The 144,179-nt window shown below is 36.6% G+C and overlaps 3 protein-coding genes across 16 annotated transcripts; all 3 read right to left on the bottom strand.

Annotated features, from left to right (window-relative positions):
* Positions 1-30,883: 30,883 nt before the first annotated feature.
* LOC109048356 (eukaryotic translation initiation factor 2 subunit 1) lies at positions 30,884-34,158 on the bottom strand. 2 transcript variants are annotated; one of them, XM_019066045.2, is made up of 7 exons: positions 33,991-34,158; positions 33,450-33,736; positions 33,279-33,358; positions 32,668-32,819; positions 32,377-32,581; positions 31,490-31,633; positions 30,884-31,386 (listed from the first exon to the last, which is right to left on the bottom strand). In XM_019066045.2, exons 2-7 carry the CDS (start codon positions 33,688-33,690, stop codon positions 31,261-31,263), a joined length of 948 nt encoding a protein of 315 aa, XP_018921590.2. In that variant the 5' UTR covers positions 33,691-33,736; positions 33,991-34,158; the 3' UTR covers positions 30,884-31,260. The 2 variants fall into 2 exon arrangements, with proteins under 2 accessions (XP_018921590.2, XP_042598545.1); XM_042742611.1 differs by having other exon boundaries at positions 33,450-33,697; positions 33,991-34,157.
* Positions 34,159-34,628: 470 nt separating this feature from the next.
* Positions 34,629-59,059, bottom strand: LOC109048023 (protein PALS1-like). The gene is given in 16 exon segments (XM_042742610.1): positions 34,629-36,853; positions 36,855-36,925; positions 37,992-38,102; positions 38,353-38,555; positions 38,634-38,801; positions 39,465-39,536; positions 39,622-39,693; positions 39,799-39,982; positions 40,083-40,160; positions 40,277-40,438; positions 40,536-40,685; positions 40,903-40,980; positions 44,529-44,737; positions 46,582-47,107; positions 50,120-50,209; positions 58,892-59,059. Coding segments are annotated over 14 exon segments (2,121 nt in total). The 5' UTR covers positions 47,042-47,107; positions 50,120-50,209; positions 58,892-59,059; the 3' UTR covers positions 34,629-36,750.
* Positions 59,060-59,779: 720 nt separating this feature from the next.
* Positions 59,780-139,059, bottom strand: LOC109048357 (gephyrin). Of its 13 annotated transcripts, XM_042742595.1 has the most exons (28): positions 138,902-139,059; positions 112,474-112,552; positions 106,038-106,095; positions 105,292-105,384; positions 102,814-102,908; positions 102,616-102,682; positions 96,718-96,990; positions 96,364-96,480; positions 93,594-93,725; positions 84,203-84,244; positions 82,907-82,981; positions 79,692-79,754; positions 77,236-77,278; positions 77,017-77,154; positions 75,333-75,488; positions 71,060-71,152; positions 70,222-70,277; positions 69,603-69,722; positions 69,043-69,101; positions 68,327-68,480; positions 68,112-68,233; positions 66,840-66,927; positions 66,314-66,387; positions 64,859-64,923; positions 64,300-64,401; positions 62,519-62,622; positions 61,297-61,393; positions 59,780-61,160 (listed from the first exon to the last, which is right to left on the bottom strand). In XM_042742595.1, the coding sequence occupies exons 1-28, from the start codon at positions 138,963-138,965 to the stop codon at positions 61,027-61,029; spliced, it is 2,763 nt and encodes a 920-aa protein (XP_042598529.1). In that variant the 5' UTR covers positions 138,966-139,059; the 3' UTR covers positions 59,780-61,026. The 13 variants fall into 13 exon arrangements, with proteins under 13 accessions (XP_042598529.1, XP_042598530.1, XP_042598535.1 ...); XM_042742596.1 differs by lacking the exon at positions 84,203-84,244; XM_042742601.1 differs by lacking the exon at positions 96,364-96,480.
* Between the last annotated feature and the right edge of the window lie 5,120 nt (positions 139,060-144,179).

Raw genomic sequence — 144,179 nt, 5'->3', positions numbered from 1 at the left:
AGAGCTTTTTTGTATGTCAAAGTGGAGAGAGAAAGAGACAAAACATGCAGTGCAGTGAGCAATAAAAAAACTACTGTTGAAAAACTATTTCCACGTGTAACATTATTTCATAATTAACGTCTAAAACATTTGCTTACGAGAAAAAATTGGAAATGTGACTTTTCTCTTTTTGTTGGAGTGGCTTTTTAGATGTTGCCAGCACTTAGGAGAAATTCACAGCAGCATCAACAGCGGCCGTCTCCCCATTCAAAAGCATTAACTCTGTGCCATGTGTCTAACAAACAGAGGCCATTCTACAGCCCTTAATGACAAGGCAGCCACTCCTCTTGCCTCCCTCTCCGTTGTTCTAATTGCTCTCCAAATGAAGTACAGCTGTGCCGACCAGGTGCTGCCATCCCTTTCAGAGAACAGGAAATTATCAAATCCCCAAATTCCTCAAACACAGCAAATGCCGGCTGCCTCTTCGTGTCTGTGGGCTCTTATTTGCGGCGGGTAGTGCGCCTCGTGTTGCCATGTGTTCACTATGCATAGATTACTGCAGATTTTGTTGTGAGTGCTTTTGGTTAAGATTAGGACATCTTGCCTTGGAAACCATAAAGCAACTTTTTTTGATATGCCATTGATTCATTTTTCTTGTTCATTGATCTTGGTAATTGATATTTAGTTCAGTATTTGCACTTGCTATTTTTATGGCTTGTGGTGGTAACTGTGAGTGTTTCTTTTGTATTTAGTTCAGTATTTGCACTTGCTATTTTTATGGCTTGCATATTATGGCTTGTGGTGGTAACTGTCAGTGTTTCTTGACTGAAAGTTGAATATCTAACACTGCTGGTAGCATCTTCTCACTTATACAAATGATTATTTTGAGAGCACAAAGCGGTTCTCGTATAGCTCATAACTATATAAAACTACTGTACATAACTATATAATACCTGCATCACTAAGGAAAAATTAATATATCTACTGTAGTATAAAACTTTGACTTTTAGTGCTTATGTGCCAAAAATGACCTTAAGATTGTGACCTCTTCCTTTGAGCAGAGGTTTAAAAATTAGGGTAGAGGAGCAACAGAGGGCCACAAGAGGGTGCTAGGAAGTTCACTTTTATTTATAAATTATTTTTAAAGTTGCCATGTTCACTTAAAATTATTAGTGAACCATGTTTTATTAAATTTGATTATGAACTAATTTGAAAATATTTCGTTCTGCTTTCTAAAGTCTGGTCAAAAAGCATGACATTACTTGAGACCAAAACAAATTATTTTTTCTTTCTTGTGTGTGTGTGTGTGTGTGTGTGTGTGTGTGTGTGTGTGTGTGTGTGTCTGAAAAATTCTATATATTTTTTTTTTCCTAAGTTTTACTCTCAGATATGCTTTCAAAGGTATTTTCTACATAATAGTTTAATTTGCTTTAGTACACTGACAATATCATTATTTAATTTTGGAAACATTTGTTTATTTATTTATTTTATTTAATTCAATTCAATTCAAGTTTATTTGTATAGCGCATTTCACGATGCAAATCGTTGCAGAGTAGCTTTACAGAAAATTAAAGTTTCAATGTTATATTTAGTAATAGCTTATCAGTGGTGACTATCTAAAGATGATGTCCATATGGCAGAAATGTACAGTAAAAATCAAGCAGTCAGTTAATGTTATGTAATGCAAAATGTGGTAGTTTTGTATGTTGTCTGAGGGTTGGCATCATCTGAGGTCCTCTGGGGTGTTGGCATCATCTCTTCTCTGGTGTTCGGTCATCTCGGGTCTTTGTAAGGGCTGGATCCAGACTGAAGCTTGTGTAAATCCTAGTCACTGTGGCAGAAACAGAGAAGGTAATAGAGAAAAATTAGCGTAGCTGCTGTTCCAACTAAGCGAAAAAAATGATGTGTTTAACCCAAGAAAAAAAATGAAAATGTGCATTTGATCAGATGTAACTGAAGTACAAGGTTATGAGATACATTATGTGAATACTTGGCTAAAGAGATGTGTCTTTAATCTAGATTTAAACAGAGAGAGTGTGTCTGAACCCCGAATGTTATCAGGAAGGCTATTCCAGAGTTTGGGAGCCAAATGTGTAAAAGCTCTACCTCATTTAGTGGACTTTGCTATCCTTGTGACTTTAGGAAGCAGGATGGATTGTAGCGGGATAGAAGACTAGTTAGGAATGCATTTAGGGCCTTAAAAGTAAGTAGCAATATTTTGCAACTGATACGGAACTTAATAGGTAGCCAGTGTAGAGAATGTACAATCTGAGTAATATGATCATATTTTCTTGACTTGGTAAGGACTCTAGCAGCTGGATTTTGGACTACCTGTAGCTTGTTTATTGAAGATGCAGGGCAACCACCTAGCAGTGCATTACAACAGTCCAGTCTAGAGGTCATGAATGCATGAACTAGCTTTTCTGCATCAGAAACAGGTAGCATGTTCCGTAACTTGGCAATGTTTCTAAGATGGAAGAATGCTGGTTTTGTAACATGGAAAATATGCTTCTGTTGCTGTCTAATATAACACCCAAATTTTTGACTGTAGAGGAAGTAATCTACGAGATTCTGTGTACTGTTTTTTGGTCCAATAAGTAATATCTCTGTCTTATCTGAATTTAATAGGAGAAAATTATTGGTCATCCAGTCTGTAAACATTTTTAACACACTCTGTTAGAAATATTTAGTTGAGTATCATCAGCATAACAATGGAAACTAATCTTGAATTTTCTAATAATATTACCAAGGGGCAACATGTACAGTATATTTAAAATAGCAGAGGGCCTAGGAAAGATCCTTGTGGCACTCCATACTTTACTGGATTTAATTGAGATGATTCCCTGTTTAAATAGACAAAGTGATAGCAATTGAAAAGGTAGGATCAAAACCATTTTAAAGCCTGCCCTTGAATACCTGTATAGATTTGTAATTGATCTATGAGTGTGTCATGATCTATAGCAGGGGTGGCGAACGTCGGTCCGGGAGAGCTGCAGCCCTGCAGAGTTTTGTTTCAACCCTAATCAAACACACACCTGAACAAGCTAATCAAGGTCTGAAGGATTACTAGAAAGCTACAGGCAGGTGAGTTTTAATTAGGTTAGAGCTGAACTCTGCTGGGCTGTGGCTCTCCAGGACCGGAGTTCGCCACCCCTGATCTATAGTGTTGAATGCAGGACTAAGGTCAAGTAAAACTAGCAATGATATGCAGCCTTGGTTTGACGCAAGAAGCAAGGCATTTGTAATTTTAACAAGTGCAGTTTCTGTGCTATGGTGGGATCTGAAACCCGACTGAAATTCTTCATAGATATCTTTTTTTTTTTTTTTTTGCAGGAAGGAGCACAATTGAGCAGACACAACTTTTTCTAAAATTATAGACATAAATTGAAGATTTTAAATCGGTCTGTAATTTGCCAGTTCACTACTATCTAGTTGTGGTTTCTTAATAAGAGGCTTAATTACTTCCAGCTTGAATGGTTTTGGGATGTAAACTAGAGATAACGACAAGTTAATAATATTTCGTAATATTTATTTAATAATATTTTATGATTAAAACAATGAGTGGGTCTGGTTATGTTTTGCTTGACTCCAAAAGAGTTCATTAAGTCTGTAAACGCAAGTCCTAACGCATCATTTATACAGTATTATCAACATGAATGTTAAAGTCTTCAAAATTAGCACTTTATCAACAATATGTCTTAGAGGAAATCTGCAAATTCTTTTAGGAAATCTTTATATGGCCCTGACAGTCTATACACAGTAGCCAGAGCAAGAGAAATAGGAGAGATTTCTTTTGCATATCTGACAGTGTAACATTAAGCAGAAGTATTTCGAATGAATTAAACCTGTATCCTGTTTTCTGAATAACATCACTATATATTGATGCAACACAGCCCCCCACAGCAGTCTGACGGAGCTCATAAGAGTTGCTTAGTATTTACTTATTCATATTTATTATATTACATTGAATATTTTTTTCACATAGTATAAATGGGTTTCCTTGAAAATATATAACTTCCTCACATACGTTATCTTCATTCAAGGGTCCTTGGCTTTAAAACATTTGAAAATCCCCATTCTAGAACAAAGTGTGCCAGATTGTACATTGATTGAATATGAAAAGAAGGAAAAAAAAAACATACTTCAACTGTCAAATCTACACAATAGACAATGTGGCATTGAGAAGTTTTATACACCCTACAATAGACTATCTATTATAAAGTGTATTATGATTACTTCTCTCAAAAACACACCTGCATATGGTACATGTTTTTTATCTCATTATCTTATGCTTTACCAGCAGGACCAGCTTTTTCAAGGGTGCTCTGCACTTTTCACTACAGACAGCAACATAGTGTTGGCCCAGATCTGGTCCACATCTGGCCCGCGTGAAATCCATGCAGGCCAGATGTGGGCCGGATCTGGGCCGACACTGCTTACGGTCTGGGTACACTTGTGCTTGAAATACTGAGAGCAAACATCACTTCTCCCTTTTCATCCATCTGAAGTGTATGCTCAGCTGTTCCAAAGGTAGAAACGTGCATGGCCTTGTGTGCAGGAGAAGTACAGCTGTCGGTGTATCCATTAAAGTCCTTATTCATAATACACAAAGCATTTCCACAGCCCGGCTTCATATGTGCACCCCCACCTGGTCTCCCACCCCAGGCAAATCCCATTCAGGCATTGCTCCAGCCAGATGTGCACTGCACACCATGGCCTCTAGGTCAACACATGTTAAAGGTATACAGAGAGACCATCGTATGCAATAGAAAGATGAAAATTATCCATAACAATAAGGCTACTGGAGAAGAGAGTCAAGTGCAGGAATCTGTGCAGAAATATTTAAGAAGCTGCACTGTGTAAAACAGTCAATGACATGATGATGTTTTGTCAGACTTTATTATTATTATAATTTATTAAAAAATATCTGTGTATAGTTTATGCAGTTCTTTGTAGAAATAATTATGAAAAAATTATTATGATGATTTTTTTTTTTTTTTAATTACAAATGTCAAGGTGACAACTGTTCTGATATCACAGTGAAATAATAATAATAATACAATGGTATTATTTATTTGGAAATATATATTTTAATAAATTATATTATAATTTTAATACTGATTAATAAATAAATTAAATGTCTGGCAAGTCATGTGGTGAAACCACACTGAAAAAAAAAAAGATTTATTGAATTTACAAAACTTTTTAAGGTAAGTGGTTGTAATTAATTTTTTTTTAGCTACATTTAAATTAGTTGTCTATTTAAATGTATAAATAGTAAATAGAAATTTAGTTGACTAATTTTCAACTTATTTGTATTTATTTATTTGTTTATTTATATTTATTAAATGTAGCTAAAATAAATTGTTTGCAACCACTTACCTTAAAAAGTTTTGTAAATTCAATTAATCTTTTTTTTTCAGTGTGGTTGCACCACCTGACTTTTCATACATTTCTTTTTTAATATTAACATGCGGTGATAAAATTATTAAATGTAATTTTATAAATGTATAATACATTTTTTTTTCAGTGCAGTATGGTGAAACAAGCATATAAATAAATAAACAAACAAACAAACAAATAAATAATTTTAACCTTTTTATGACATGTCAGGGATGCAAAAAACAAATAAATAAATACTTATTACTTTAGAAAATAATTTTCAAATGTTTAATGCTTTTAATAATTAATATGCATACATTTAAATATAACTATACAGGTTATTCAAAACAATATGAAACCACCAAGTCTAGAGTACATTTCTTAGAGGTTATTTTTAAAATTTTTAATGCTTTAAGTCATATATTATATGATATATATAACCACCAAGTCTAGAGTACATTTCTACATGTGTTTTAGTTCTTTTTTTTTATATATTAGTTGTTTTTGGATTTGACAGTTCTTGTGTTTGTGCACATGTTTTCTTCTTTGGCATTTATATGCCTCTCTGGCACTCGTGCCAGGGTCAGGCAGTCCAGGTGGATGCCCGATTGATCAAGCCTTTTAACAGCCAGGCTTACTGGGATCACAAGATGCGCCCATGCTGGCTTTTATGTCCCCTTGTGCAGTTGAGGACGACCTGAATTGGAGATGAGCAAGCCCCTGCTGAAACCAGATAACCTCAGATGGGCAGTCTCATTCGAAGACTTGGCCTGCGCACTGCCTCTGAAAAAGATGGCGAACTCTTTGAAATGCAGAGCTCCATAAAGAATTGAGAAGTAGGAGAAGAATCAAAGGATTGCGATTGGAAAGCAGAGAGCGAAAGTGATTCCTGAATTAAAGATGAGGAGGAAATGTGTCAGGTTCTAAATGCCAGATGAGAAAGAGGAAATCAATATGTTTTCACACAAACAGAGACCGTAAATTCTCTGGACGTAATATTAGATTTATGAGCAACAGTGTATGATGCACGTAGAATCTGATATGGAGAATCTCACATTCAAATGTGTTCGGCTATTACACAAGTAATCAAACTTTCAGAAACGCGTCTTGCTTATCGGAAGTCTGTCTCTCTTCTCTTTCATCCCAGCCAGAAGAGAACAGACAATGGCAGCAGTCCTTGTGAGATAAATAAAGGGGGGAGATATTGTAATGCGGTGCCGACAAAGCGTTCTGGTGATGGTGGCAGCTGATGGCTATTATGTCCAGGTGGCCAGGGTTGCGCCAGGGCTCACAGAAAGCCTCCCAGCTGCTGGGATTCTTCGCATGTCAATTAGGGAAAAAGGGAATGTGTGTTTGCAGGTTTCACAAGGACACACGGCACTCCATGTGTCACATTTGGCAAAAATGCACAGAATCACCATTGTGATCCTCTAACTATGGAAGTAACATAGGTAATATGATTTTTTTTAATTTTTTTTATGAAATGGCACTCAGAAAGTATCACTATTTTCTGATGGATCGCTGAATTTGTAAATTAGCTGGCTGCAAAGGGATACAAAAAAAAACTTAATTCAGTTGCCAGATCTGGTGGAAGTCACAGAATAGTTAACGTCACTACAATACTTTTAAGTTCATTGCATGTCATAGCAAAATACTTGATACTTTACATTGAGTTGGACAATTCAGTCTCAATTGACCTTTCACAAAGAACCGTCCAGCTTCATTACTGTTGCTATATCCAACAATCCTTACCCTTCTCACACCACACATCATATTCTCACGCAGTGAAACATACATTGTGGACTAAGGAGAACAAGCCTCAGTTCAAGCGGCATGTGAACCGATCATCCTTTCATATTTACTTAAAGCACGAAATAAACATGAATGAACATCAGAACATATTTCATTTCAACCACAGAAAGATGGCAATACACGATTGTTCAAGTTCAAGTCCACCGAAGTTAATCTATACTCTCCTGTCTGATTTGTTTGTCAGTCAGATTGCCTGTTAATCAAGCTCTTTGCGAAGAGTCAATTGGCCCTTCACTAAGCTCTGCACTCCTTAGTTACTGTTGCTGACATTTACAGGATATCCTATGGAAATAAATTTTTATGAATAGCGTTGTAAAAAATGGGAGAGTATTCTTATTGGGGCTTAAATTATTTGTGACACTGCAAATTTTATTTTTATCCACTGCTACAACATCTGTTCTACAACATCTACATAAATTAAACATTTTTGCATAATTTCTATAAAATTAAGCTTAAAAATACAAATCCTCCACAGAATTACATTAGAAAAGAGCAAAAAAGTATTGAGATCAGAAAATGGTGAAATGGCAACAGTTGATAAAGTAGGATTAGTCTTGACTGTTTAAGGCTGGGCTTAGCGAAGGTTCAGTTAGGTTACTGTTTTCATGATGATCAAACTTATATTTGATGATAAAGAAAAGAGGTTAATCTTGTCTTAAAATTCCAAAAGGAGATATAAAGTTGTGGTTATGAGAAAACAAAGACTAAATTGTGAGATACGAAGTCACAATTATGAGAAACAATCAAACAGCCAATCAAATAACTGTGCTGAGAAGCCTTTCTGCTATCTGCCATTTTTTCAGTCAAGCTTTAAAGCTTATTGAACATTTGGGCACATAGAAACCTTTCGTTTGACAATTTCCTTTAACTATGCTCAAAAAGAGTTTGGCACATTGTAATTCAGATACTAGGCATCCAGAGTGGACTAATGGAGTTCTGTTTGCTTCATCCAAAAATCAAACAGCAATTTTGAAAAATGCAGGCTTTGGATCAGACTTGTTTTTCTTTATGACACTGACCTTCATTTATTTTAAACTTCCATGATATTTTCTTTATGAAATAAAAAGAATACATTTTCCCACATATAGACGCTAACAGACCTGGCTGTACAAACTTAGGGAAACCAAGACATGAAATCAGTTTAATGCAGAAAGAATGTGAGTGTTTGTGAACCAAACTACACTGGACACACTGCATTTGTATTGCATTTTGCATACCGTATGTGGATAAAATTAAATTTCTTTCTTCATTTCACTTTAGAGTCACGCACAGGAAATGGTGGGAAAATTGCACTGAATCCTAGTTACAATCTTACGGCATTAAACTCATTTTAGTGGCTACGTTTCCCAAAGACCATACAAGCCAAGTTCCTATTCACCCTTGGATAAAGGTCGAAGTGTGCATGGATGTTAGCCGTTACCCTGCTACGCCTGCCATTTTAATAGCATGCGCTGGGGTCAGAGGGCAGCGAGCGGGATTCAGTTTTTGTATCGCACAGCCGGGTCTGTCCGTGTCTGTACGCGAGCTGCTCTTCGCATTCAGCCATGACAGGCCTGGTGTAATTGGCTCAGGGAGGTGAATCCATAATCGTGTGAGTGGCACGTTCCTCGCTACATTTTGACATCAAAGGTGAGGAAGAGGGTGTGTGTCACAAGTTGCCATAAGGAGTAACCTTGTTAGAGGCCACAGCCACACTGGCGATGTGTTTCTATTTTTGCCTTCGAATTGCGTAGCACTATAAAACAAGAATATTTTGAAGACTTAAATTTCTGGCTGCATCTGTTAAATTTGTTGTATGAAAACACAAGCCGTTGACATAGGCATAGTTTCGCATATAGAAAAGCCCACACAGAGAGCGTATAGTTCCATATGGCAAAGCTGGACTTGTCTTTCTCCTGGCCGAGACATTTGAAAAGAAACACGTCATTCCTCGGAAATTCAGTCTCGACTGCAGCACACAGATGGTTATTATGGAGCTCCACATAAATTGATTATGTTGGAAATTAACTGTTGCTGTCAAAGGCAGCCGCCAAACCTGTCCCAGTGTGTCCCTCTGCCCGCTGATGCATAGGATCCAGCTGATGAACCAGATGTTGCAACGAGCTCTTCATTTTAAGGTCAACGCAGACGTGCTATGGCGGTCCTTACTCCTCATCTTGCTTTGTTTGGTAGGCTTGTTAGCCTCGTGTATTTGTCAGAGATGGGTAACGTTTCAATCCAAAAGAGTCAAGATTGAAGAGCCATCTGATGTCTATTCTAGCAGATGTGAAACTATAGTGCATATTAGAGTATGCAAACACATCATCCCATCACTGTCTGTCATTAATTGCTCTTGTTCATAGAAGCAGTTGTCATCCCTACACATCTGAAATGCATTTATACCATATGCAAACCTGAACTATTAGTCAGAAGCCTTTTTTTAAAGGGGTCAAGAAATGCATTTTAAAAATGATTTTAGAATTGTATAATCTTGGTATGGTGTTGTCATCAAAAACAGTCATAATTAAGACAGAAATGGTCATTTTCTACTCTGAATTTAGTCCTCTGATTTGAATGACAGACTGTCATGATGGCTGTCATCTTTGAATATGAAATAAGCAAAACATGTTGAATTTTCTAGAAAAATTTTACTGTATTTTTACTATAACAGCCGCCAAGATTAACTAATTGTTTTGTTGATTATAGCATTATATTTAGAACTACTCCATTGCATCAAAGGTTTCAGCGCTACACTGCAGCCAAACACAGTCATGTGTACTAAGCATACGATGTAACACAATTTCTGTAATCTCACAAATACTTTTTTATCATAACTAATTGTAAGTTCACGATTCTCCCGATTTCAAATCCAGGTGTTTTAGACAGGTAGAAAAAGAATAATTCATATTTTAAACTGGGGAGTTAGTTTTGAGTTTTGAAACTTAAAGTTGGCCTATGCGTTTATTGTAGAGTACCCTCAAGAACATTTTGATTCTTCATTACATGAACTTTTTTAGGTTAATTAACTTATTAATTAAATTTATTTCTTAGTTTAATGGACAAGAAATGGAGAGGAAATGAAGAAGAGGAAACAGGTCACCCATGTGAGTACAAAGTTATAGCATGTGTGCTAACTGTTTTGACTACAGATATTTTTGCAATAAGCAATAACCAATGTTGACAGAGTCACAGTGTTAAACTTATCAATGGTTTTCTTACATTAAATCCCATAATATTATTTGCCATCCGCATACTGTCCATTTGACGTAATATTCATTATTAGGAGTGTCTGTGGACAGAATGAGTCCATTATGTGGTACTGCATATGTGTCAAACTCGTCCATTCGCTCTCATCTACAGTTGTGTATACATTAAAGGTGTGTGCAGACATGACTGTGTGCGAGAGAGCAGAACTACCTTTCTGGGCATTGAAACAGGTAGTTCCATTGCTGTCTATGCAGGGTCAGAAAGCTCTCAGATTTCATCAAAGATATCTTAATTTGTGTTACGAAGGTGAACGAAGGTCCTGGTGTTTTCGGGTTTGGTACGACATGAGGGTGAGTCATTAATGACATAATTTTTGTTTTTGGTTTAACTTTAAGTTTAAGTTGGAGAAGTAGTTATAATATCGAAAACATTGTACACAGCAGATTTATAATGCAAGATCTTTACAGCTCACCCATCTATTCATAACTAAGTGGAGGAAAATACCTTTAAAACACTGATTCTGTCATGAAAAGAAAACATTTCTTGTCAGTGTTTCTCCTCCTCACACCTAAAATATCACAGCAAAACAGCCATCTGCAGAACACATTCCAGCCTTTTAGCGAGCATGCTTTTATCTCTGATTGGGGAGTGCAGGCTACACTCACCAACGTCTGGCAAAAGATGGAGTCCGGGTGCATGAATATGGATGCTGTCAGGTGTAAAAGAGTGGGGCTCTGTGATGCAGTGCTGTCTGTGACACATCCTCTGCTCAGCTCCCTGCTCCAATCACACCCCAGATGTACCAGGACTGCTGCTGCTGTCACTCAATCTGCGGCCCATGGTGTCTGCCAGCAGCAGGAACCTTGTCCATACCGCCCAGCTCTGACAGAAAAAGGCTCAAAAGAGCCGTCCTCAGTTTGGGTTTCCAAGAGCTACAGGGGTCCCCTTTTAAACAAATTAGTGGGGGATGTTGATAAAATTAAGCTTCAATAATTATGAAAAAAGCATTCAGTGTTTGTGGATACAATATAAGTAATATGGAAGATCTTGTAGTTTGTGGATAGGAAATAAATTATCCAATTGTTAGCTTCATATGTATGAATAATGTACAAATGAATAGAGTGTAGAAGTATAGAAGCTTGTTTATGTCTCAAAGTAAAGAAAATGATAAGGTTGAAAATAATAGAAACTTTATTTCTCATAATTGCAACTTTACAACTACTAATTATGACCTTATATCTTGCAATGTGACTTTCTATCTCACATTATAATTACAGTATATTCCATAATTGCGACTTTATTTAATCCCATTTCCAATTTTACAAGAACTTTGCTTCCTTGTAACCTGTGATTTTTTTTTCTCATAATTGTGTGTTTGTTTTATTTAATTTTATTTTTTTTATATTTGAGACATTGCTTTTTTATAATTACGATTATATATCTCAAAATTGTGACTTTTCTCACAATTGCAATTTTATGTTTTGCAAGGCGACTTTATATCTCACATTATTACATTATATCTCATATTTATGACTAACAATGTTATTGCAATTACAGTTTTTTTTCAACTGCTTACATTTTCAAAACTTCCTCTTTTTTTAAAAACTTTACAAACTAATCCAAGAATTGCACACACAAAATGCAAAATGCCTCATATCTCTAGAAAAATTAAGCACTGCATTCAAAATATCACAAACACACCTCAAAAGCAAACATTTGCAAACACCATATTAATTCCTATTAGATTTTTGTTACATAGAGAATTGTGTGTTGTGTTTTGCAAAAACTGTTTTCTGAAATTAAAAACTGAGTCAAAGGCAGTGAATTAGCGTATAGTTTTGAAAATTTGGTGCGTGGTTCTGGTATTTGAGTGTCAGGTTTAAGAAATTGTGTGACAAGTAAAGATTTTGAGTTAAATAAACAGCTCATTTACAGCTGAAAAAAACAAAACAAAGAAAAACAGTCGCAAATCTGAGATATTAAAGTTTATTTGCATGCCGCTTTTCACAATACAAATCGTTGCAAAGCAGCTTTACAGAAAATTTCTATTTTAAAGTTTCTACATTTTATATTGTAGTAGCTTATCAGTGGTGACTATGTCAAGGTAATGTCTATATGGCAGAAATGTACAGTAAAATTCATGCAGTTAGTTGATGATGTAATCAAACAGACAGTGAACACTATTAACTGCAATGATTATATGTCAGAAATGTACAGTAAAATTCATTTGGTTAGTTGATGATTGTGACAAAGTTCTCAGAAATTTGTAGAAAAACAATTGCAATTTTATTTCGCATTTATAAAATTGTTTCTCATAAATGTGACTCTTCCAGTGTGACTTTATTTCTCAATTTAAATTTTATTTCACTATAAATCAATTTATTTTTAATCTGAGGTGGATATGGGCTTCGATACCAACAGTCACTAAGCCATATATTAAATGAACACTTTTATTAAACCATTAACATCTAAACGACTCTGCTGTGACTCTTGCAACAAAAACTATTCATGAACTTTTTGAGTTTTTTTCACTTTTGAGTGCAGGGATCTCAAAAGATGCCCTTCTGCTTTGTGCACAAGTAATAACATTTTCACTCTACATGTGCGAAAGTCCCCTTATCGTGACCTTCATTATTTAATCTTCAGTGTTTGTCTACCTAACATACTTGAAAAATGTAACTATTTGATATTTTAAACTTCATTTTATAATGTTTACTCTGAGGTGGAAATGGGCTTCGATACCAACAGCCACCAAGAAACATGGTCTATCAAATGTACACTTTTATTTTACAGCTAACCTATTAACATTTAAACACCTCTGCTGTGACTCTTTTCATCAAATCCAATTTATGAACTCAAGTTCATAGAGCGATCTCAAAAACACCTTTCTTTTTGTGTGCAAGTAATAATAGTTTGACTCCACAGACACCTTATCGTGACCTTGATTATTTGTAGTCTTATGAAAGCAGCTCTGCTTGAAAACATTTTTTCCCCCTCTGAACATCCTTCACAACAATTCTGGAATAAGTAAAGTGTCTAATTTATGTCTCTCTCGAAAGTTCGAAAAGCCATTTTAACACAGTTTACAGAAGTTGATCTCACCCATAATCCCTTTGGGTTTTTTTTTCTACATTGCTTTGTGAATCACCACCGAGGATACGGACGTCTATTTATTGTGTGTATAAAAAGATTAGAAAAAGGAGCTTTCTTTTCTTTTTTTATGCAATGTTAATGGGATGCGACACAAAATATGAAACATAAGTAGATGATGCTCTGCAAACCCAGATGGGGCCATTTAGCCTCTTTAAAATATATGAGAAATTAAACATGCTTGTAGGGGAAAGAAATGTGCTTATCTCATTTTACAAAGCACTCCCGTAGAATATCTCCTAGTATCCAGACGAATGAAAACAGAAGTGAAACAATGTCGAGATTTTGGAGCAATGTGCACTCATTGTTGCCCGAGTTAGATTAAAAATGAGAGGGGGATGAGAACCGACGGGAGGGGAGGGGTGTGCATATTTTTCTGTGATTCATACCCCGCTGTAAAAGGCAAAACTCTCAATTCCAGTATATCAGAACCAAACACCTTGGCTGATAGACGCTGTGAGGTGGAAAATAGCGAAATGAAATTTTCTGTGCTTAAACGGCGAGAAAGGAGGAAAAAATAGAAGAGGGGATATTCTCCAATCGCTGCGCCGCCATCCCTCTTTGTCCTGAGAGGCCTGTTTGCCATTCTGCACGATTAACAATATTATCTGTACCTGCCCGTGTCTGCCGGCAGGCTGCATGCCATTGTGTTCTCGTCAGGGGTGAGCGCTTCGGGTCTGGCGTGACACTGACGCTGGCCCATCAGGTGCTGCAGGGTTGGCATCTCCCAGGTGGGACCGCGCTGGCATTTTGACCGGCTCCTGGCGGGGAGGGGGTGTAGAGACCCCCGGCAAGAGAGAGTACACGGGCAGCAACTCCTCCATCACCTGCCCAAAAAAGGTGTATGTGTATGTTTTTGGGCAGTAGTCCCAAAGGGTGTAGCATTTGTACAGTGTGTACAGAGCTCCATCTGGCTCTTCTGTCTGGAACAGAAAAGTGTGCAATGAGCCACTCTGGGTTTAATAAGCATCCAGATTACGTTTATAGGTATTTCTGTTTTACAGAAATCTCAGCTTTGGACACCTGGCATCCTTTCACTGACGGTCAGGTGCATATCACACACAAACAATCCGGTGTTTGCTGGCTGCTATGTGTTTTCTGGCTGTTAGGTAGGTTTATACGCCAGAAAAAATGCTGAGCTGATGTATTGGTGCTTTCGAAACACTGCTTTGTGATGCTTTGAAACCTTTTCGAATCATTTGTTTTGAACCATGATTCAGAACACGTATCAAACTAAAGTCACATGATTTCTTGATAAATAGGTTCCTTCTGTTTAATCTATACAACCATTGAAATGTTTACTTTATTAATTCACCTTCATTATGATATTATTAATTTCAGATTTAATGGTGCATTAAAAAAATGAAGAACTTCGTTTTAGTTGTAGCTGTTTGTTTTATATGTTAGTCAAGATGGTCTCTTCTTGCCTAAGTATGCAGTTCTTAGGTGTTTAGTGGACTAGACCAGACTTTATGCCAATGTTTAACTTTCCAACCCTCCATGTAATCTAAATCTGGCTCATATCCTCCCTACGAATGCAGGGATTCCTTTACAAGCCATGCTGCTGCTACTGTCATGTCAGATACAACGGATGCAGTTTTACTGCTTTCTTTTGGGTTCATTTTTACTTACTGAAGCTCCAATACAACACTGCAAGATAAAATATGTCATTAAAACAAATCTCAAGCTCTCTCTTTCAAAACCTGTGCTACAAGGATACCTCTAAAAGTACTTTGATCAATTCAGAAACAATACTCATTCTCTATTTATACCTTTCTTCTCTCTTTCTTTGCCCACTCTTCTGTTCACATAGAATAATTGACTCAGCTGCAGTCTTTGTGATATAATAACCAGTTCACCTCACTGAATAACATTTCAGAAGCTCAGTCCCAGAATAAAGCTAATTGTTCTTGAAAGAGAAAGCCGTAATATACAGTATTTTTGTTTTTGTGTGTTGTGTGTGTGTTTTTTTTTTGTGTTTTGTGTGTAGAGCAGTGATAAGAGTAGACGCGACACACTCTCACTGCAGGCCTGTGTGTGTGCTGAAAATGACATTTATCTTCACAGTGAGGCCTGGCCCTCCCTGTATGCCCGTATAAAGGGAACCGGCTCTGAGCCACACTGTATTTTTTTTTTCTTTTTATTATTACTTTTCAATAACTACAAGGTTTCTTTTTCGCTCCCCGCAGGCCCAGTCTGGGATCCTGCTGAGCTCAGATAGGCAGTGCAATATTCACAGAACTTCCATTTTCTTTCTTTCCCGTGAGCTCTAGTGTTATTTCACCAGACATCTTTTTATTGTCTTTCTGAACTATATTTTGTTTTTTCAAAGCACTTTTGATGGATATAAAATTAAAGGCCTCGCTAGAACCTGAATGTTGTGGCTACACACCCTTCTTAAAAGTTTATGTAATCTGATTTATAACATGTTTGCAATCACCATATTATATTATATTATATTATATTATATTATATTATATTATATTATATTATATTATATTATATTATATTATATTATATTATATTATATTTTTCCGTCAGAAATTTTTTTTTTCCCCTTTTTCTCAATTACTGACACAGACGGGAAGGTTTTTTGTGTGCTTTTTGACACTAATAAAGCTAAATAAATATACATTTAATCTGTAACTAACGCTATTTACTAAATTCTGGTTTTCTATGTTTTTGAACATTAGAGATCCTCTTTTGCAATTATTAATTTAAAAAATACTGCCAAAATTTTTGTAATAATATAAATGTTCTCCCTGTTTTCTGTTTTTGATCAATTTAGGGTATTCTTGTTGAATAAAAGTATTTAAAAAATTTAAGAAAATAAAATCTTACCAACAACAAACTTTTGAACCGTAGTGTAGGTATTTTTGACTGACTTCCATTCTCAGACAGTGATGGGAAATATGGTTTTGGCGCACAAACCTGTAGCCTCGTAAATCTGCTAAATGAGAAGAATTTTATGGCAAGTTTAATAGCTTTTCTTCATTAACAGTACTCAAAAATGTGTACAGACTAAACTGTATAGTTAACTTTCACAATTAAAACTTAATTATGGTCCATGCCAATTGGCTTCTGAAATGATTTTTTTAATTGGCATCCCCCCAACTCAAAGAAAATCTATAATTTGATAATTACGACATTTTGATGGCGTTCATGTTTGCTCATCTCCTAAATAGATCCTTCCATCATTACTGTGTCACAAGTTACATGAGTCTTTTAATGGGAATACATCCAAAAAAAATAAAATAAATAAATAAGGTGCTTAAGAATATTGAATAATATGTAGACTTCAATCATTTTGAGTGAATCTTTTTTTTTTTTTTTATCCGACAAATAGGAAGGTCATTCTGTTTTATCTTCTCTTTCACTTTTCTTTTCCCAATGTAATACCATCCACATGGGCATTCAAGTGTATAGAACAAATGGGTACTGTTGCAGTTTATTAATGTTGCCTGAATTAAAGTATTTGTTTGTGCATATTTTATGATACTACAGTTGGCTCATCCAGGTCTTCTTTTATGTTAATGGGAAATATCCCTGGACCGCTTTGTCTCAGATATTGGAAGCTTTGTTCAAGCCTACAGGGATTTGGGAAGATGTCCCTGGAGATGTCATGCTTCTGTTGATTTCCTGATTTTCTTTAATTTTCTCCTTTTATTGCTTGTCTACTCTATCACACAACAAAACATGTCCAGTTGGAAGGGGCCATAAGTGTTTTTTTAAATTCGCCAGTAGGTCTCTTTTGGCTCAATGATATGCACTTCTTACTGTTCTTAGTTATTTGAGACAGATTATTCGCTCCATTTCTTTTGCCCTCTTGTCAAAGTCAGTCTCTGTATCTCAGATCCGTTTCAGTCTATGGATCTGACCTTGTGGGATGTTCCCAGTTTCAGAACGGATGAAGACAATTCCCTTTGGGAAAGAGTTTTTAATTCCTATCCCACAGTCTCAAGTTTTAGATTTTATAGTTAGCTGTAAAGTAGGTCCTCGTCGCCTGAAGGAAGATCTGATCTTGGAAGAGGAATGGTTTGTTCTTCATCATCCATTCTGTCATTTACACAATGAAATCTGTAGGGGGTGCTATTTAAGGTCTCAAATCTAAAAGATCAGCAAACACATCATTTTGTATGATAAATATTACTATTATTATTGTTAAGAGACACTAATTGTGTACATTTAATTAAGCAAATCAATTGGGTTGAGGAATATTGTTTGGAATAAACAAATATATATTAGAACGTTATCTTAATGTATTCAACGTGATACAAGACAATAAATAATATGGACATGGAACAAAATAAACTGCTTGATTTGAATAATGGACCAAGGGAAGATGAAATTTCGGGAATTAGACTAATATCAAATGCTTAGATTGAGGGGTATAATTTAATTTAGTCTAATATAGGTGCAAAACTACTTTCTTTATATGTGATTGAAATAGGATTTGAGGTTTTTAACCATGATTGTTATCATCAAATGTGAATTAATATTTCTAACATATTTGAATCTGAATAGGCTGAATATTGTGGTGTAAAATAATTAAAGAAACGCAATGGAATCAATGAAACACTTTCTGCCTATTATAATAATTTACAAAATATAGAATGATGATAAATAAATACTTTTTGCATTTATTTGCCTATGCATTTAGTGGATGCTTTTATCCAAGTGACATTTACTGTATAAATTTAAGAATGTTTACTATTACTACATTTTTTGTTTACTGTATAAATCAATTTTAGTCAGTGTATTGATTTACTGTATGATATAGCAATAAATGAATTGTTGAAGAATATGACATGTAGTAACCCCAAACAAAATAGTGTAGGCCTAATATAAACTCTATGAATCCAAACATGCAATCATGATTACATTAAAGGAAAAAGTCCACAATTTTTATTTTTTTCTTTAGGTCATAATAATGCAGCCTAGTCAGTAGGCCTGGTTTCTGGTTAGCATATACCGTAAGTAATCAATCTGTTTTAAATACAGATACACCTCATGATTTTAACACATTTGCTATATTCTAGAATATTACCCCTATTATCTGCCTTACATAGCTTCTTCACACATACATCTACATGAAAATATAATGTATTCACCTTGCAGTCTGTTGTGTTAATATTGGTTTGATGAGTTTGCAGGTTTGTAGGTTTTTGTATGTTATCAGTCTCTGTCTGTCATTGAATATTTGAGGTGAGTTGAGCACCTGTGTGTGCGTGTGTGTTCAGACAGCTGTGAGTGGGGGGAGGGGGTGCTGACACTCCTGAGCTCGCTCACAGAAGAGTGGGAGGTGTGAACAGGAAGTACCGCCCAACCTGCTCTCCGCCCAGAAGTCCCACCCCCTCACATCCCAAACTGGATACCATTGGGGAGAGACAGTTTCATCGGCAAGGTACCAGTTTTGTCTAAACTTCAGGTTCAAGTGAGGACTGCTTTTAGGAGAAGCTTCAAAGATAACATATTTTATTGCTGAGATCAAAAACGCTGGCGAAACCTCCCTTTCTGACATTTTTATTATCATTGGCAGAGATGCCGTTTTTTAGTCTTGATATCTCATCACTATGATTTTATTTTAAGTATTTGTGACTTTATATTTAACAATTAAGACTTTATTGCTCACAATGTGACTAAAAATTATGAATGTATTTCTCATAATAGTGACTCTATATCTCACAATTTCTCTGAACTTTATGTCACAAATGCAATAATTGTGACTATTTCACACAGTTGTTACTTTGTACCTTACAATTATAGCTTTACATCTCACAATGTGACTTTATATTTATTAACTGTAAATATTTCTTACAATTGCAACTTTTTCTTGGAATTAAACTGGTTCACAAATGTGGGTTTATATCTCATAATTGCGACTATATCTCACAATTATTACTTAATTTCTTACAATTATGACTTTACTATGATTATGACTTTCGCTATATAATTTCTTGTAACTACTGCAACATAAAATTGCATTTTTAACTTTGTGCCTAACAATTATGACTTTACATCTTGCAATTATGACAATGTGACTATATTTAATAACTGCAAACTTTTTGCATAACTGCAACTTTATATCTCACAATTATGACTATTTCTCAGAAGTTTGTTACAAATGGCAGTTTATAAATCATAACTGCAACTATATTTTCAATATGACACAGCAGTGCTTATGAACAAAATTACTTGGCATAACTGTTTATTTTGATTATCGTTTTTAGTAAACTAGTAACTATTTGTTGAAGTTTGGTATTTAATTATTTTGCCCTTGCAGATTTAAAAATATATGTGTTTCTCCAGCTAAAGCCATTTCATGTCATGCTGAAAAACACCAAGTGGTGAAATTACTTTCATTATCATTTTATTTTATTTATTTTTTCTTGTCAGATGGGCCTAGTATGATTGTGATGTGTAAAATATCTTCACAGGTTTTACATAGCATTGTATTATCTAACTTTCACAAGCTGCTTTATGTGGTTCTTGTCCTTTACCAACGTGGCAGGTCTGGTGACGGTTCAGAGCAGCGATCTTCCCCTCCGTTTCCCTCTCTTCTTTCTCCTTATCTTTCCACACGCCAGATCTTTCAGGGTCTGCAGGAGTCTGCACGGCAGATGGGTGCCTTGCTTTTACATCTCACTTGAGGGATGGAAAAAACAGCACAATCTGCGACCCACAATGCAGCATCAGTGGAGCCGTGCAAACGAAACAGGGAATCGATGCAAGGGCACAGCCCAGATTCTTAACAATCCCTTTGAATCTCCACTTTCCCCTGCCTGGCCCTTCAAAGTGTGCCCAATGTTTTATTTATCCGACGAAGGAAGGAAATAAAGAGCCCGGCACAACAGAGTACCCCTTCTGTTTGCTGAAAAAGTCGGCCGTTATCGAGAACGAGGGGAGGGACGGTGGGGATTCGCACACGTCTTTGAGAAAGAACTACAAATCCCAACAGGCTCGGTGGTGGAAACGGACCAGCTGTCCATGGTTTTGCAGATCAGATCCCGTTGTCTTGATTATGAAATCACAAAATAATGAGGAGTAAAGTGCAGGCATGAGTGTTTTCTCCTTTGTTCTTGCTTTTGACAGAAGTTATTTTTCTCCCGTTGCCTCCAAGCTGTGGTCTGCGGTTGCCAATGTTTGGTGCAGGACTGCATTTGTTCCCACAGACAGAAGAGAAGACTCATGGCCTTGCCCTGTTTAAAGCTGTCATCCAACTCCCGCCTTGTGTTTTATTCAATTTTGACTGCGGCCCATACGCCTCCCATACCAACTGTCATCATCAAAATTGCAAAAGTCCAAAGCAATTAGACTTTTTGGAGACTCTCGGTTAACTTCTGTTGTGTTCTCGCATTATATTAGATAGAGAGATGCACTACTTTATGAAAAAAATAAAAAACTGAATCTTCTTGCAAAGGCAGTTTTTGAGTATTGTTCTTGCAAAGTTTCATGGATGACACAATTGCAATCTGTCTTGTCTGGATCTGGGCTGCATTTGCCAAAAGCATTGTACGCCTAAGTAGATGGTAGAACCATTGGCACTGATGGTCTCTACGAACAATTTAGGTTTATGATGCTTCTGGGAAATGCAGCCGGAACTGGTACGATTTCATTTGGACTAAAGTAAAATGAGGTAAAATAATTGCTTCAGTCTGACTGAAGTCGAACTTTTAGAGTCAATTCAAATGCACTTACCGATGCACTCATCTATGGTTGAGCACAAGCACCAACTACGACTTCCTAAAAGCTTTCAGAGTTGACTTCCATAATGACTGGCTAATTTTCTAGTTTCTAGACAAATATGAACTTTTTACGACACAGCAAATGAGCAAATCACAGCAGGCACTGAAAGCAGGCAGCATTGTCAAAAAAGATTTAGATATGAACCAAAAAAGCTGACAGTGTTAATATGGAACCAAAAAGAGGAGCGCAACCTGGCATTCACTCAAATTTTGCACCTGCACCTTAACAAATGGAGCTCTCCTGTGTGCCTCTCTGGCTTTCTCTGACTCCATCTCTCATTTCTATTCAGCAAAAACTCTCGTTCTGTCCTACACCCAGGCTCTGGGCGTCATTTTTGGGGAGTTTCTTCTGCTCAGTGTACTGTGCGTGCATTAATTTGGGCCCGTCCCTGAGGAAGCGCAACAATGAAGTGGACCTGTTTGGGAATGCAGTGCCAAGATTGGGGGATGACACAGCGAGACACCTGGTCCGCCTGAAGGGCAAGCGGAAAACTTCTTCCCCCTTTCCCTCGCTCTGAGAAAACAGCTGCTGACCAGCATCTCGCAGCCATCTTACCATACTGGCTCAACCCAGGCCATCAATCAGCCAACACCTCCTGGGTGAGAGAGAGAGAGAGAGAGAGAGAGAAAGAGAGAGCAATGAGCAATACCTCATTTGTTTTGGCATAGGTGCTCGGTATACTTTCACATGAGTCTCACGACAGTTTTGGCTGGTTTCAGATTATGACTGATACTGAAGACACCTTGAAATCATTTGATGTACAGTTTTCCCGTGTTGACGTGTTTTGCAGGACCAGGCCAAAAATAATAATAATAAAAAAATATACATTAGTGCTGACAATCGCGATTAATCGTATCCAAAATAAAAGTTTTTGTGTACATAATATATGTGTGTGTAATGTGTATATTTATGATGTATATAAAAAAACACAGACATACAGTATATATTTTGAAAATATTAGCATGTATTTACATGTATATATTTATATTCATATAATTTATATTATGTAATATAAACATAACTTATTTTGTTTAAATATGTACATGTATGTGTGTGTATTTATATATACATAATAAATATACACAGTACACACACATATATTATATAAACAAAAACTTTTATTTTGGATGCGATTAATAGTTTGACAGCACTATAATTTATATATATTATTTATTTATATATACAACTTTACATCTCACAATGTGACTGTTTAATTATTGTGACTATTTCTCACAATGGCGACTTTTTCTTAGAGTTGAACTGTCTCACAGTTATGGCTATATATTCTCATAAATGCAACTTTATATTTCACAATTATGATTTTATGACTTACAATTATGACTATATCTCACTGTCACAATCTTATTTTTTTTTATAACTGCAACTTTATAATTCAAGGAACTGCAACTTTGTACCTCATAAAATGTGCGCACACACACACACACACACACACACACACACACACACGGAATTACCATTTATTTTTATATTTTCAGTTTTATTTTTTTATTTTTTATTTTATTTTTATTTTTTGTAATGTTGTTTTACTTTTATAATTTTTATTTGTATATAAATATTTAGGTTTAACTAATTGTCTTATTTAGTTTTAGTTTTTATTTATTAAGTCTTAAGAAATTTTAGTGCTTCAACTTAAACTTCTTTCAGTTAGTTGCCAAGGCAAAATTTCTATTTTTAGTTTGAATTTATTTTTGTAATATTTATAATTTATTTTATTCCAGATTTTTCTCTTTCAATTAACAGTTTTAGTTTCACTTTAGTTTTAGTTTAATAACTGGAAAACCGGCAATTGTTAATTATACTACTTTTTTATTTTTAAATCAATACTTTATCAAAAGGTCTCAGGATGGTGTTATATTTCTAATTTTAAAATTAGTGGACTAGCTTCATGCTAAATAGGCTGATATGGCCCACAACCCCAAACACAAAGTCAAGAATTCAGCATGCTAAGACTTACATGTAAATACAAATAGTATGTCAAAAAAAAAGGTTTATACTTTGTTAATTTGTAGTCTAGGTATGTGAATTGGGATGCAGTCAGTCACCAACTCCTAGTCATGTTGTGCCTTTCAGGCTTCTTTCCACCTGCGTGTGCTTTAGAACTTTGCTGCTAAAAGAGGGAACCCTCTAAACGTCTGTCTATCTTTCCTCTCCTCTGACGTGTTGAATAATGGAAAGTTGCAGGAGGAGCGCTCGTAGGCAGAGCCGGTGACATACGGACCCAGACACGTACTCCGGCACACAACTTGGTCAGCACAGATGAGTTGTGGGAAAACAAGCAGCTGCGGGAGGAAGAATGGACCATAAGGCTCGACTGCTTGCCAAATTTCATCATCTATTATGGATTGCCTGAGAAGCGTACTCCACTGCGACCGGGGGCATGTCTGAATCACATGCAATCGCAAATCTGCACCGAGTGCACAGATATTGGAGATGTGCTATGAGCCTGCATGGCTTTATGGAATTTAACATGTTACTACAGAATTAAAGGATTTAGATGGTTGAAATGTCTTGTATTGAAATACCCCTGCAATTTTAAATCAGATATAACACGGATTTACTGACTTACTGAGAGATTTATTGCCTGTTTGCTCAGAATGATAAGTAGAGGATAAATCTGATCAATTTATTAAACTATAAAGTATAATAAAAAGCATCAGAGCAAATCCAAATTGACAACAAGCCACACATTTGTGCTCTGAGCCCTTTGAAAAGATACAAAGCAGAATTTATATGATACACAATGTAGGTTTTTTTTTTTTTTAATATATAATCCTGAAAGAAATACGCCTGTCCTTTGCACCCTTACAAAAAGTACTGGTAATGTCAGAAGGTAATGAGTCAAGGTACTTTTATATATACGTGACGGATATATGATCAATGATAAATATGAGAAAAGAAAAGAAAAAGTTTAATAACATTTTCCTTACACCTTGAACACACATTATTTTTATGTAATTAGGCTTTAAGCTGTAGTATGATATTTTTACTCCTCAAAGAAATTAAAAACATGCTCATTATGGAAGAGGTATTCAAGTCAATGTATGAATTTACAATATAACATGGTGCTAAATGAATACACATTTATTATTTACCATATGTGGACCCCCAAGATACTTCAAAAAAGAAAAAAAAAATTCAGTGCAACTAGCAGAATCAGTTCAACTTAAACCAAGAATATTGCATCATTACATGAAAAGTCTATATCTCTAAAGTAAGGCAGATATATCCCTCTCCATCAAGGCAGATATATCCCTACAGTTCATTATCTACGCCGCTCAAGCTTTCTCATAAGAAGCAGAACTGAAGCAGTGTTGAGAGTTTCTATATCTTTTCTGAGGGACCACTTTGGCAGGCACCATCTCCACACAGCAGTCGATTGCCTTGTAAATTACAGGGCCGGGGTAATAAAAACTGATTTGTATATCACCAGGAGTGGAGAGTGTGTCTGTCTTGTAAATTTAATTAAACAGCAGGTGCAAAATCAGGTCATATGGCTTTGATGTGCCCCATGTGAGAATGACAACCAGACAAAGATTCTAATATGGGCAGCATTTACATATTTTTGCATGGGCGCTTGTACATTGGAACAGCCATCACCTTGTAATGCATCGAATCCCCCCACCCCAAAAATCAAACAGGATTCAAATGAACCGTCACCTCTAATTTTAATAGATCTGCACCAAAATAAACGTTTAAGCTCTTCACAACAGCTTTAATGTTGCATAAATGCTCCTATTATGGTTGGCTTACCCAGCTCATCGAATACATAAAACTAGAGAAAAAACTTGGTATCGAATGCCGTTTCCTCTCAAGCATGCAAAGCAGTGAAGCTAGAAATCATCCTCTTATTGGACGTTGTGACCTGTGACATCAGTCCCGCCTCTGTCCCCACAGGACCCTGTTGATTTGATTTGACTTGCAAGAGGTGTCAGAGTCTGACCTGATGGCAACACCCATCTTGTGTTTTTACTTTCTACTTTCTTGCCTTTTTTCTAGAGGAGGTGCTGGATAATTACCACCTAGGATGTTGCCATCTGTGCCGCCTTTTCACGGTCTGTTAACTTGCCTCTCAAAAACTTTTCTTGTGGCAGGGGCCACACATGTAAGAGAGTGCACATTCAAGCATCATTAAATCCTATGCTAAAGAGGACAGACTCTACTTATGGCTCAGAGCAGTATGTCACGCCGCCCCAAAATAGGCCGTTAGAAAACTGAAAGTCCCAAAAACGTTATAAATTCTATAAATGTTTTTGAACATCGAGGTCATGTAAGAGCAATCCGGTCCAGATCATGCTGGCACGTGCTGTCTTTCCAAAGTCAGTCTGACCTTATCCACCTTATGTCCAGTTAGGCACAAATGTGCGGAATAAATGTTGATTTCCAAGTGCCGTGACTTTATTGCTCTGTCTCTTAGATCGAGTCTGACCCGAGCGCCGACAATAGCGGCGTATTGTTGTGGTGGAAATCTGTTATTAACAAGCTGTCAGGTGTTTGTACTGACAGATTCTTTGTGAAAGCCTCACTTAGGAAACCACGGTGTTAAGCTGAGCAAGTTTTTAATGAGAAATGCCAAGCAAAAAAACAGCACGCTGCTGTAGGAGCGAGGAGGGGTACAGGTGCATGGCTGGAAGCGGTGGATGGCTCAATAGCCAAGAGAGAACATATCTGTGTTCAGGATCTCCTCTGATTATTGCCACACATCATCAGAGAAATGAAGCAACATCAACACAGGTGCGCGGCTGAGGGTTATGGGAGCCCGTTTGACACGTTTCGCGAAAGCTCTCGCTGTTTTATTGCTCGGGATGCTTGCTGTGCCACGCAAAAATCCAGCAGCGGTACATTATTTGATATGAAGCAGTTCATCAAAACTATGATACAAAAAAGGAAATATTACACCAGAGAAATGCTGATTGCTTTAAAGACAAACAGCCTTTCTGCTTTGAAGAAGCCATTTAGATGAAGTGTCGCTTTTAGCTGATGTAGTTGATAAAGCCAAACAGTGACAGTTAACCCTTTGCTAAGCTCTGCCGCCTCTGGTTACTGTTGTTAATGCAGACTAGCTTTACAGAACATCCCATAGGAAGGTGAAGTGGAGGTTTTCATTAACAGCCATCATAAAACATACTTATAAAGTGATTAAAATGAACTGAATATTATTCTTACATGGGCTGGAGTCAGGGTTGCCAGGTCTACAAAACAAAACCAGCTCAACTCAAAACTAGCCCAATGTTTTTTCCTCTGTCGCGGGTCCCCAACAAAATTGTGTTCCGGGGAGATGGTATTAACCAGCAGACTAAAAACAACCTGCGGTAACATTGTAAAAGAAGCCCAATTCCGTGGTAAAACTGAGTGATTTATGGTTTTGCAAAGCATTTTTATCCGCTGCTTTTCTTTGAAGAAATTGTTGAAGTTGCAATAAAATGGAAGTATCGACAGATGTTATTTTCTGTGTTGTGAATGATGTACATTCATGTGCAACGGATTTCAAAAAAAAAAAAAAAAGTAGGACTATGGTACTGCAAACACTTTAGTTACTATCCCACTACGATAACCTGAATCGTAATATAGAATTAAATAAGTAATATCAATTGACTTTGGAGCAAATGTATGAGATAATGTTCTACTTGTTCATTTAGTAATGAAAGGCAATCATGAACTTCTCAAGACTTGTTTAAAGAGCAAAGGAAGGCGGGGCTTAGCAGTGGCTCAGTTCACAAGTGTGAAGGCTCAAAGATAAAGATGAGCTCACACTGATTATTTTTCTTCTTAGAAAAGATCCAGCACTATAGCATGTGCAATAAATTCCTCACCTATGCTGTAGTTTCGGGGTGTGTCTATTGATTTATATGGATAGTCCAATAGAAATGTCATGAGCGCAGCTGAGAAAGCTCATAAACTCAGGTGAAACACTCCAGGCATCAGCAGTGCATGAGTGCCGGGGTCCTGGAAGCGGACCTTTACTATTGACGGACGTGACAGTTCCTCTTCATAATGAATATAATCTAGCTGCAGCTGTTGTAGATAACATACAAGAGGGCTTGATGTGTTGGCAGCTTTGTACAAACAAGAGAGTGAAAGCTACATTTGGAACGCTCGACTATTAGCAGCATGAGCACAACGACTCAAACCTGGATTGTGGTTTAGTGCCGCTGAATCGGGCCAACAGCATTAACACGGGCAGCACGTTTGCTTGTGTAAGCTGAAGGCTGACGGGGCAAGTCAGGGGAATGTGTTGTGTCATCTGTAGGCCTGAATGCATAGACCTCAATCCATCATCATTCTCATCATCTTCTCCTAATTAACCTTACTCCCCTGTGGAGACAACCCAGCTGCAACATGCCCTCATCCAATCAATCCAATCATAGACAAACCCACAGCGATCTATGCTTCACACAGGCATGAATGAAGGTGTCAAAGAGACTGTTGAGGCCTTGCTGGACATATTGGTCATGTTCAATGCATTTATAAAAGTGGTTCTGTGAAGCAACCAAAGGTTATGTTAGCACTACGGGGGAACGTGAATCTACAAAGGTTCTTGTTACCCACTTTTTGATAATTTAGCAATTTGGTTTTTTAGAATTTATTTATTTTTTCAATTCACCGGAACAGTATGAAACGTGGTAAAGGTTTTGGCACTTGCTATGTGAACACACACACACACACACAACAACACGCACACACACACACACACACACACACACACGCACACACACACACACACACACACACACACACACACACACACACACACACACACAGAGACACTGAATAAATAAAAAGGTTAAACAGTCCTGAAAAACATGTTTTCGAAAATATATTTAAAGTAAAATTTGAAAATAGTATTTTTGTGATTGTTTCATAATAATTCACTTAAAATTCTATTACCGTTTTTTTGAAAAATACAAATAAATTTCACTTCAGAAATATTCTGCCCATTCGTCTTTAAAAAGAGACTTTTTCATTCCTTCACCCCTATTTTACTAAAAAGAGAGAATGATTTATTTTTTTTTTTTTTCACAACAAAGAGCAACTGCAGAAATTAATAAAATCTACCAAATACTGTGTTTTTCAGTATTAACTTAAAGTAAAGTTCTTCTTGGGACTATAGTCTTATACATAGTCATGCATATTGGATGATTTTACAAAATTAAACATTAGATTGAAGACAATATTAGACAATATTATACAGTAGATTAAATAGATTAGGCTCTTGTGACAAACTTGACAAATTTTCAACACAGACATCATGGTAAATATAAAGCAAACAAGTGGAAATTAACTGTTTGCTCTGGCAACATGGCAGAAATGCAATGGTAATATTTATTATGTCTTAAAATGTAATTTGGTTTTTTATCTACAATGTCAAATATTAAGATCTAAAGTATAAAATTATTACTATAAAATATTAATTTAAATAAAGAACTGAAATATAACAAGATGTAGCCATTTTCTTAAAAATCATCTAACAGGGAAGAACAAAAACTTTCTTTTTTTTTCACACATTTTATGATAGTCAAACACACGGATGGCAACCTTGTTTCATATCAAGAGCTTATTTTGTAGCCAAAACCCTTCTGAAACTGCTTGAGGCTTGTCAAGAACATCTATTTTCTCAGCAAGTGTATTCATTTGTGCAGTGAAAGTTAGGCTCCAACGGTATAAATATACTAAGGAAATATTATGGTTACTGATACTTTGGTTCCCTCACTTGGTAGACTTGTGAAATGCAAACATCCCATGAACAGGAAACATTACTTTGTGTCATATTTATGTTTTATGTTTTCCAAAGCCATCTCAAAAGAAGATAATTCCTTAAAAAAAAAATAGTCAAATTAATAAGAACCCTGTAACATAGCAACAAGAGGCAGAATCCACATAAAAATACGAGATTACCCAAAACAATGTTTTATCATTGGAAGTGCGTAATCTTATAAAATGGAGGAAAACTGATGGTTAATTAATATTAAAGGTGATAATGAAGGGATTATTTTTTCCAAGACGATAAGCAAATGGCTCTTAATTACAGGTGCTCTCTCTCCCTCACTTTACGCAGCCTTTGACGCAGCAGTGACAGAAATAACCCCTCATTAGCAGTTAATCATGTTAACCTGACTGAGTGTGCAGTGATGGGGAGCTAACTCGATTTTATAACAAGAGATTGATTTCTTACAATTAAATGAACAGGTGCGACGCATGTAGAGTTTCAGAATTAGGAGTTCGGAACAATCTCTCAAGTTTATTTCAAACAGACTTCACTAAATAGCCACGTTTTCATTCTTTTCACATTTTCTAAAAATGAAAATGTGACCAAATTGGATGTGAGTGTAAAGTTTCACTTTAAGGTTTTATCAGAGCTTAGCACAAAGCAGATGCAAAAATATAAGATAATTAAATGTAATAGGTTCTCATAAAACTCATAATTTTTAAATGTTATTACAATTTAAAGGAAATATTTGATATTTTGAATATATCTTAGGATGCAATTAATTTTTGTGACGAAAAGCTAAATATGAGCATCATCACTCCAGTTTTCAGTGTCACGTGATCCTTTAGAAATCATTCATTAACATTTCATATTATTATCAACATTGAAAACAGTTGTGCTGCTTAATGTTTTTGTGGAAACCAGGATACTTTTTTCGTGATTCTTTAATTAACAGAAAAAGCTTTTATTTAAAATGGAAATCTTTTGTAACTTTATAAATGCCACTTTTGATTAACGGTGTAGTTAATATAATGATGATGTTACTTATAATAACTTTTAAGTCAAAGTTCTTTCAAAGACTTCAACCACATAACATAATACCACTTCAGGGATAATAGAAATGCAGATGTGAGAGTTCTACAATGGCATAGTAAATTTAGTCATGAGGCCAGACGAAAATATGAGATAATATGAGAGAACTCGCACCTAAAACCATCTTATTAATTAGATGTCCTGTTAATTTCTATCAACTTAAGTTTCCCAATGTATTATCCTAAAAAAAGTCTGATGAAAATATACAGTATCAATCAGTGTAGACACATTGGACTGAATTCATATTTTTCATTATCTTAAAACCTTTAGATCCCCTTATACTTATACAAACAAAATACAATACAAAAGTGAGTGACTGGTTGTGCAGGTTCCAGGATTCTCACACAACACAAAACAGGCTGCTCTCGGGGTCCAGTGTCTCATTTAGCCAGAAAAACCTGTGCACACTTGCACTAATACAATGTACATGTGGACATTATTGCAAATGCATTAAACCAGCTGCATGTATCCGTGAACATAATGCCCTACAAATGCTCATCAAAAATAACTCAAACATTCAGACTGACCTGAGTTTATCAAATACATGTGGAATCTCCCACACACTGGAACACTGTCTGACAACATCCTCACAAAACACGAGCAAAACGCTTGTTTAATAATGCTGAAGACCTTAATAAAACAGTGTTTGACTTTACAAATGAGCGTTTCATTAGTTTGAGCCTACAGACCAAACTGTGATACAACAGTGCCATCTTCGTATGGGAGATTGAATTACACATTGAGTCTAGAACAGCAAAAATGAATAAACTATAATAATAATAATAATAATAATAAATACATGACAAATGCTTTGGGGAAAAAAATGCTTGTTTTTATTAGTTATGCATCTACAGAAGACCTAGTAGATAAAGAGAAGTAAACTCTGATAAAGAAAAGTCTTTTCACCAAAAACTGAGACAGAAGGTCACTTAAAACAACCACACTGTTGAAATGGTATCTGTATTATTAATACTCCTCAAGCCAAACTCTAGTGTTCATGGAAGGCATTTCTCCCACGACTCCACGAATGTACGTTCCACTTTCACTGCCTGCCACAATTCACCCAGAATTTGTTTGGTAGTATGGAAGCAGTGCTTTTCAGTCTGTGTGGTATGATAAACAATTGACTATAACTCTCAAGTCTCCTGAAGGATTATGGCAGTGCTGGTTTATTGTGTTTCTTTAAGCTAGTCATCAGTCTTGGCCTCCATCTCCTCTGCATCATCGTCTCCATCCACCTCAGCATTCTCTCTCTCCAGCCGCTCTAACTGCCGAGCCAGTTCGGTCTCATCTGTGTCCGTTACCACTTTTGGCTGCAGGGATATCGAAACAAGATTTATAGCAGCATACTGAATTAAAATTTCAGTTAGCAATGTCTCCATGCCAGAAAAATGGGAAATCGTGATCATTTCTCACCTCCATCTGAATGTTGAAGACGCCTCTCTTCTCTTCGATCTTCTCTTTAATGACAGCCATGGCCTGATTGAGCACAGAGAGGCCCTCTGTGCGCTCTAGCGTGGTTGTGGTCATAACATAGCGCGGAGGGGCAATCAAGTTGATCTGCAACAAAAGCAAGCAAATAGTGAGCAAATCTGGATGTTTCATCTGTTTTAAGAAAAAGTTTTCGGGAACCATTTTCACAGAACAGTGAACAGTTTATCTTGAAGAATTCTAAACATGTTGTGTGGTGTAACAAGTAAAAGGTACATTCTTCCTTAAATCTTAAAGACATGCAAGCATACACATCTTAATGTTTTTATTTTAAATGTTTTTAAATATACTTTTAAGGTTCAGTTCTTAATCTTAAACGGTTCATTTTCTTTGTAAGAATATATATTGTAAAATCAGAATAAAACATATTCCCTAATATTTTATATAGTATGAATAGAAATGAATTATTTTAAAAGTTTAATTACATTTTAATTTATATTGTACAATTCATTTATAAATATATCATTACATTTTTGGGGAGTTGAACAACATGACATTTTACAACTTGAACTAACCTTGCATTTCAAAAGTTTTTTGAAGTCTTTTTAACCTTGACCACATGACTGACAAACATTTTCAATTACTAACAATATATATATATATATTTTTTTTAAATGCCTAATTTTTTATAAATTTTATGCCACTTATGGTTTTCTTTTCAAGAATTTGATTCTTTTAATGAGGCTTTTTAATTCAGAAAAAAAACACCACATTTCTAATAAACAAAGTGTATTCAAGTTACTGTATGAATTGCATTTTTAATGCATTTTGATTAAATTTATATAACCAGAGCAAAAAAATTGGGTTCTTACCTTGATTGGCATACACTCTGTTGAACACTTCAGTCCAGCCCTCAAAGCATCTTTCACTGCATCGATGCCCTCATAGCCATAGCAGGCCACCTCAATGTCGGCTCTTATTTTTACAGCCTGTGGAGTGAGTCGTCTGTTGATGTTATCAATCAGAACGGTCCTTTCCTCCTCCGTCAAATCCAGATCATCTAAAATGGACGGGTCTCTGTCCAGAACGCAATTTACGCAATTGTGATATAAAAATCACAAGTCATTTCATAGTCAATACTTAACTGATGAATGCATACTTACGATACAACCTGCTTAAAGATATCATAAGCACCATATCCAGGCCGTTTGTACTTCTCATCGAACACCCAGGCAGTTCGCTGGTACAGACTCTCTAGCTGCTCATCTTTGGTGTACTCTAGGACTTCAGCTACATGCCTCAAAATGCTGTAAACCTATAAAAATATACATAAACACACACAGGTTTTAGAAATAGAGATGCTGAACTCTGCTTGCTAAGTGTGATTGACTGAAGGGCAAAGATAGGATAGCAATGGCTTTAAAACAATGGCTTTTATTCATCTCTGTCAGTGAAAAAAGGCAAAGGTCCCATTACTTTACATTAGTTAAGAAAAAAATACAACTGTTTATTGTTACTTTATATTAGCTCAGATCAAAGTTCATTCAATTCATTCACAATATGCACACATTCATTCTTAAACTTAAGCCTAATATGCTGAAAATGGCATTACCGTCCGTCGTTTAACATTTCTGTCATAACACAGCTGTCAAATATTAAAAGTTTAGCTACTTACACTTACATAATCATTTTTGACAACTGAAGTCAGGCTAAAATGTATGGATTTTGAGATGTGATCAGCTGGTCAAAGTGTAAACAGACAAGTCATACTCACCGTTTTAGATTTTGTGAACTTGTCTTCGCATTTAACGGCCTCTTCGGGTGATACTCTTCTTTTGGATAAATCGATGTAGCCTGTGGAAATATGCATATCACAGCTTAAAAGGGCGAATCGAAAGAGAGAGAGAAGCAGCAGCAAGAAAAGAAGTTTCAAACACAGCCCTGCCTTTCTCTTTATCCACACGGATGACCACCACACATTCGTTGCGGCCGATCCGGATGAGTTTGTTGATGGATCGGATTCGTCGTCTGGAGAGCTCGCTCAGCAGGATCATCCCCTCGATGTTGTTGTACTCCAGCAGACTCACATAGGCGCCCATCTCTGCTATCGATCTGACATTGACCATCACCACATCTTCCACTTCTGGAAACTTGTGCTGGTAGAATCTACAGCCGAGTGCTGGCATCTTGATCCTGGCAGAGGGAGACAGTCTACTGTGAGCCCAATACTGTCTGTGTAAGATCACGAGGTTTTGAGACCGCCAAAGAAAGTATGTACAATGAGAAATGATTGTCAGGTAACGTTAAACGGTTATTTTTATAGAAAACTTCGGCAAAGTGTTAAGAATGGAGACAGAAAAGCTGTCCATCAAACATACAGTAAACTATCAACTATAATCGATAAACAAATAGAGTAACGTTATAGGGTAATAGAGTACACCACCACTTTCTGCCATTACAGCTAAACTGTGTTTGACTTAACTTACCGATATATAACGTTAGAAGAAATGTGTACTGGAGTTTACTTAATGTCCTTTAGATCTGATGATGAGAATCCAAGTGCACTGATACAAAATAAGAAGTATGAAAAACTGAACAGCGTTTTCTCTTCTATTTTATCTGTTGAAAATCAGGCGGAAGAGGAAGTCATTCTTTTGTTCGTGGCGTGTTAAGATGTTCTGTACCGCCATCTAGTGATTCGGGGGCGCACTTGCGAATGAAAGCAACATGCCAAGGAGTCATGAAAAAAAAAAAGGAAATACAATTTTCTATTTTAATATTTAATTTATTTATAATGGCAAAGCTGAATTTTCTTCAGCATCAACTTATCCTTCAGAAATAATTTTAATATGCTGATTTGGTGCTAAATAAATATTTCTTATCATCATACATATTGAAAACGGTTGTGCTGCTTAATTGTTTTGCTGAATAAAGTTCACAAGAACCGCATTTCTATTACATTAATTTGACAGTTAAAGTTTTGGGCGTTTTTTTTGTTTGTTGGTTTTTTGTGAGCTTTTGGGCTGGAAATCTTCCATTCAATCTGGCAACACTGCTTGTGCACAGCTATGGCATATGACACATCATAAAATTACCATCTCATCTATAAAGAAAAAAAGACAAACACTATTAATCTGGGCTTTAATTCACTTGTATAATTCATACAAAAACAGTTGAGAAGGAAAGGTGATTCTTCTTTTACATTCATTAATTCTACTTCAGTTGACTGGCATGTAACTAGATCAACATGAGACCGAGGTGTTGCACAGCCACACTCACAACACAAACCAAAGTGTAGTGCACAAGCGTAAAACCTCAACGGTGTGTTTGCTAGAGGCTGAGCTATTCTGTACATTAACAAAAAAAAAAAAAAAAACATCTTTAGGTTGCATTCTAAATATACATTGATCATCTTAAAGAAGAAAAAAAGGAAAAAAGAGAAGAAAAAAAAAAACAGTTCTGCTGAACAAATCTCCATAAAGCTGTTTCTAGTGTGTGCTTGAATCAGCTATGGAGATAATACTTGTCTGCAAAAACTGAAAGTCCTTCTTTTAAAAGAGTTGTTACCAATCATGTGCACACACACACATTCTCTCTCTCTCTCTCACACACACACACACACACACACACACACACAGTTTTTCTGTCCATCAAGATCAAGTGTTTCTCACTTCCAGCATTTGCATTCATGGGCTAAACATTCCCCAAAAAATCATGCGTTCATAAGCATACGCTCAGCACACACATCTCACCTCAACATGGAGCTGATGTTCTAAACCAATGGGAAAATCTCATGAAACATGTCCAGGTAACATTACAGCCCAAAACCAAACAGAAAAACATATACATCTTGCACAAAGAAAATGAAGCTTGTGTTTGGACCACGTTTTTTTCATCAAAATCAAGCATTTTTTATCTTTTATATTGTACTTTTGTTTTTATTCTCAAAAGTGATTCAGATTAGATTCTAATGTTTAAACAGCATTTTGACTTTATTATAATAATAAAACCTATCCATTATATGATTTTATAAGTGCAAATTAAGGTCAAATATTGTATGATGCTCATTTTTTTTTTCATATCGCATACTGTAATTTTAAGAACACACACAAAACGGATTATTTTCTTTCTGATTTAGGGCGAAATAAGACCAGGACATGTTCTTGGCAGGTTTCATGAGATCCTAATAATGTAGAACATTACCACAAGTTAAAACACAACCCTTTGCTCATGTTGAAATGGGTAAAAACAACACAGAACCTTCAAATCCAATCAAAAACAAATCACAAACTAAACATTTTAAATTGTGCAGAAGCTTTGACTAAGACTAGGCCGTGCTGACGCTCAGATGGTGAACCTCTGACTGTATTGCTGTCAAATACTGTTTACACTTCTGAGTGCTGGAAGTGCATGTGAATACTGAGACAGAGAGCATAGACTTACATTTAGCCACTTTCATCTTGCAGCTGTGTTCAGATGTGGCCTTGCAATCTCTCAAAAAACCTGAAGTGTACTATTAACCTCTGTCATAATCACAGTGTTGCTTGCCACAGGAACACTGAGGCAGCGCCACAGCAGGGATAGAAGGCATCAGTCGCTTTGACATTTATCCCTTTTAGTGTCTTGTAAGCTTGAAAGAGTTGTTCAGATGGGCAGTGACCTCACTGCTTAATGTTCATGTAACATTGTACATCAGAGTTTCAGGGTGAAAGAAGAGAGAACAGAGTGAACCAATGTCTTTGTCCACTAATAATGTCAGGGAACCCAAACTATTCTGAAGTCTGAATATCTCATTGGACTTTTAAAACAGTGACTTTTAGTACAGTTGCTTTCCCACACAATAAACCCTCCACATTTGTCCAAAAACGTCTTTAAAATTACATATAGAATATTTACAATCATAAATAGTTTTCAAAAGCAGTATAGAAGCCCTAATTCTACTGCTGCACCAAGTGCTGGTAACTCTCACTGGAATGTGGGTAACCACCCGGACTCAAAAACACACCATGATCAAACGAATTCTGACATAAAAACTCTCATTCCCTCAGCCTGCTGACAGCGCAGTGCAGACAGACACTTCTGGCGAGGTCTGAGGGGGCGTAGTGTCCTTATCTAGTCTTGAATCCTGTAGTGTAAAAACAGCGGCTTTCAGTCAACTCTGTGGATCCCGAGAGTGTGTGATTCACAAACAGCCTGGTCTTCATTTACACCTGTCTGTGGAGGGGTCGCTGTGAGTGGGCTTCATCTCAGCGCAGCCAGGACGAGGGGACCCACTGAGGTTCAGTGTCTAGTTTATTGATGAGACGCAGCAGCTCCTGGTAGGCCTTGTCCAGGTCGGTGTTCACGATGGCGGTCAAACAAGTGGCCGTAGTTCTGCTCCATCTCACGGGCCTTCTCGATGATGTCTCTCAGCTCCTCGGGCTGAAAAAAAAAAAAAAAAAAAAAAAAAAAAAAAAAAAAAAAAAAAAAAAAGGGCGTGAAACCATGAGAATGGGAGTAGTAGTCCAAAGGGCCGGTTCACACAAAGATAGAAGGAAGGGGAATGAAAAAAATAAAAAATAAATGCAAGGGCTCGAGATGTTGTGTCCTGGTCATTTTGACCCAGAAATGATTTTCTTTTGCCTAAAATGCTAGTTAAATCTTATTGCAGTGGACTAAAATGTACTGATTATTTGTAGGACTTATTAATATGAGCATATGCATCTCAGTTTTTGAGTGAACATTGCCGCAAATAATGCTTTTTTAACTAAAAAACTGAGGTGCATAAGCTCAGAACAATAAGGCCTTGGACCACAACAGAAAGAAAACAAGTTTAAAAACAGATTGAATCTAAAATTTTATAAAGGCAGGCATTTTTGGACCTGAAACAACAAATTAATTAATGGATTTTCAGCACAACACAAGTGTTAAAAGTTTGAGTGCCATTTCATGCACACGCTTAAGACGTCTGTCTAGTCTTGTGCCTGTTTACTAGGGCTGGGGAAATAAATCAATGCATTGTGAATCAAGAAATGATTCAGCATTGTATGAGATTTTTCCGAATGCATCGCAATTCTTTCTCGAGTCAATTCTGAGCTTAGTTTTGAACAGCAGATGGCACTGCATGCTTTAAACAGCCGTACTCTGCTCGTTTTCAAATCCTTACACACATTTGAACCTAAAATAATTATTCATTAAATTTGAAATTACAAGTGTTCACAATGGGCTGTGTTTACTTTAATCTCACATAATAAAAGCATTCTGAGCTGAGGTCTCAGGACACAGCCGTAAGCATAGGCACTCTTCTTCAAGAGCATTTGAGTGTGCAGATAAAAACTAGCTCAGAATCGCAATGCATTTGGAAGATCTCCACTAATCGATTCTGCATCGATTTATCATCACAGCCCTTATGTTTACATAGAAAAACAATGGAAATCAGCATAGTGGAATGCGAAAACATTCTTTGTGAATGGCTCCTGAGAGCTGATCTTTCAGGGCTGATGTTTACCTTTGGGTTTTTGTTGTCTTTAGCTAAGAGGGCTCTCAATCGCTCCTGGGATGGAGGAGCAATGAAGATAATGTAGGGCTTGAGGTCTGAGCTGCGCAATACCTTCAAAGACTAAAAAAGTAGAACAAATAGTGAATAATAGCAATCCAACAAGCATGTGGTACTTAATTTTCAAAATTTGCAACTAAAATACTAAGGCAGAGATGACCAATTCTACTCCTAGAGGGCCACCTTCCAGCAGAGTTTAGCTCCGATCCTAATTAAACACACCTGAACCAGATAATCAAGGTCTTAAAGATCACTAGAAGCTTCCAGGCAGGTGTGTTGAAGCTAAACTCTGCAGTAAAGTGGTCAATCTTACCTGAGTGTGTACACAGAGGAGGCAGATTTTGCCCGTGTTGATGACTTGTCGGACTGAGTCTGTGCTGGTGCCGTAGAGGTTCTTTTCAAACTCTCCAGATTCTATGAACTTCCCTGCCGCAGAGTCCATCTCAAAGGCCTGACGGGACACGAAGTGATAATCGCGGCCATTCACCTCAATATCACGACGGCTTCGTGTGGTGTCTGTGGCAAAGAGAGTTTGTTGCTTAGGACATTACTGTATAACACAGGCTGATAAACAGTATGTTTTCTGATACTTACGAGGAACAGCACCAGCAAACCTGTCCGGCTCACTGGAAAGAAGTCTTTGCCGGAGCTCATTTTGACCACAGTTCGGTGGGCCGATGAGAGCAATGGGCCGCTTGCGATTGGCTGGCTGGTGATATAGAGCCATTTCTTCATATGTGAGAACCTCCTCGTTATCAAAGTCTGCAGAGCAAGAGGAAACACTTTAAGCCCAAAGAATACTTTGGCTTTTATGCCTATACTAAGGTATGCGGTCAAGTCTAAGTGATGTAAAATACACGTGTGTATTGTTTACACATAGCCTGATTTTTCTAACCGTGCATACTCTCTATACTCTGTACTTTCAGCTCGCACATGCCTTGAAATTTTTTGGAGTAACTGCACATTTTTCAACACGGGCCACTGTTTCAAAGTCGAAAAAGAAACAAGATGAAATGGAACAAATACTGTAGACCGCAACAACAACAGATGCCCATGCTGACAAGTGCTCATATGGTGGAAAGAGACACACAAAGTTTTAGTTCAAGTACACGGACATTTTTATCTGTCATAACTTCTGGAGAGAAACCACGCAGATAGTGAACGAGGATGAAACATTCCAGGGCACATATATCAAGCGCCTGTGTTCACACTATCAAATAGCACATCATTTGAAAGGCTATATGCTATACTGTTCATCAAAACTGAATACTTTAGAATTTAGGATCTGCTGTCAAACATATTGCTGTTACTCTTAAATTCTGTACATGAAGCACATGTTAAAAAGTTTAATCAGAGTCCTCACAGGTGTGTACAGACCCCTCAACATGTACATTTTCATTCCAGTGTTTGTCTGAAGAGACTCACCATCATTTTTATTAGCATTGTATTGCATCTTCTTTCGCTTCTTCTTGTTCTTTTTAGCACACCAAAGTTTTCCTATCAAAATAAGATGAGTGTTAATGAGATCTAAGAACTGCGCATGTACGCACTTAAGAGTGTGCACGAGTTCTCCGACCCTAACCTGATTTCTCAGGCTCTTTATCCTCCTCTATGGTTTGCTTCATTGCCTCTCTCTGCTGCTGGAAACTTTTGCCTGGACAATCAGTGAGAAAAAGACATAAGTCAATAAGTCAAAAAACTAGGCAGAAATATTTAAACAAAAATCTGGATCCAGAGAATAGCACGTGAGATACAGTACCAGGAACCAGGCCAGCAAGTGGCTGGTTGTCTTCATCCCCATCTCTGTAGGCCTGCCACCAGTTAGGGTCATCTTGACTGATTATGTGGAGGATATCTCCCTTCTGAAAGCACAGGCCGAGCTCTCGACACGGAACGTAGGGGTCATCTGAGGGGTCGTAGTCAAAATGTGCTTTCACATGCATCTGGGTGAATAAAAGGATATTGGTTTAATCATTGATTACTTTTATTTATGCATTTTTTTATTCAAGCAGCAATTAATTTAGTTCTGACTGAAGGCCTCACCACAGTCTCTTTAATAGGTGGTGGTTTGATCTGCGCACTGGGAATGAGAACAAAAGTCAGTACGCCATGCATGTCCGCCTGTGAACATGAAAAAAACAACAACATTCAGTGTTCAGTGGCCTAAGAATGTTTTTGGATTTAAAATCAGAAACCTAACAGACTTCTTCCTCTCATCTTTCTTTAAAATAAATTACCAGGATGTCGAAGACCTCATTGACATCTCTGCCACGGATTTCCACACCGTTGATCTCCAGGATCTCATCTCCTTCATGCAGAAGGCCACTGTGTTCTGCCGCTCCTCCTTTCACGATGCGGCTGATGACCACGCTATCCATATCGTTTCTAACAGTCGCTCCCTGCATATATACACATGTGCACATTAAGTTAAAGTACAGGTCAAATGTCAAGAAGTGCATAATATTCTGGGGAAAAGCAATGAAAGAATGTCCTCACCAATGGAATGTCCTTTGCTTTCTCAAGCCGCACGATTTTGACAGTCTCCCCGCCCCACTGGGTGAGAGTCTCACTTTGATTGACAGAAGGAACTAGAGGCTCCAGCTGCATCTCCTGTTCAGCCACACTGTCATGGGCCATCATAAGCGCCTGGAGGATATAGAGCCAAAGATGATGGGTTACATTCAGGATGAAAGCTACTGAGTTCTACAGTGTATACGGAGTGTGACCTCAACATCATGTTATAGAGTTAAAAAGAGCTCAGGCTCTGAGACAGGGATTATGACCACAGCTGTGGGCATCGGCACAGCAACATAGAGGAGACATGGAGGATTGGGGGATGTGTGTGCATGTGATGTTAACAGACCTGCATGTGAGGAGTTTTGAGCAGGGTGCTTAGCTCAAGTCCTTCCTTCTGTGAGCTGTTGTGCATCATGACCTCCACCTGTGATGACAGATTCAACAACATCAGGTCATTATAGCACTACAACACTACTACATTTATCATTCCTTAAAGTATAGTAGTAGAAAGTGCTAGATTTGACTTGAACACCTTTGACAAAATGCATTTCAATTTTATGATATATACTACTAATCAAATGTTTAGGACTAGGAAGTTTTTTCAGGTTTTTGAAACATGTCTTGATCATCAATTATAAACATTATTACAAAAATAAATATTATATATTAACGTAATTTTTTTAAAATTAACATTTAAAAAAAAAATGTAAGTTTATCATATGACGGCAAAGTTGAATTTCTTGCAGTGTCACATGATCCTGATATGCTGACTTTGGTGCACAAGAAACATTATCTTATTATTATTATTATTATGTTTGATTTATTGCAGTTTTGATTTTTAATGTTTTGGTGAATTCTGTGATTCATATTTTTCAGGATTTTTTTTAGATGAATAGAAAGTTCAAATGAACAGCATTTATTTGAAATTGTAAACATTACACATTTTTACTGACACTTCTGATGAATGTAATTTATCCATTCTGACTAAGTATTCATTTCTTAAAAAAAAAAAAAAAATTGCTGACCCCAAACTTTGAATGGTAGTTCATGTTTATGATTTCACAGATATATTAGGAAAATAAAACTGTTGGTGTTCACTTTTTAAATAAATGTCCCTGGTCTTATTATGCATGAATCATCAGGGCATAGTCTAAAGAAAAAAAATTAAAGATTTCATGGTGTCATCAAAACGTAACAACTTCCTCTACCTCTGAAATGCCTTTTTTCTGCTGACAAATGTGGAAAAATATTAACCAAAAATATCACACCCTACTTGTAAGATCTAAAGAAATCCTCATGGATGAAATCAAGTCCAGTTTTACATTATTTCCATATAAATATTCAGTATTACTTAGAAAGGTCTCGTTATGGAAATTAAACTGTGCTAACCATGCACCCAATCTCGGATGATAACAGTCATACAAAGTCACATTGTGGCAAAGGAATGAGAAATGATTTGGAGGATCTGGTATTTGGGATTTGGAGAGGTTTTGGAAATGATCCTACAGTTACAAGTCGTTGGATTCCACCATGTTCAAATCAGTTACAGATGGCTAACATGCAGCATAAAGGGACATTTTTGGAGAACTTTGAGAAATACAGCATTTATGAGAAAATAAGGGGATAATATACAAGAGTTCTGGATGGGATGTGCCCACATTTGAAAAGACAGTCTACACTGGCTCTGGTAACCTGTCCCATGAGAGAGTGTATTACTGTGAGAGCACAGCACAGGTCAGTGGATCGGTGTCTTAATGAATGCGGAGGACAGAGCAACTCTCTGTCTTGTATTGTCCTGCACCGAGTGAGAGAACCAAAAACAACAACCATGAGTTTATCAGGCTTTCATTAGCACTTCACACAACACTGATTCCAACTAAAGAGCCTTTTCAACAAATATCAGCTTCATTTGTGCACATACTCATTCAGCCAATCATTTGGACCGCTATAAAATGTCAGATCTTCTGAACTTCCTTTACTCAAGATTATAAATGTGTGGTGCCATCAGCCAACCAGCAAAGTCAAGATGTAATTTTCCTGTGATTGGTCAAATGGCATTGCCACAACTTGATTATATCTTAACAAACAGACTAAAACAAAAGTTGTCAATGCCCCTGTTCTTATTTTTTGTATTCTGACAATAGGTATGTTGGTTAGTTATGGAAATTATTTCATATCAGAATTTTTTTTCTTCAGAAAAAAAGAGCTGGGTGGGGTGTGTTAACTATAATTAATTACTTCAGCAATGTCAACTCTACCAACCATTTGTTGATTCAGACAACAGACAAGCACCTACATGCAGAAATGAACTGACAGCTTGTGAATGTCAAATGGTTTAATGACTATAGTCTATAATATCGAACTGAATTTGACTGTGTTCTTGACAGAATTATTTAAAAGAAAATGAAGTATTATTCCTATGCAAACACTCTCTTCCAGTTTCAACAATCCAATGCTATTAGTGCCATTAATAGCACAAACACAGATGCTCCCCTATTAGCCAGTCTGCTAATTGTACTTTTGTCGTTGTCAACCACTGAATACTCTGAATCCTCTTGTCCTGAATTGTTCTTTGATGCTGCTGATTTCCAGGCTATATGTTACCTGGGTTCACATTCGAACAATGCAATAACTGTATCAACAAATAAATAGTCAATAAGACACAGATGGCAAAGTGTCACTTCACCTAACAGTGCTTCTAAAAAGAGTAACAAAGAGCAAGCGACAAACATCAAATCAGGTCCGAGGTTGTTGTGCTTCACCGTTAGAGAGTTCCTGTCTCACAGTTCTTCAGGTGTCCTTGAGACTGGGTTAAAATGATCCATTTTAATTTTCATGTTGCATATAGAATACACTTTGGTTCAAAAGTTTGGAGTTTCTAAATTATATATATATATATATATATATATATATATATATATATATATATATATATATATATATATATATATATATATATATAATATATATATATATATATATATATATATATATATATATATATATATATATATATATATATATATATATATATATATATATATATATATATATATAATTTTTTTTATTTAATTTCTCAGGTTTACCAAGACTCCAATTTGGTCAAAACTACAGAATAAAAACAGTAATATTTTAAAATATCATTGCATTAAAATAATATTATATTTTATGGCGTAATTTATTCCTGTGATGGCAAAGCTGAATTTATAAGCAGCCATACCCGTGTTCAAAGTCACATGATCACTGGTGCTCCAGAATCATTTCTTATTATTATCAATGTTGAAAGCATTTGTACTGCTTGTGAAAACCACAATAATTTTCAAGTTCAAAAGAACATAATTTATTTAAATAAAAATCTTTTGTAACATGCTAAATGTATTGATCATGTGTATTTAATTTAATGCATCCTTTCTGAATAAAATTATTCTTTTTTTAAAAAAAAAATCTTGCTGAACGACAGTGTACCTCTTCATCTATCCGGTTCATCTCAGTCAACACATAAGACCTTCATTAAACATGGATTCATAGTTAAAATGAAAGCAAAAGCATTAAGAAGATGTCTCCAGATGACAGATAAAGTGTAGACAAATTAAAATGGTTTTGTGATGATGAATCAATTAATCCACAAACACACTTTTTCAAAAGCTCCTTCACCAGGTGGAGAGTGCACAGTCATGTGACTCTTTGCACATATGCTGACATTATGCTTGCAGACTGCTTAATTCAACCAAGAGTAGTTTGACGAAGCAGATACAAGCCTTTTCTTTTTCCCAAGTCTTTTGTGTATTTTTTTTTTCAAGCACCTATCCCTCTTGGCCTTCAGAGGGGAAAAACCCTCCACTTTTCTATGTCTGATTGCTTTTTACAATCGATAGGCCTATTTTGATAACATATGTGTCAGATCATTTCTTATATATCCCTATTTCCCATGCATCATTTACTCAATCCAAATATGTAACAAGTGCCGCTCACCTCTTGTGCGAGGCTCTGTGCGTGGTCCGTCAGGGGGTAGGGAGGGCTGGGCCGGTTCATATAGTGGGCCACGGCGTTGTGAATGTTGAAGGCTTTCTGGAAGTCAGACTTCTGGACCAGCTGTAGAACCAGCTCCATGTCCTCTTGACTCTGAGAGTCATTCAAACTATGCTGCACCTGCTTGAGGGACATCAACAGGTCCTCCAGCTCTGAAAGCACAAGCACAAACCATAAGTATGCTCGCAGATCACTCGTATATCTCAAAACACCCTGCCTGTAAAAACAGAAGAAACAGTAACTTCACAGAGGAACAGCAGTACATACCTCTGAATCATTCACCCGGAAAACTGATGACATGGCCTCTCACAAAGACTCCCCCACTGAGCATTTTTATTGTTCGTTATCCACATCGCACAATGTTTGCATAAATCACAGATGTAACTCAGCTATTCTAGCGCTGTCCTTGACTAACTAAGTTTCAGCTATGTTGTAATTCTCCTTTATAGTGTCTAACTACTCTATGAGAGAATGGCGAGACACATTAGGAGTTAGACATGTGGGTGTGTTTTCCTTGTGTGGTGCGTAATGTCTAAGTGGGTGGCTAATAGAGGTATTAGTGGGCAAATCAAATATCTTAAGTGTTGCTTTTGCTTTGTTTTTGACGGGATATATTTTACGTACACTTTAGTGCTACAAAGAGTTTTAGACTGTCAAAAAACATCATAGGGAGAGTGTGAAAAACAAAGCAGAGAGATGAACTGGAACACAAACAAAGAAGGAAAACCGAGGAAAACAGTACAGCAAGAGTGGTCTGGGTCAGAATGTTTCATAAAAGGCTTTTTAATTAACCTCCCCCTCAGAGGGTCCTCCTCTCCCTCCCTGAGGAATTCCACTCACACATATCCCTCGGCCATGACTTTCAGCAGCAGCTCCAAGTGCCCCTCTCATTTGCACACTAACTCAGTTTGTTCATCCTTGCCATGCATTCTGGATTTCCCCTTAATGGAGATCTATTCAAAACCAAGAATTCACTGGAAGAGCTGAGCATGTGTGTGTCTGTCCAATCTAATGGATTAAACTCTAGTGAAAGGCTTCCTGTTGAGAGTAACTAAAGAGAAAGAGGTTGTGGTGTGAGGAAAGCGAAGAAAGGTGAAAAACAGATTTTAAAAAATCAGCTAAAAAATATAAAAATAATGGGGCATATAAATGGACTTTTGTCCTCATTTAGTGTCAAGTCCAGTGGCTCTTTGGCTCTTGAACACTCTTAGTCATCAGTAACACGGCTCTTTGCCTCCTCTAAGAATGACTTCACTCATGCATGCTGATTTTAGCAGTCAAGTTCCCTTCAGTTCCTCTGAATCAGTGTCAACCTCACATTTCCATAACTATTTGTGCCATTTTGTCATTTTTTTTTTTTTTTGTCATACAATTGTGGAAAGTAATGATTAATTGTTATGTTTTTTGGACACTATCTGGTCACTTTGTAAGTCTGAATGTCATTGCATCATGCACTGTTATTTTAGCATTATTTATATTAAATGATAGACTACAGATTTTTTAAATGAGCTTTTATTTTTATATTTTTTAATGCAAGTTTAAGTATTTTTTTTCTCATTTTTATTAGTTTTTAATGTTTCTACCTTTAATTCGGTTTTATTTTAATTCTACTTTTAGTACTTCAACTTAACTAAACTAATTGTTTCCAATTTTCATGTTATTTTTAAGATTTTTGTCAAACATATTTTATTTAAATGATTGTTAATAGTTTTAGTTAACAACAACACTGATTGTATCTGATCTATCAGTCTACCACTATTGGATTGAGGACAGAAACAATGTGGAGAAGAAAGTGGGAATGAAAACAGAATATGTTGCAAGCCAGATTCAAACTCATACATGCCCTATGAGGACTATGACTCAATATGTAGGCTTAACACACCAAACACCACGGCACTGGCACCCACAATACTGCTGCTTGCTCTGCACATGTCAGGGGCGGGTTTATAGCAGCACTCTTCAGAAACAATGCCCGTTAGCAGTTTATGACACCCACCTAGTAGATTTGGTGGTGCAGTGAGAATTTGCAGACCACCTATGGAGCCTCCCGGACCCTCCATTTGCTCAAAGGTGGGGTTATCAATGCCCACTTTGGGATTCTGTGAGAGTTTCTTGAGGCGCATGGACGAGCTGAGGTCGAGTTCCTGTCGGCTGCGTCCTTCTTCCTCCCGTCTTCTGCGGTCCTCCTGCTGCTGACGGATCCTTTCCAGCTGAGCGCTGCGTCTGACGGGCAGGGTGCGGGCACCCAGTTCACTGGGGCAGTCCACCGCCATCTCCCTGTGCCTCTGCACCACCTCTTCCAGAAAGTCAGTGCCTCCGACGCTCCCTCCCCCACCGTCCGTCTCGGTCACATATCCATTCATGTGGGAGGTGGTCATCATGGCTGTGCGTGTGTGTGGTGATGTGTGGTGTGAGTGTGTGTGAGGTATGAGGGTTAGGAGGGGTGCTTTCTGCATGGTGTGAGGGCTGAGGCCATGACAGCTGGACTGAGGTCAGTAGCAGCTCCAGACAGAGAGCCACACCTGGAAAAGAGAGAGCAGAGATTTCCAGGAAAGTTTAGATGTGTTTTAAAAAATACTTTCATTCATTTGAAATTTAAAATCTCACCCATATAACACATATTTATTCACAGACTTGATCTTACGATCCAACCCTAACCTTAAGTATTAAAATTCATTCATGATTTTTTCAGCACTGTTTGTGCTACAGACACAAATAGCACCTCAAATCATGTGGCTTAAGGAGTTAGAGTTTATTACTAAGAAACCAGATTTATGATTTTCTTTTGGCATACATTGAAATAGGCAAAAATACTACACCCTTTAAGGAGACCAGACAGAAAGAGCTAAATGGTTAATTAAAATAAAAATGAAATTTGTCTTAATGTGAGATTTTCAGTGTCTCATGAGCGGTTCACAGTTAATGCTGCTTTACACAAACTCTATCTCTGCATCTGCTCTGGGTTTGGGTTGCTCATACGTGCATTTGGGAATGGAACATGCACAGCCCATTTAATCAGATTTGTAATGAGAAGTGTTTATAAACCCAGTCAACAAAATAAAACCTTATCAAAAAAATCTGAAAAAAAAAAAAAAAAAAAAAAAAAACTTTTACCAATTTTTCTGAAAAATCTGAAACCTTTCCCCCAACCATGCAAACCTAGTTACACTCTTTAGACTTGGGCCAGTAACCATCAAAAATGTACTAAAAAAACTCATAGCATCATGCTATAAAGCACTTAGAACACCTTAGAAACCACATAAGAATGCCCTGCTTATTACCCACAACACATTTGCATCATGGCAACAGGTTTTTCTTAGGTAAGCACCATTCATTTCTGTCAGAACATGTAAAAATACAGTTTTTTTGCTTTTGTCGTAATATATTTTGCAGTCTATTTAATTGGCGAAGCTGTCTATCTAGGCTATGTATCCATCCATCACATTTCCAGCTGTTTTGACAAAGTTTATTTATCTTTCTTATCCACCTTTTTCTTCAACGCGGACGTAAGCCTATGGGTGAGACCTCCGGTTCATTAGCCGCTAAAGGTGAATAATGAGGAGAATAACAATGTGCAGTAAACGGTAAAACTGTTTGCACTACAAACCAGTGTGTTCATAATTTAGATAGTTTTGTACAGCTAAAAATAGCTGGACGCAGATGAGACCGAAAGCCACACCCATAGAATTTACAAATGGCCGCACCCATTTTTACGAGAAGAAAAAGGTGGATAGGACAGTGCAGATTTGACCATAGAGGGAAAGAGTGGGAGAGAGTGGAGGAATGAGTTTGAGACAAGATCCAAGTCCCAGGAGTAAAACAGCTGTCGTTGTCATGATGATCGGAATACCTGACATCATCCATTAAAACACAATGTATATGCAAAACACAAACACCTCTATACGGTCACAACAGGAGGTTGTCTTGTTTTACCACTTTACCCTCAGGCCGCACTGCTGATTAATTACAGTGCTATTTATGGCATTCATTCCTGTATGAGTGTACAGTTACTTAAAGAGCCGTGTCAAAAACTGCCCAATATGAAGATAAAACAAACAAGCCATCCTCATGCCAAAGGCTCAGAGAGACAAACAAACAGCCACACAGTGCTCTTCTCCACTGCAGTGGCCATGTGGCTGTGAGCGTAAGCTGTGTCAGCTGTCAGAGACAGGCCAGATCACTGTTATCTGCCCCTTTATCATCCCCATTTCTGACAGCTGACACTTTCAGAAAACACAACTGGCTTTCTCAGCCCCCAACAAGACCTTGCAGATGTGAGCAGCCCTAACCCTTGACCCCACAAGCCTTTCCTTAAATCTTCTCAGACAGTTTTCGGTAACAAACAGCCTTGAGTCACAGCTCTGTCACTCAGTGAGTCAGGTGATAAGGCGTGCGTTTGAGGGAGACACTGGATGAAGCTCTTGTAATGAGAAAAAGGATTTAAGATTGAAGTGTTTGCTGTTGTCTTGAGATGCCTACGGTTACCACTGAATAATGCATTAGACAGTGATACCATGTCAAATGGGCATCTCCTTCCAGGAAAACCCATCCCACAGGATAAAGAAAAGACATGTGACCACACAATGAGGATAATGGATAACCCCCTTGTCCCTCCATCTACCCCTCCTCCATTCCTCTTTCCTCATTCGTCACTTCTCTAACTACTTCTAATGTAGGCACAAAATATAAGAACCTGCCCAAGCTGTGATCAGAAATATAACAAAATGAATCTGACCTCTTGACAGGTACAGGTCTATAGGGGTATGAAAATCTCAGAACTGAAGTGACCCATATGGATACCACTGCATGTGCAGTCAATGAATAATGATTTTTCCATTATGCAAGATGTGCATAAAATGATTTTTAAATTTATTTTATTTTTATTTTTAAATAAAAATAAAATAAAAATGACTGTTCCTTACACAATGCCATCACATGGTTTCAGAGGGTACTTTTTGAAGTATTTTTAAACACACCTCACATGAGCCTGAAAAAAATAAAAAGCTGTAAGCTAATTTTGGGAGTGTTAAAGGCAATTAAATAACCTTTCAAAGTCCAGCCTGCCCAAATGCATCATCTAAGCTCCCATATTGTTGGAGTCAGGAAGTAAAGCTGTGCTGATTACAGAAGTTGCTGCAGCACAAGTGATGGGTGAGATGAAAATCACTGTAGTTTCCTGGTAACTCTTGATTCACTCTGCCTCTCCGTCTGACCTCAGCGGAGCCTTCTGTCTGATACACAACCTCTTATCTTTAACACTATCCCTCATTTAGTCTAGCTTCACTCCTCACTAATGCACTGCTCCCCTCACTTCTGCCATGCCCTCCATCAGTTTCCCCTCCTCCCTTAAGACTGCTCTGAGATTACTGTGCCGCACGACTGCCTAACGCGTTGCTGTGACAACAGCTTTGTCTGTGGGTGGGAGGATGACTTCCTTAAGTTTTGCTTTGTCAATAGCTTTGTTTGTCACAAACACACACACACACACACACACACACACACACACAGGGGAGAAGCTATACGGGGGTCCTCACCCGAGTTTGCCAGTCAACCCAGTCAGTCAGTGCTGACCCGCCTGCCTCCTCTCTTCCACTGAATGCTAAAAATCTGTCTCTCAACTCCTCCTGAAATAAACAGAGAGAAATTGTGAGTGCAGGTGACAAACTCGACCTTATTTACACCTCATCAGAAGCGAATGACACCAAAATGCATGTGAACACACACACACACTGCATTTGTAGAGTAAATGCTAATCTGTCCTGATTTGTCCCAGACAAGAATAAAAGACAAGGATAATATATGTAATTTATATTTAGTATTTGCCCCTCTCTCTCTCTATATATATGAATTTTAGCCAATTTATGTAAACTGTGGTCATCACTGTGCAGTGACAAAGCAACAGTCCCATAATGCACAAGGAAGGAATGCAAAATAGCCTGGGAACGACATTCCTCAGCAGGCAGACCAACATAAGGGCTCTATTGTGAGCGTCTACATGTGTAAGCTTTCTCATGCAACCTCAATACCTGATTACTAGTGTAAACCAAAGTCAAGGTTACATTAAGACAAAAGAACAAGTGCTGAAAAAGAAAAGAAACAGGCCTGCACACAGAGATTTATTTCAATAAGACCTCTAAGCCACTGTTGTTTCTTGGGATGCAGCTGTGCTCATATCGACATGACAAAATCCAATTAATCTTTCCTATAAAAAGGTAAGAGGATTGTAGCTTTACACCTACACACAGATGTAGCTTGAGCATAGCCAACATCCATGTGAGCTCAACACACTCCCTACATTATTCAGGTAGTCATGCTGATGTCATTATTAAGGTGGTTTCCACCCTGTTGGCCGCAGATAAGAACAATCTTACAGCCGCCCACTACAACGTACCAGAAACAATATGCAATACTGAGCTAAATCAAACAATCCCCTGACTGACAATGCCAAAAGCCCCTTACATTTACATAACAGCCATCTTTCATGAGAGCAGCTCAGATGGATGACTGAGGTATAGTGCTTTCCAGAGTCTAAAATTAACACTCAACAAGAGCCAATTTAAAGTTAAAATTGGCTGTGGCAAGAAAATGTATGAAGTTACTGGAAAATTACTGCCATAATTTTTGTTTAGAAAATACAAAATAGTTTTAAACAGCAACACATATTCTGACCTTTGCTATTTAATCTGGCATCAGTGACGTGAGAAAATCAGGTCTGATCATATCAGAGAAATAGATGCCTGTCGTTTGTCCCCTAACAAGTTTTACTTCGGAAGAATTACCATTAGAATTTAAACAGGAAGCCAAAAAAGAACAAGAAAATATTTTTAACAGGGAAGAAAAAAAAAGAACAATTTTATTTTCTGTATTTATTTAAAAAATTTTATTTAACATCCTTCCCATTGCTCAGTTGTCCTCCAAAAATGTGCAAATTGCAATATCTATGTAGGCTAGACTGTTTAAATATAAAAATCACATTCTAAAACACACAAAAAAAATGCTTTTTAAATGAGAAAAAACACAGGGATGAGGTCAGAGGAACACATTCACTCATCTGAATTCTGATTATATTAATATTAATCTACCCCATTACAATAGTTCCTTTACTTAGTTGCTTTCATAAAAATACAATTATATTTTATGTACAAATTTCATTTAACAACAAATATCAAGCAGGTCAGTATCTGTCAACACACATATCTGCCAAACAACCTGATAGAGCAAGCTGCCCTAATTTATATGTTTACGAGCTAGTTTAAAGCATGTCTGATGTTTAGGACAATCTGGATCTTGCAATTTCCCCGCAGCAGCTCACTATGTGCCTTTAATAGTTTTCAGATGTGCCTGCAACAACCTATAAATTGATATAATCAGAACTGTCTTATTATATAATTTTTGAATACATATCCAAACAGGTTCTTCATACTGTAAATGTGCGCTGTCAGGAGAGAGAAGGCACTCTTCCATCACTGTCCCAGCCCCGCTTCAAACCACACTTCTTACAAGCTTGTATTAATTTTATATTATTTTATTTGAAATATTTTTATTTAAAAGATGTTTAAAACACACACCACAATAAAAAAATTTTTTTTGTTTATCTCTAAACCTGTTTAAGCTATGATAAAAGACTCAACAAATATCAGGATATGAAAATTCGATACTTTTGCCAAGCAATTACAGCCAATAAGGTCATTCTGTACCCTGGTGCTGTGTAACAAGGCTTTAGTTAATGTCATTTTACAGAGCGTGCACACGTATAAACACAAACACATTCACACCAACATGGACCGTCTTCAGGATATTTCTCCTTCCCCACTTCTGGATGACACAACACACAGTGGAGAGCCCCAAGACTGAAAAACATATAAATAGAGCCTCGAACCATCTGCTGCTCAAGAGCTTAAGTAGCCTACTTCAAACCCTCCTGTTCCATTCAGCGGCGGGCTGGCCACAACTCAACTACAGCTCGGCCCAGCACACTAAGCCTCTGGCCTCTTACACAAGGAATAGGGACATCTGGGTGATTACTAATAGAATTGTCCCTTTACACTGGTGTAGGATCAGCTCTATCAACTCAAATCTGAATCTTAGCCTTTATTAGATAAATAATTAGGCCGATCTATGATAAATGCCAATGGGAAAGCTAATATTTCCCAATGTGGAAGACTAAGCAGGGATGAGGCGAGGTAGATTAGGAATTGCACGTTAGTGGTACATGCAGGTGTTTCTAGCTAGAGCAGGTGCAGCACGGCTGGCCCAGAGGCTGTGGGTGTGTCCTCACCGTGCCAGCCAATAGGATGTGAGCAATAGTGGGCAATGTGTCAACAACCCTGTTGTTTTTCATTCCACCTGGGAAACGGTCCTCACAGATACTGCGGCTGTGAACACACACTACGCAACACACACAGTGGACTCTCACCGGTCACATTCCTGGCAAGCTTTTGTAATAGAGTAGTTTCGCTAATGCAAACGAAATGAGAAAGTAAACAAGGGTTGTCAAAGTGATCAAGTGTGAAAATGATCAAGTCCAAACATATTCATATTCCACTTTACGAATAGTTATTTTCACTAGTTCTGCTGGCTATAATAAAGGATTATCAAGCACTATTCATAAAAGATTGGCCCATTAACAGAAGTGCATTGTGTTTTTCACAATGCAAAAAATAAAAAAACACACACACAAACAAAAATTACAGAATGTAGTTCTTAAAAAAAAAAAAAAAAAAAAAAAAAAAAAAAAAAAAAAAAAAAACCTGTACATAAATCTGTCAACCAATAATCTCAATCGACATTCATAACAATACCACAGCTCTTGTAGTAATTACCTTAAGCAAACAACAAAAAACTCCACTTAACACATTGAATAACATGCATTATTCACAGGAAGGATGTTTTCTTCCTTGGCCTGGCAGCCTCAGCCCTGCACAGGATGAACCTGTTACGCTGACATGAATCGGCTCGTCCTGAGGAGTGGCTAGTATGGAAAACAGTACCTGAATGCTGTGACAGGGTGGGAACGAAGCTCTTTTCCCATCATCAGCCTTCAATAGGTTTTGTAACTATATGACAATATATATCAAAGCTCTGGGGTCTACCATACCTTTACAGTGAAAAAGACACTATGCATGTTGAGACCTCACAGATATGAATCTCTCTCATCAGAGAACTGGAAAATGCACAAAAGAAAAAGCAATGTCTGGAAAGACATCATGCAGGATAGAGGGAATCTGGACAGGCCGACACTTCCATGGCTGTCACTGTAGAGGAGAAACAGACCAGGATCGTTATCTTCCCCAAAGCTCCAGCTCAACATTCCAACACCCAGCGTTTGCGTACCAAAAAAATTCCAGATTCCAGGCTCCTAAGAATCAGGCACGTACCACTTAGTACCAGGAGGGAGAGCAATGCTGAAGAGTGGAAAAGAAAGGGAAAGAGACAAACAGAGGGAAAATATGTGGCAAGAGCAGTATAGACAACACTAGCTTGCAGAGATGAATCACTTTTGGCCTTTGCCGTGCAGAACAGAAAATAAAACCAACACATGACCTTCAAAGCTATTAATAAGTAAACCCTTTTACTTGCTTTCCCTTGACTTACAACCTCCAAAGAAGACATTCAGAAAGTCATATGCATGCAAATATATTTGGAAAATAAATGACCCGAGAGACCGGGAGGTGTGAAAACAACACTGTGAGGCTCCACCTTTCAAGCCTAAAGGTTGACTATATGCATTCGCAGACCTCTTTGTCAAAAACAACAAATAGATTCCAGTTCTGAAAACTTTGTTATTTACTGATGCTTAGCAAAATACTTACAAAATGTTTGTAACAGCTATAGTTTTACTTAGGAGCAGTTTCTCTGGGCATGTGACCAAAAGTGCAAACAATTGTTCAGTAGCACTTGTTTGTGTCATTCTGAACAGATGAATTAACAGCCGTTCATTAAATTTACATTTTTAAATTTTGATTGAAAACTGAACCAAAAATTAATCTTTGTGTGAACAGGTCTTACAAGTATAGTCCACCCAAAAAATTAAAATTCTGTCATCAATTACTCACCACCGTGTCATCACAAACCTGCATGACACTTTCTTCTGTGAAACAAAATATTCTGAAATATTTTGACCAAACAGTTTCTTTTTCCACTGCCTACCACTGTATTTTTGTGCATACAATGTAAATCAAGGGGAACTCTAAAAACTGTATTGTTACTAACTTTATTAAAAACATCATCTTTTTTTGTTCCACAGAAGAAATAAAGTCATACAGGTTTGGAATGGCATGAGGGTAAGAAAATTATGATTATTTTTGGGTGGACTATTCCTTTAAAGCTGGATGCATGCAACTTTTTTTTTTTTAAACCAAGTTCTCAAAATGATACAATATGAGAACTTCTGAGGAAGAACTAACCACAGGATTTTTCATTCTTTGTAGGGTCATGGCATTGCAACTTTAAAACACAACCCTACCCACTATAAAAAGACAAGCTTAACACAAGCTTATCTTGCATTGAAAATGTTAATTTTCAATCCATAGTGATAAGAATATGAAATTACCAGCATGGTTCTACAAAAAAAAAAAAAAAAAATGCATTAAAAAATATCTGCATGTTTTAAAGTGTGCTGATGTGTTGCAATTTATAGCACTGGAAGCCTATTAGACAGTGCTGGTGATCTGTGGCTCATCCACTCTTGACTGGTTGCTGCACCTTGACCATCCTGCATTGACTGAGAGATTTGACAGACCCCAAATGGAATCAAGAGATTAATAAGGATTCCTCGCAGCTAGTATTAGCCAAGTGACAAACAGTAATAAGAAACATTTCACACAACTGATGAGAACATTTTTCAAGTTGGTGATTTGAGAGCTGCATGCTATCCTTTTGGGGTCGTTAGTTTGAGCACTCAGGGGCCATGTTGTTATTGACCTTCACGGGCCTCCTGAGAACTAGTGGGAAAATCCAGGTCTAGACAGAGCAGAAGCCCCCTGGCATTTTGTGGGCTCTCTAGGAGAGTTTGTGGCTTGTTAATTCCTAGCCGTGGTGGTCCATCAGAACAGCAGAGCAGGTGCATACTGAGAATTCCTCATGGGACACAAATGGGTCCCAGCGGTTCTGTACATTGCTGGCACTGATCCCAGTCCCTTCCTGCACCACCACCCAAGTGATAAATAAAGTCCTGTCTACACCTTCATAACTCTCTTCCCACATCAATGCATCACACATATCTGAGAATGAGGATGAAACACTTGAGACTATCAGCCCACTTCCTAGTTACACATATAACTATAAAATACTTGCTGATAACATTTAATGCTGGTGTTTGTCACTATAGAGGAGTGCTTGACAAATACAGGTACGTATTTCAATAGTCAACGCAAATCAACCAAAAAAAAATTCTAGAGATGGGGTGGCTAAATATACACTATCATTTATGTTTGAAGTCAGTATTTTTTTTTTTATATTTATTTATTAATACTTAGTAACAATGCATTCATTTGAACGTGACAGTAAAATCATTTTATGTTGCAAAAGATTATTTAAAATAAATTATGTTTTTTGAACTTTCTATTCATCAAAAAAAATATATAATATATATAAATAATATAAATATATATATATATATATATATATATATATATATATAAAGAAAAAAAAGTACCATGTTTCCACAAAAATATTAAGCACAACTGCTTTCAACATTTATAAACAATGTTTTGTAAGCACAAATCAGCATATTAGAAGTTTTTCTCTACTAGTTCTCTGATGTGACACTGAAGACTGGATGGCTGCTGAAAATTCACCTCTGCCAAATAATAAATGTAGTTTTACAATATATTCAATATTATAATAATATTTTAAAATACAACTGTTTTACAGTATTTCTGATTACATAAATGCTGCCTTGGTGAGCATAAAAGAAATGAAACATAAAACACTAAAAACATTATCAACTCTTTGAATGGTAGTGCATATAACAAGTAAAGTTCTTTTATACATTTATTTTTACACAATCACTAAAAATATTATAAAACAAAAAGTATTATATTTAACTATCACATGAATAATTTTATATTATGTGTAATAATTTCATATGAACAATTATATTAAGATATAAATTACCATTATTTATTTTTAAATCCACTGATGATGAAGGGAGTCCCCCTGTGCTATATCCTACAATAAATCCATCAGGCCATCAGATTTCATCAGTCTGACAGGCCAGACTCACTGAGGAAATGTGGCGGTGAGGTAATATGATTCGAGAACGTGCTGGCATTAACACCTCTCGCTCTACTCTGTAAATAGATACATCTCCTTGAAAGAAAGCCCATCTGATTCAGAGCCAAATCGCTCCATCATCTGTTATAGCATAATTTATTTGCACAGTAACTCCACACCTGCAGCAAACAAACTAAACTGCCACAAATTACCCATTACCATCATCATAATCTTCATCAACAGCCCTGAATCATTTTATGGAACAAATGATCTTTGACTTCAACACACGCATAAAGAGCAGAGAAGGTTATCTCTGTGACGGTGCTGATACAGGTTAACTTCGGCCACGTCCGAAGCTGTATTATATCACAGCATGCAGTGAAGACTTATCTTTAAACAACACAGAGCTGCCAGCTGACTCGCAGCTTGTGATCTGAGGAAATGATAAGATTGTCAATTGTGTTCCAAATAATGGAATGAAGACATGGATCACAGCCAGACCTTGCTGAGAACGGACCTTTTGTTGACTTGGTGACATATAAAAGGGAACATCATAAGACGAACAAAAACAAGCCAAAAATGTTGACAGTGAAGCACTGACAATTAAAGTCTACTGTCACACTCTCACAGATTTCCACATATGTATATCTGTCAACATTTTTTTTTGCTTGCTTTTTAAATACTGACCCACAAGATTTTCTAAGACTTCTCCAGTTGTTTATTATTGATAGCATTATTATGACTTTTTCTATGCAAATAAATACTTTAGATTGAGCATAACTAAAAAACATTCTATTGAAATTTCAATGACAGAATTAATCAATTATAGATTTGATTAATTTCTGTGGCTTTTGCAGGCATAGGATTCCCAGGATAGTGGGAAACCTGAAACTGGGGAAATATTATTTCTGTTGTCAAAATTATTCACTGTGGTAATTAACAGCATGATACTGTCCATAGCGTATTTAATCAAGAATTTACATTTAAATACAATTACTCAACAATTTAACCTTTTTTTTTGTTTGTTTGTTTTGTTTTTGGGAAATTAAAGTACATTTTGGAGACCACAAGTTACATGTACTATAGTCACTGAGCGTGAACTAGTAACACAAGAATAGATCAAGACTGAAAAACTTCATTTTCTTCTCCTTTACTAGCACATCAAACTGTCAGAGTCCTTTAAATATGCAAAAAGGAGGCTGATAAAATAAACCAGAAAACTTAACACTCAATTTTATAAGCACATAAACACTTTTAACATGCCTAGTAAACACAGTCCAGTGTGTTTAGAATCCAATACCATTTAATGAATGACACACGCGCTTCAATTTACTAATAATACAAAAATGATCAACTTTTAAACGGTAGATATCTGTCTGGGAGAAATACATTCTCCTCTACTTCCCCAAGGCATTTCAGCCATAAAATAAAACGATAACGCCCTTTCCATGTCAGCTTTGATCCATAGTATCCCAGTAATCACTCCAGAGAGAATATGAAGAGTCAGAGATATCAGATTTCTGAACGTTCCCGAAGGGAACAATGCGACATTTGTGTCCTAATGGCTGTAATGAAGGTGGATGAACAATGGCAGTCCGCGTATCGATCAAAGAAACTTCCATGCATTTTCAACAGCTTGTTTGAGGAGCTTTAGTTTTGCCATTTTCAGCCTGTATCTTCACATTCACGTTAACTTAATCTAAAGAAGCAGGGTAACGGTCTCAGGACCTAGTTAGCTGCCACTTTTTGAGCAATGAACGCGCCTATGATGCCCTTAAAATGCTGCCTAGGTAGGCAGCTCATTGGGTTTCGAGAGACAGCCGTTGTATGAGGTTGGTTGGTATGCCCTAAAAACTCCAAAAACAGTGAAACACGGAACGTATGAACCGTTTCTTCAATGTTTATAGAGTTTTATTTCAGAGAAACGAGAGTTTGCGTTATTGTTTTGCTAAATATATTTGCATTGCTAACACTGCTAGCTGGCCACTTCCCGAAGTGCAGCGCTGCTTTCTTTCCCAGGCAACCTGTTGCAAACAACACTTACGCCGCGTTTAAACGGCCAAACAACTTTAAAGAGTCGCTTAGCTTACCTCTTCAGTTAGATATGCCGTCCTTTTAGTCCAGTTAGGGTATAAATACTCCCAAAGAAGCGGTTTTATTCACAGAATAGCGCATGAGATTGTTGTCATGTTGTGTGACGGGTCACCGCGACTCCAGAGTATCGGGACTGACTGACTGAGAGCGGCTCAACAGCGCCTCCGGCAACCGCATGAGACGACGCTTCTGATTGGACAGATCCACTATGATTAAACTCCATCGTCCAATTAGGTGTGGTTTTCCTTGAGACTATCGAGCGGACGAGAAGCCGGTCAGTTTCGGCTTGGGATTTTAAATTTTAGCCACTTTCAGAACCAAAACGGTAATTAAAAAAATAAAACTATAATAAAAAAAAACACACTTTGACTAGTGTATGTTCAGACATTAATTTGACAAACTGCTTTCTGCATGTTAAATTGCACAGAGAATGCAGATTTTTTTTAATTTCTTTTTATTTTTTACAGGAATGTCCCATTAAATGTCACATTAAATACAAGAGAAAAATGTAATAATGCTTAAAGGAAACAGCTTATATTTCAAGACTATGGCATCTCTTATCAATACGAAAATAAATAAGTAAAAATAAATGAATAAAAATTTAGGTTCAGGCGCAGGAAAGAAAGAAAGAAAGAAAGAAGCTTAAGGGAAACAGCTTATATTTTGAAAAGAAAGAAAAGGTCAAATCATTGTTTCCAAAAATGTTTTTTGGAGCTGGTAAATTCAATGAAAATGTTTTTTAGCTGTAAATGTTTGGAAAATGTTTTTTGGAGCTGTAAATTCAGTGTGCATACTGATTTAATACAAATGTAAATACTGTATATTATTAAATAATAAACAATGATCATATATGCATGGAAATAAACAGATTTGGAGAACTTGAGTCAATCAGCTTTCAGTGTTTATTTAAAAAATGAAACTGAATCATGTCTTTACATAATGATCAAGAATTTTAATTCTCGCATTTGTTCAGTATTACAGAAAATGATTTTTATAGTACAGAGTTTTTCAATATCTTTTCAGTACCATAGTATATTCCTCAGGAGTGCTGGTCACTTGTCTGTACAATATCACTCTTGCATTTTTTTTTGACTGTACATTTTATGTAATTCGTTTAAAAAGGCTGTCAGCACTTAAATAAGCTGTCTTCATCTTCAAAGTTAAACAAATAAAAGTTTCCAGGGAGCCCAGCCTCCTCTAGGATTGGGCCGGGCGAGTTTAAATGTAAGGGTAGTGTGTAAAATAGAGAGTAATAAGGGCAGAGCTATGAGGGCCAGCTTACTATGAAGTATGTTCCAGACTGAGGTATATCCTCGGGGCATGCCTCGGGGCGCGCTAAAGTAGCACAGAATTTACACAGACCCCCACCGGTCATCGTTTCCACACAAAGTCTGTGCCACCCAGCAGCGCATGCTGCTTTTCAGTGTTTCAGCGACCACAAGACCGTCCCCCACAGCCCTGGCTTTTGGCACTGCGCACATAAACACGACTCACAAGATAAACGACAAGCAAAGCAGTTTTGTAAACCCTTTATGAAGCATAATGAAGTCTTTATGGAGCATATAGTACTAAAGGGAAAGATAGCTGGGTCACCTTGGTGCACTTTGAGAAGAGATGAAAAGATCCAGCTCCTGTCATTTTGAAGAGCTTTTCATTCCTCAGTGACACATTTTCTACCGATGAGAAAACAAGCTCTCTGATGTATGTGTGACAGGCGCCAACAGCTGTCTATTAAAATGCTACGCTATCTAGAAGTTCTAGCATTGAACACACAAAGCAATTGCAATGAAAGAGAACAGAGTTGCTTAATATGATAATATTCATCATTATATTAATAATCATAATAATTATAACAATATATTACAGAATAAATCTCTTATATTTCATATATATATATATTCTCACTTTAAAAGGTATAATGTTTTCTGCCTTTGAAATACTATGATGTCTCCGAAGTCGTATTTTCAGAGATTTCACATATTCGTCTTTGTTCGAAATGTTGATTATACTGGATCAACTTCTCCCAAATCAATAAAACCTAGCTGTGCCGTTGCATATTACAGAATAGTAATGATATGTGGACATGCACCACTTTCTTGCTCTGTACTTGGTCTGTCCCCTTAAGATGACATCATAGCCGTCCTATGACCATGACGTCCACGACTTCACCCTTGTGCAACTCCACGTATTGCTCTGTTTTCGGAGGCAACATCAGAAGGCCGTTGGCACTGCGCATGCTCATTAGCCGACTACTCATTTGGTTTCCTGTCAAGCAGAACAGGGTGTTACTTGCTTTTTTGCATACAAATAAGTTAGTTATTTGTAAGATATATATATATATATATATATATATATATGCTGTATGCCGTATATACACATATACATAACTAATTATGTATACCTGTGCTCTGTGCCCAGGGAAGTGGTTCCTGATGGTGCCATGTCAGTATACACCGATGATATTCTGGACGTGGATCCAACTTTACATCACAGGACAGCTGCCAAGAAAAGGACACATACTGATGACATCACAGGAGAAACACAATTTAAGTCACAAGAAAGCAGTGGTGGATGAAGTACACAACTCAAATACTGGTGTACAAGTACAGATACAGTACCATAATAATACATTACTCCAGTAAAAGTATATTCCTTTTCAATTTTACTTACGTAAAAGTGCAAAAGTATTTGTTTTTTAATGCACTTAAGTATTCAAAAAGTACTGACTGATTTATGTTTATTTTGCAATTTTATATACTCCACTCTATATGATGTATTGAAGACTATTGATTTGTAAGTAAGAAAAAGTTCTTTACATTTCATTTACAAAACTTTTCATACAGCATCAAACATTATATATATGCAACAACAGTGTTTTTTAAAAAATAATAATATAAACATACAATATAAAAACAGACATAACAGGGCAAAATGTGTTATTTTGAGAAGAATGGCAAGCAAACATAATGGTTGTATATCATTTGAAACTGCTACAGCAGCAGGGAAGATACATGGGCTTTACATCATTTCAATATCATGTTTCGTTTTTGCATAAAACCTACATGGTTCATATGGTGATACATGATATATTCAAATGCAAGCATGGCATATATATGTTTTTTGTTGTTGTTGTTGTTTTTTTATTTTTTTTACAATAATCAATCCTAAAATTTTGGATTTAGTAGCTTCTTTTTCAAGCTGCCAGCTGCACAAACACCCAAGATCAAAGGATTTTCTGGTTCTTGGCTCATTTTAAGTTAGACATGAAGACTCACTCTGACTGGATCAATAAAATGTGAAAGTTGTTAATAGAGAACAGCTGCTATTAGTTCAGTCCAATTTGTGAAAGAATTGCGATATGCGATCCGATTCAACATGATCATTGAAAAGAATCAGCTTGTTCACAAATCGGGCATCACTATCACGTCTCAGAGCAGGTGATGATTTTTTTCAGTTCAAATTAACAAGGAATGATGAATTGTTCATGAAATGTAATGCTTTGGAAAGGTTTCCACAATAAAATACTCAAAAAAAAAAAAAAAAAGATACTTGAAAAATTCACTTGAAAAATACACAGTTACTTTCCACAACTGCAAGAACATGAGCTTTTTGGCCATACTCACCCTGGCTTTGATGATGGTGGGCCGTGGGTCCAGGATCCCCTGCATCTTTCTTAATGCAGGGATAACAAAGAGGTTACAGGTTACAACAGCTGACACTGGGTTACCTGAGACAGAAAGAAGAGACGAGTGTTGAGGTGAAGACTATGGCTTACGGTTTGGGGTTGGGGTGGAGGTCTGGGGCAGAAACTCTCTGAACTGTGGATCATCTGTAGTAGATAGGAATTCAGTTTGTTTCCTGATGTCTTTAAAGCAACAGTTCACTTCCAAATGTGAATTCTGTGACTTGTTCACCCTCATGTTGTTCCAAAATTGTCCTATCTTGTGTTTCAGAGAACACAAAAGGAGACATTTAGCAGAATGTGTATGCTGCTCTTTTATATACAATTCAAGTACACAGTGATCAGTGGCTATCCAGTTATAAGAACAACAAAATGCCATAAAAGTAACAAAAGTTTCCTGAAATCAAGCAACTGACAGCAATTATTATTTTTTTTAAGTTCACTAAAGCTGCATGTATTTGATCAAAACACAGTAAAAACAGTAATAGTGTGAACAATTATTATAATTTAAAATACTCCAGTATTCAGTGTCACATGATCCTTCAGAAATTATTATAATATGCTGATTTGTAACATTCAAGTAACATTTCTTATTATTTTTATTTTATTATTATTCTTATGTTGAAATGAGTTGTGGTGCAAAACACTTTTTGTGGAAACTGTGATACATTTAAGGATTCTTTGATGAATAGAAAGTTCAAAAGAGACATTTATTTGAATTAGAAATCTTTTGCAACATTATAAATGTCTTTATGGCCACTTTTGATCAATGTAATGTGTCCTTGATGAATTAAGCTACTAATTACTTTCTTTCCGTATGCCTTATTATCATTACATTAAAAATAGCAGCATTAACATTTTGCTCAGCTTCTTCTTTTGTGTTCTGTGGAAAAAAGGAAAGTCACACAAGGTTTGTAGCAACACAAGGGTGATTAAATAGTGACACAATTTTCATTTCTGGGTCAACTGGCCCTTTAAGGAATCTTTTGACATCAGAGTTCAGTTTGTCTGGTTAGTGTGAAAGTTGCACTCACACTGATGATGCAAATGTACATTTGTGTCCATGTACATTTCGAAGCCCAATAACACTAGGGATGGAATTGAACTCTGGTTCGTACTAAAGCAATCAAATAAAGAGTGAAAATAACCCAATAATCTCTGATAAGACAAATGTGTTCCAACTACTGAAACCAGCTAAGAAAGAAGAGTGTATCAAATGCAGAGGTGCCCTCCACCACATCAACAGGAAGGGAAGAAGGGCATTGAAAGCAAAAGGAGGACAGCACTACATCAGACAAATAGCAGTTTCAAGACACTAAGCCACATCACGGTACACAAAACGGAAGGGCTTCGGGAGGTTGCAACAAAACTTAAAGCTACAAGGAGCGCCACAGACGCAAAAAAAGCAAAAACACAAGGTTTCTCTCAGAAAACAGAACAGAAAGCGTCACGTTGGAAAATTAGAACAAAAATATTATTCCTATGGTTCATTTCATTGTGGTTGTAACTGTAGATTATTAGCCAAGACCTTTTATCTTGTAATGTCTGTAATAATTATAACATAGCGGTCCCAAATGAGCCCAAGTGCACTAAAAAGAGATTTCGTGTTACATGGTTTCGAAAACCAGTTTATTAGAGTTTGGTGTCAAAATTTCAAATCCATTTCCGTTTTCTGAGCTCGGGCTGAAGACAGGGCTTATTTCCTGAATTAAGAGCACCTACTTCCTCGTGGGGGAGGAGACACAGGCAGTCTGCTGGCCTCGCTGTCACTCAGGGGCACAGTCTCCAGAAGAGTCGCCCCTGTGTCTCTGTAGGTGAAATTACCTTTGAAGGGGAATATAGAAATCGCCACTGTCACCACTGCCTCGACCACCTGGTTTCTGAAGGCACAAGGTGGGAGTACAGTTGGCTCGAGGTGGGGGCATGTCTGGGAATACTGATCGGACCGGTGGGCAAGCAGCGAGATGCAGGTTTGCAGAAAGGTACACAGGTGGGCAACCGTGGGCTGATTCAACTTTATGGAGAAGGGACCATTTAGTTTGGATATAGTACTACATTGATATGTGAGTTTATGTAAATAGCAAGAATAAAAGAAGTTGTTGTACTGCAAGTAGTACAATACATACAGTATGTGGGAGAAAGAGGAAACTCAGTCACATGGGCTTGTGTATGTATGTGATTTCATTTGTGTAAATTCTAAACTCCAAGACAGTCTTCCGGTCAAAACTTCTCCATTTGTTTACATACACACTTACTATGACAAATACACAGTATATTGTACCTGGAAGGGCGAAGATCAGCTTTCTAGCACCATCAGTGTCTAAGGTGGCAAACGTAGTAGGCAAACTAAAATAGAAATAGAATAAAGCATCAATATTCTACATCCCAGCAACAACCAAAATAATTTTTAAACAGATGCTCTAACCAGACTAATACGTTAGTGATAATATACACTCATCCAGTTGTTAAGACAAATTATTACAAGGCTCTCTGGTATACTTGATTCTGATTGGTCAATCACAGCATTAAGCAGTCAGGTGTTTCCAAATATTTTCTGTCATCTGAGCACTGCTTTATATCAAACCACTCATCTGGGTAAGTCAACCTCGAGCCATTTTCATGTCTACTGTGTCACTGCAGATTCATGCGTTCTTGTTTTATACAAACATAACTGGTATGTGGTCATGTTGCATCTCTTTTATCTAGTTTTAGTATTGTGGTAAAAATGATCTTTTAGGTTTTAATTTTTTATTATTGTTGCAGGAGTATTACAAGATATATAAAGTCATTGGTTGCTTGTATGAGTGGTCATTTATACAGAATTACCCAAATGAGCAGTGATTATTAAAAAATGACAGATCAATGCCACAACTGACCAATCAGAATCAAGAATTCCAGAGAGCCATGTTAAAATAAGTAGTTGTAGTATATGTTTATTAAATGCCATGTCGGCATCTTAGGCTATTTTCATGGCAAAAACAATAAAAACCAACAAACAAACAAACAAACACAAGTTATATTACACAAGATTTTTTACATTAACGTATGATAAAAATTCTAAAACTTTTATTCTAAAATTATACGAGATAACTCTTTAAGTAAGTTCCCATGTCAAAATAAAAGCTACAACTAATGTAACACTGTATCTAATTTAAACCAGTGCTGTAATCGTTAACTAAAAAATATTTTTTGTTGACTGAAATAAAGTTGGAATAATATATAATATTAGATGAAATGTTGTACTAAAAAAAACAACTTAAAATAAAAATAAAGCTAAATAGAAATATAAAAAATAATAAAACTGAAAAAAGCACATAACAAAATGACTAAAATTAATAAAAACAATATTTCACATATTCATAAATACTATAATGGTAAATAATTAATACTTAATTAGCACTGAAACACAATAATATTGAGCTCTTTTTCTGTCTACATTGTTTTGTCTTAGTTGAATAAGATGCCAATGTTCACAAACCATCTGATGCATACTGCACACAAAAAAGGCAAAAGCTGAAGAAAAATGATTGGCATTGTACTTCGCAACTTTTGGGAGTCAGGTTCTTATCAATATTTTGGCGTTGCCAACATTTTTTAGATTATGGCATTAAATCCTTGATAAGTTTTAAGGCAGTTTGTTCACAAGAAAACAAGTTATCCTCAATCCAACAACCAAACCCCTCCCCTCACGCCACAAGTCTGGCTCTGCATGACTAAGACCGCTTCTCTCACTCACCCCGGCTTCATAAACACTCGACCAAAGTGGATCTGGGCATGAAGGTCTATATCCAGCACTTGCTTCAGATAGTCCTGAAAAAAGAAAAAAAAAACCCCACAGACGTTAAAGTGAGTGTTTGCGTTTCTCCTCTCATGTAGGACAACAACATCTATCCGTGTCTGGTGAAGTGAAACATCGGGTAATTAATGAGCTTTAATTAATAGAGCCTAAAATCAAGAGCAAGAGGCGGTCAGTGCACTGCTGCCTGGGCAAAGACCCAAAATAAAAGGTCAGGTTAACAAATGCTGCTTTGTGACAAGAAACAAGCAGAAACACTAGATGGCAGTAAAACATATGCGCAAAACCTGCAACATAAGCTCTTAAAAGAGATCTCGTGCTCTCTGGGTAAACCAATAGAATCCTCTTCTTGACATGAAGCAGACTGATCTGTGAGGCCACATTCCTGTATTGAGAAGCTCGGACATTTCAAGCATGTGACCTTTCATTAGACTATAGCACTTCCAGACGACTCCAATCAACTGACCTTCTCACCCATGGACACGCCCCCGGAGGTGATGATGACGTCAGCACGACTAATGCCCTCGTTCAGAGCGCTCAGCAGGTCGTCTGGGCTGCAGGGGGTTACAAAACATGATCATGCCAAATGAATGACATGCTATTTTTTTCTTTGTTAAATCCATTACTCACATATTGGTGAAGTAAAAAGTGTAAAATGTTTGCTTATACTATTACTAGTGCAAATGTAATGTAGGCAATAATCTGCATTTTATATTTTTATTCATTAATGACACATTCAATTGATTAAAAGTAAAGGCTTTTACATTTTTACAAAAGATTTCTATTTCAAATAAATGCTGTTCTTTTAGATTTTATATTATTTTTTTGGTGAGGGTGGGGTTGTGTTTTGTGTGATGTTAAGTTTTGTTTTCTATCACATGAATAAATACATTTTTTAAATATATTAAAACAGAAAATGGTTATTTTAAATTACAATAACATTTCACAATATTTCTGTTTTTATTGTATTTTTCATCAAATAAATCCAGCTTTGGTGAGCGCAAGAGACATTTTTTTTAAAAAACATTCAAAATTTTACCAACCTTAAACTTTTGAACGTGATTTATATTATATTATATTATATTATATTATATTATATTATATTATATTATATTATATTATATTATATTATATTATATTATATTATATTATATTATATTACATTATATTATAAAAACATATAAATAATTATTTCAAAATTCATTTTATATTTATATTAAATTATTTACTCAATATTTCATATCCACAAAATGAGGACAGCACAAAAAAGCATTACTGACTTTGAGAAAAACCTTAAAGTTCTTTCATATGAGTGCAGAAAAAGAAACAATACATGTTTATTTTGTTTTTAATTACTTATCACTGATTTATTATTATTAACCTACTTGTATTTGCTTCTTATACATGTTTTATACATGCTCCTTATAAATATTATACATTTATACATCCCTACAGTATATGTCTGCACATACAAATAAAGGTGGAAAAATACTTCAGAGCTCTGCAGGAAATGCTGTCTTTCAGTAAATTCTGCTGAGAAGTTGTATGATCTTGTATCGATTCTAATATAAGAGCTGGAGTTTCAGAGGAGTGCTGAGGTTGGAAAGATTTAGACATGTGCAGAGCTGACTCTGTGTGTGTGTGTGTGTGTGTGTGTGTGTGTGTGTGTGTGTGTGTGTGTGTGTGTGTGGTGTGTGTGTGTGTGTGGGTGGGTGGGTGGTAGAGAAGGAATGCTGACTTGTCTCCGACGATGCCGAGGTTGATGGTGGGATAGCCATGTTCCTGAATGGTGGCCAACAGTGTGGATCGGTTACTGTCCCTGATCTTGCCTGGGTGAAGGTCATCCTCAGGGTTTAACAACTGCATACATAAACATACATAAACACGGTCAAACATGTTTTAAATTACCATGGGCAAAAGAAAGTAACAAAGCGACACACAAACAAGTCCTACCTCATTGCCAGTGGACATGACTGCTACAACTGGGAATTTCTGCACCTCCACCTCTGTGACACCTACAGTGGCCAGGAGGCCGATCTCAGATGGACCCATGTGAGTGCCCTTAGCCAGCACACACTCTCCACGCTTGATATCATGTCCTATAGGCCTGTGTATAATAATACCAGTGTTTATTACTCAAAGAGACTGATTAATTTCTCGTGAAAAAGGTGAAATGTGCTTATTCATATCAACAAGTATCAAAACATGATACATGTCCATACACTTCTGTACACTGAATACTTTCATTTAACAAGGATGCATTGAATTGAATACAAGTGACAGTACGTAACATTGAAATTCACTGAAAAATATTAAGCAGCACAACTGTTTGTGACACTGAAGACTGAAGTAATGACTGCTGAAAATGAAGCATTGCCATCACAGAAATAAATTACATTTGAAAATATATTGAAATAAAAATAAAACTGTTATTTTAAATTGTAATAATATTCACAATACTAAATTGTATTTTTGATAAGATAAAAAGCAGTCCTGGTAAGCATAAGAGACTTTGTTCAAAATCATCCATAAAATCCTTTTCAAAGAAAATTCTCCTTTAAATGTGGATGTGAATACTTTTGGTGAAATGGACTTGTATGAATGGATATTGAGATGAAAAAACAGTAATGATTTTATATATATATAAAATAAACTTCAGTCCCACTCACCTGATATCCTGTCCTGGACGAGCCTGAACCAGGATCCTCACCTCCAACTCCTCTGTACCCTGTAATTCATAACCAGCCAGACTGAGACATGTACAAACAACCTGTATAAACAATACTGGACTTTCATTTATATGACTTTCATTTATTTGCTAGACACTGTTTAGAAGTAAGTTTGTGTGGTGTGTTTCTTGTTTTCCTCCATGTTAAATTAAGATAATACAAAAATACTACTGCAAAAAAATACTGCTCTATAATTTATAGTAATTATCCATTCATAAAATCCTTATGTTGTTTGGTTGTTTTTCTTTTTAATTGTCTTATACTGAACTATGCATGTTTCACTTTTGGGACAAAATACATGAAAAATGTTTCCAGAAAGCTAGCTAAAACTAACAAAATTGGCAGCATCCTCAAAGGTAGAAATTATTTATAAAACATACTTTGTTATTTTAGGGATGTGGTTGATTTCAAGTTAGTTAAAGTTGTTTATTAGAAATCTTTTTTTTTTTAATAGTTTGCAGTTATGAATAGATATGAATAGTAGAATATGATACACTTACGTCTTCAGACTCTCGTAGCAGTTCTGTGTCTTCTACTTGCACTACAGCATCTGCACCACATGGGATAGGAGCACCTGTCGTCACCCTCATCACTTGGCCTGGCATAACTGTGAGAGTGGGCTAAAGACAGAAAAATATCTTTTACCACTGTATCAGAAATCTGTGGTGTGAAAGCAAAACTACACTAATGTTGCATCCTTCTGATACTGGGTTGAATTGTTACTTTTCCTACAAACTGTCATATACATATACGTATACATTATTATTTGTACCATAATGGCATTACTTGAGAAAACAACAGAATGACCCATGACTCGAATGCAAACACACTCTCCAGACAGAACTGGAGTGCTGGCCTGCACTCTGCTGAACACAGCCCACGGGGATCTCCCCCTCTTTCTCTCTCTCTGTCTGTGTGTGTGTGATGCACTCATTAAACACGCTCACTGAGTCTGAGTTTTCTTGCCATCTGAGCACACAAGCCTCCTGCAGACACAAGGTGCCAGTGCAAAAGCAGGCATTTCGCTTGTATATGTGAAGGAGAAACTATGTTCATGTCAGGTTTTCAAGGCACAACAGTGAAAGAAGACCAGTTCTAATTTTTCTAAGTTTAACTGACCTGCTCCCCAGCCTGAGACTCTCCAATGATGAAGCGATCACCAGGACCATCAGCAGCTGAAAAACAGTAAAAAGTTAAACTAATTTAGTCATTTTCAAAGGGTTTACAGTTTTGATGAACGTGATCATAATAGTTATACTTAAAAATAAAGTTGTTGTATCTTGTTACGCTCGATTGTGCAAGTATTAAAAATAAAATATATAAAAATATAGTTTAAAATTGTAAAAAAAAAAAAAAAAAAAAAAAATGAATGACTACTTTTATTCAGAAAGGCTGCAGTAAATTGATTAAAAGTGAGAGTAAAACATTTACAATGCTACTAATGCAAACTTCTATTTCAAATAAAAGCTGTTCTTTTTAACTGCCTATCCATACAAAGAATACTGGAAAAAATTTCATGGTTTGTGTAAAACTGTTCTCAACATTGATAATAAGAAATGTTTCTTGACCAGCAAATCAGCATATTAGATTAATTTCTGAATTATCACGTGACACTGAAGACTAATGTAATGGCTGCTGAAAATTCAGCTTTCCCATCACAGGAATACAATTATTAGACTTAAATTATACTTGATGTTGAAGGTGCTGTATGTAGAATTGACATGAGTGGTTGAACTAGGTATTGCAGTCCAAATTCAAAATATTGGAGAGGGTTTTATTCACTCGGTCCCTCCTCCTCAGACTTGACTCATACGCAGGTTGCCAGATTGACGACACCAACAGGAACGAGCGCACTTGACGATGAATGAAATGAAATATGCAGTGTTTTCCACCACCTGGCAACCTGGAGTGCCGAAATACAATTGGGTAAATTTTGATTGGGTAAATGGGTGTTCACCTCGAACAGCGTAGCCATCTTTAACTGATGCAGGGAAAGGAGGCAGGTTGTCTTTGGCATAGACGTCCTGAGCCAGAACTCGACCCATTCCATCTACAAACAAAGAAAAAGGACAAGGAAAAAGTCTAATAAACACAATCATCAATACAATAAACAAGTAAACAAGTTAACTGTGTAAAAGTCAAAAAGGGGTCATGTGCCTAAGAAGCCAGCAAAAGCTATATGAGAAAGCAAATGCACTCATGCAGCCATACAACATTAAAAGAGGAATGTACTGTAAGAACAAGAGAAGTGAGGGAGGAGATGATGCAGATGAAGATATACATTATTTTAACTAACAAAATATCACAAAGAACATTAATCACATATATTATACAATCAAAAGCTATTTCATGTTCTATGTGTGTAAGGTATCTTAGCATAACGCTAACTAACAAGCCTGCTAACCTTGCATTCAAGTTACTACACAGGAGCAAATTAACACACCATTATCTGTAGAAAAAGATATCACCCATAACAGTGAAATTCCGACACTCTTAAAGAGTGAAATAACATCTCTTTTCCTTAAAATTTTTTTTTTTTCTAAAGCAATTTTTCTCCTTCTTCTAATTGGGGAATTAGCCATTATATCAGTGAATTATATTACGCTAACCAGCTCTGCCTCAGTAGCAGCTGTTTCTATAGGCCACTAAAAGTAAGCTATCCATATTATAACAGTCTTCAACCGTGGTTATATGCATGTAGGCCTACTGTATGAATATCTATATCTGCAATAGATTTCAGCAGACGATTTTGCTAAAATAACACAATACAACAACACTAGCTAACACAACGCTTAAAAGTTAGCATAGTTTAAAAACCTGTCATAATGAAACACAAAACAAAACAACATTCTCACTTGTCAAAGTTGATCCTATTTCTTTAGGAATTTAAATCTTAGTGGTCTTTATAAATATTATTCTCACTTGTCAAAGTTTATCCTATACATCCAAAATAAAAGTTTTGTTTACATAATATATGTATGTGTACAGGGTATATTTATTATGTATATATAAATACACACACATAAATTATATATTTAGAAAATATTTACATGTATATACATTTATATATTTATATTCTTATATTTTATATTATATATAAATATATTTAATATATAAACATAACATATTCTTCTTAAATATATACAGCATGTGTGTGTATTTATATATACATAATAAATATACACAGTATAAACACATATATATTATGTAAACAAAACTTTTATTTTGGATGTGATTAAGCGTGATAATCATTTGACAGCCCTAATCCTATTTCTTTAGGAATTTAAATCTTAGTGATTTGAAACTCATTGACTTTGCATACAGTACTCATTTAGCTAGCTAGCTTAGCATACTGCTAATTGACAAACCTGCTAACACATTGGCACAAGTTACTACAAAATTATGTGATTTGTGTTATGTAGCTAGCACTGCTACGAAAAGACAACCCATTAAAAAATCTTATAATTTTGATCTAGAAGAATATCTTTGATTATCTGTTTTGTTTATCAAAAGTTATTTTCATTATCTAGAAGATCCAATCCATTTGAACAATGCAGTATGTCCAGGAATGTATTTATACATTCATATGTAAGCATAGGAATCTGCATATAGTCTAAATAAAGGGGTAGGAAATGTGGATGAGAGTGTGCCCTGAAACACAGATGAGCACCAAACACAGCGTAACGTGAACACACACTTACACTCTCACACAAAGCCTGAGATCTCTTGGGGGAGCAACAAGCGCCCTCCCACACATGAAAAGAAGAAGAGAAAAGAGAGATGACAGACAGAGAGAGAGAAAGAGGGGAAGGAATAAAGAATAAGGGAGAGCCAGAAGGAAAACGAGAGAGACAGAAAAAGAAAAGAGCGAGAGAGTGCATAGGGTGCTGTTGTAGAGATAAAGTACGCGAATGAGAGAGAGAGAACGAGCTGATGCTAATGAGGCCTCTCCTCGGTTGGAGGCTGATTAGAAAAGACTTATTTCTCTAAAACAGCACATCTGACGAGGCACTAAATATAGTGCGTGTCTGGATTGAGAGATCAAACAGATGGGTTCGGTGTTATCTACACACAGAGATGAGTACACAAGCGCGCATCACAGAGCCCTGACAACCCAGTCACCGTGAAACTGCAACGATTCCCTGCAGCTACAATACAACAAGCCCAGATCTACTCAACAGAGCCGAGCACAGGCCCGTAAAGAGACCACATGTAAAACTGAAGTACATACCAAATGCTGTCATCTGAAATGAACACTAAAACAGGGCCCCTAAAACTAATAGTAAAGGTGATGTAATCTTTACATTACCTAGCACTCGATTCATTTTAAACTTGAAAAAATTAAAGGTAAAATAAACAGACATATTGGGGGAAAAAAAATATAAAATGTATTATACATATTATAAAAAGAACTCAAAAAAATATGAATGTGAAAAAATAATATGATGAATTTGATGTTTTTAGGGAAAAAAGATGTGTAAATGTATCCAGATTTTAATACTGTGAAACCAAAAAAAATTACAAATAAAATACACTACAATTTTTTTTTTACAAATTATTATTTTTTTAAAATATTGTTTATAAATCTCTAAACATGTTAAAAAAAGATGACTGTAAAAATATTATAATATATATTTTAAAATTAGAACAATTAATTGCTTTTTAAGCCTCTATAAAAGGGACAGAAATGTTTCTGCAACTGAATAAGCCATCATATCTGCCAATTATACGCTACCTATTCATCAAAGAATCCTGAAAAAAAATATATATCAGTTTTTACAAAAATATTAAGCAGCACAAATGTTTTCATGTTGATATTAATAAGAAATTATTCTTATATAAGAATAAATAATTTTAAATTATTTTACAATAGAAATTTTACTGTCTTTTTGATCAAATAAATTCAGTCTTGATGAGCATAAGAGACTTCTATAAAAACCTTTTGAAGGTTAATTATTACAGCATTATCCGCAAACCTACAGTATTGGTTATTGGTAATTTATATTGGTGCATTGGAAACTCTTACTTGTACATCAACATCCAGCAGAGCAGACAGTTCCACCTCAGCATACTCTAAATGGCCAATCTTCTCCAAGGCTGAGACCATTTATACATTTTAAATTCATTTTATTAACCGAGGTGACAGAGAGGGGTTTTAAAACAGACAGCTGCTTATAACTTACACCCATCTGGTTGTATGAACAACGCATTTCAAAAATTTATGAGCGACATTACTTGGCTGGGTGAGAATATTTCCTCAATTTACGCTGATCTGAACCTGCCCTCCTTGTGCTCGCGCTGAGCTGAAAATCCATCATTTTTATCTGTCAGGAAACAGTGAAGCTCTACACATGGTTACTTATAGATTTAAGGCAGAATGTTTGAAGTGCTGGTGGGTTTTGTGAAAAGAGGTGATGTCAGAAAAGCTTGCGTATTGAATGTTTGCTTTAAGTTGGGAGTTTTTGTTGGTTTTTGTACGCTAGCTCACTGACATCTCTAACCATTGCGTCACACATCAAGATTGATGAATTCACTGGCTTCCATAGCAGCAGTCGTGGGCAAATGATCTGGAATGCAAAATGACAACAAAGCTCTTCCAAACTAGGCCATTCTCCATGGATAAACCGAACGGATACAGCCAAACATGAAACATGATTCTGTTCTTTGACTATTAATGACAACCATGACATGTTCAAATCAGTGGAACAAGCTCAAAGAAAAACAAAAGATTCCAGTGAATTACTTGTCTCTTATAAGCTGAATCCCAATTCGACATACTATCCGTAATAGTTTGCGCGTAAAAATATATATGTATTTGTCAAAAGACACTCAAATGGCATACTATATCTAATTGGATGGATCATTGAATGCAATGTAAGTGGATTTGTTTGCGATGGTTCACTAATGCAATATCAAGTTGCAATTTCCGTCCAAATTGTGTACCCGCCTACAATCGACAGCTAAATTTTTCCACTTTTCGTTCTTGACTTTGCATACAAGTATACAAACTGTGATTCAGCCATACTTATATCAGTCCTTAACATGAGGTTCTTTTTCTGCCCTCTCGTCAATGGTTGCAAACAACTCTCAGTCGCCCCCTGCTGGTCTGGAGGTGAAATGGCGCTGTGGCATGGATGAGTATTCCACACATTACTGGGGCCAGATGAGCATCGGGCATGCTCGAAGATGTGCGCTGGACATGAAGGTGCTGGGTAATGGTGCACACTGACCTGTGTAATACTTTGGGGTGTGGGTGGCACTGGCCAGGGCTCTCCTCTCTGCCTTTGCTTCGGCGCCAGTGCAGAGAGGAAGTTTCCGCCAACTTGAGCCACTCTGGCGCCAGATGCCTTTTCGTGCTGGAGGGGCCAAGTCACCTGCATTGGGCCCTGCCAGATGCATTGGGCACATTTAACTACCACATGAGCAATCCCACTATCCCCCACCACATGGACTGAAATTAATGCCCAGCTCACAGCCTGCGTCTTGGTGGCACAATTCACATCCACATGCAAGGGTGGCTGCCCTAAGTTAGTGATGGCCATGATAAACCAAATAAAAGCCATCAAAAAGAATAGCATGGACTGTGTCAGAGTGCCGACTATAAAGTAAATAAAAAACTATGGAATGTTATCTAGCCCTTGGAACTGGACCGCTCCTGATGTTCATGTGGATTGAGCAACTATGAGTAACTGAAAATCTTCCAGAGCTTTTCCCGAAATTCAAAAAGAAGTCCTTTAAGGTTAGATTCGCACGGAAACTGACCACAGGATCTGTCTTCGGATGATCAAAATGGCATCAAAGCTTCAGAGAACTCAGCGAGTTAAAAAACAACAGAAGATGGCTGGATGGAACGAGAGACCAGATTAAAGCTAGAAAGATGGAAAGACGATGGGGTGAAAGAAACAATGTACAGATGTGTGACAGATGAGGAGCTACAGGCATGGAAGATGAAAAAAGCAAAAGCTGAAAGGCTGCAAAGCAAAGAGCTTGGTGACTATATGCCTTCAGCACTTTCTGGCCTATATATACCACAGTCCAACAGCCAATGAAAACTCATTTTGGTACCATCAGAAGGACAGTACTTCATGTTAAAAGGATAGATCACAAAAAATCATCATTCATCCTTGTGTCTTTCAAAACCCGTATGACGTTCCTTTCATGTAGAACAAAAGGAGTTATTCAAGATAGCATGTGTCTTATATGTCCCTAAATCACGATATTCTTCACCATGTTCTTCACAAGTAGTCATATGGAGTATTTTTATGGTGTTTTATGGTTTTTCTTGTTCTTTTTTTATGGAAAGGAGTGGCGAGAAGAAAGAAAGAAAGTCTGTAAGAACATATTTGTAAGAACATAAGGGTGAATAAATGATGACAGTAATGCTGATTTTTGGGTGAATTATCCCTTTAAGGCCCATTCCCAAGTTGTCTGAATGAGTCTGCATTTTTAATACTAAAACATGCATGATTCTCTTGATTCTCATTAAATTCAGAGAAAAACAAAAATAGTGTTCATAGAATGATTTCTAAATTTAATACATTAATACTGTTCACGTTTGATTGTAGAGGACTCATTACTAAAGTTATTCAGCCATGAACAGACTCTTGTTAATATTTTGATTAATATTTAATAGTTTGATTAATATTAATGACAGCTGTAGGTCTATTAGGCTGAATTTACATTACAAGTCTTAATGCACAGATCCCATATTTTGACAAACCTTAATTTTGTTCCAGTTGTTCGCATTCACCAATAACTTGCCAAGATCAAGCTTTTTAAAATATTTTATAAAAATGTTATCATCAAGAACCTTTGACATCCCTAGTTTGTGAATATTTTTGTTCATGTGGTTTACCTTGGTGCAAACAGACCACTGGTCTAGTTTAGGTTGGTATTAGCAAACATGGGTCTTACCTCTGTAGTTGATGATTTCGGTACCCAGGACAGGAGTCATCTCCAGCACAGTGATGAAGGCCTTGTCCATAGAAGTGAGGGGAAACGGGGACATGCGGTGTCTCCGAGCTACCTTGGTGATATCCACTGCACTGTGACCTGAGACAAAGAGTGAGAATTTAAACACGCTCTTAAACACACACGCACAATCATCCCGATAATGCACAATCGGTCACCCACTTGCTCTCAGGATGTTCTCCTTGCTGCTGCATCGTGACTGCACCTACAGATATAGAGAGAGAGACAGAATGAGAGGGAATGAGGAAGAGAAAGAGAAAGGAATTGGGAAAAGAAAGACAAAAAGACATGAGTTAGAGCACAAAAGGAGCTCCATCCTCCGTCCAGGAGAGTTAGCATTCCACTGACAGGATTCATAAAGATCCGGATGATCATCTACACATTCAGACAAAACAACCAAAATAAACTAGCTTGAAAACAAACAAACTGAAAACAACATTTTCAGTCCTACTGCCATTATTATCATTATCATCATGGTCTTGACAAAATGCTGTAGCAATCTGGAAAGTGTTGTGTCTATTCTAGCATTCTAGCATACAAAACAACCCGATTCCAGACATAACAGACATTAAAGTCAACTTGAAACATTTTAATGCTGTAATGTGATGCATCTCAGAATGAATATTCATTTAGAAAGAAAAATGTAGGCATTTCATATCAAAATAGTGTTCCTTACAAAACAGTATTGTTTAGCTTGTGAAAACTGGGAATACCACTTTTTTTTTTTTAAGTAGTTTAAAACTTGCTTTTATCCATCATGAATTGACTGGTTCATGAAAAATTAGTATTATATACAGTCTTTCCCCTAGGATTAAGGCTTTGGGGGGATTTTTCTGGACTCCTTTTTAATGGTTTAATTTAATTGAATTAATAAAAAAGCATGTCTAATTAATTGAAATCATGAAACTTAAACAATTTAACATCAAATTATTAAAAGTTTAACAAATTAAATGTTTAGGGCCCTATGAAATGTTTTATTGTTTCTAACCTTGTGTTTTATTGTTACCGAATTCTGTGTTTTAGCATGTCTAATTATTTGAAAGCATAAAAACAAGTTTCATTTATTCTTACAATAGCCTTATGATTTTTTCCCCCTCAGAAATTCTGTGTTGTGTATTTAAATTTTTTAAGGCATAAAACATTCATTTAATTTATCTTTTAATTAATGAAAATTAAATACATTTTATTTTTTGGAAAACAAAGGGGATTTTTATATTTTATTTATATAAAACTAAACACTGAATAAATATTGTATGATTATGTCTTAAAAATAATGTTTTAATTTTAATAGTAGTAGCAGTAGCAGCCTATTACGTACATTTTACTGAACAACAGTAATATATTTCTGCCAAAATGTCTTCAAGTTAAACCAAACTTTTATTTTGACAGGTTGCCGTGAATACCTTTACATTTATGTGTGATATGAGGATAGTTTTATTCAAATGAAATGGTCAAATGCTCATGAAGTGACTCTCAGAGCAGTTTTGGAGATGTTGTTCATGTATTTATGTCCTCATTAGTGAGACAGCAGATGTTAATATCACCGGAAGTGTCTTGCCCGCTTCATTACGAGTAGTAAACAAAATCGGAGAATTCTTTATCTATAACAGTAACCTAAAACAATGTTAAAATTGACATCAGGATAAATCAGTTCAGAGGAAAAATAATAAAAAAAAAAATAATAATAAAAAAAAAAAACATTAATTATTAAAAAAAATAGATGCGTATAAAAATATATATAAAAAATTCTGATTTCATGTTGACTTTAACAGCTAGAAGCTCCATATTATTGAACACTATTCAAGCACTCCCTCCCATCCAGTTTCATTTTGACCCCTTTTAAGCTGAATGTCTTTCCAAATGAGCCATGAATGTTTTAAGATAATAATAATAATAGCAAATTTGATTATACATTCAGCTGTAACTGTGGAATCTACCAATACAAAGTATCATAAAGTATGGAGTTCCCTTAGGCCAAGAGTAATGGTATGAGAGGGCAATCAAATTCCATGCAAAAATACACATTGACTTGAGGCTATTGTGACAGAAGTTTATAGATATTAAGTCTTTGATTTACTGCATGAAAGCGTAAAAAACAGCCCTTTATGTGTCCTTCGTGCTAAGACGCAATGCCCCTGGCCTATAGGGGGAGACACACAAGCAAGTCCCAAATCCTTTCTACTCACGATCCAGTTACAACAGACTAGCACCAACACGACAAATCAATGATCGACACAGAGCAAAGAAAGACAGAGAGTTAGGAAAGGACAGGAAGTGGAAGAAAACGATGAGGCGCAGCTCACATACAGCAAACAGCAATAAAACACTGCATCTAAATGGAGGTAAAACTTAAAAGGAACAGAAAAACAGGAGAAAAAAAAAGATCTAAGAAACAGAACTCAATGTCCACAAGAGACTCCAGCACACCAAACGGCTAATAAAACAAAGAGAGCATTAGAAAGAGCGACGTCTACAGACAAGATAATGAGAGAGAAGGAGAGAAACAGAGACGAGCAGAGAGAACAAGAGTGTAAAGCAAGGAGTTTGGACTCCTGACGCAAAGCAGAGTTTGCGGACGGAAGCGGCTCCTTTTTTTTGCGTGGGTTGGGAATAGTTACTCGCGAGTCGAAGGTCCTATGGTTCCTGCGATCATCTTTGAGCCCCTCCAGCCTAGAGTGGAGCTTTGGCAATGAACAGAAACAAAAGGGTTTACAACAGACAGAAGCTTTGGGAGACCAAAAAAGAAAACCAAATTTCTGAGACAGCGCTCGCTCGGTTTACACACAACAAGCTGAGATGGCAACGAATGAGCACTGAGATGTGAAGAGAGATCTGACTGGGCGTCATTTGGTCCTAATGTTTAGGGGTGTGATGGGGGGGGGTGTTATGCCAGCCAGCCAGGAAGGTAGCACAGGTTAGCGAGGAAGAGGAGTGAGGTGAGGCACAATGTCACTCGCCACAGTTAGCGCCACATACTGCACTTCTGTTCCAGTGAAGTTTTAGAAGACACCCGAAAAAGACAGTGTTGGTAATACTGTGTGTCAGTGTGCTAATGGCCACCAGAGCAGGGTAGAGTTTGTATGTTACATTATTGCATTTAAGATCTGAGGGGACTGAATGAACTGCACACGTGGAATGGACATACTCTATGGGTGAATGAATGAATGAATGAATAACAAAGAAACCATATGGACAGATACACATTCAAATATCAGGGTTACCATACCAATTATTCTTAATTTAATGCTGTAGAAACATTATCTAATAATGGCATAATGTGAGTTTGTTAGTTGCACTTGTTTTCTTTCTATAAACTCTACTACTGAATGCATTAAAACAAAATTGTAACAAAAATGTAAGAAAATTTATAATTCAAGATACATTAAATTTATTGAAAGCCCTGTATATAATTTATGATTAATACCACATTATAATCATTTTTTATTTGATTAAAAGTTATTATTTAAATCCATCCAGATTATTTAAACCATAGACCTATAGGTTTATCATAGCAAATGAATGAACAATGAAGAAAACATTTTTAAATATCAGGCAATAAATATTAATAATTTATTTGAGACAATTAATGCATTTACCTAATTGTACTTTAAAGCTGTTTCAGTTTTATTTGTTTCCATAAGAAAAGCAATGAGTGCATTAAATCTGAAATGAACTATTTAAATAAAGTAAAATAAAATAAAATAAAACTGAGGCAATCAATTTTTTTTTAGGTTATTCATGTTAATTAAAAAATACCATAAGATGAACAATGATAAAATGTATTCTTAAAATAGTCCTGTTTATACATTTTGATTATCATAAGAGAATCATAGATTTAGATTTACCATAGAAAATAAATAAATAATAATGAAAACATAAAAACTGCTGCTAAAGGGCATATTAAAATATCAGGCCACAGCCCATGTTTTAGATACTGTTTTATAACTCCTTCAATCAGTTTCATTTGTTTTCTTTCCTTACGAAGATTAATGAATGCAATAAAACTGAACACACTTTTTTAAAATAAAATAAAATAAAATAAAATAAAATAATAAAATAAAATAAAATAAAATAAAATAAAATAAAATAAAATAAAATAAAATAAAATAAAATAAAATAAACCTAGTATTGCGTGTAACCAAAAAAAACAAAAATCGTTATCATTAGATTTAATACAACAACACAAACACACAGATCTAAGACTGGTAGTGTGCTGTTTACCAGCCATTTGTTTTTACCCAGTCCTGTAAGTAGGCAAGGAAAATTGTATATCCTTGGCACTTTTTATTCTTCCCCCTCCTCCTATTTGTACATCTAACCTCCTTTCATCAAACAACAGACTAAACGAGCTCAGAGTGGAGATGAGAGGTAACCAGTGATCACAGGAGGGGTTGAAGGAATGGACGGAGGCAATGAAAGCAATGCAGAGACGTCAGGTCTCTTTAAATCAGAGCCGGACCAAAGAACTCAGTGGACTGAAAACACACGCTCACAGACACGTCCTCACACACACAAGGGATGGGGAACCATGTGTCAGCATACAGGCAGATGAGAGTTAATCCCTGACCACTGAAATGAAGATGGAGTAATTGGGGAACAGCACTGGGGAATGAATTATTAACAAGTGAGTGTCAGGCCCAATTAGAGGAACTCCGCTCTGTGATTAACCAATCAGAAATGATAGATAAGAAAGTATGAGAACTAACAGCTGTAATGCTGGTGAGCCATTTTATTAGCTCAGAAAGAGGGATGAAGAGAAAAAGTGAGAAATAGGGGAAAAGGAGGCTCTTTTCCAAAACCTAGTGACCAAAACCAAGTCACTTTCAACACAAAAGATGCTCCAAAAGGTAGGGTGAATAATTATAAATCATAATAGTTGATATTAGATGATTGAAATCATTTATTGCAATAAATTTGGTAGATAACGTGATTAATATCAAATGTTGAACTTAATATCAAATGTTGAACTAAAAATGTATATTAAAATATCATGAGATGTTTTAAATATTAAGATTAACTAAATATTCATATTTTAACATAAGTAATTCACTAACCTAACTGTACAATGAGCATTTCTTCCATATTTTATTTAACATAAGTAATTCACTAACCTATTTAAAAATAAAAAAAAAAAAAAAAAAAAAAACAGTAGTATATTAGTTCCATTAAGTTAAGTGAACCCATAAAGGTATATTATAATATAATATATATATATATATATATATATATATATATATATATATATATATATATATATATATATATATATATATATATATAGTATTATATTATATAACCTTTATGGGTTCACTGTTTTTAAGGTAAGAAAACATGAATCTGAATTAAACTTGCATATAAAATTAGCTAAAAGAGTTCAATAATTATGTTGCCTTCTAAAATAACTTAATTTGGTCAAACTGTAAAAAAAGAATGCGGCAAACATAAAATTTACTGCGACATATTCTTGTGGGAAAAATGCATTTAAGATTGCTGAAAAGTCAAGAAAATTTTTTATTCTAAATATATTTAATACCAAAAGGTATTTACATTTTTTTTTATCTAATCAAAAATTTTTATTTGAGTCAAAGTGCCAAGTTAGTCAATTCTGTACTTGATAGACAACAAGGCAGCTGACTAGGTCTTGGAACAGAGCTAGAGAGAGAGACAGAGATTGTTTAAGACAAGAAGATAAAGCTATAACAAAACAACAAACTGCCCTGATGCTACATCAATAGGCAGTGGGCCACGTGCAACACTCTGAGGGAAGACTTTAGTGCATGTTTGTATGTGTGATTGACTGAGTGTTGATTTATGTGAAGATTAATCTGTTTACCTGGTCCAAGGTAGAGTACCTTGACTTGAGCGTGATGACCTCATCCAGGTGAGCCCTGAACTCTCTCCGTGAGGCCTGGAGGAAGCCACAGGACAGTAACTCACCTGATACAGCTTCCCCGTCAACAAATACACACACACACTTCACAATATACACTGTCACAAACACACACTCTAAGGATCGTCTAACACTGATATGAAAAATATGAAGGGGAATCAAGCGAAGTCATAACAGCAAAATAATCCCACTACTATGCAACCAAAGAGGAGCAAAGCAGCTGCACCGTGTCTCTGTGTGTTATGCTGACCTTTCACCTGACTTCCAAAAACAAAGGAGGCTTCCGTGGAGCACTTGGGATTTAATAAAAGCTCATTTCTGTAACCCCTCCAACTTTATGATACTGGAAGTGTTGCAAAAAAAGCCCATTTTATGAGAAATAAATGTTTTGAGGGAACAAGAGTTTGTTAGGTGGTCATTAAAGCTGCTGTAAGCAATTTAGCCATCATGCTAACTTGCGCCACCATCATCCATCCCTTCAAACACTCGTTCCAAGTGTCAATCTGATCAAACATTTCAAGAACAGGTCTTGATTTCACTCAAAAATTAAAAAAAATGAATAAATACATAAATACAAATATTTTCATTAACCCAATGTAAAAAAAATGTTTTTTATGTATTTATGAATATTTTTTGAATTTGTTAGTTTAAAAAAAATGTTTTTTCAGTATTTATGAATCATGCAAGCATTTGTTATAACAATAATGAGAATCAACTTTTAGAATAATAGGAAATAATAAGAACAATAACTTATAATATTAGAGTTTCAATTAATTTTAATATAATTAATTTTATAATTATAATTTATAATTATAAAATATGTATTATTATTCTTATTTATTAATATTATTCACACTATTTCTATTTGATTTTGGGCAGATGCAGTATTTCAAAATATTGCTTACAGCAGCTTTAAATGTTTAACTCAATTATGAAGAAAAAAAACTGCACATATTGTATGATGCTATGCATTTATCAAATTAATGATTCACTTCATCCTTATTTAGGACAGAAAAGTTCAGAATTCATGAGAAACTAATGAATTGAAGGACACACACAAACACACAAAACAAACTACAAGGCTTTTTTGGGGTTAAATAAATGAACCGATGAGACAGACTTGCTTTACAGGGATGAGTTGTGCACGTGTGAGGTGTGTGAGCAATGAGTGGCCGAGTCTCTGAGAGGGGCGTGGTTAGTCGCAGGGTGATGGACGGCGCTGTGTAAAACATGCTGTACCTCTGTGACACTACAAGTGGATGAACAGGAGGTGAGCCGGGCCTGGTGCAGGGAGAGAGGGAACAGGGAAGAGAGAGGGAGGGTTAACACTGCAGCCACAAGCAAGGAAAACATACAAACTGCATCCCCGTCATTACAGCGGATCACGGCCAAGTGTTGGCCAAAACAGGGAGAGAACACATTCAGGACACCAGGACGCAGCAACCTCACTGCCAGTTTGACAGCACACAACTGTACAAGTTTGTCAAGACCTTCAGAGAGAGTCTCTACAAACAGAAACATGCAACAAATTAATATATTATTTACTCCATAAAATCTAAATGCTGTCATTATTTACTCAACTGCATGTCATTCCAAACTTGTATGACTTTTTTTTTTTTCTGTAAAAGACAAAAGGAGAAATGTTGAAGAATGTGTTGGCTACTCTTTTCCATATTATGAAAGAGAATGAGCAATTTGTGGAGCTACAAAATGACCAGAGAGAGAAGCCATGGCAATGACTTAAGAATTTGTTTCCACAGCTAGACCACATTAATTGTTTGTAGGCCATGTGCAGTGTTTGAGAAGAAAAAGAAAAAAAAAATCCTGGACATGTTTTCATTTGATAATAAAGGTGGTGTGGAGGGTAAGATTTTCAGTAAATAACTACACTTTTGGTCTAAACTATTGCATTGTTTCAGAAGATTTGGAACATAACACAAATCATACGAATCACTTACATGATACTTTTACTGTGCTTTTGGTCATTTTACAGCTTGACAACCCCAATCCCAATTTACTTGCTATCAATTTACCATACAGAAAACGGGCAGTACATTCTGCAGCATTTCTCCTGTTGTGGCACATTGAAAGTAGAAAGTCTACTGTGTTTTAAACAATGTGAGAGTGAATAAATGATGGCAATTTTTATTTTTATATGAACTGTCCCTTTAACACATACATTTATATTTTTCATTTGTAAATCATTTGGATAAAAGCTAAATGACAATGTAATGTAAATGTAAATGGCTTTTCCTTGTTTAATCTACTCAGTTGACAGCTTCCTCCCTCCATTTAGAGCAACTAAACTGCTACAAAAGGTGATTCGGAAATCACAATGGTTATGGCATCACAACCATGATCTATTTAGCTGCACTAAAGTGGTTCTTAAATGATAATGGTTATTGTGTCATGACAATGATTAGCATATTATTTTTTTGCTGACATTGGTATGTGTCAGAACTGTGAATTAGGCTGTTCATTTCTAGCATATAGTTAGATTTTTTTTAAAATTTTTAAATTATCAAAATTTTAATGTTTATTTTAGTTACAAAAAAAGTCAATTAGTCTGGTATTTTTAAATTTATTTTAGTTATTTAAAAAGCCTGTTTAATTTCAACTGTTTTTGGTCGCTTTGATGTAAATGGATGGTCGAGATTTGATAAACAGATATTTTGAAATAAACAGCTGGTCGAGACTGTAATACACCGCTATTTGTCCTTGCTGTCTGACCTGTACACACACACACACACACACACACACATTTTGACATACACACACACCAGATGTAATACACCGCTACACACACACTTGCACCACACACACAGACACACACACACACACTCACAGACACACATACACACACTTACACTCTCACACACAGACAGACACACACACACACACACACACACACATTATTGAAAAAAAATTAAATGCAGAGGCACTGCCAGATTCAATATGTATCTCCTCCACAACTGTCACACAGCTGTCAGATTCAATGACAGGGCTGTGTAGTAATCGCCACAGCAAGCGTAAGGGCCTGTTCTCCCCTTCACCTGATCTTCAATCTCCTCTCCATTCATCAATCGAACAGAAAGAGGAGGAGGGGTGGAGTGGGCTCAGGGGCAAAGGGTCATTGGACCATCAGACAGAGTAAGCCTTGGTATGTCCCTCAAACCAGCACATGCAATCTAAACATGTCTGCAGTATGTATATACCTTAAAGTGCTTGCTTTCCTTTTCCACATCCAAATAATACCAGTTTTTTTAACTGAAAAACATCTGGGAAAAAACAGATACAGAAAAAAAATTAAACAAAAAAAACATTATTAACTAGATAGCAAAACATAACAGAAAAAAAGAAAGAAAGAAAAAACAATTGCCCCCTAAATCTAATAACTGGTTGGGCCACCCTTTGCAGCAACAACTGCAATCAAGTATTTGCGATAACTGGCAATGAGTCTTTCACATCGCTGTGAAGAATTTTTGTCCCACTCTTCTTTGCAGAATTGTTTTAATTCAGTCACATTGGAGGGTTTGAGCATGAATGGACTGTTTAAGGTCATGCCACAGCATCTCAATCAGATTTAAGTCCAGACTTTGACTTGGCCACTCCAATTTAGTTTTTCTTGAGCCATTCAGAGGTGGACTTGCTGGTGTGTTTGGCATCACTGTCTTGCTGCATAACCCAAGTGCGCTTGAGCTTAAGGTCACAAACTAATGACCGGACATTCTCCTTCAGGATTTTCTGATAGAGTGCAGAATTCATGGTTCCATCAATTATGGCGAGTCATCCAAGTCCTGAAGCTGCAAAGCAGGCCCAGACCATCACACTACCACCACCATGTTTGGTATGATCTTCTTTTTATGAAATGCTGTGTTGGTTTTACACCAGATGTAACGGGACACACACCTTCCAAAAAGTTCAACTTTTGACGCATCAGTCCACAGAATATTTACCAAAAAGTCTTGGGGATAATCAAGATATATTTTGGCAAATGTGAGACGAGCCTTTTTGTTCTTTTTTGTCAGCAGTGGCTTTTGCCTTGGAACTCTCCCATGGATGTCGTTTTTGCCCAGTCTCTTTCTTATTGTTGAATCATGAACACTGACCTTAATTGAGGCAAGTGAGGCCTGCAGGTCTTTAAATGTTGTTCTGGGTTCTTTTATGACCTCCTGGATGAGTCATTGTTGCGCTCTTGGAGTAATTTTGGTCGGCCGGCCACTCCTGGGAAGGTTCACCACTGTTCTAAGTTTTCTCCATTTGTGGATAATGGCTCAGATCGTGGTTCGCTGGAGTCCCAAAGCCTTAGAAATGGCTTTATAACCCTTTCCACACTTATACATGTCAATTTTGTTTCTCATCTGTTCTTGAATTTCTTTAGATCGCGGCATGATGTGTTGCTCTTTAAACATGCTTCACTTTGTCAGACAGGTTCTGGCAGTAATCATGCCTGGGTGTGGATAGTGAAATTTAACTCAGCTTTCTAAAATAATGTGGTTCATCACAGTTCATTCATGATTTAAAAGGAGGGGGCAATTAATTTTTACGTAGAGCCAGGTAGGTTTGGACAGCTTTTTTCCCTTAATAAAGGAAATAATCATTTAAAAACTGCATTCTGTATTTACGTGCATTATCTTTGTGTAATATTAAAATTTCTTTGATGATCTGAATCATTCAAGTGTGACAAATACGCAAAAAATAAAAAATAAAAAACAGGAAGGGGGCAAAAACCTTTACAATGCATTATACATGTAAATATTTTCAAAATATATGCTGTACGTGTGTGTATTTATTTATATATATATATATATATATATATATATATATATTTTTTTATTATGTACTTTTATATGGGATGCAATTAATCGCGATTAATCATTTGACAGCACTAGTTTGTATTCAACAAACCAACATAAAATTGTTAAAAATCACAAACAATTTGATTGATATTATTTTTACCCTAAATATACCAAATTGTTTAGCATCTGAACAGAGTAACAATAAAAGGACCTGGCCCCCAAAAACCAAACAAACAAAAATACAATCACAGTACAATATTTCCTTCTAGTGAGTCTATAATGAGTTAATAAGAAACAGTTTTATTTTAAGATCCTATCATGCATGTTTTTCTTGCCCTGTGTAGGTGAAAGACGTGACTGTAATTCAGTATAAACACCGCTGTTTAATTACAGGTTCTTTTTTCTTTTTTTGTCTCCTCCATATCTGTCCGTTGCTGAAAGCCCCCCAGGCGGTACCCTTAGCCAACCCTACCCCGCAAGCACACACCAGTGAACACACCACACACTTGCCTCAGTGAACACACAACACACACACTGTCCTCCGAGCAGCCACACAACTCCAGCCACTGAAGCACAGGGTGAGCTTCAGTATGAATCTCTCTGTCTATATCTCATACTGCTGTTATCTCGTATTATACCTCACACACGGTAGGAATCAAGTGGAATGATCCCACCATGATACCAGTGTCACAAAGCACTATACAGTATACTGCTGTTCTTATCATATGTCACACACTGTGGGTCAATCTACAATAAGTGTTGCAAACTACATTAAATGCAAACAATAACATTAGAATAGAATAGAATAGAATAGAATAGAATAGAATAGAATAGAATAGAATAGAATAGAATAGAATAGAATAGAGAGAACAACCAAGTACTGTTGTTTAATTCAGCCATATTGAATTCAATCATTCTTATCCCCAGGTCAAATTAAATTAACTTAACTCTTTCGCTAGTGCTGCTGTCTTTGCTATATTTTGAGGCTAAGTACTTGAAATGCCACAAAGGACGTTGTTGGAAATATTGAAATCACTGTATTAATTATTGAAACATTCCATTCACAGCATCGGTTATGAATCTTAAAGCTCCCGTCCTGAATTCTGATTGGTCAATATATTCCAGCTGTGCTAAAATACATTATATAGTTACAGCACCTATAGACGCCATCTATTAATATTTGTTTACATGTCAAAGACAATATAATCTGGCAGATATATTTGAATGTTTGCACATCCAAAAAAAGTTTTTGTTTATATAATATATGTGTGTATACTGTGTATATTTATTATTTATATATAGACACACACATACAGTATATATTTTGAAAATATTTACATGTATATATTTATATTCATATAATTTATTATATATATAAATATATTTAATATATAAACTTTTTTATATACATGCATGTGTGTGTATTTATATATACATAATAAAAACACACACATATATTATGTTCACAAAAACTTATATTATATTATATTGTGTAGTACTATTATTTAAATCCAAATTATGAAATGCCTGTTGTTAACTCATAAGAATACTGTATCCCCATAATGAAACACTTAAAGTGTGTAAAATAACACAGATCCCCCCTCTAAACACAAACACACACTATGGACACGAGTGCACAAGCACACAACAACAACACCACCACAAAGACATGCACTTGCACAACATGCAACACGCAAAATAAGCTACAGAATGAGACAAACATGAATGCACAAGTCATGAACAAAACAACATGATTCTCCCTGTAAGCACCTGCACCTGGAGATGTGAAACAGCACTGAAACTACATCAACCACATCTCCAAACACTGGCACCTAATGGAGCCTCCATTCAGAAAAGCCACAGTATTACTACATCAGACCACTGCAGCTGTTATGAAACCAAGTGGCTGCTCTGTACACCGTAGATCATGCACCCTGAAATCCTCTTGCCCCACCGATCCCCCCTGGAGTCTATGTGAAGCCCTACCAATCTACACCCCTCACACACACACACACACACATCCAAAACAGACACGTGTAGAACAAAACAGAGTGACGCATCAGAGCGGAGAAAGACTGCGCTTACCATGCTTTATCCCGACACACAGAAGAATGCCGCACGTCTCCCGTGCACACACTGACACACACGCACACACACACATAACACGCATGAAGCCAGAGAGAGTGTAGGAGGGGAGAAAGAGGTGGAGTGAGACAGCATGCAAAGCGGAGGATGAGTAAAATCCCCACTGGGATCTAAATTTGGAGGAAGTGCAACCACAGATTTGAGGGATAGACAGCGTAACAGGGTTGATGGCTGTGTGTGCGGGTACAGAGTGTGTTTTCTGAAATCAGATCGGCTCAGGCGAGGCATCTGAGTGGGTTAAGTGAGGTAAAGAGAGAGAGTGTAAAAACTTATTATGCATTATTACCTCTGCGTTTAGTGCGCACGGAGAGCTCACAGCCAAACGGGGTCTTATGTAACAGCTGGACGTTGTGCTGCAGGGAATGCAGTGAGCATATATGTGTGTGTGTGTGTGTCTGTGTGTGTGTGTTGCCTTTGGTCATCTTGGATGATGTATGCTAGGGAAAGGTTTTTAATCACAAGCTCTTTTCACACTGCACACAAATCCAATTTCGTTTCACATGCAATATTTGGGCCAGATTGATATTTTGATGAAATGCGATTCATTTGTTTCTGACGGTCAAGATTCAGCATTTAGCATCATTTTAGTGTCAGCAGGATTTTAAAAGTCTTTCTCATACAACAAGCTGTCAATGTGGAAAGAGAAGACGGGAAAACTGGAATTTAGCCTCTGCTGTCTACCACGCCATTTTGCTGACCAGAACATAAGCGACATTTTACGCATTCATGCATATATTTTTCCAGAACTGCTGATTCGGTCACTAAATAGTGAATATCACACAGTTTATTATGTAAGGAAAGAGTCAACAAAAAGAACAGTATTCAGACACAGTTCCAGACAATATTGTGTACATTATGTATGACGTTACACATATTAACCTTCAAAAAAAATTGGGGTTGGAAAAATATTTAATGTTTTTTTATTTATGTCTCTTATTCTCATCAAGGCTGCAAGTATTTAATCAAACTACAGTAAAAACAGTAATATTGTGAAATATTATTACAATTTAAAAGTTGTTCTCTTTTATTATATTTTAAGAAGTAATTTATTTATTTGTATTCATTTACTCCAGTCTTCAGTGTCACATGATCCTTTAGAAATCATTCAAATATACTGATTTGGTGCTCATGAAACCTTTCTTATTATTATCCATGTAACATATTACATTAAAACATATTTTTGTGGAAACAGTGATACATTTTTGAGGATTTTTTGATGAATACGAAGGTCAAAAGATATTTTTTTTTGTGCAAAACAGTTTTTTTTTTCAGGATTTGTTGATGAACACTGGAAGCAGCAATTATTTGAAATAGAAATATTTTCTCACATAAAAAATAAAATAAAAATAATAAATGATATCCAATCTAAAACTTCAGACTTTGGATTTTTTTTCCTGTTCAGACAAAAAGAAAACAAATTGCAACAAAGCCTAAGAACTGTCTCCTATTTCTCCTTCTTCTTCATTTGCTTACTCTTTCTCTTCTTCCATTTCCACTGGTGTTCACAGGTGAAGCATTGGCCCATAAGCCACTAACTAAACTTTGATTGGCACCTCAAGTGCCTAATCTTGGAAAATGACTAGTTATAGAAAGTCCAATTCTGTATTTTATGTAAACACAGTATATGCATTTCCTATACAGTATAACCGCAAGATACCTGCAAGATTTAAATAACTTTAAAGTTTTTTATTTTATTTTTATTTTTTTACAAGGTAGCGACAGATCTTTTCTAAGATTGAGTTATGACTTTTTGTTTTTTAAAAATTACAAAGTTAAATGTATTTTAAAAAAGAAGAAAAAAAATTGCATGAATGAATTGTTCACAGTAAGATCAATAACATGCATTAAGAAAACAGGTTCTCATTATATTTCAACTTTAAAATGAAATTTTCAACAACATAAATTTGGCTCTTTTTATGTGGGCCCTACCACAGTCTCTCTCTCTCTCTCTCTCTCTCTCTCTCTCTCAGACACACACACACAATATTTCCACCGCATATAAATTCCCCACACATTTGTGAACCTGCAATGACTATTTTATCAGGCCTTTGAATTCCGAGATGCTTAATGTGATAGGTGCACCGTTCAACAGCACACACACACACACCTCAGCATGTTCTTTACTGTATGTAGCCTCTAACTGTTAAGTGCCACCTGACACCCTTGTTTAGCAACTAAAGCCAAACTGCCAGACACTTGTCAAAAAAACAGCAGTCAGCAGAATTCAAACCCAGCCTGAGGTCAAAGCTGAAGCTTAGAGCACTTTGCTGGAATTCTGCTTATTACAGGCATTTCACATGCATCCTAGAAAAAAAATAATTAAAAAGAGGTCTAAACATTTCCATTATACACTTCAAGTACTTGGTGACATCTGCTTTCCAAAGTCTGACACTGAGACACAAATACTGTGATCTGCTAAAGGAAAACACAGTTGTAATACACACTGTGTTCACTAGAGGGAGACTGAAAAGCTGGTGAAGCACCATTATCACTTATTCACAGCTTTTTGACAGCTTTCACACACACATATGACCTTCTCATGAACTAAACAGACACTCGATTGGTCCAGACCGAATTTTGCACTTAATGTGTTTTTTGATTATGTTATTGTCTGTCAATGGTGTCCACAAATGTGCAGGGTGTCTTGTCTGTCATTTTGTGATTCAAACAGTACTATTAAACAGTATTCTGTCACCAATGCTGTTTTTGACAGGGCCAGCATCATCAGGGCCACAACTCACAGCACACATTTATACCAAGACACTTCCACAAAAAACTGAGGAAACAGTTGAGAAAGAGCTGAAACTAAGGAATCTTACTATCACACACTCAACTACAAAATGTAACTTGTTATAAACAGCACAAAAGAATGACTCCATTCAGTAAACGACTTGGTCGGCTACACCAATAGCACTTTTGAGTCAAAAATTGAGATGGAAGTCATGATAATGTATGACTAAATACTAAATGGCTGACACAATGTGAGTTACTCCACCCCAAAATGAAAATCTTGTCATTAATTACTCACCCTCATGTCGTTCCAAACCCGTAAGGCCTCTGTTCATCTTCGGAACACAAATTAAGATATTTTTGATCGGTAAAATAATCCATGTGACATCAGGGGTTCAACTGTAATTTTACGAAGCTACAAGAATACAAATTATGATATTTTTGATCGGTAAAATAATCCATATTACAATCGTCTCGTCTCCTCTGCGACACCGTAGTGCAATTGAAGAGTATCGACTGAACGCTGTTCTGTGTCTGCCGCACAACACGGATACGTTTTCTATGCTTATTTACGCTTTGATTTCAACGAAAACAGCAAAAAGAACATCCAAAATTGCTCCTGAACTACTTAAAGTAAAAAGTTATGAATTAATAGACCCTCGTAGCGTTCGTCTAATCACACTGTTGGATCTAAAACAACAAACTGTTAACTGCTACAGGAGGAAAATCAATTTGGCCGAACTTCAAATTCAGCCAGTGAAGAGTTCCCGCCTCTCTTCTCACACGGCCCAATCAGTAGAGTCACTGCTATCTGGAATGCAAAGCAGTGTGTCAAGCAGCCAATGAGGTGGCAGCAGATGAGGATCCAGCCATGGAGGATACGGAGTGCATGAAGGAAAAGAAAGCTGAGGGGAGAAGGAATGGTGTGAATCAAGGGAGAAGGGGCGGAGTCTTACTTTGGGGGTGGGGCAGGAGGCAGTGGAGAGGCGGGACTGCTGAGCACAAGGAGACTCCGAGGGCGTGGTGCTGAGAGAGGCGGTGTCCCGCGGCAAAACCTGCACGCCTCGTGAAATGATGGACTCTGGTATCTGTAGACAGAAGACAGGGACAGTCAGATTTAGTTAAAAAACTGGCAATAATCAGTAAGAGTGTTTTTTCTATAATTAATACTTTTATTCAGCAAGAATACATTGAAAGTAACAGTAAATACATTTGTAATTTTACAAAAGATTTGTATTTCAAAGAATCACAGTTTCCACAAAAATATTAAGCAGCACAACTGTCAACACTGATAATAAAACTGTTTCTTGAGCACCAGATCAGTTTATTAGAATGATTTCTGAAGGATCATGTGACACTGAAGACTGGAGTAATGACTGCTGAAAATTCAGCTTTTCTATTTTACAATATTGATGTTTTTATTGTATTTTTATCAAATAAATGCACCCTAGGTGAGCATAAGAGACATATACTGCTGTTCAAAGGTCTGGGGTTAGTAAGATTTTTAATCTTTTTTTCATTGGAGTTTCTTATGTTCATCAAGGCTGTATTTATTTGATTAAAAAAAAAACAGTAATACTGTGAAATTTTATTGCAATTTGTAATATTGGTTTCCTATTTTAATATACTTTAAATATAATTTATTTCTGTGACACAGCACTGCATTTTCATCAGCCATTACTCCAGTCTTCAGTGGCACATGATCTTTCAGATATCATTCTAATATGCTGATTTATTATCAGTGTTGAATCTGTTGTGCTGCTTAATATTTTTTGGAACCTGTGATACTTTTTCTTTTATTCTTTGATGAATAAAAAGTTAAAAAGAATAGCATTTATTCAAAATAAAACTATTTTTATCCATTTAACACATCCTTGCTGAATAATTCTTAAAAAAAATACTGAGTGTAAAATTTTGAATAGTAATGTATATTATAACACAAAATTCATATTTTGAATAAACACTGTTCTTTTTAACTGTTTATTTATCAAAGAATCCTGAAAAAAAGTATCACAGGTCCCCCCCAAAAAATTAAGCAGCACAACTGTTTCCGACATTGATTATCAATCAGCAGATCAGAATGATTTCTGAAGGATCGTGTGACAGTGAAGACTGGAGTAATGATACTGAAAATTCAGCTTTGCTTCACAGGAATCTAAACATCTAAACAGAGTGATAGTTGTTACTTTATTCAGACAAATCTCGCTGCTTTTGATCCAGCAGGCGAGTCTTCGTGCAGTAACAAACTGCAGCTATGCTGTCTGGGAGAACTGTGCTGGGATTAAGCGGGAGTCTGATGGGCAGAAGGGCGAAGAGCAAAGAGCGCAGGGATCTTCCATAGGAACGCTGGGGCTTAACGGAGCACTAATTAACACTGGAGCTAAATCAAGGCCTCACAGGAAAGAGCAGCTCCACGAGCGATTTAATTACCCAGCGCAGAAGCTAACCCTGCGCTAATAATAGCACTCAACTCAACCTCTGCCTTCCCATGAGACTCGAGCTACGAGCGATCCCTGTGGAGAACATAGTAATGCCAACCTGCATGACCCCATTATAATTACTATATAAAGACAGCTAATACTGGATATATACTCAATCCTCTGTTATCAGAGAAAAAAAAAACTTTACAAGACCTGGCAAGGCTGAAGAACAAGACAAATATTGCTTGCTAGAGTATAAACTGATGCAACGCACAATAGCAAGCTAAAGAAAGAAAGTAAGTCATGCTTGTCCATGTTGTGGGTGGTTGCCAGGGTGTTATTTATTGGCAAAGTCACAAAAGCTACAGTAGGCCTGGAGGTGCCAAGTCTTGGTCAGTAGATATGGCTTTTATGTATACTCATTTTGTGTAACATTCAGAATAACGAAGATTCCAATTTTGTTTTTCTGTAAATGAAATAAATTTTGGATTTTTTTTTTTATTGTATAATCGAATTATATAATGTTAAATTATATGAATGTTACATTCTGGTTTGCTGAACATTAAATTATTCTTAAATAATATTACAAGTGATGGTACAGCTTTATGCACAATTGATATTAAAGAATTAACACAAAAGTTAACCAATATATAATAGATTAGCAGTATAAAGTCAAAAAGCTAGACCTAGAGGTGTCAGTTTTATGTTACAGTATTCCGTCTCTAAAAATTAAATGCAAGTCTAAGGGGCTGTTCACATAGAATGTGTTTTTCCATTCCAATGCATTAATTTCCATAGTTTTACTATGTAAACACACATTACACACAGTTATACTCGCGTGTTTTGAAGTGTCTCGCACATTACCATTACAAATTTTTAAAACATTGTGTCAAGTTAAAAGAATTTAAACTTTTACACTGTGGACCAATCAGAAGACTCCGGAGGCAGGGCAAGCATTGCGAGCTTTTGTTCACAGTAGCAAATTAGCATGGCAACTGTTTTATTTGATGGTAACATTTTAGAGGAAGCATTCCACGCTGAGTTTGTTTTAAAACCTGTGCGATACATCTCATGTTTTTAGACGCAACAATGCGTTCTGTGTGAACGGCTCCTAAGGGATTTTTTTTTTTTTTTTTTTTTTTTTGCTGTTTTGTTGTCAAACAAAAATAGTAGTGAGCAAATAAAACAAAAATAACTTACGATAACACTTCATTTGTCTGATTGGTTGGCTTTGAAACTGGATGTTCAAAATGGCCAATGGAATAGCAGGAGAGGTGAATGTGGATGGAAAGTGGGTGTGGCTTACCGTATCGCTGCAGGAGCAGGTGAAATGGGAGGGAATGGAGGTGGATGGGATGAAGCCACTCAAAGGCTGTCCACCTTTCGCCATGACAACAGCATGGCTGGGACGAGACTTCATGCTCTGATGATGAACATGAGATGCATAAACATGACAAGAGACTTGACACGTGCACACACAAACACAAAAGATGATTCAATGAAACATCAAGGGCAAAAGACAATGATAGAGAGACTTAAAGGGGCAGAGTGGCATCTTTTTAATGTCAAAATACTTTCTCCTATTCCAGTTTTGTTAGGAAAACATGAAATATCATGAAATTACATAATAATAATTATTATTATTAATAGTGAAGCTCACCTTAGCAGCAATAGCAGCTGCTGTGATGTGAGAGGAGCCGCTGTCCTCTGTGGACGCCACACCACTGTCCTTCTTCTCCTCGTCCTCTTCCTCACACTGCACACCCTTGTCTTCTGTCTGCTTGTGTGGGCTGGTGGTGGGTGGAGGGGAAAGGGGTGGTGGAGGGGACGGCAGGTCCTCTAGAGCGTCGTGTACCTCCTTCACCTTTACTATGGCATCCCGCAGCAGGTCTATGGCATGCGGCAGAGCAGGCAGGATGAACTGGAAGCACTCCTGAGAAAAGACAAAGATGCAGAAGAAGCAAGTGAAAGAATGAAAAAGCGAAAATATCTTTTATATATGCTCAAACTCAATTCTACAGAGACATAATCATGACAAGTTTAGAAAAAAATCATATTTTTATTTATATTTATCATGAGTATTACACTGTTAGCTTAGTAACAAGCAGCCTTAAATGGCAGTTACTATTAGGCAGTAAAAAGCTTTCTCTTTTCTGGAAAAGAGCCAGTAATTCAAAACGAAACTAAACTAAACTAAACTAAACTAAACTAAACTAAACTAAACTAAACTAAACTAAACTAAACTAAACTAAATGCAACACAACAAAACACAACACCAAAACAAAATAAAACAAGACAGCAAAACACAACACAACACAAAACATAAAAGCAAAACAAAACAAAACAAAACAAAAAACAACAAAACAAAAAACAAGACAGCAAAAAACAAAAAAACAAAATAAAACAAGATAGCAAAACACAAAATAAAAAGCAAATAGGCAAACAATTTTAAATAAAATAAATTCTCATTTTATTATATTGTATCATGTAAAATCATTTTGTGTAACATTAAGTATAATGAACAAAATATAATTTTAACAATCACAAAAATAACACTTGCATGTTGCATGTATGGCATAATGAAATTACATACTGTTAAATTATATAAATGTTATTGTGTGGTTTGCTGAAAATGTATGGCATAATGAAATTACATAAAAAATCAACACACATGCTAATATAAAAAAGTTATAGTGTGGTTTGCTGAAAACTTTCCTGACTGTAGTAGTATTTTTTCATTTATTTTATACAACATTTAATTTGACAGATTCTGGTGCTTAAATAATATCTAATCTGGGATTTAAAAAAAAAACCTAATTAATCTGTTGTACCTCCTCAGAGTTCAACTTTCTCTAGCTCCTCAAGCTTCGAGTCTACCGTTTAGCAGTAATGTGAGGTCTTTACGGCATAAATCTCTCTTGTTCTCCTCCAACGTAACAGGCCACTATCTATCCGAATCCCCTAATAGGATGACATACAGGCCAACTTATTGACACTAACTTAATGGAATTTCTAATACGGTTGGACATCCTCCATTTTGAGCGGCTGAAGTCCGATAAGGACACAGCGTGTGAACTTAACACAGGTGGCCAAACTCGATTGCTCTTAAACCGCATTTCTTAAGCACTTCTGACAAGAGACATTAATAATAATGAAGGAAAGGATGGCAGCGGGGATGGAGACTGGTCCAGGGAGGGTTGATGCAGTGGAGTGTTCCCCCCCGCAGGTCTGATGTGGTTGCATCTCTCCGTTTTGGTGACTCAGAGTTAAAACGAAGATTAATGTGTGGAGACATCAGAAGTCCATAGGCTACTTCATGTCCTCTTGGTGCATGTAGGGATGGTCTATTTTTGTCTTCCCGGTGCAAGGTGAGGCACATGTGTGTGCGCTGACGCTCCAGATCAGTGTGTGCTGCTCTGTAGAAATAATGGCACCTGAGCTCAAAGAAAGAGTGATGGGCAACTCAGACATGCTGACCAGACAGGAACATGCCAATATTGGATGTGTGATGTGAAGCCACATCACTGTAAAAGCAGATGGACATATTTCAAGTCCAGTTTCATCGAGAAAACGGTAGAATACAATGTAGCCCTTTTTCAGATACAGTATAAGGGATTACAAATCATTTTTCCTCTAGTTGCTTGGTTTCTATTTCGTTGTGTTCAACAGATCAAAGTGCAATGCAGCTAATGAATCTAACTTAAGAGGAATCTTTGATGTGTGTTCAAATCTAGCAGATCAAAGTGCAATGCAGCTAATGAATCTAACTTAAGAGGAATCTTTGATTTGTCACATTAAAGCTGTTTTGAAAACATCTTACATTTTTACAAAAACAAAATAAAAGCCATTTTGGTAACGTTTGACAATTTTTACCAAAAAAGGTCCTTAGTGACCTTAACTACTATGTACTTACATTTAAATGAATCATTTGGTACAATGCATTTATTAAGTACAAGAAAAAAAGAAAGAAAGAAATCCATTATGAAAAATACAAATGATTATTACATTCTAAACAAAGAAAACTAGCGTATTTTTTCAATTAATTGTTTTCAATGAGAGCACTGCGTTTTTTTTTTTAAAACGTCATGAGCGTGACGAGGCGCTGAGCATTTTCTTCCACTTAGCATTTTGCGATCAGCATTTTTTTGTTTTTTTTTTTTTTTTTTGGCACAGAGAGTTGAAGAATGTTCAATTTTGGGTACAATGCAGAACTCAGCCGTCCAATCACAGTGGAGGATGGGTGGGACAAATTCCACACGCCAACCGCCACATCCTCCTTGACGACAACAAGAAGCACAACAACAGAACAAAATTATTTTTAAACAAGGACCAGAGCAAGTACTTTATATTCATAAATAAACTATCTGTGAAACCAGATCCAGAATCAGTTACACTTCCACAGATATTCTGTATAATAACAGCCAAAGCATCTCAACTGAAAAAAAAAAAAAAAAAAAAATTAAAACCTCTGTGTCTTAAGCCCCGTTCACACAAAGAACTATAACTATAAAGACAAAGATATTAGCGTCCACACCAGTGGACGATATCGTCTGTTTATTCTATGCACACGTTTGTCTGCCACTTTGAATTCTCGAGCTTGTTATATTAGGATGGATTCTTATTGGGTGTCAAAGTTATCATTTATCAGCTGGAAAAAAAATCTTTCTGAAAGTGATTCCAACAATATTGTTTCTCTGTGCCTTTATCGTTGTAGTTGTGTGGACTCTGCTATTCTTTAATACTGAGAATGATTTTAGAACTATATCTTTATCAATATCTTTATAGTTATCGTTCTCGGTGTGAATGGGGCTGAAGAATCGCTCTCAAGCACTCACAGCTGGACATTTTCAGTACAGCGCCTGTCGTTTTCAACTGGCTAAAAATGCTTTGGTGGACACACAGATTTATTGGTGGAGACCGTTTTTTGTAATCATTGGTAATTTAGTTTTTCACCCAGAATTCCGCTGTTAAACACGACTATTTATCAAATAAGTTGAAACAATGTCTTAATTGCTTAACAACTAAGGCTACGCCCACACAAGCCAGAGCTTTCCCTATCCAATCTCTTTTTTTTAATCTCTCCCAAAATGCCGGATATGTGTGGACAAAACGCCTATACGATACAAAATGTTTGCGTTATACAGCGAAACGCATCTCGCGTGGACGGGGCTTAAGACAGTAGGCCTGTCTTTAAAGGTTTCTAAGTTAAAACAATGTCCCTATGGAGAAAAGAAATGGGGTTTTTACATCAAGACATTTGAGACATGATAAGTAAATTATGTAATTTCTAACAACCCCACAATTTGTCAAATTAAAGTGGGAAAATGTGATTAATCACGTGTATTTAGAATACATAAAATGCTAGCTACATTAGCTAAATTAGCAATACAATTGAATCAGCCATTTTTCTTTAATCACATAATTCTGCTAAACCTTGTGCATCAGTGTAGTTGTGGTAGAAACATTTAGGACTTTAGGAAAGTGCCCAAGGTTGAAGAAACACCCATTGTATTTATTTTAGCAATTCATGGCCCTTTGAGGATTGTGTTCGTGTGTTACCAGGTGAAATTCTACTGCAAACTGAAACACTGGGTAAATACATCCCATTTTCTCAGATGTGCTGTGGTCCTGTTTCATATTCACTCAGTTTACTTTAATGTTAATAATTTGCCTATATCAAAACTCTCACTGCGATCTAAAGGTTTTGCAGAATCTCTCTATGGATCAGAGTTTTTCTGAAACTGTGGCATTGTAGCCTGGGTCTGTCTCCTTTTTAAAAGCAAGAAGGGCAAACTGAGTCCAGAAGAGAGTATCTGTCATAGAGGAGGAGCCGGGGCTGTGAGGAGGCTGCTTTTATAAGTCGTGGAAGTAAGATGGAGGGATGCTGGGGGAGGGAGGAAAGGAGAGGAGGAGTGCTGTAGCTGAGCTGGACTGAGCATAAAGGGGTTCTTCAAAGTTGAATCCCCTTATCGGTTCAGCTTCTGGACTTCAAAGCGGCAGTGACAGCGGAGTGCTCCGTGGCTGGGGCTGATGGGTAATGGAGATTAATACCACGGCCCTATCAGCGGAGCTTCATGGGAAGGAGCTGTAATAGGATTGGCCATAATGTTAACACGGTAAACGAGGGTAAACGTATATGTGAGAGGTGATGGAAGGGGAGGGGTGGATCCTCATTTGATAATTTTTGTCATTGATTATTCATCCTTATACATAAATATGTGTTTTTCCATGGAACAGATTTTTTAACCAAAGCAATTCTGAAGTATGTATTTGTACTGTAATTTATATTTAATAAAAATCTATTTTTCTGTATGTATTTTTACATATATATATATATACACACATATATATATATATATATATATATATATATATATATATATATATATATATATATATATATATCTATATATATATATATATATAAGACGAGTCAGCTGCCTCCTCCCTGATAATCACCGGCACCCCATCCTAAATCGCCGCCCTTCACCAGGCTCCCGATAGGAGTGGGTGTGGGAGAGAGGAGGGGCGCTGGACGAGTCAGGGCTGGCGGCGTGTGATGGGGCACACCTGAAGGAAATGGAGCCTCATCACCGCCGCTGTTTTAAAAAGCCAACGCGCCTCTCCTCGGGAGACCGGTCTCTTCCCCGTGCATGCACACTGGTGTCCTCGTGGGTCCAGGAAGGGTGCGTTGAGGGATTCCAGCGCCACACGGAGACGTGAGCTGCCGGACCCGCGGTCCGGATGAGGACCGCACCCGTTTACACGGCCATCAGGCCAGAATGCCAGGCCGTCCATCCCCTGCAGGTGCCGCGGCCAACGAGAAGGATGCGGCCGCTAGAAGGAGCCGCCGCCCCTCGCGCCCCGGACCCAAGAGGGGAGCGCGTGCGGCCACCGGACTCCGCCCCTTACCTGGACCCTTCCCTCCGTGAACACTGCCAGACCCCCACGAACCCCGCAGCACGACGAGGACACCAGATTCCCTGTTGTTTTGGACACTGTTCCCCTTTTGGACACTTTATTCCCTCTCTTTTTGGTTTTTTCTGTTAAATAAAAACCTCTCCGAGGCCTGACGCCACGCCCACTGTGTCTGTCGTTGGCTCGTCCCGTCACAATACATATATATATATGTTCCCCTTTTGGACACTATATATATATAGATTATATATATAAAACAAATTCATTATTTTTTTTAAATCATTTACGATGTAGAGTACCCTTAGATAATTAAATAAAAATTTATACACACACACACACTTACAAGTATATATATATATATATATATATATATATATATATATATATATATATATATATATATATATATATATATACTACACACACACGTATATACTAGATAGATAGATAGATAGATAGATAGATAGATAGATAGATTCTGTTGGCTATATATACATATGATATACTTTATGGTATGTTCAGAATAATTGAAGACGGGGAAGTCAGAATATCTATGCACCATTAGACAGACACACACACACACACACACACACACACACACACACACACAGACAAACAGACAAACAGACAAACAACTTACCTGTGAGCCCTTCTTGCTCCCAGGTAAATTAATGATGAGGGTTTTGCCCCTGATTCCACATACAGGTCTACAGGAAGGAGATGATTAGTATTTAATCCCATTAGTATTCCAAACACATCTTTTACTCTTGTGCATTTGAGAGTGACAGGCAGAGTGAAGGCGTGAGATGAGAGGACATGTCTGTGCATGTGCATTCACCTGGACAGCATGCCGAGTGGCGTGACATTTAGGGAGCCCATGAGCATCGCTAAAGCCATCCCTGGAGCTTCACGCTCGATCACCTCCCTGGTGGCCTGCAGACGAGAGAACACACATCTATAAGCAACAACAGGTGCATAAACCATCAGTCTTATCTTTTAGGGATGTCAAAAGTACCAGTACAATTCAATAATAAGGGAGGGAAAGCAGTCTACAATACAGAGTGTTGTCTGACTTGCAGGATTCTGCTTCATTTGTTTTTGTTTTTTTTAATATTTATTTATAGAGCTCTCGAGTCTCACATCTTCCTCTTGTTCATTAAGTCATTAATATTAATCAAAGGATAAATGACTATAAAATTAGATGTCACTTGATGTATTTAAAACAGTTATTGGAGCAGGTTTTACAAGGAAATACTATTTCAGTCTTTATTAAAAACACTTTTTTTATTTACTTGCAATTTCTGAATGAAAATTGTTACAAATTAAATCCAACGCCAAATTCTTTTAGTGTGTATGTTCCTCAGGAGAAATAAATTCATATATAAAGGTTTGGAAAGACATGATGATTTTCATTTCCAGGTAAACTGGAATATATACAGTATTCCAGTTTTGTCTAGGTAAGTGGTGCCAATTTTGTCCAGTATATAAAAAAAAAAATTTAAAAGCCACAAAACATCAGGGCCCTGCTTAACATCATTTTTATGATTTGTGGTCATGCATGCTAACAGGCTGAGCTAAATCATCATTTAGAGCCAATTGTTCTTCACAGCAGTGGCATTAGCACAATACTCATGACATAAACACAGCCCCATCACTGAGATTTTTCATTACAAACACATTTCTAGTGGGCCTTTGATGTCTATACTCTTCCATCTGAAATCCCTGTTCACTGAACCCTTCCCAGCATCCCCTGGGACACACGTCCCTCCACCTCTGCCGTCCCATCCTGGTGGAATCTACACACCCGCACATAGTCATATTCAAACAAACACATTCAAGAACACACGCAAAGTCAGAAGAAAAGTGCGCAGCAGGGAGGGGAGGAGAAGAAAACGAAAGGGATCTCGGGCTAAAAGAAGGAGAGAATTTCTCTCCGATGTGACGCACTGTGCCCTTGAATTGAATGACACATCAAACACTCACATTAGTAAAAAGGAGAAGGAGTGCAGGATACATCAAGAAAGAGCTACACAGCGTCACTCCACCAGGCACAATCCCCATCAGACTCTCATATGGATACACACACTGTTTCACTCGTCAATCACAGCACTTTTGTGTAGAGGTCTACAGGTACACACACATACAACCAGTGACTTTTTTAACCGTGTATGCTGAGTGCTAAGATTATAATTTAGATTATGATTATGGTTTATCCATAGCTATCCGAATGCTAGAAAACATATAGCTGCTTTTCCAAAGTAAAAACTGCTAAATAACGTTTACAATTTGTTACATTATGATACGCAATATTCAAGTGTGGGGAGATGTTGACATGATTCCTCCAGTCTATATGTCTCTGCATCGAGTGAATGTTTGTTTTATTTATTTATTTATTTATTTATTTTTATTTTTTTCCCAGTCAATAGGAGTTAAACCTCCTTCACTACTCCAATAACAGGCCGTGCAAAAACCAAAAACAATATCTTTAAAATACTGTCAAGTAACGTTGCAAACAAGAATAAAATAAGAGAAGGAATTTAACTGTAAGCGACACAAGCGTACTGAAAACATACAAAAAAATCTTCAGAATGCTTGTTACTGTTTAAAATATTATATATACACACACATTATATATATATATATATATATATATATATATATATATATATATATATATATATATATATATATATATATATATAGATAGATAATATATCTAAAATATATATCTATTATATAGATATATGACAATATATATATATATATCTATCTAACATATCTATCTATGATATATAAATGTAATAAATATATTTATATAGTGGACTAGATAGATAGATAGATAGATAGATAGATAGACAGACATGTTGACAATAACTTATATCTTTAACATTGTCTATGAATTGTATGTTAGATATGTTTTTGGTGTGTTTTGAGTTTTTTTTGATTTTGATATTTATTTGGATATTAAGTTTTTTAAGTTTTATAGAGTTTAAAGTTATTTTTTTACTTTTGGTGTGGATGTGATGTTGTTTTTTTATATATAGGGGAAAGGTCTAAAAGTTTCTAAAAGTCTGTGAGAAGCCTTCAAAAAAGTCAAATTTTTCCAAGAACTGTTTGTTTCACAAAAAATCATCAACCAAAGAGCATGCATGTGAATGGAAAAATAAATTGTACACAAACACAATGCACAAATATAAAAACATCACAATTTCTCCCTCTCACTCAGTCAGACTCAGAAAAACGAGGACACATGGGGGTGGGGGCAGAAACACACACTCACATGGACACAAACACAAACAGGTGGGCTCCCATGTACCTCAGGCGTGACATCACGGGGTGCAAAACCCGTTCCACCGGTGGTCAGGATCAAGTTGAGCTCCTTCTCATCGCACCAGTCCATCAGCGTCTCCTTTAATGCACACAAACACACAGAATATCAACACAAGCTGTTCAGCAGTAATTTTGTAAAGTGCACAAAGGTACATTTGCATGTGTACGTTTGTGCAACATATGAGCAGTCGCCCTCAACTTAGTGGTGCAACATCACATCAGCTTTTTTGTGCATATAGACTGGCCTGATAAACAAAATATTACATTTTAAACTGCTGTTACCAGCAAACAATATCATATACAGTGGCTCCAAAAAGTATTTGCACATGCAAGTCACTGCATCATTGCAGCAACATGCTTTTTACCAACTAGTCCACCAAGTTGATTTTTAGTGGATGTATAAAGTGGTGAAGTTCATCACATTAACTATGAACATGATCCACATATATTTGTTTTATTTTTTTTTAAACCTCACAGTATTCTTTTAATGAAATGTTTTGGTTAAAAAAACTGTGCTAATGTTTTATAGTTTCTACTTTTTAAATGCAGCTCAAGTGTCCAAACCCATTTTAGATACTTTTTTAGATACATTTTTCTATATGTGAGCTCAGATATACTTCATGTTATTACTATGAGTGCAGCACAGTTACTGGCCTCTAGGGGTCAGCAGTGTGCAAAGGTGTGTATGGATGTGCCACATGGCCTCACTGAAAGGGTGAGAGGAAGCGTTACCTTGATCTCGTCAATCTCATCAGGGACTATTTTGTATGCAGAGATTATGCCTCCAAGCCTGTGGGTGAAGCACACAAACGACAACAACCGTTAGTGTATGTTCAGTCCCAACAGCAGGGGAGAAATGGGGAGCAAGAGGGAAAAAAACACAATGTGACAGAGTGCAGGAAAGAGAAAGAGCAACACAATGCCAGAGGTACCAGAAAGCTGTCAAAATACATCCCCACACACTCCACCCACAACAGGAATGACAGTTAAAGAAGAATTTTCTCTTCTTTTACAGGGCTCTTGCTGTTTTATTCGCTTCTGCATTAACAGGGGTGACGGCTCACAGAGGATTCAACTTTGACAGCCCTGTTTTTAGGCCACAAAACAGGATGATAAGCGCAATGGCTAGGTTTCAAGTACCAGTTTCCTATATAAACGTATATTTGTACTCCAATATGATGTAAATTCTCTGGAGAGAGAGGAAATTTGAACAGACATGCACAAAACATTTGAGCAAACCATACTTAAATTCTGAAGTGCAGCACACACTAGTGGCTGCTTCTAGTACCGCAACTAGCAAAAAATAGAGAGCAGCTCAGACAGATGTGGGCACATTTCTGGAAATCAGTTGCCTGTTACAACTAATGGGATCAGGAGATGATGCAAGTCAGACTCGAACCTGCATGAGCACCTCGCTTTTCTTCAGTTTGCATTTCTGGGGCTTATCTGTATATTCTGTGTTGATTACGTTGATGTTATTCATGAAATACTGATCTATCTATATGATCCATCTTCTCTTGATGTATCTGTCCATCTAACTACTATGGTGTAATACCCACAAAAGAGCAAAAAATAGAGGAACAGAAAGAAGGGAGGGAGAGAGAGACACGGAGAGCGGAGACTAAAAGAAGAATATGCTGAACACAAAGATGCAGAGCTCTTTAATCCGGTTGCCAGGGAAACCGCTGGTGTGTGAAGATTGGGGGTTTGGGGAGAGGTGCTTTAAGATGGAGACGAGTTTGGGATTTCAACCTGGGTATTTGTTTGTGTAAGTGAGTACACACGAACAAAGGAAAGTGAAGGAAGAATGCTGAATCTTACTGGAAAGTCTTCTGAATCTGAGATCGATTATGGCTTTATTAATGAGTGTGTATGTGGGTTGGGCTGCACAGCCTTTCTCAAACCCAAACAAGTATATTAACGTGTCTGTGTCTGATTTAGTAAAGGTTTCAACCTGAAATGAGGTTGAAAATTTTAAAACTCTGTGGTGCAGTGCATGGACGCAACTCTCCTAAGCAGACAAGGTTTTGGAATATATAGGGACGAATTTATTAACCATGTTACACCAATTTTATATAGCATGTTGTTCATTTACCACCTGCAATCAAGTTTAGCGAAGAACTAAATCTGCTTAAACAGTGGCTGTGTTTCCATCCAAAGTTGTGAATTTATCTTGTGTGCAAAATTGGAATATCGCATAAAACATTTGCGAAAAAGCACCGTTTCCATCCAATGAGTCAAAGTGAACAAAATAGTCACTTCCTTGGCAATATCACTAAGAAAAGCAGGAGAAGTTTTTTTTTTTTTTTTAGAATTAATTACTAAACACAGTAAAGGCGGTAATTGCTTTCAGAGGTGGATGTCTGCTGTTTGGGAGGCATTATACAGAAATACTTTGAAAAAAGACTTTGCTCTGGCATTTAAGAACGACCATAACAACATCTCAGATGTTGTGCAACAAGATCATTGCAGTTAGTCAAGTTATGCCGTCCCATAGCACAAAGCAACAAGACTTTTTTGATGCCAATAGAGGAACTTATTTGCAAAATACATTTCCATCTCCCATTATTCACATTAACCCTCAGTCAAAAACCACCTCAGGCGAGCATAACTTTTTTGCAAAATATTTTGTTTTTTTTTGTTTTTTTCGAAATGTGGTGTTTCATCACTCATTTCTAATGCAATACTTCAAAATGCGCATAAAAACAGGGTGATGGAAACATAGTGTTTCATATTGAGTACTTCAAGTAATTGCCATTATTTACTGTATTAAATAATATTAAGTAATACTTTGTAGTGTTAATATAGCACTGCTTTCCTAGTGCAACCAGCAATGCGCAAATCACGCCCGCTGTAAACAGGAAGTTAAAAAAGTTTCAGCTAGAAGAGACTCAGTAAAATATCCTCTACATTAGAGCACTAAGAATCATGCAAACTGCATCTAGCACAGATGTTCTGGACGCAGTTCTGTTTACGCAGTTACCTGATTACCTGTATATCCTGTAGTGAATTAGGTGTCTAACTTGTACTCACTGTAAATACAGAAAAGGCAGCCACTATTAAAGTTGGCAACTTTTCTTGTCTATAGTGACGTATATCCAAGTGAGATGGCTTCTTTAACCAGAAAAAATATAGTGTGGGACATTATTTTGTTCATCAAGAATTGATTGGATCAGTGTCGTTTGCTTTTGTTGAGATCTCATATGAGTGACTAGGGTTAGGTATCGTTTTAGATTTTTATCAATTCTGATTCTGATTCTGCTTATTGATTTAGATTCTTTTCGGTTCCCAGTTTCGATTCCAATGTGATTAAATAATGATATCAAATAGGGATGCACTGAATATTCGGCAACTGAAATAACCGAATAAGCAAAAAGGCCGAATAATATGTACCGAACAATGACTAACGCGATCAAATAGAGGCACGCACTAATGCAGCAAAACATGTCAGAGTGTGAAAGTATTTAAAACTATCAAAAAAATATGCAGAAATCCTTACAAGCAAGAAGCACTGACAGCAAGAGACTGTTTAGTGCTGCATCACGTCTCCGATGAGAAGAAGAGGTGGCTGGTGGTTAGGTTATTGTATGATGACTGAAATCGTGAAATGGCCTGAAACGATTAGTAAATAAACTGCAGAATGTTAAATTTACTAATGCATGCTGGAATTGCATGTATTCTGACAGTGCTGCACAAGCTCACGGCGCCAGGGTTCAAGGTCCAAAGCACGAGGAAAAACTGTGCTGAACTTGTTACTGATGAGAATCATTTATAAATCTGCATGCTGTTGTCAACAAAAAGAAGCACTTCCTGCGGGTTTCTGCCAAAATAAAAGTAGAGAAAAAGCAAAAACTCAATCGACATTCATGAATGATAGTAATGTAATTTTATTGTCGTTCTGTAAAATAAAATAAAAAAGACAATAATAATGATAATAATAATTACCCTACAACAGCTGTATTAATACATTTATTATAACATTCACACATAGTGTTGAAATTGGGATCTGTAATATACTAATGTTTTAAAAGAAGTCTCTTCTGCTCAGCAAACCTGCCTTTTTTTGTACAGTAAAAAACACATGCCTGATTTAAGTCTCAAAAATAGCCAAAAAAAATATTTTATTAACTTATTATTAAGTTTAAGTTAAATTGTGCTTTGTTGGTATAACGTCTGCTAGAATGTTAAAAAAATGTTCAGTGTTAAGTAAATATTTTTAAATTGATGTTTTGTAATTGATGTGTTATTTGAAAAGCAGGACAAAATAGTAAAAAGCATATTTTGGCAATTTAATTAATGCAATGGTGAAAAAAAAAGGCAAAATAGGCCTACATGGGGGGGGGAAATGTGAAAAACCATGTTCGATTTTTGACCTTTGGCCCAGTGTTTCATTTTGTTCGGCTTTGGCCAAGAATTTTCATTTTGGTGCATCCCTAATATCAAACATTTATCCTGTGTCTCTTTTTTGCAAACCATTTATTGGAGCTGAATACCATGAACAAAAATCAACAGGCTACATAAAATCTAGACTGTCTCTTTAAGAGCTGTTTGTGTGCAAAATAGAACTGCATGATTTTGGATAAATTGATCGCACATGTCAAAGGTTGAGGAATGAAACAGACGAATCATTGTAATTTAGGAATAGAATCACATTGGTGTTTGAGTCGTGTTCATGATCTTTAACAATCTATTAAATTAAAGTGCTTTGTCATGTTGGGGGTGACACATCTCTTGCAACATGCTTAGCTATCACAGATATTATACTTCGCTTTTTTTGGCTTCTGATAGCAAACATAGCCAAACTTTGGAGCACTTAGATTAGCGAGCAAGGACCTGGCAGGTCGCTAAGTCTGGTCCTCACAGATGAAGAAAAAAAAAAAAGCACATGGGAATCGATAGATGGAATGGAAATTTTAATTTGACAACAAGTATCCAATTCCTGACCTTAAGGATCCGATTCTGGAATTGGAACCGATTTTTCGATTCCCAACCCTATGAGTGAGTGGTTGTCCAGCCCGGCAAACACCATCATTGCAAGAAGAAGAGGAATTAATTTGATTAAAGATTACAAGAGTGCATCAAATTTACAAAAATAATGATGTGCACAGATCATTATACGGTAAAAAAAAAAAAGAAGAAGAAGAATTGATTGTGATTTAATGTTGACTTTAACATACATCGAGCTGTGGCACTTATGCAGGCAATGCAGGTTCAGTTATGGTCCCATCCCAATCCAATCCCTCCCAATTTCCTGTCTCCTCTCTTCTGTCACTTAAAGGGATAGTTGAATCATTGGTTGAACCACTGATGTTACATGGGCTATTTTAATGATGTCCTTTCTGGGCCTTGAACGTGAGGGTCATAAAGCTCTCAGATTTCATCAAAAATACCATAATTTGTGTTCTAAAGATGAACAGAGGTCTTACGGGTTTGGAACAACATAAGGGTGAGTAATTAATAACAGAATTTTCCATTTTGGGTGAACTATCCCTTTAAAAATCTTTGGCGAGTTAATAAATAACTGTCTGCAGGCCCACAGCAAATAAAACTCACTCTCATAAGGAACCATGACCTTGGTGACACTTTTCTGCTCAGGGGTGAAGACACGTCCATCTCTGTTTCTCAGGTGAGTGCTCAGCTGTCCCTCTCTCAAACGTCTGCATGTTCACCTCTCTGTAGGTGAAGACATCGTAATCGTCTCTATCCAGAGGACGATGAGCCATATGTGTCCCCACTATGATTAATTCAGCTCTATTTTTACCACACATCGTTAGTAATACTGACAGCTCATCCAATGAATCAATTCACCTGAGCTGACAGAGCACTGGAGATGGAGCTCACCAGTCAAGTCAACAGACAACACACACATACCTTATCCATCAATACTCTCTGAACTACCTCTACCTTCTGGCTGCGCTCCATGCTTCTCTTCCTCTCTGACATCTTTCAGAGACCTACATCCTGCTGTCTCTGTCACTACTCTGACCTTGGTCCAGGTACACAGAATTGCTCTGAACAAAGCTTTGATTTTTGATACAAAAGTAGAAACAAATACAGTCTTGGAACAATTTCTCATCAATTCCCAATCCATCATAGAAACTTATGTCCCTACTGATTTAACCATAATGCCACAATACCAAAACCCTCAGATAATTCAATTATTAGGATGGAGCATTGCACCCTTGCTGAGTTTTAAGTACCAGTAGCTTAGCAGGTAGTGTTTTCTGTATTAACTTCCTTCACAAGGAAACAGGTCTTCCAAGGCACTTCAGAAATCAACTAGATTGGTGATCGTTTTAGACAGGTTGTTAGTGAACATTTGATTTGGATGTACCTTGAGGCCTTCCAACCTTCAGATTATACCTAGAGAAGCCAGCATTTACTGTATATAGAGAGGTGGAAGGACAGTTAGCTCTCCTTCTTGCTGAACGATTGTTAAAGGTTTCTCAAAGCACGAGAGGTCTCTGCTGAAGTATATAAGAAGTAGCTGCCATATGAGAGGCCTGCATTATGTGAAACTGTATAGAAGCTTTGCTTCAAATTCTGTCAATTCACAGAATCAATATTGTTTGCAACAATGCATGAAAGAGATTGTAGCTGCTGTCCTCATTTGTCAGGGATGGACTCTTGGGCCTTGTCCCAAATGCTGACCTAAAGGCTTGCAGTCCTCCACCAAGTCCACATATTAGTCTGGATCGTTGGGTAATAGTTAACATCAGTGTGGGATCGGCTTAAGGTAGCATTCAGAGGCACATAGGGATGGTAAAGAGGGTTAAGCTATGGCAGGGATGTCCAATCCTGCTCTTGGAGGGCCATTATCCTGAAGAATTTAGCTCCAATCCTAATTGAACCAGCTTTAGGGTTACTAGAAACTTCCAGGCAAGTGTGTTGAGGCAGGTTAGAGGACTCTTCACGACATTGACCCTCCAGGAGCAAGACTGAACACTGCTGCCCCTGTGGTTTTTTGGACTTTACAAACGTCTTGATCTGGGACAGGGCCTTGAAATTCATGCCTTGATCTTCATGAAGAACAACCATCCATTCAGCACACAGAAAGACTAGGAATGGGACACAATGACTGTCTGGTAATGTTCTATGTTTAACAGGACCTGATGCATGGGCACTGTAGTATTGTAAATAGCCAGTGTATTGTGTGTGAGTCACTTACAAGGACGGGTCATGGACAAGATCTTTGAGGTTGATTCCACTGCGGTCCTCAGCAAGGTTTCTGAAGCAGCTGTCACTCACTGCAGACAGAGGAGTGAGAAGGAGAAAGGATGTGAGACATGGAAAAGGGAAGAGAAAAGAGAAGAAAAAGGCACATCATTGCATGGAAATAACAAAATGCCTCATCGCAAACCAAACATGTCTGATTCCTTAAACGTCATGTTAGTCCTGAGTTTTGAGAGAATATGAGTTATGTCAAAACACATTACTCAACAAAAGCACACAGCTACAAGCATGAAGAATCATACTCTAAGTATACTATATAACAGAGGCCACACTGTTACGCACCACAGAGCAGTAACATTACTGTCCTCCTCTGCATTGTGTCAACTTCCTCTGGGATTTTACAACCTGTATGATGGTACACAGAATCACCACCACTGATAACCAGAAGTGATACCAGAAGTTACAATTTCAACAGTAGTTAAAGGGGATGTCTCACTGAAAACAGGATTTCCCTTGATCCTTTCCTTGTTCTTTTTGAACACACATTAAACATGAACCATCTACTGAAACTAAGCTTGAAAATTATTCAGAAATCATCATTGTATCTATGCCAAAACAGTAAGCTCATTAGCATATGATCAACCACGTTCACATATTTAGAATTCACTAACATTACAAGCCTTGATGAATAACAGTGTGAAAAGTTAGTAAGAGATTAGGCAATTATAACAGAGGTCATTTGCATATAGAAGTCTAAAAGAAATAGTTCATCCAAAAAATAAAAATTCAGTGATGTTAAAGACTCCACTGAGTTTGACTGTATAGGCAAAAGAGTTTAAACATTCTTTTATTGTGTGTTCAACAGAAGAAAGGAAGTCATACCAATTCATAGCAAAACGAGTAAATGATGACATAATTTTCTTTATTTATTGTGTGAACTATTCCTCTAAAGGCACAGTACCAACAATAGTTTAACCTGAAGAACTAAAAAAGGTGGAAAATAGACATAAACTACATGATTGCCATTAGTGGTGCGAGTAAACTTGACTAAACATATATTGTTGCACTTTGGGGAAGAAAATAAAAAAAAGAATGGACTACATAAGTTTTGTAGTCAAAGCCAGCTCATCTGAGTCCAGGCTGTAGATTGAGTCCAAGTCAAGACTAAGACCAGAAGAGGGTTGAGTCAGAGTCTGAACGATTCAGACAGTGTAAATATGCTTTCCATTGGGTGAATGAAGCCTAGTTTTCAGTCAGTGTCACGCGAGCCTTCAAAGTGTATAAATAGTGTGCTCTGGTCCAGCACAGTGTGATCATATGTGCGAGAAAAAGAAAATGTATCTGCAGTGTTGTAGTCTGAGTCAAGACTGAATGCTACAAATGCTTTAGAGTCCATGACAAGACCAAGACCATGTCCAGACTCAAGTATTACAACAGTGGGCAATATCCCTCAAGTCAACATTGAAACCCTATTTAAACCTGGTCTTACTGTACGTGTATGCCTCTTTCTATGCCTCTGGAATGACTTTAAGGTCGCCATTAGGCCTGTCACGATAATTAAATAACCGTCTAATAGCAATTATTTGATCTATTTGATTACTGTGCTTTTTTTTTTTTTTTACAGCACAAGGCCGGGAGAGTCATAACTTTACACCAAAACAGAAGAGCTGCAGTTTGGTTTTCATGCACTGTATAGCCTATATCATATGAAGCCATTCCATATCTTAATGTAAGGGACAGAATTATATTACATTGTTAATTTAAATTCACAAAAACTGATCTTCCTTCTGCTGCAGCTGTCAGTTATTCTCCGCTCAGCATTCAAACAGCACGTCACTTTCAGTTATGACAGTCAGCACAGTAAAACTCTCTTTAAGATGATATGTTCCCATTATTATACTTGATGTGTAGATAAAGGTCTGGGGATTCACATAAAATGACATCTTGCTGGAGTTTTTCATTGCTCTCTCATTTCTCTTCTCTTTATGTGTACCATGTGGAGTACAGCGTGCTGAGACTTATGTTGCTTCAAGCACATCATTCAGCACCTTATATGTGCATAAGCGTTCCGACTCCATGTTGCTTCAAGTGCACCATTCTGCACCCCAAGAGCTTTGTGCCGCTCTGTTTGAAGCGTTTCACTTTATCAAAGTTTTGCACACAGAAAGATTATTAGAAGCTTTTATTTTTCTCATGGTTTCGATCTTATTTTCATGAATGCATTTTGTAAGAATACAAATAGTTAACAGAATAAACATGTTTAAATTGTATAATGTGCACAAAATATTTTTTTTAAGATATTGTTTTTGTTGCTAAATTATACAGTCAGCTAGTTTAATTTCATAGCTTATATATTTTTATTCAAATGTAGTTTTGCTCTGTAATGAGGAAGTGAGTATTTAATGGCTTATGTTTAGCAAAGGGTTAAAAAAAAGGTGACCATTAGTTCCACAAACACAGTACCGATATTCTGTAGTGGTGTAGAAAGAAAAAAAACGCTGGTGTTGGATCGGTATTGGCCGATTCTTAGAATTTGGAATACTCCATGTAATCTTACACTGCAAAATAATAACTCAAAAAGATAACATCATTATTATTTGCTGAACCATTAAATTAATCACAATTATATAATGAAAGCCATAAAAACAGACAATTAATTAATGATAATCGGCATAATCGCCAAAGCCCTAAAACAGGCAAATTAATCGCAATAACCGTGACTATTTTTAGACAATTAATCTTCATGCAAATTTCATAATCAGGACAGCCCTAGTCACCATGCCCTCTTATTTTACAACCACCAGCCTTATATAGGCAATTGTTCATGATCAATTCCCGATGATCAATTGGTGGTTAAATACTCACTGTATCCTACATTTTGTTTTCTCATATAATATGCTTCACCTAGAAATATGGTGCTTTACAGAATTTATTTTTTTTAATATAAAAAAACATAAATAATAGTAATTTCAACTGCACTGTAATCTGGATATAAAAGGGTCTAGTGTAGCTCAAAACAGGTCAAAATCTGTGACGAGAGAAGAGAATGACCTGTGCTGTGTAAATAAATGATAAAGCGCTGCCATTCACCATCACATTCCCCATCACGCATAAGGGCTCGGTGCAACACTTGCTTCATAATTGCAGCATTTTCTCACCCTTCTCTCATTTCTCCTCATCTCTTGCTCTCTCTGTTCTCTCTCTCCACCCTGCTAACCCTTGATCTATAAATAGGCTGGTGTTCCCTGCAGGAGGCAGGAGAAGTGAGCTCTCCTCAGAGAGGCAGCGAAAAACTTCTTGTCACAGGCACGCAAATGCAACTTCTGAGTGCAAATGAATCAGGGTACAGGTGGACGATTGTTCTGCCAATGCATATTGTATACAAGTGACCGTGTGTGTGTGTGTGTGTGTGTGTGTGTGTGTGTGTAGGGGCCTATGATTTCCGGAATCCCGCCATAAAAATGGAGCTTACTTTATAACACGGAATGTCACGGAATTGAGCAAGTTTTGGATGGATACATCAAAAGTAGGTCAGTACACTTGAATCAAAGCACGGTATGGACTAGTGTCTGTGAATTTTAAGCTGCGAAAATACCATTTAAATATGAATCGTGCATGTTCTGCATGTCTCTGTGTGAATAAATGGCGCAGACGCAAGGTTTTGTTGACTACACATACTGAAGCTTGCGTGACGCTCGCTGTGATTTCAGCCTCTGCCGTCTCAGTATATGAGTACATGAAAAATCTCTAGAACTGCTCTGAGAGTCACTTCATGAGCATTTTACCATTTCTTTTGAGTAAAACTAACATCATAAATACAAACAGCACCCTAAAGGTTTTCACAGTATTCAATGAAAATTATATTTATGTTTGTGTTGTTTGTCTTGAAGTTAGTCTTTAAAGATACCTATCAAAATAAAAGTGCGTAATAATAAAATTATTAAAACATTATTTTTAAAGGAATATTCACCAGAAAAGAATTACCAGAATTTATTTAGCAGAAAAGTATAAATATACAACACAGTATTTCTGAAAAAAATAAATAAAATAATACATTATTAAAATAATTAATTAATAATATTTAATGAAACCATTAAAATGAAATACAGAAAAATTAACGGAAAAGAGAATTAAGTAAAAATAAAACTAAATTTGAGAAAAAAAAAATAAAAACATTTAATTTGGGATTAATTATTAATTTTTTTGTTAAACTTTTAATAAATTGCTGTTTAATACTGTAAGTTTCTTCATTTAAATGAATTAGACATGCTTTTTGACGAATACTGTACATTTTAATTTAACAATTAAAACAAAATTAAAACCAAAATCCAGAAAAAATTTAAACTGAAAAAAAATGAATTTGAAAAAAATAAAACGGATTTCATAGGGCCCCATGTATGTGTGTGCACAAGAGAGAGAGGGAGAGAGAGGGGGAAAGACTCAGCAGTTGGAACATTCATCAGAGACGTTAAAGCATCAGAATGTTAATGTCACCACAGCTCTGCCCTGCATGAGAGGAGAGTTGTCTATTTTTCAGACCTGCTAAAGAGCTATACATCTCTCAAGCAAAGTGTTGTTAAGCACATCAGTTCATTGTCAAAGCCAGTGTCAGTGTTCCTGTCAAACCTCACAACAACAGTGGTACACTGATAGTAACTGACGGTAATACCATAGTTCTTTGATATCAATGATGACATTGATTCAAACACCATGGTACATGGTAATTGCATTACATGGTATTTCAATGAATGAACTCCAAAAAAAATCTATAAACACTACATAACAAAAATATGACATTTATATAGGCCTACAAGAATAGGAATGATACCCAACATTGCTTAATATTCACCCCGAAGTATGAATTTTGTATTCGCTCATTCCATTGACTGTTTGCAGCCAGTTGAATAAGGCTAGTAAATGATAACATGTATCATTATATTATAAATATATAATGATTATATAATAACACTTCACAAAAAGTACTGATGGTAACACCATGGTATTGTGATGGTATTCACCATGGTACAACAATAGTATCGGATGGTAATACTATAATAGTCCACAATGGTATTAATATGGTACTCCAAGGACTTGAAATAATTATAAAGTATTATTATAGTATTTTTTGAAATATTAACACAATTAGTACTATTTACATATCACATTATTATAGTACTCTGAATGCACCTCAGAGAATACCATGGTATTCCCATGGTACAGTGATGTAATTAATGGTAACATCACAGTAATTTGTTGTATACCATTGTACTCAGAGAAAAAACATGGTAATAGTATGATACATGTTCACAAGAGCATGAAATGTTACATTTTTAGTTGTTAAAAGGAAATAATGTTATATTAAGTAATATTAGTGTAAAGGAATTATTAAATGTCGCCAACTCTCAATCTTCAATTCTGTACTTAAAAAGAAACGGCATCCTTCAAGCTCTATAGAAAGGTACACGCACACACAGACACACACACACTATTTCTTTCTACCTTATGTCTGTGACTCACAGCTCTGCAGACGGAAAAGTCTGTCTGCATGGACACTTTGGTGAGGTGAGAGTTTCCCTCTCAGTGTGAGACTGTGTGAGTGTGTGTGCAAGTGTGTGTTGCCTGCGGCTGTGAGTAGGAGTTAGACTTGCATGAGCTGAGCTGGTGTAAACCCTGTCTCGTTAACCCCTGCCTACATCCAGTGAAGACCTATGGACCTCACTCTGTTCCTCAAACACCAGAGGTCCAACACCTGGGAGCAGATAAGCCCAGCTTTGAGCCGCAAACCACGGTGGAACAGCATTCCTTTTAAAAGAAAACTCCTGCTATAAAAGACTGCATGTAGAAACTTTCAGTACTAAACCTCACGGAACAGTACTAAACCTCCGATTGGACGATCAGCTAATCCAGTTGGTTCAATTTACTTTCTGTCTTGTTTCATCCCCTTTCAGGTTTTCAAGGTTTATTCTGACACTAAGTAGCAAATAAGGTTGAAAATTCCATTTAAAAACTCTTTAGTATCCTAACTTCCGTGAGTGTTTCAAAGTTGCTGTCAGTAATAGGGCTGGGTAAAAAATATAAATTTCTCAATTTAAATTGATTCTCATTTTTACGAAAGAATAACAATTCTTAAATTCCAAGAATCGATTAGTCTAGCCTGTTTTCAGCCAACATTGTAGCACGGCTCCAATCTAATAAATCACAATAAGCTTTGTGCTTTGTTACTTTTCATATGAAACAAAGTCTAAGATTTTAAATTCTGTCCATTTTATCACAGAATTCAAAGAATAAATGCCGTTTTGGTGCTGTTTAAATTGTGAAATGACAGATCGCTGCAGCACCTCAGTTCAAGAGAAGCAGCAGCGGGATGTGAACGGATTATGTCCTCCACTTTTAAGGGTTAGTTCACCCAAAAAATTCTGTCATTAATTACTCACCCTCATGTTGTTCCAAACCTATAAGACCTTCATTCATCTTCAAAGCACAGATTAAGATATTTTTGATTAAATCCGAGAGCTTTCAGGCCCTCCATAGACAGCAACACAACTGCAATGTTGTGTTGCTAGAAATGTAGTAAGGACAATGGTAAAATAGTCCATGTGACACCAGGAGTTCAACCGTAATTTTACAAAGCTAAGAGAATATTTTTTTTGTGTGCACCAGCTTGAGATCGGTTTTATGACATCTGCCTTTTTAGAGACCGCCGAGCAATCATCCCAAAGCGATTATCGGCCGATTGTGATTGGTAGCCGATCAATTGGAGCACCCCTAATAAATGTGGTCATTGCTTTTAGAGGTAGATGCCTGATGTTTAGGAACACAATCTTGAGGACAGTCCAGTTAGGTAATTATAGAGAAATATTTTGATGACAGACTTTGCTCGTGCATTTAAGAATGACCACAACATTTCAGATGCTGTGCAACAAGATCAGACCACTGCTTAATTTAGGTTATGTCATCCCATCATACAAAGTCACATAACTTTTTTGATGTACACGGAGGAATTTATTTGGCAAATGCATTTCCATCTCCCATTATTAATTTGTGTTATGTCTTTTTTTATTTAAAGGTAGGATTTTTTTTTTGATGTGCATTTCCATCTCCCATTATTCGCAAATCATTTTTTCCCCCGAAAATTTGGCATTTTTTGTGCGATGGAGTGAGTCGTTTCTGATGCAATACTTCAAATTGTGCACTGTACAGTGCGAAAACAAGGTCTGATGGAAACCGCTATTGTGACAAACATATGAGTCGTTTACAAAACATAGGGCAGGGATTATTTTGTGCTATCCATATTAAACTTCACCAACTTATTGTTGATTGGATGGATCACGGATGGAGATCAACTACAGTGATAAACAAGCTTGCATTTGATTGTAAGAAATACCCAAGATTGGGAGACCATTAAAGGGGACATCGGATGCCATTTCCCACAAGTTGGTTTAATTTTTAGGGTCTTCATGAAATGTCTGTAACATACTGTTTGGAGCATTACTTTAAAATTTCGGCTCCAATATAGTCGTGTGTACTGTAAAACAACACCCTTTTACCTTGTCAAAAATAGCTCTGTTCACAGCGACCCGTTTCGGTGAATGTACTCTTTAAATGATAATGAGAATTAAACTGCTCCCCCCCCGCCCTTATTTTCTGTGGAGTGCATCAACACAAAAACGTGAATTGCTGTGCCTTAGACATCCGTATATTGATTGGCTTGGAGGTGGATCAACTGAACGGAGATCAACTGAATACAAGTATATGGCTTGGAGGTGGTCTAAACAGCTCGCTGGACGACAGAGTTTCAGACACAGACAGCTCATAACGAACTGGCTAAGTGTTTTCTTTTCTGCTTTTCTGAGATGACAGACACACCAGAAACCTAACTTTAAAAATAAATAAATAAATAAATTGCTAATACAATTTCATCCAATGTCCCTTTCAAGAATACTAAATAACTGGAAAAGTCACCAGAGAGAAGTCTTTTAATTAAACATTAAAAATTGACAAATTAAGAAAACACATATAATTGTCCCTATGTATATTTAGGTATATAGAATATCAATAACATGCATTTAGAAAATAGTTTGGGTGACACTTGATTTCACGTTGTTACAGAAAAAAATAATCTAAAAATAATAAAAAACCTACCACCATGTCTCTATGATATTCTAGTTGCGTTTCTGTAGTTGTGGTGCTAACAATATTAAATTAAATTTTGTGTTCCTGTAGTTTTAACTTTAGAGTAGTATTATTTATTTTTAATTTTATTTTTTTGTCAAAAGTGGACAAATGATCCTTGGAGTCTTAACCCTCCAAACCAGGTGCACAATTTGAAATCATTCATGTTCTTAGCATAAATAATGCAGGACAAGCTATGTGCCAAAGTTCAATACATAAGGTCAGAGTGTTTTTTTTTTTCCAAATATAAGCAATAGTAGCCTTCTCAAGCACTACTATCAAAATAATTTAGAGGCCTTTGCTGTGTTAAGATGTGTCCAATCAGAGTCATGCATGCAACATCCTGCTGACCAATCAGAGAAGCCCCCTGGACCAACTCCCCAAGAGCAGTATTATTTATTACTCACTCCTCTCTCTAGATCTAATCAATATACGTCTCTACTGCCCCCTGCCTCCACCTTCTTGACTATGCAAGACTGCTCTGGATACATGAGAGATATGGAAAGAAAATGGAAAAAGAGCTGAAAAGAAAAGGTTTTTCAAGAAGACAAGGATCTGGTCTGTGTAGGTTTCAGATGAACTCCATTAGATCAGTGACAGGAACACGCTGATCCCCAGGCACGTAGTTAACAGTGCTGGACGTGGTGTGTGTGTGGGGGGGGGGGGGGGGGGGGTGTGGATGATGTTAAGGAGAGAAGAGAGAAAGTCACAATGGAACTTAAATCTGTGAGCTGCATTTCAAAGCACCCTTATACAAATGTATCGTATAGAGTCTACAAAAGCTCAGTTTCTAGATAAGCGTTTCACAAAGGCAAAGGAGAGAAAGGAGAAAAGGAATAATAATTTATTTATGGGGCAGGGTGCTGAAGGGAATGTGCAAGAATAAAGGATGTGTTCTAGAGAGAAATGAAGGGTGTCTAATTAAATCATTGAGAAAATACCAACATCATTTTTCCTATAAACACACACATAGTCATACACAATTATACAGTGGTGACAGGAAGTACTGGGTAGCACGTCATTTAGCAGTCATGACTTCCAAACATTTCCTGCAGGCTACTCCATCCCTTCAACACATCAACTTTAAGGTATTTTGGCCCACTTTTCTGCACAGGACTGCTTCAATTCACTGGTATATTTGGTTGTTTTGAATGACCGCTGACTCCAGGTCACTGCTGCAATCTGGATTAAGTCAGGGCTGTGACTTGCTATTCCACATATACGAGAATAGAAATGATCCCCAAAACATTGTGAACCGTGCTCATGAATATGAATTAGGTGACTAAAAATTCCCCAGACATTTGTAACCAATCTGTGACCGATAAGCCACTCACCAATAGCATTTTTTGTTGCACCCAATTGGCAAAAGCTTCTGCTGGGTTTTAAAGCTGTTGCTGTTTTATGTGGCCAGCTCATTTTTTTTCTTCATACTGTAATAAGAATCGCTATCTCTCTCTCTCTCTCTCTCCCTCTCTCTCTAATAAAAAAAGCTAACAAAATTGGCAAAGCCAATTAAAATTACGAAAACATGAACTAAAATGAAAATGAACTAAAACTACAGAAAAAATCTAAATTTAAATTTTGAAGTTGCATGTAACACTGCTTTACATTTCAGGTCAAATGTCAAATCTTTGTGCATATTTAGTGAATGTTATTAGCTAGCTTTGTCATGAAAGATTGGATAAAAGTTTAAAATGTATAAAAATGTATAAAGCTGATGATAAATTTGAAATTTAAAAGTACCTAAGAAAGTATTAAAACACTTTTGTATTGTTATATTTACTTCCTGAACCCATGTGCATCCACTGTAAGTAAACATTGCAAACATAGTTTAGTTTCACTGCTAAAAAGATGACTTAAATAGCATAAAAATATATAGGTGCTTTAATAAAATAACAAGCCACGCATTTCTGCTTTCCTCAAAAAAAAGTAAATTAATTTAAATCAGTAAAGCATTTAAAAAATAAATAAAATAAAAAACACTCCCAAAACTGTTCCGTAAACACTAGGCACTTCAAACTAAAGATCATCTGATCTCACTGGCCTCCTGCATCAACAGAATCCACTCTAAAAATCCCATCATGATATTCTGTGAAGTCAATCTAAGGAACGTCACCCTGATCTAAGTCTAAGTGAAAAATTACTTAAAAAGCATGAGTTGAAAGTTGCCCTCTTCTTCTCTCTCTTTCCAGAGCATATTAATAAAACATCATACACAGCAGCTCCACTGCTAACTAACTTAGTCAGCAAAATGTAGCCCATCTCTCAAAACTGAACACACATACACATGCAAACAATGCCAAGACCACACAATAACAAAGCAAGCGCAAAGAAAAGAAATACTTAAATGGGGCATGCCAATTTTTTTTTTTCCAGTCTCATAGTCTCTAGAATGAAAACGTCATCCTAACATCATCTGACTTTGACTAGCAATAGCAGGTAGCAAATCATGGTGTAATACTGTGACAAACTAAAAGCTACTTTAATATCTCCCAACACATCTTCCTTTTTAAATAGGTTAACATAACAGAAAATAAAGTCAGCCAGACATGTTGATGTGCTAACTCGCGATATCGCATGACATTCTATGCCCTCATGACTACCTCTAAAAATAAAAGTGGCAAAAGCCCAAAAATATAAAGACACCAGCCTTGTATCACCCTCAGAGTGATGTGGTGCAAAGCTTCTCATCAGTTCTTTTTAAAATGATCCTACTCATTAGATTTCTGGATTAAAAGCATTGTTCACTAAAAAAAAAAAAAAAAAAAAGTCCATAATTCCATATGATTATGAGTTGTTTGGTGTGCTCTATGTCAAGCATGTATGGTATGCGTATTGAATGTTTAAATGCAAATAAAAGCCTAAATTAAATATGTTCATCATACAAAGTGGTCATGTCTCTTCAGAAGACTTGGATTAAACCACTTGATTAATATGGATTACATTTACTCAATGAACGTTTTAAATGTTTTTGTCAACATTTTAATGGAATGTAATGGAGTTTAAATGGAGGGACAAATCTCTCAGGTTTTATTAAAATATCTTAAAGGAATAGTTCACCCAAAAAATAAAAAATCTATCATTAATTATGTCTCTCTCTACTCTTATGTCGTCCCAAATCTGTAAAACCTTCATTCATCTTCGGAAAAACAAATCGTTAAAATATTCCATGTGACATCAGTGGTTCAGTCGTAATGTTATGAAGCTACAAGAATACTTTTTGTGTGCAAAATAAATAAATAAAATAATGGCTTTATTCAACAATTTATTCTCTTTCAATGTGTGTTCATGAGGGCCATGAGGCATGCAAGGCGTCAGCAGCATCACGGCATCTCCCTTTAATTTGTGTTTTAAAGATGAACAAAAGACAAGTTTGAAATAATAAGGCTGAATACATGTTGAAAGAAATTTGATTTTTGGATAAACTATCCCTTCTCAAATGTGCTAATATGCAAATAAAAACAAGAGAACATCCTGTAAGCCTAAAGTTGCACTGCGGATGAAGACTCAGTTGGGCTTCAATGTGTGAGAGCCGTAATCCCACAATCCAGCTCTGCATCCGAATCGGAAACTTAATCTGCTGTGGAACGACTCCCTGGGTCTCACACACCATTTTAAGGTGCTCTGTTCATTCACTTTGTGCGTCTGTGTGTTTGGTGAATCACCGAACGTGTGAGTGATTGCATCAGAACATGAAGAGAAACACAGAGATAGAGAATGAATTAAGAAGTCTGAGTTGACAGAAGTTGTGTTCTCCAGACAGATGTCTGCGGACTCACCTCCAATCCTGCAGGAGTCCCTCATTTCTGTGGGTCACTCTCACCAAACTCATCTGTATGGCCATCTTATATTACCCAGTTGTGGGGTGCTTCAATTAGCATTATAAATGGTTATTGTTAATTCAAAACAAATAGCACTGCTTCGAAAATTTGTTACAAAGAATTTTTATTTTTTTTCCAGAGACTGGAAGGGTTGGTTGAGAGCAGCCAGAAGTTATTTTAACACGGCTGCACAAACTGAAGACGTCCTGTTCTACATATGCATTGGATTTATTTCACCTTTAATAGCATTAAAGAGAAACAAAAGCCTGATATGAAACACGCAATTTGCAAGAGATAGTGTATGAATGCCTTATTGCAGTTTAATAAGTCTTGATGTCTTATAATACTTTTTGTATTTATGCATTTAAAGAGAGCCACAACTGTATTGCAATATGACCCAAGTAATATGAAGAATATGATGATATTGTGGGATCCCTGAATATTCACATGCCTGAAATTCATGATACAGGGTGGTGGTACAGATTCAGTCCCAAGTGGGTGTGACCTAGACTTTATTCACACTCGTTTTTAGATTGTTTTGGAAAGATTTCAAGTCTGTGTAAACCGGGAAGTTGTGACTGACATTATTCAGTGCTGTGATGTATTTCTGAATTAAACAGAATGTTAAACATAGAGTGGGGGTTTACTTTTAGTGCTCCTCATCACCATTTCTAGTTTGCAGCAGACTGACAGTTTTTCTTAAGAATGTTCTAAGCCATTAAAGTGACATCAGAGAAGGAAGACCATTCCAGAGCACAAATACATTTTCAAGATTGCAAAGAATTTTTTTTTTTTTTGTTTTGTTTTGTGGTGAAGTGAAGTTGATAATGATAATAATATTTATTAAAATAAATTATTTATTTTTTTTATTATTATTGCTGCTACAATTTTTAATGATTTTTTTTTATTGTGGATTTGTGTTGTTAGTTATACACCAGGTCAGTGAGATTTTTTTAAAGAAATTAATAGTTATTCAGCAACGACTTTTATTCAAAAGTGACAGTCAAAGAATCTTAAAATGGAATGGGTTTAGTTTTAAGTTAATTAACAAGCAACTCAACTGTTTTCAACATTGATAATAATAATAAGTGTTTCTTGAGCACCAAATCAGCAAATTAGAATGATTTCTGAAGGATCATGTGACACTGAAGACTGGAGTCTTATCACAGGAATAAATTACATTTTAAATATTTTACAATATAAAACAGTTATTTTACATTGAAATATTTTAACAATATTACTGTTTTTACTGTGTTTCGAGCTGTAATTGTAAATTTAAAATATATGACACAACATTAATGAATATCTAATACTAATTAGCTTAAACGGCTGCGTGACACAGCTATTATAGCCAACTGGAAATATTTGATGTTTAACACTCTACATTAAACACAAATTTGGACCAATGAGATTTGATGGGGCCAGGCGTGAAAGGCCAAAAATAATGATGTCATCGACAAAACTCACTTTTGTGGTTGCAGCTGCTTGGGACAAAAAACTGAAACTTACATGGAGAGAGCTGTTATTGCATCATACCTGGTTAGTTGTTTGTATAGCGTTGGTTAAATGACCTCTTAATAACTTCTCTTGCTTGCCAAACAGCTAGCCATGTCCTTGTCTTTTTTGCAAGAACAACCCTTCTTTCTTGGAACAAATGTATGTGCATGTCTACCTGATACACAGAAATCTGAAATAATGCCAAGCATAGAAAACATCAACAAATCACATACACTATGAAACACACACTCCAACAGGTTACATAAACATAAAGAGCAGCATATCCATTTGATTCCAGGGGGTTCCTTTAGCCGTGGATGAGGGGGGTCTGTGATTAATGTCTGTATTCTATTATCTAAGACGCTGCAGTCACACTGTGTCCAGATAAGGCTTGAGTTAAATTATTCATCCAGACATGGGCCAACAGAACACAGGCACATTCAGATGGGAAGGCATGTTTAAGAGAAGAGATCATTACTGAGACACTTTGGCAGATTCTCTCTCTCACACAGTCTGTTTCCACCATATGGGCCTCTTGTACTGTTACTGATACAGTTTCTACCTCACTGTGAGAAGTGTTCCCGGAATATAACCGAGCTGTTCAGGCATCAACAATAAGGATTTTTTTTTTTTTGCCTGCCCAGTCAATTTGTCACTTACATTAAAAACAAATGTATTTATAATGTATCTATATTTACATTTAAAGAGCAAAAAAAAAAAAAAGGTAAAGAAATAAAGATAAGGACTTTTTTTTCTGAAAGTGCTTTATATTACAAATAATATAGATTTAATTAAAAATATTTAAAAAGTTAATTTAATTAAAAAAGTTAAATGTAGTAATAGTAGTAGTAGCAGTAATAATAATAATAATAATAATAATAATACTAAATTGCGAATGCAGTTCATGTTGTGTTTAATTCTTACTGGTGAGTACTGAAATCTCTGGCCAGTAATCTCAGTAATCTTTTGTAGTCTGTTACAAAAAGAAAAAAATTCGGTCAGTTGACGGTAGCCATTGACTTCCATTTGGATGGAAAGAAAAAAATGTATGAAAGTCAAAAGCCACCGTCAACTGTTTGGTTACCAACATTCTTCAAAATATTTGCTTTGGAACAACATGAGGGTGAGTAAATGATGACAGAATTTTCATTTTGGGGTGAAATATCCCTTTAAGAAAGGCTTATCCACAAAGAGTATCTGTACTTCCTGACTCATGATAAAGATGGACTTTTAAACTGGAACCAATTTCTTGTTTCCTGAGAACAACACTCAGCTCTGATCCTTAAAAGGATAGTTCACCCAAAAATGAAAATGACCCCATGATTTACCCACCCTCGAGCCATCCAATGGTATATATGAATTTATTGTTTTTGTTGTTTTTGTATATAGTTATATTTATAATGGTTTTTTGGCTCTTTATAATTGCGGTGAATGGGGGTCAAGATTTTGAAGCAAAAGAAAGTGTGTCGATCCATCATAAAAAAGTACTCCACACCGCTCCGGGTGGTTAAAGGGGACATAACTCACACAGTTTCACTCAATCTCATGTTAATCTTGAGTATCTATAGAGTAGTATTGCATCCTTTATATCTCCAAAGAGTCTTAAGTTTTATCATAATTATAAAAGAAAGATACAGCCTTACGATTCTCTCCGAAAATAGCTGAGCTCCTGAAGGTGCACCATGGGCCGAGCTAAAGTGTCATGAGCACTTGCGCCCCAACTGCCAACAAAACACAGACATTTGATGCAGTTTTACTTACCACCTGCCGTTCCGAACCATGACAGGGATCTTTTATAACTAGGACCGATAGGGTTGGGTATAGTTTGGATTTTATCAATTCCGATTCCAATTCCGATTCTGCTTATCGATTCCAATTCTTTTCGATTCCCAGTTTCGATTCCAATGTGATAAATAATGACATCAAACATTCATCCTGTCTCTTTTTTGCAAACACCTCTCTTGCAACATGTTTAGCTATCACAGATATTACACTTAGCTTTTTTGGCATCTGATCGCAAATGTAGACAAAATTCGGAGCGCTTAGATTAGAGAGCAAGGTCCTGGCAGATTGTTTGGTCCGGTCCTCACAGATGAAGGAAAAAAAGCGCATAGGAGTCAATAGACTAAATTTTTATTTGACAACAAGTATCTGATTCCTGACCTCAAGTATCCGATTCTGAAATCGGAATCAATTTCCCAACCCTAAGGACCGCTCCATCTTTCAGCATCAAACAGTGTGCAAATTCAGCACAGAATTTCGTCACCGAAATGAAAGGAACAAACAAACACACCTGCGAAACTTTGTTGCTGCCCTGAAAAAACAAACTGCATCCACTGTTCACGTAACATTGGGTTTTTTGGTAAGCTGATCAAGGCTATCATTCCCTTACAACCAAAAACACACTTCTTTGGAAACATTCTTCTCAAACAAGTCCTGTGCAGAGCTTTGATGGGTGTTCTCTTGCTCTCGCTCTGGTTGACGTGTGCACACTCTTCCGGGAGAAGTGCCCATACAAGGAATTCATGACGTCATGAAGGGCCATGCTTGAAAAAAACTTTCCGAAACTTACGAACCCAGAAGGAGTGTCTCTTTTTTTGGAATTTTTGTTATGTTTAATATTTTATTTTTTTATTTGTTCAATTTTTTGAGAAAGCATGATTTTTTTTGGTTTGTGTATTTAATATTGTTATTCTAAATAATTTGGATTGAATTGTGTTGGTTTGTAATTTTATAAATTCCAGCGGATGACGTAGTGCATAGGTGAAGCGTAAACTCCACTGAGAAGTGATGAACACGGAAACGCAGAGGAGAGAGGAAAACAAAACACGAAAGTCACAAATTAGAAGTACGAGGATACAAATGATGATGTGCTTTTTTATATCTATTAAATGGAAAACAATACAAGCTGTATCAGGCCTTGCTCCACAAGGCTGGTGTGGAGAGAATACAGCCCTGAATCCAAACACATGTGACGTGTACATGTTCACATCACCAGCAGTGACATGCTCACAATCACGGAAAAAAAAATATAAGAAGAGTAAAAATATTATATATAAAAATATATCCCCCAGCATTACTGAGGAATTACAAAAACTATACAATAATACCACTTTTGCTCACACAATCAAAAAACCATAACCATGTTCTTAAATCCATTCCAAGAACACACAGGCCTTCTCTTATGTATTCAGAGTCTTATGTGTCTAGCATTGTACGGATGTGTGTTTTGAGTGCTGCTGACAGTGGAGGGGTGTAATGAGAGTAATGATTAAAGGCCGATTAAAACTGCATGAGGATTATCGTGCTCATTTTCAGCCTCTGCTCTTGCTTGCTAACTATCAAACACTGCTGCATTTTTGCCACTGCGCTAGTGTATCTGTGTGTATGCATTCATTTACACATTCTTATATGTAGCTTTTACATCACTGATTAAAATATTCGAAATTCAGCAACTGAACTGGAATTTTAAAAGCATTCTCAATACAATTCTGAAGGATGCCAAACACTGCTGTGTGTAATTTGCATGCATCTTGTTATCTGTGATGCTCTGTGAACTCTAATGGTTGAGCATGTGATAAATATATGACCAGCCATGAACCCCTTCAGAGGTCCATTTAATCATTAGTCAGGGGGCCAGCGTGAAAAATACACCATTTCAAGGCCAGCTCTCAGGGCATCATGGGACAGAGGAGGCCAAAGGTCATTTCTTGATCATTATGAGCCAAAAAAGGCATGAGGTCTCTGAAATAAAAGTCATAATCGGACGCAAATTATATCTTGTTAGACTGATATGTTGCCATACTGGAATGGAATAGCATCTGAGCATATCAATTTCTTATTAATAAACAAAATCTGTTTCTCATTTACATAGATGTTTATAGAAGACAATCTATTTTTAGCACTCATAATGAAGCAACTAACAATAACTTACAAAAGCTTTTTTAAGGGGAAAGGGAGGAGGGAGTAATTGGACCACTTAATATTTTATTGAAGTAAACAATAAATAAAAATAATAATTACATCATCAAGGCTGAGCAATATAAAACAACAAAAGAAAAAAAAAACAGATCAAAACCACATATATCAGCATATCGGATATCGGCAAAAATACAATATCATGCATCCCTAATATATATAAAATGTTTAATGCTTGGAGCAAAATACAGTACAAATCAAGATATGCTTATATTTAATTAAAAACCACACACAAAGATTGAAAAATGCCATTACCAAAACTTCATGCAACATGGACATAAATCAATGTCTATAGAACTTCTGCTACTAATGTTTAAATCACAGTTGCTGGCCTAATGTCTATGTTCAGCATGTGTATCATTACCACATTGATTACTACTGACAATGACTCTGACATGTCCCTCAATGTCTAAACAAGAAACAAGAAATTTGTTAACAGTAAATACATTCGCAATTGAAGCCTAGGAGGCATGTAGGTTTCTATGCACACATTTAACTACTGCAATGTTTCAACAGTGTAACTGTAACACAGTACACATGGTGACATGAGACTGGTGGAGTGGAACCGCTTACTAACCCCGTCTGTGCAAAACACGTCAAAACCAGCTAAACAAACACGCTGACTTTCATTTGGATATCAAGAAGACACTTGGAAAAAATGCGATGTATCTGAAAAGCACTCCAACAACCCTCTACATTGCTAGTAAATCACTCGCATATGTGGCTAAATCTTCACTCTGGGTGACTAAATGATGTCTAACATTAGTCAATGACTAATAAATTCTTAGATTTTACTCGCCGGTGTGAGTTGGAGGCTAAGTATAAATTTAGCGCAGATATATTTTCACTCGTGAGTGCTTCAGAGTTTCACTCTCCATCAAGTGATCTGTGAAATTTTTCAGTTCATCTCAATGGATGTGCAGCGCACCTGTGTTTGTCAATTTGGCGTACCGTAAACTCTAGTGTGAAGGTGCATGACTTGCCGTCGCTTTCTCTCACTCGCGCAAAGTGAGAGAGAGAGAGAGCAAGCGAGAGAGAGAGAGAGAGAGAGAGAGAGAGAGAGAGAGAGCGAGCGAGCGAGTCTTACATAACATGCAGAACTGTTCCGCTATATGTAAACTTTTTTCTTTGTTATATATTTTTTTTGTGAAAATAATGGAGTTCATTTGGATTATTTCAGCTTTTAAGAACTGCCATTTTCTCCAGTAGTGGGCAGAACTAAAGCACATGGTCAACTATTATCGTCCCTGTTTTGATTTCAGCGAATCAGTTCGAGTGAAATTATGTTTTTTGAGCAAAACATTTTAGGATTTCACTCAATATAATGGACTTCTATGAGCCCTTGAGTTTGAACTTCCAAAATGCAGTTTAAATGCAGCAAACTTCTGTGTTTACAAGCAAAAATAGTCCAAAACAGTTCTAAACATATGTTGGTGGATTTTGATGTGAGAGGAAAACAGCGTAAAGACTTTTTCAATGCAGAAAGTATTATTATGGATCACGGACTCATATTTTGGCCAGAAGTGAATTTTAAAGTTAAAATGCCTAAATGATGGATTTGTTTCTACAAAAAACATGCAGCTTTTCACTTCTCAAGACATTAACTGATGGACTGGATGTGGATTAGTATGGGATTATTGTGATGTTTTTATCAGCTGTTTGTTCACCCACTGGTGAGCAAACACTTGGATAGCCTGAGCAAATTTTAATTTTTGGGAGAACTATTTCTTAAAAAACAATTGAAACTTGGGTGTCTGTCTGGTTGTATGAAGGTCATACACACTGTTTGTGTAAAACACACAACACACTGATAATTTCACACACTCTGAGTACAAGTGGGAAGTGAAGCATAGGCTAGACTGCATGGTATAAATGTCCTGCTGGATCATATTTCCCACTGCTCCAAATCCCCAGCAGGACACAGACACAGTGCCAACACGTTCATGAGCCATTACGCATTTATGAATGGAGCTTGTGGTGTGGTAACAGAGGCAGGCCTTGGAGCCAACCCTGCTGGAAAACTGCGAGAGGACAGGAGAACTGTCAGTCAGCAGGGCAACCAATAGCAGAGCGGGAGAGTGGGGGATCTTCCATTTCAATTCTGTCTGTTCTAGTTGGACTAAGTGGGCCCCTTAGGCATTTCAAAAAATACATCATTGCCATGGGGTTACACTATAACCGAGACTTACATTACGTATATCTCATTAAGCTATGGCTCTCTAAACGGCAGAGAGATGCTTCAAAGATAATCCACTTCAAAAAGAAATTCTTGTGCCCATGCTGAGATCTGAGCTCTAAACATATGCAGATAACAACTGCAGTGGATTTATCATGAGCATGCAATTTCATCTCGCCCACATCTGGACAGAAATCCCTCGATGGAATAGATTAATAATCCGTTAAACTGAAGATACTTTCCGCATAATGCGTTTACCAGGATGAAAACGGCTTTCGATTGGTCTCTATGGTTGCTCCATATGATGGCTACACAACCAGATTGATGTAAAACGTTGTGCACGAGCATGATGCTTAGCGATTTTTACAGCAAAACACCTCAGGAATGATTTAGTATTAAGTGAATGTAGAGGCAAAATCTTTCAACATAGCCATTAACTTTGAAAAACGACAGTGGTCTTCAAAAATACGCACAAATGCATCCTTATGCTTCTGTGGTGAAGACTAAGGGACGGTAAACCTTGGAATAACATAAATGTATATATACATCATGCTGAAGTCATTTGTCCTCTATATCCCCAAAGGGTAACTACAGTCACAGAACAAGGAGCATAAATCCACAAAAATGTCATCTGTGTCTACATGGAAAAGAGTATTCGAATAAACCACTACATAAAAGCCACATATTGGCCTTTCATTTTTATTTGATGAGCCGTTCTGAGAACACTGACCAGAATACTCTGTTATCTGCATTCTCCGGGGCTGATCTTGTCTGAATTTCCAACACCTGTGAAATTATGCCCCTGTAATTCAATACTGATGGCTTCGAAACGATACCTGGGGACTGACATCTGAACTATCTTTCATTAAGGCTTATTAATGGCAACTGTTGACGTTCAGCTGAGATTAGATCTTGGCAGAGGCCCATGTCTTTCAAATACAAGGTCCTCTATTGCCTTTAAGTCTGGCACATGAGTTCCCAATTGCTATTCAAGTGTCTGCTCCTTCACCACTGGAGGGTTTCAGGAGGTGTTAAAGAGACTTGAAGTGTAAACTTTTGGAGAGCTGTTTGAGTGTTAGCACAAAGATACCCTTCACAAGGGTGCTAACATGCTTTGACACCACAATGGCCATGAGGAACTACATCTGAAGGTGGATCTCAAGTGGGCAGAGCAGCTCACAGGTGACTAGGATGTAAAAATTCAGTGCAACGAGAATTTAATGGATTGCTATGACAGAGTGTTTGTTATAACATATTATTATGCAGGGGTGATGTATTTTTGTAGGCCAACCTGGAAATTAGCATCACCTTGGTTCCTTCAAAGGCTCAAAGGATTTGTCCTCTTGGAATTTGGACAACAGCAGAAAATAAGCTCTGCGACCAACAGAAGTATATGAGATTTACACATTGTGTTCATCAAGATAGGCTAATCTTCAAAAATGAACGCAACTTCTGAATTTTGAAGCCTAAATGCAATCGGAAGTAGTAAACGCTAAAATTAGGCTATTAAGAACTACACAATGGACATACGACTTAAACGTCATCACCACTAAGCTTCTGACAACTCTTTCAATCTTCATTTAAAACCTTCAAGCAGGAAAGTTAGAGTTAGAATAGTTTGCAAGATCACAAATATAAATACAAAGAGCTGTAAAAGCAGACTAGTGAGTAGATGAGTTTTATCTGTTTATCGTTGTGTCATTTAATGTCCCAGACAGCCTTTGCAGTCCCATTTAGCCACTTGTCAGCAACCAGGTTTTTCAAAACATGTTAAAGCTCAAATAAATCATGTCCTTATTTCAGCCATTTAACCAAAAAACCATTAACTTTTGGACAACAGAACCGAAAGTTCAAAAACTCTAACTTGATTTCGGGTTGTAGGACCAATTCCTGCATCAGTCTATCACTGTGTTCCAAATGGAAACCCTTGGAAAGGGTACTTTGGAGTGAAAACAATCATGGCCGCCATATTGAAGGGTCATTCCAAACCTAAGCGCTCAAAACTGGCCACTTCAAAGCTCCCTTCAGAATAATGTCAAAGGGTTCAACTGATGGAGACTTCACTCCCATCATTCTTTGCACAGGTTAAGTTGTGCAATGATGGCACCTCCTTAATTGGTTCGGTAAGATGACACAAAAATGTGCTTTAAGGTACAGTTTTTACGTACCTCATTTCTCAAAGGAATTAGGGCATAGGGATGAACCCTTCACAAAGGAATGCAGCATATAATACCCATCAATATAACGAGAAGGTGGCACTATCTAAAATAAATGTAAAAAAAAAAAAAAAGCTTCAGCTTAGTGGTTAAATAGCTGACCAAGTAAACCAAAGTTACATATCCCTGCTAGGGCTGCACGATTAATCGAATGCTATTGTCATGCACATCTTGTCAGTAAAGCCGATTTTGTGATTTGTAATAAATCTCCATCACCTGCTTTCAGATGGAGCAGCATTTAATACACAGAGACATATTCTCTGACAAAGCTATGCAAAAAAAATCATAGACAATATAATCGTACGATTATGAAATCGAAAAGAAATTGGTCGCGATAATTACAGATGTTTGCGTAGCTTCTCAGTACACTACAGCTCTATGTAGTAAATGCTGCTCCATCTGAAAGCACGTGAAAATACCACATTTAATAACATGTTTTTACTCCAAACTCACTTCATAACATCAGCCGAGTGCTTGAAATAATCCTTCTGTAAGCTGATGGCTTCTTACACAGAATAAGGCACGCAACATATTTCATATTATTCTAAGCCGTGATACAGGCGATTAGAATTGTATTATAGATATACTTTACTATAATGAAAATGATAATAATAAGAACTTAGATAAACCATATATTGCCATAGTCGTGTGTTTATTAGACACACAGAATCAATGAAAGAAATTAAATCTTCTGTTTATTCAGCAACCGCTATAGGGATTTCCTGGGTTTCTTCTGCGGGCGTATTTGGAGTTACCGTGCGAGAGCGCCCTCTGGCCTTCGGAAAGAGATGTACTATTGATCACAGAACAGTGCTTCACTGAGAGATATCCATGACAATTGCAGCTTCTGTCTAATCGCGATTTTGATTTCATTTCGATTTATCGTGCAGCCCTAATCCCTGCACAGGACATGAGGTGATTTTTTTTTTATAAATTTGTTCTTTCATTTTGGGTAAATCATGGCCACATTTTTTATTTCCTAATTTTAGTCAAATTGTGGTGACAACTTAACTAAATTTAAACAAGAGCAACAAATTCTTTATTCTTGGCCATATCTCATGTGTGCATGTCAGGTACGGGACTCCATATTGTGGTGACAACTTAACTAAATTTAAACAAGAGCAACAAATTCTTTATTCTTGGTCCTTGATTATCCCCGCTAAATCGCCATCACCTGCTCAAATGGAGCGGCATTTAATATAGGTAGATCACTGACAAGCTACGCAATAGCGTTCATTATCCCAAAATCGCCTTCGAAATCAACGCGATATTGGACAATCAGAGAACTACGGATCTGTTTATTAAATGCCGCTCCATTTGAAAGCACTCGGTAATCACGGAACCAGATTTCCTGACTAGATGCGCATAAGATCATATCAGTGATTAGATATATCTGCCCAGCCCTACTCCATGTGCATGTCAGGTACGGGACTCCATAGAGGAAGAAAAAAACCTTTTGGACAATACAAAAAATTCCAGAACTCAATCATTTCCTGTGTTAGAGGAAATAAAGCCCATCAGTGATGGGCATGTACCTGACTTCAGTTTATTCGTTGAAGCACGACAGCTTTTCAGAAGGAGGAGCCCTGCCTACACAGGAGGATCGCTCTGAACACCTCAGAGACAAGCCCTGACAGCATCCACAGCCGTGAATGTAACTCTGATGCTTGCACCTTTGAAGGGAAAGATGAGAGCTGGATAGGAAACGATCTAAAAGCTTGCGCTTTTTCTCTATGTGTCATTTCATGTATCAGATATCAAAGAGGAACCAACGACTTAGCGATAGATGTGTCTGACCCTCCATAGCATGCAACTACAGCTCAAGCAATCAGAATGAAAAAATGCTTGGTTGAGCAAACCTGATGAATGCAGTAAATATATGGTATTTACAGCACAACAAATTCAGTCCAATATCACAATCCCCTTCCGGAGGTGGTTTGTAGGATACATAAATATTTTACTATTCTATGAAAAACCAAAATCAACACCCTTCCAAAAATGAAAGCCTCTAAGCTCAGCATTCAACCACAACCTTGAGACTCCAGCGATTTCTGTATTAGTCTTCTATATTCATTCAATGTTTCCCCCTAAATGTTCCACGCTATAAATGTTATATGTTAAACATTCGTAATACCAGACAGCACTTGGAACAATGATAACATTTGCCTGGAAACCACTCGGAAATCTGCAGAGCATGCAGACTCGAGTCTCGCCTGCCACCCTAAAAATACACACCAAAACAAATCAACTTTGAATAGCACAAAATCAATCCTTTCTATTTCACAACTTTACAACATCTCAAACAAGAGGTCAAAAGGTTTTTGCTTGTCAGTGCACAACTGTCTAGAAATGACGATGTGTCGCTTACTCACTATTAAGTATGCACTTTCCGTAGTTCTGTGTGCTTGTACCCACTTTCGTCTCACTCTAAAGGCATCCATACTCGCTCTTACTCCCTCCCTGCCTCCTTTACACAAACACTTCAACACACACAGAGTTCCTCATCAATAAGCGTGCGCTTCCATGAAATGCCCCTACACAGTGCAGGCATGCTAACCAATCTCCTAGAAGGGCTAGGCGTGACTGCGACTAATGATAGACTAGATCAGCTGATGTTAATATAAGAGAAAAGGAAAGGAGGGGTGCGTATAATGTCCTCGGGAAAATCCCTCTCACCTTCTCAAATATATTTCTGTTACGGCTCCATACAGCTGAGGAAAATGTTGCAACAAGCACAAATATGAGGCTGTTGGCTTTTCAGCACCAAAAACAGTGGACAGCACCCTCGGTCAGCAGTCATGCTTATACAGGGGTGTGTATGTGTGTGGTGGGGGGAGGGGGATTCCCACAATGTTTTATGCCATTCCCCCTCGCGACAAGCATCTCAGAGGCTGGTGCTCGCGGAATAGGCTCGCGGGAACACGCCAAGAGGAATGTCATGAATATGTGACACACTGCAAAGTCACTGACATTTGCATTCAGTCAGTGTGTGCATTTCATCACTTGTGATGGCAAGTCTGATTCATTTCCATCAACTGGTTCCTTTAAGCATAGAACCGATTAAAAAACGATTCAGTGATTCTTTAACGTCATCACATGATCCCTGACATCCAGTTGTGGTAGATTACATGCTCTAAAACCTTCCAATAAAACCATTTGTAGGCACATAATGCTGTTAATGAAGCTTTTCAAACTAAATTTTGTTTATAAAGGTTATTATTGTAATTTCATGTGTCCTGCTTCAGTTTGTAGTAGTTATCATTCAGATCATAAATGATCACTTACATTTACAAAACCAATGTAAAAGTTGTTGAATGTTTTATAAAAGCTGTTTTATTTATTGTTTTATTTTTTAATTGCCAAATTTACCTGGGCAAAATTCAATAAAATTAATAAATTCAGCGAAAGATTTCCCTACACTGATTTCACAGCAGGTTCAAGTTTGTCAAACAAATTAGCAGCGATGACCAACACATTGCTAAACTATTGACAAATGACAAGTTTTGCCAAAATGTTGCTAATGCGACCAAACATAATAACACATAATTAAGCTGTAAACCTATTTATGGAACTCTGCATATTATTTAGAGTGAGACATGTTCGAAAAACGGTTCTCGAATCAATGAGTTAATGAGTCAGAATCACTCAGACTGAAATTCGATCAATCCGACTCATAAACGAACGAGTTCCTTCCTCGAATCGTGAACAGATTCATTATAAAGATCTGACTCGTTCACGAATTGGACATCGCTATTCATCACCCATTCCCCTGTTCCCGAGAGGATGCTACGGCTGCGATATTTAACAAGAAAGGCGGCTGCTTCATTCCCGTTTTTAGCCAAAATTGGGATGGTGACGATTGAAAGGCATGCACGAGAAAACCACTTAATCGCGTGCATAGTGCAAGCATTATCGGTAACCCTGAAAGTCGTGTTTAATGTGCATTCCAGAGTGGATGTGTCTATTGTACTAGACGCTGTATATATTAATATATCACCATGCATGTTTATAAATACATCCTCAATGCAAACCCGAAGCTGAGATGCTGCTGTGCAGAAATCCATGAGAAAAAAAAAAAAAAAAAACACTGCGTGACCAACTCCAAATTCCAACTCGTATCTACATAGCAGCACTATTCAACAACCACACAGGTTAATATAACAATAACAGATATATGGCAGCGATCAGAGAGTTCATTCACAGATGTAAGAGGGTTTTCCAACGATCTGCTGTATGTTATGTGGATGTCTTGCGTTCAATCTATGAATAATTCATCACACAAACTGTTGTCTTGACAGTGAGCTGTGCTGCATGACAGACCAAAGGCAGATCTCTTAAAGCCGGATATATGCTCGTATATATGTATAAATGAATACCAGGACATATAGATAAATAAATGCACAGCTTTTGCGAATGAGTCGAGGAACACGAGCGATAGATGGGCAGAACTCGCTCAGATAGGAATCACCACCGGCACGACAAACAGCAGCGCGCTACAGCATGAACGCACAGACCAGCCCAAGCGACGAGGCGTAAAAGGAGCTAATGTCATTTCGTATTTACCTGTCAATATTCCAACTCGGATTTGGTGGTCGTGGTTGGTTAAAATCATCCCGTCCGACGCCATGTTTAGCAGCGCTCTCGCCCGCACTGACAAGCCTGAGCAGAGCCGAGAGACGAGCGCATCGAACTCGGGGGAGGAGTCAGGCGAGAGCAGCCGAACCCTGATCACAACACTGGAGATTTACCGAGCTTGGGGGCAATAATCAGTGTTGAGTAGTAACTAGTTACGTGTAAATAAATTACGTAATTTAATTACAAAATAAATGTAATTGTAATCAGTTACTGAGAAAAAAATGTCTAATTAAATTACAGTTACTTATGAAAATGTTAACGATTACAAAGGGGGTACCATCTGAATATTTTTTACACACGTCCACATACAGTTTTTTTTGTTTTGTTTTGTTTGTTTGTTATTTCCTATGCATTGTTAGATGCCAGTGTTTCCTGTCAACTATGCAAATACTTGATTTCAAAAACCGTGTCATAGCTATTAAACTATTTCTTGTTATGATTTTAAATGTGTATTTACCTCAGAACGATCTCAAAGTCAAAAGAGGTGCTAAAGTCTGATTTTGTGGTGGCTGTGCTTTTAAATTAAATTATTATAATCTTAATTAAAGTAATGAAAAATGAGTCTAAGACTAATACATTAATCAGTGTTGAGTGCTACTGTAAGGTTAACCCTGCTTTGTTTTAAAATTATTAACACTTGAAAAAATTTGACATTTTGAAAAATAATCAAAAAGTAATCAAATGTATTCAGTTACATTGCTTTAATAATAAAGTAATTGAAATAGCTACATTACTCATTAAATTTGAAATAGGGAAACTTGTAACCTATTACATTTTCAAAGTAACCTTCCCAACACTGGCAATAATAAACCATTTATTCGCAAATCTCTAAATGTACGAGAAATGACAGGCTTTTGATGCACTACAACACTGTTTTCCTCTTCCATTAATGTACGGTGGAGACTGGGAGTGTAATCAGTGGTTATCTGCATTTTATTTCAGTGTAAATCTACGAAATTACAATTCAATTAAACAAGCAGCTGAATTGGATGATGCTATTTGTGTCATTTAACATTATGTGTGTATTTATTTATTTCATATGTATGCCAATATATACGGTATACTTTTAAATTCTAAAAATTGTAGGCTATTTCATCCTCTATCACCACCCACATTTAATTTGAAACATTTGGTTACAATTTACAGGATTCATTTGTTAATATTAGTTAATTAAATTAGTTAATAAATTATCAATACTTCTATAACATTTATAAATCTTAGTTTGTGTTAATTTTTTACATTTACTATAAGGCAATATTTTCACAATTAAAAGTAGTAGACTATCTGTTTACTTTAGTAAATGCAACTTGAAAAAACGATGAATAAATGTATTTTTCTATCAAATAATATTAACAGTTGATAAATACTGTAAAATATATTTCTCAGAGTTCTTTCATATTAACTAATCCATTAACTAATGTTAACACATGAGATTTTATTATTAAGTGTTACCACATATTTTAATTCTAACATAGGGAATAAAATGATATCATATATATGGATGTCACATTTACCAAGAGAGACATCTTATTCAGATTATATCAGTTACTACATTTCACATTTATTTATTTGTATTTTTTACTATTTCTTTATTTTGTAAAGTAGTTTGAATATATTTCAAACTAAAGTGGTGGCCAAAATGATTAGAACACTAGCTAGTATTTTCTAGTATTAACAGTATTTTCACTAGCTAAAAAATGCTTTCTTGAAGCATCTTGGAGATGTTGCCACAGTTCTTCTGGATTGAGTCTGTCTCAGTTTGTTCTGTTTCTTCAAGTCATTCCAGACAAACTGGATCATGATGATGAGATCAGATCTCTGGCTGTTGTCAGACTCCTTGTGCAAACAAAAATCTCACTGGACTAATACAATTAATAGCAAAATGAATGTATGGGAATGTAAACTAATATTTCTTACTGACACACAACAGCAAAAGATAGAAATAACGGACTTATAACCATTTTTACCTGGTGAAAATACTAGTGTTCTAATGATTTTGGCCACCGCTGTACTTTAGTTTAAACCTTGTTTGAATGTTTATTATTGTTATTATTAACTTTTACTTATTTAACAATAATACTGCATTTGACAAAAAAAAAAAAAAAAAAAAAAAAAAAAAAGGTAATAGCCTAAGATGTTTTAAACCTGTTTCATTTCATGATTTGTGTAATGAGAATGGTCTAGTAATGTGAATTCTTTGGCTGATTTTTATAAGCCCACAGTAAAGTATGTAGGAAAAGTGCTATTATGTACATGTCTTCTAGTTTGTTTGAGCTTGAAGGGGCAATATAAGGAGTATCCCAACAATATGCCCAGATGCAAAGATTTACAACAAAATAATACATTTTTCTGTGGCCTTTGGCATTTGAAAGTTTCAGTAATAGCTCACATATTTCACCATGAGTCTCCCGTTTAGCCCGCCTATTAATTTAGGAATATGAATATATCACAGACATATTCAGCATTACTGCAAATGGTCAAAGAAAAAGTCAAGGTAAAAGGGAGATTTTAGTTCCTGTAATACATGTATTAACATTATATCACTTAATGAAACACATGATTATAAGTTGTGACAGTATTTTTATGGTGAATTTCTTGCAACCAGCTGCCAGTTTTTTGCTTTTAATTTAACAGGATGTGTTTTTTTAATGATTTGTTTTGTTTTATAGTGTACAGTTTTCCCACAAACTCACTTTTTTCTTTAGCAGTGAATGACATAAAGGTCACTCACTTTTTACAACCCCAAAATGAATGTAAAAAGTATGACATAAACATATTTACAGCTTAGATAATACAAACATTTTAGGAGAAGAATTAATGTAAATGCTTATATTCAAGCTTTACATTTATACATTTAAAGCTTAAAACTGTCCTGATTCACTTCCATTGTAAGCACAGAGAAAAAGGAGATGAGACAAAATGAATTTTTATGGTAACATCATTTCACAAATGCTGTCGATTGTGCTTAACTTGTACTGAGCCTGGAATATTCCTTTAAGGGTTGATGTTTAGTGATGATATTATAGGAGTGTCAATGCGGGACGGATCCAGGGGAGTTGGTACCTGTATCAGAAATTAATAACACACTTTATTGCATCACAGAATCACAAGCTTAGATCTGGCACTGAGGTGCACAGCTCCGGTAGAAGCACTTCAGCTTTATTAACATGTGCACAAGAGCATTATGGGAAATACAGTACCAGTGAAGGCTGTGGGGAAGCTTGGGTCTTGTCCATTAATAGACATGAATGTTTGCTATATGGTGTTATTAGAAGTAACCATTTTCTGCTGTTGCAAGGATCATCAAGAGATTTTCAGCCAAGCACAGCTAAATCTACATCAGCGTTCACCACGTAACCCTATGCAGGACGTCAGACTTACTGGAGTTGAGTGAAAAGTCAGCACGTCAGCACAGGCCTCCTAGGAGGACAACAGCTCTCTGCAGGTCTTTATTTAAGCATTCTTAATTGGCAACAAGCTCAAGCCAACAAAATGAGCGGCTGTTTTCTGCTGGCAGAGCACAAAAATACCCAGCATAGAAATCACAATCTATCCTTACATCTCTAAAATATATAAATGAAATGCAAACACTGCTGGCTGTATAGGGGCTGGCACACTCCCAAATGAATTGTGCTCAGTAGCATTCTGTGGTGAAACTGACACTGAGTGTAATGACATTTAAACATTTTTGGAATTAACAATTGGTCATTTGTCTTTGTAGTTGCTAATGCACAGGGTTTTTTTTCATATGCTAAAAAACACACAAATACACTTTTTGCATAATTTGACATTTTGCATAATTTGAGAGTTTAAGATTGACTGGATATTATATGTCTACATTTGATATTTCCTTGTTTTCTTCATAAATAACAATACAATGTACAATGATACACGTCATAGAATTCGAAACTACATCTCTGTCACCATACAGTACCACCTGTGTCAGAAACTTGGGTGTTTGGTTTGACAATAAACTTACATTTGACAAGCAGATAAGTACCGTTGTTAAAGGTCACTTGAAGTGCCTTGAAACACGCAGCATTATTCTATGTAGTGATTGTTATTTCAACTGAACCAGCCAATAGCGTTTTCTTGTTTATATTTGCTCAGGCCAGAGCCGTTGAGCTCAGTAAAGCCGCATTTGACAGCCACAGTCTAAAAGATTACCCCCTTGATAAAATATAAAACTCTAAGTAAAACAAAATAGTGATCATAAACGTGCTGAGATTGTGTAGTTGTAAAAGTTTTTAATATATGCCGCTCCGTGCGATCGCGTCTCTGGACCGGAGCCAAAGTCCGGATCAGACTGTGCGCGCTGCCGCGGTTCACGTGAAACAACGTGAAACCAGACCTCATTTGCACCAATCGAAACCTTATTTACACTGTCTGAATCGTTCCCTATCGCCTACATTATGCACTAAGTGCCATTCACTGTACAGGAAATACTAACTACACTATGAACAAAGTGCAGTAGCCCCTCACTGCAGAACACAAGATCCAGGGGGCGTGGTTGGATCCCCATCTAGGGGGTGGAGATGGGTAGGTTTAGAGGTGGCGGTTTGGTGGGTTTAGGGATTAGGGGGGTGGAGACAGGTAGGTTTAGGTATATGTAAGGTGGGAGGAGTTGGATCTGGATCAAACCACGCCCCCTGGATCTTGTGTTCTGCAGTGAGGACCATCTCACAAAGTGACCGATCTCAACCGCAGCTTCAGCATCTATTTATAGTGCAGGGGTCGGGCACTTCGGATTCTAGAGAACATTTCATTGGTCAGAAGATCTGATGAGAAGATGAAGTACGATGTGACGTCAAAAAAAAATTGTTGAGCCGTTTTGTCGGAAGTGACGAACTGCAAGATTTGAATGCTTATATCTTTTAAATGTGAATTTTGTCACTGTTCTGGAGCACACTGCCTTATACAGTATATAACCTTAAGACTAACATATCAATACTAACACCCAAAAACATTAATTTTGATTTCATGGGGACTTTAAGTCCTGTTTTTATTATATCCGGCTTCTCTCCAAATTGAAGTCATTTCTATCATTAAAGAAGCTTGAAATAGCAATACACACATTTGTTACATCCAGGCTTGACTACTGTAATTCTCTGTATGTTGGTGTTCCTCAGTCCTGTGTTTCTTGTCTGCAGTTAGTCCAGAACGCAGCTATAGGCTTCTTACTGGAAAGTGCTAATATGAGACTATT

The sequence above is a fragment of the Cyprinus carpio genome, chromosome B17 (assembly GCF_018340385.1).
Source record: "Cyprinus carpio isolate SPL01 chromosome B17, ASM1834038v1, whole genome shotgun sequence".
NCBI classification, from domain to species: Eukaryota; Metazoa; Chordata; class Actinopteri; order Cypriniformes; family Cyprinidae; genus Cyprinus; species Cyprinus carpio.
The sequence above is the reverse complement of the archived record's forward strand: the minus strand, read 5'-3'. Positions and strand labels throughout refer to the sequence as shown.

What these genes read in the sequence shown, in the direction of transcription:
- LOC109048356 (XM_019066045.2), bottom strand. Translation starts at nt 33,690, where the DNA reads ATGCCAGCACTCGGCTGTAGATTCTACCAGCACAAGTTTCCAGAAGTG. An exon ending in CCGTGTGGATAAAGAGAAAG is followed by an intron (nt 33,359 to 33,449) that starts GCAGGGCTGTGT and finishes ATATTTCCACAG; the next exon opens with GCTACATCGATTTATCCAAA. An exon ending in AGTTCACAAAATCTAAAACG is followed by an intron (nt 32,820 to 33,278) that starts GTGAGTATGACT and finishes ATATTTTTATAG; the next exon opens with GTTTACAGCATTTTGAGGCA.
- LOC109048357 (XM_042742595.1), bottom strand. Translation starts at nt 138,965, where the DNA reads ATGGCGTCGGACGGGATGATTTTAACCAACCACGACCACCAAATCCGA. An exon ending in TCATGTCCACTGGCAATGAG is followed by an intron (nt 68,234 to 68,326) that starts GTAGGACTTGTT and finishes TTATGTATGCAG; the next exon opens with TTGTTAAACCCTGAGGATGA. An exon ending in CGAGTGTTTATGAAGCCGGG is followed by an intron (nt 64,924 to 66,313) that starts GTGAGTGAGAGA and finishes TTTCTATTTTAG; the next exon opens with TTTGCCTACTACGTTTGCCA.